General features: G+C 33.8%; 6 protein-coding genes across 7 annotated transcripts; 3 read left to right on the forward strand and 3 right to left on the reverse strand.

The window, feature by feature from the left end:
* Positions 1-52,510: 52,510 nt before the first annotated feature.
* LOC124544204 (agrin-like) lies at positions 52,511-61,953 on the forward strand. Its single transcript, XM_047122666.1, has 4 exons — positions 52,511-52,619; positions 52,738-55,488; positions 60,033-60,140; positions 60,607-61,953. Exons 1-4 carry the CDS (start codon positions 52,607-52,609, stop codon positions 61,752-61,754), a joined length of 4,020 nt encoding a protein of 1,339 aa, XP_046978622.1. The 5' UTR covers positions 52,511-52,606; the 3' UTR covers positions 61,755-61,953.
* A 3,668-nt stretch (positions 61,954-65,621) lies between these two features.
* On the forward strand, positions 65,622-75,591 carry LOC124544448 (trypsin-like). Its single transcript, XM_047123009.1, has 6 exons — positions 65,622-65,983; positions 70,051-70,074; positions 70,239-70,386; positions 73,834-74,086; positions 74,355-74,510; positions 75,359-75,591. The coding sequence occupies exons 1-6, from the start codon at positions 65,764-65,766 to the stop codon at positions 75,533-75,535; spliced, it is 978 nt and encodes a 325-aa protein (XP_046978965.1). The 5' UTR covers positions 65,622-65,763; the 3' UTR covers positions 75,536-75,591.
* A 5,226-nt stretch (positions 75,592-80,817) lies between these two features.
* On the reverse strand, positions 80,818-108,985 carry LOC124544447 (beta-1,4-glucuronyltransferase 1). 2 transcript variants are annotated; one of them, XM_047123007.1, is made up of 5 exons: positions 108,869-108,985; positions 107,517-107,632; positions 106,433-107,346; positions 106,196-106,352; positions 80,818-82,259 (listed from the first exon to the last, which is right to left on the reverse strand). In XM_047123007.1, exons 2-5 carry the CDS (start codon positions 107,568-107,570, stop codon positions 82,038-82,040), a joined length of 1,347 nt encoding a protein of 448 aa, XP_046978963.1. In that variant the 5' UTR covers positions 107,571-107,632; positions 108,869-108,985; the 3' UTR covers positions 80,818-82,037. The 2 variants fall into 2 exon arrangements, with proteins under 2 accessions (XP_046978963.1, XP_046978962.1); XM_047123006.1 differs by lacking the exon at positions 108,869-108,985 and adding an exon at positions 107,910-108,171.
* LOC124544449 (trypsin-like) lies at positions 84,340-87,684 on the reverse strand. The gene is made up of 5 exons (XM_047123010.1): positions 86,095-87,684; positions 85,699-85,930; positions 85,153-85,402; positions 84,704-84,853; positions 84,340-84,617 (listed from the first exon to the last, which is right to left on the reverse strand). The coding sequence occupies exons 1-5, from the start codon at positions 86,141-86,143 to the stop codon at positions 84,471-84,473; spliced, it is 828 nt and encodes a 275-aa protein (XP_046978966.1). The 5' UTR covers positions 86,144-87,684; the 3' UTR covers positions 84,340-84,470.
* A 1,360-nt stretch (positions 108,986-110,345) lies between the features above and the next one.
* On the forward strand, positions 110,346-112,952 carry LOC124544110 (ribosomal RNA-processing protein 8). The gene is made up of 5 exons (XM_047122548.1): positions 110,346-110,509; positions 110,820-111,375; positions 111,717-111,891; positions 112,097-112,333; positions 112,718-112,952. Exons 1-5 carry the CDS (start codon positions 110,441-110,443, stop codon positions 112,929-112,931), a joined length of 1,251 nt encoding a protein of 416 aa, XP_046978504.1. The 5' UTR covers positions 110,346-110,440; the 3' UTR covers positions 112,932-112,952.
* LOC124544108 (helicase POLQ-like) lies at positions 112,946-121,248 on the reverse strand. Its single transcript, XM_047122545.1, has 16 exons — positions 120,408-121,248; positions 120,038-120,216; positions 119,532-119,723; positions 119,269-119,350; positions 118,999-119,198; positions 118,551-118,696; positions 117,891-118,052; positions 117,207-117,376; positions 116,928-117,138; positions 115,953-116,095; positions 115,512-115,663; positions 114,800-114,895; positions 114,458-114,549; positions 113,749-113,944; positions 113,548-113,682; positions 112,946-113,182 (listed from the first exon to the last, which is right to left on the reverse strand). Exons 1-16 carry the CDS (start codon positions 121,120-121,122, stop codon positions 113,111-113,113), a joined length of 2,943 nt encoding a protein of 980 aa, XP_046978501.1. The 5' UTR covers positions 121,123-121,248; the 3' UTR covers positions 112,946-113,110.
* Positions 121,249-121,896: the final 648 nt, after the last annotated feature.

Consider the following 121,896-nt stretch of genomic DNA (forward strand, 5'->3'; position numbering starts at 1 on the left):
AGAACCGGCAAGAAACTCAGTAGTTACTCTTTTTCAACATTTAAAAAGTACAAAGTCATGTTAGTTAATACGATTATTTAAATTAATATATCCTGCTTGGAAGTCAAGGTACATAAATGCCAAACCCACAATGTACATGTTTCAACCAACTGAATGACCAATGTCCACGGATACTAAACTCAGCTCAATGAAAACCTACATAGCCTGCAACACACAAAGCCTTCATTTCAATGCACTGCAGGAAGGATACCTTTCACGTCGAAAAACATTCCGACCAAATAATTTTCACTGGAAAAACAATTGTTCAGAACCCTCGCTATCTACTCACTGACTAAATATTGTGATCCAATGTGAATGGTGAGCGAGCTGGTATAATTACAGCTACATGAGACTTGGCAAGACTCCACGAACGTCTTGGAAATGTAGAGTGCTTCAAATTAACCGATTGAGGCAATTAGAGTTATAAAATTAAGAGTGAGTGTTTAATTATTCTTTTATATCGTTTTCACTTATTATTTATCGAGAATTGCTCGAAAACAGAATGTCATAAGTCGCTGAAATGACACGTCGTTTTCGTATTAACATATTATATTACTATATTACGAAAATTCATACAGAATGGTGAATGGTTTTTCGGCCTCTAAGACGTTAAGAACAGCTGATGATATCTACTATAAAATTTTATAATCAGCGCATAATTACTCCACATTTAATCGACTAGATATACAAAAGTTATACCTAAAATTATAGTGCTCATATAAAGTGTATCGAAAAAGTACCTATCAAGTAGCGGAGCATAGTAGCTCATTTAATGCTCTAAATACGCGTATTCATAACGTAAGACGCATTCGGAATGTTAACAATTAAAAGATCACTCGCACACACACTAAGTATTTTACATTCACATATACAATATCAATAAAACTAGGTATACGTATATTCTATCTATGATATTTTATTATCCGTGTAAAAGTAATCAGTGTTCGCCTATCTTCACCGTTTAAAGCCGCAGAAACGGCAGAAGTGGGAAACATTTGGCGAAAATGTAATAATGCAGTTGGTGGAATTTCGCGTATGCATTCGCAATGTGTTCGCGGCAATTGGACACTTATTTCAGAAGATTTATAGCGCATACATACACTCGAATGTAAAGCTTCTATTATTCCTCGTCTGACGTAAAGCGGGTAACTTTAAAAATCATTATATCTATTACTCAGAATATATAACAAAAATGAAACCGTTATGCGTCTAAAAATATTTACAAGTTTTATGTATAGAAACGCTTTTCGTGTTCTAGGAAGTTTCACTAAAAAATTATGGAACCACAATTCTGATTTGAAAACTGATACTCAGTCGGTAATATCAGGCACCTAGATTATTGTTGTAGTTATGTTTTTATATCTGGCTTGTGATAGAGGAATAAAGTCAGTTGTCAATGACGTGATGTCTTTAATTTACAACATGGTGACAGCGGTTTAAAAAAATATTAATAAATAATATTTAAAACGCGAGAAATGCGCTAAATAATTATTTATTATATAATTATTTGTTTTACAATATACATACAATATGGAACACGCGCGACCGCCATCTGAGTTAAATATGGTCGGAGTCGGCGGACCTGTCGGCCGAGCTGAGGTATGGAAAAAATGGAAGCAGCAATTTTTATTATTTTTGAAAGCTTCAGGAGTACATGCTGAGTCAATGACTGTTCAAGCTAGTTTATTGATTAATCTAATAGGTTCAGACGGATTTGATATATATCAAACTTTTACATTTGTTCAAGAACAAGACCGTGATGATGTCAATGTATTGTTAAAAAAGTTTGATAGCCATTTTGGTATTAAATCAAATGTCACATTGATGAGATACAAATTTTTCTCAAGAAACCAAGAAATAGGTGAATCCATTCATGAGTATGTCACAGCGCTGCGCCTTTTAAGTAAAAATTGTGAATTTTTGACATTAGAAGAAGATTTGATTAAAGATCGAATTGTATGCGGTATTCATCAAATTACGGTCAGAGATCGTTTACTGAGATGCGAAGAGTTAAATTTAGATAAAGCAATAAAGATTTGTGAGGCAGAAGAAATATCGAAAGAAAGTGAACTTCAAATGAGTAGCAAGAATGGTGTCGGGAGTACTGCATACGTCGATGGCGTGAAAGTGAGAGGTCGTGGCCAAGATGTAGTACCAGAATGGAGAGCTCAAGCGCGGATTAGTAAGGCTACAGGCAATTCAATTCAATGACGTAAAAATATTAATGCTGGCAAAAGTCGCTGTTCAAGGTGTGGTTTTACACAATGTGGTATAAACGGCGATTGTCCGGCTCTACATCTTCGGTGTTTTTCATGCGGTAATCAAGGACATGTTGCGCGAATGTGTAAGTCGTATCGTATTTCAAATAGATCTGCTCAGAATAAGGTCAATCAAGTATATGAAATTGAAGATGACAATAATGTTAGTAATAGTAATTCTGTTGATAATAATTTTTTAATTTCTGTAGTTGAAAATATAAAAAATACTTCAGAGGACTGGAGTCAGGAACTTATCTCTGTAAACGGAAAGGAAAATTTTAAGTTGGATACAGGTGCTGATTATAACGTAATGTCTTATCGTAGATTTAAAGAGTTAGGTTTTAATGATAATATTATAATTAAAAAACAAATACCTTTAGTGTCATATACACGTAACACGATACCGATAAAAGGAATTTGTTTTCTGCCTTGGTCTTATAAAAATGTGACTTATAAATTAAAGTTTGCGATAGCTGACATGGAATGTAATAGTGTGCTAGGTCAAAAATCATGTGTGGTTCTAGGCTTAGTTAAACGTATACGAGCTATTGAAATATCAAATTATAATGATGTTTTTGAAGGATTGGGATGTTTACCGGGGAAATATCATATAGTCGTTGATCAATCCGTTTCACCGGTCATATCGGCATCCAGAAAAATTCCTCATGGCTTACAGAATCGATTAAAAGAGGAGTTAAAAAAAATGATACAGTTAGGTGTTATTAGGAAAGTTGCATATCCTACACAATGGGTTCATCCATTGGTACTTGTAGCAAAGAAAAATAATGGCATTCGTGTTTGCTTAGATCCACGTGAGCTGAACAAAGCAGTACAACGTTCTCATTTCCAACTTCCGACTGTATCCGAATTGGCATCCAAGCTGCACGGTGCGCGATTTTATTCTGTGTTAGATGCTACCGCTGGTTTTTGGACTGTGGCGTTAGATGACGAGAGTGCAGACTTGTGCACATTTAGCACCCCTTTTGGTAGGTACCAATTTCTTCGTCTTCCATTTGGTATCAACTGTGTGTCAGAAGTTTTTCATGGTAAGTTAAGACAATTTTTAGAAGATCTAGATGGTGTAGAAAGTTATATTGACGATGTAATTGTTTGGGGTGAAACAAAAGAGATTCACGATAAGCGTTTAAAAGCACTATTAGAGAGAGCTAGAGAAATTAATTTAAAGTTTAATAAGGATAAATGTAAATTTTGTGTGGAAGAACTTAAATATTTAGGACATATTTTTAATGCCAAGGGTATTAGTCCGGATAGTGATAAAATCAAAGCAATTAAAGAGATGCAAACACCGAAAGATAGAAAAGATTTAGAAAGATTCTTAGGTGCAGTTAATTATTTATCTAAATTTATTCCTAATCATTCAGAGATAGCTATTCCTCTGACAAATCTTTTAAAAAAATAGTGATTTTTTGGCCCAGTATGTCCCGTGATATTGAGGAGTATGTAAGGCGATGTCGTACGTGTCAAGAACATACAAACGCACCTTCAAAAGAACCAATGCTACTGTAGTGTAATAAGTAGTATGTAAGTCAGATGGCGTATAAATATTAAGATCGTTGCACTAATTGATCAGTAATAAATCATCTTCTTCCAAATACACTCGTTTCAATAACATAAGTCCCCTCATGGCGACCCTTGCCATATTTGGGACGCGCGACGCGAATTTGATCGCAGTATAGTGTTGCAGCTCCAAAATCGGACCATGAGTTGAAGAATTGGATATAAATTCAAATTAAAGCAATATGTAGAAATTTAAGTTTATTCTTCGTTACTGTTTACAAAAAAAAATATATATATAATACGTAACTATGTGCCGATCCAGTGTCGAGAAAGAAACAGTATTTCTAAATCAAAATGCCGCAGGCTCGAACCAGGCACAAGTTGAAGAAATACGAATGCATCTGTCTACAATCAGCATAGTTTTATTGGTTATTTGTGTGCTACTGGGCATTGCAGCACTGTACTTGATTTATAAAAAGTACAAAAAATGCCATAAAAATTGGATATCGGATGAGATCACGCAAAACAACTTAAGACGATCATTCGACCGCGCAAGAGGCATACCCAACCAGTAGAGAAGTGACGGCATTAGAATTACGAAGAAAGTGCGTGAAAACCAGGTGTTTATATTTAATATTAATAAAAAGTGCGTGAGTATTTTGTAAAGTGATCCAATAAAATTTCAGAAATAAACAGTAAACTGTTAAAATGACTATTTATAAACTTTAAGGTGTTTTTTTTTGTTAACGAATTAGTGTAGAATCTATTAAAATAAATATATCCTATTAATATTATTTAATCGATTAAGTATGTATAATGTAAACAAAGAGTTTCATATTGCAATGTGTCAGGTCGTAGTCCTACCATGGTAACCACTCGTAAGTGAATTAATATACTTGGTATGTATTTCTTTTATTAATATGTTGTTATAAGGGAATGGAAGATGATTTAGTTAAATGTTTAGATGAACTTAAATTGATAAGAAAATATTTAATTAAGAAGGGAAAGATAAGATATCAAGGTAATGTTATAAAAAATAAGTTAGCGGAAACTGAGAAAATATTTGAGAAAAGTTCGAATATAATCCAATGTATTACTTCTAAAGAAATAAAGCCTAAGTCTTTTACATTTATTGCTTCAATAAGCGATGAAATAAAGTCATACTACTCACAAATTATCAATTTATGTTCTAAGCCTGCATGTCATATGAGTAGTAGTGACAGTGATTCTAGCGAAACGTGTTCGAATCCTGAACTAAAAATGGAGTTCGATTTGAAAACAGCATGTAGTTTAATTCCTGTTATGAATAATAACGAAAACAGCATTAAAGGTATCATTGACTCTATAGAAATGTATTCGGATATGTTGTCATCATCAGGTCAAAAATTACTAATTACATTTGTTTTAAAAAGTAGGTTGTCACAGAATGCTAAATTACGAATGTTACCCGAATACAGTTCTACAAAAGGCTTAATTAAGGATTTAAAAAACAAATTATTGGTGAAGAAAAGTCCTACTGCAATACAATCACGGCTACAAACTGTATCTCAAGGATATCGCACTATAGAACAGTTTGGAACCGAGATAGAAAACTTATTTGCAGATTTAACGATAGCTCAGGTAGACGGCGATACTGAAAAATACGAAATTTTAAAACCTATTAATGAGCGATTCGCAATACAACGTTTTTCTAACGGTCTAAGAAATTCGAGACTAAGTACAATTATTGCAGCACGCAACTACAAACACCTAAACGAGGCGATTCAAGCTGCGAAAGATGAAGAGCTGTCAGCTGCATCTTCGTCGCGAGGTGAGGATGTCATGCATTTCTCCACTCGTGGAAGAGGTAAGTCACATTCTCATTTTAATTCCCATACTAGACCACAGATTCGCGTCCAAAGATCATATTTCCCACAAAATAACGCAGGTAAGCCAAATAATTCCAGTTATTTTAATAAACGAAGAAATTTTAATAATTATCCACGCGGCCAAACGTATTATCATGGTAGACCTAACTTTCATAAATTGAATCGCGGACGAGATTCGAACGATAATCCATCGAGTTCGATATCTCGTGGTAGTGGCAATAGAAACAGAGTATTTTATTCAGAAAAACTTGAACAAAATCAATCCGTAAACGCAGATAATAATAGTGAAATGCAGTTTTTTCGTGTTGAAACATAACATTTTGGCATTAAATGGCAAAGCCAAATATTTATCATTTTTTATTAACAATAGGAAATATTTTTGGTTAGTAGACACAGGAGCATCATTATCTGTAATAAAGAAACAGGCATTATCCAGTAACAGTAAAGTAATTAGAGACGAAACTATCATAAATGGTATTGGAGGTAAAATTCAGTCCATAGGTTACACTGATGTCATCTTATTTCATCGTGATCAACAGTTTCATGTTGACTTTAATATAAGGCTACATGTTTTCAATAACTTACCTTTAAAGGCTGACGGTATTTTAGGTTTAGATTTTCTGTGTCGCTACGTATCAAGTATCAACTTTGAAAACAATTCCATTACCTTAAACAAATATGGAATGGAATGTTCCTTACCACTTTATGATTCGTTGAATTATTCTAATGAAAATTTACTTATACCAGCGCGTTGTGAATCATTTCATTACTTACTTTTGGATAATAATTCGGAAAATGACTGTGTTATCCACAGTCAGCAATTAGCTGATAATGTTTTCCTTGCAGGTTGTATCAGTAGGATACGAAACAAGAGATTACTTGTTAAAATTTTAAATACCAATGAACATGATGTTACTTTGCCAATGTTTCAACCGGAAATATATTCGATTCAAGATTATGAGTTATGCGACTTTTCGTCAACTGCTAATGACTTAAATAGGGCTAAAGCTTTATTAAACATTTTAAATTTAAATCACCTCAATACAGAGGAACGTAAATCCAGTCAGGATATTTGTGCAAAGTATTCAGATGTTTTCTTTTTGCCAGGCGATAAATTAAATACTACCAATATTTATCAACAATCAATAACTTTGAAACCAAATACGAGTCCGGTATATGTTAAGCAGTATAGATTACCCCATTCTTTAAAAAATGAAGTTAATAATCAAATTACAGAAATGCTTAAGAATGACATTATAGAAGAAGCTAAGAGCGAGTGGTCAAGTCCAATTTTGTTGGTACCGAAAAAAAGTGATAGTGATAAGAAGTGGAGACTTGTTATCGACTATCGGAAACTTAATGACTGCATTGTGGACGATAAGTTCCCTTTGCCAAATATAAATGAAATTTTAGACTCTCTCTGTGGTTCTATCTATTTCTCACACTTAGATCTTAATCAAAGTTACTATCAGGTAGAGTTAGATAAACGAAGTAGGGAATACACGGCTTTTACGACAAACACTGGTCAATACCAAATGAAAAGATTACCAATGGGTCTTAAGACTAGTCCTAGCGCTTTTAGCAGAGCCATGTCAGTTGCAATGTCAGGGTTAACATTTGATAAGTGTTTTGTTTATTTAGATGATTTAGTTGTATTTGGAAGAAATTTGAGCGTACATAATAAAAATTTGATTGACGTTATGGAAAGGCTCAGAAAAGTTAATTTAAAATTAAATCCCAAGAAATGTAATTTTTTGAAGAAAGAAATTCTTTATTTAGGACATTTAGTTTCAAAAGATGGAGTTTTACCTGACCCTGCAAAAATCGAAATCCTACAAAAATATCCCATACCTACTAATACTGACGAAGTTAAAAGGTTCATAGCTTTTTGTAATTACTATCGAAAATTTATCAAAAATTTTGCCGAAATAACATATCCCTTAAATAAATTAACGAGAAAATATGAACGATTTGTTTGGACTGAAGAGTGTCAAAAAAGGTTCGAAACATTAAAACAGGCTTTGACAAGTCCCCCAGTATTAGAATTTCCCGATTTTTCAGAAAATAATGAATTCGTCATTCAAACTGACGCTTCAGGTACAGCAATTGGCGCTGTTTTGTGTAATCAAAATATGAAACCGGTAGCTTTTGCAAGCAGACCTCTTAATAAAGCCGAAATAAACTACCCCACTATTCAAAAAGAGTTACTTGCTATAGTGTGGGCAGTAAAATACTTTAGACCATATGTATACGGTAGATCCTTTACGATTATGACAGACCATAGACCTTTATTATATCTATTCTCAATGAAAGACCCCTCAAGTAGACTTCTTAAGTTTAGGTTAGCACTAGAAGAATACGACTTTAAAATTATATATGTAAAAGGTAAGGATAATAGCGTAGCGGACGCTTTGTCTAGAATTCGCATAACATCGGACACTTTAAAACAAATGAACGAAGAAATATTTTTAGTTATGACTAGAGGCCAAAAGAGGCGTTTAGAAAATAAAGTAGAGCAGGATAATACAATTAAAATTAGTAAACCTAACGAATTGTGGCCTGATCAACCACGAGTAGTTGAGGTACTAAAGATACCAAATGATTCAGTGGAAATGACTTTTATAAATAATGAGGAGTTAAATAAATTGAAAAATAATGATAACTTATACGAAGGGAAAGAATGTTTTATTTATAGTCTACGTAGAAAAATATTATATATTAATCTTAAGTTTAGGGCACAATTTACGCGAGCCGAATTTGTGACTAAGTTAGGAGAATTTTGTAAAACTAGAAAAATAAATGAACTATGCATAGTAAAGAATAATGAAATTGAAAATTTCATAAAAGAATTGTTAAAAGAAATAAAAGAACGTAAGGACTGGAGTGGTCCACGTATCTATGTTCTAAGAGGAGTTAAAAGAATATATGATGAGGAAGAAAGAAAATACATATTAAATGACTTTCATTTACTACCCACCGCAGGTCATGCAGGTGTGCGTAGAATGACAAATAATATTAAAAGAAAATTTTACTGGCCAGGCTTGGATAAAGATGTTAAAACATTTGTTAGCAAGTGCATTCACTGTCAAAAAATGAAACATTGTAGGTATGTCAAGGCGCCCATGGACATAACTACAACGGCTTCACATGCTTTTGAAAAGATCTATCTTGACGTCGTAGGACCTTTGCAAAAGGACATTGAAGACAATTGTTACATTTTAACACTTCAATGTGAATTAACTAAGTTCGTAGAGGCCTATCCTCTAAAAAATAAGGACACGGTAAGTATAGCAAAAGCATTAGTTAATAATTTTATATTAAGGTTCGGGATACCAAACACCATAGCTACAGATCGTGGGACAGAGTTTGTATCTACTGTAATGGAACAGGTATGTAAAATTTTAAATATACAAAAATTAACTTCTACAGCTTACCACCACCAATCTATCGGTGCACTTGAAAATTCGCATAAAAATTTAGGTGCTTTCTTACGCATTCAGTGTGATGGTCAGAAAGACACCTGGAGTCAATGGTTATCTTTTTGGTGTTTTAGTTTTAATAATACTGTTCACACAGAAACGAAATACACACCATTCGAGCTAGTTTTTGGTAGACCTAGTGTAATACCTTGTAGAGTAAGTCAATATATTGAACCATTATATAACCCAGATAATTATGCTTTAGATCTTAAGTTTAAGTTACAAGTAGCGCAGCAAGATGCTCGTGAAAATTTAATTTTAAGCAAACAAAATCGTAAATGTAATTACGATAAATATACAAATAATGTAACTTATACAAATGGACAACTAATTTTAATTAAAAATGAAACGGCAAATAAACTGGACACACAGTGGATTGGGCCATTTGTAATTTTAGAAGATTTAGGACTAAATGTAAAAATTTTAAAATGTAATAAGCCTTATATTGTCCATAAAAATAGAACTAAACCATTTAAAACCTAAATTCAGATATTATGTACCTGTTCATAAAAAAAAAAAAATTGTATCAAAACATTTCTTTTTTTTTTTTTTTTTTTAATTCGCCCCCCGAGGTGTAGTGTAATAAGTAGTATGTAAGTCAGATGGCGTATAAATATTAAGATCGTTGCACTAATTGATCAGTAATAAATCATCTTCTTCCAAATACACTCGTTTCAATAACATAAGTCCCCTCACTACCAATAGAAATACCTGCACTGCCTTGGGCTAAAGTAGGGTCAGACATTTTTGAATTTCGTAAAAAATATTATCTTATTGTAATAGATTATTATTCTAATTTTGTAGAAGTTTGTAAATTGAATAATATCACATCTGGTTTAATTATAGAAAATATGAAGGACATATTTTCGAGACACGGTATTCCTAACGTTTTGATAACTGACAATGGCACGCAGTATGCTAGTCGAGAATTTAAAAAGTTTGCTGTTGAATGGGGATTTGATCACGTTACATCTTCTCCGAATTATGCACAATCGAATGGTAAAAGTGAACGCGCGGTACAAACTATTAAAAATATCTTAAAAAAATCTATCTCGAGTAAAGAAGATTTTTCGTTAGCCCTTCTTAATTACAGAAATACTCCTAGAGATGGCCTGAGTTCTCCAGCTCAGTTACTAATGGGTCGAACATTACGATGTAAATTACCTGTACATCCTAATGTATTAAAACCAAAGCCTATTGATCCAGCTGAATATAATACTATGATTAAGAAACAAAACAAAGCTAAGATGTATTATGATAGACATTGCAAAACTCTACCGATTTTAAAAGAAGGTGACCCTGTAATTTGTATTGATGGAAAATATAGGAGTAGGGCTAAGGTAGTCGGTCCTACCAATGCTCCTAGATCATACATTGTACAAAATGATATAGGCCGTAAATTTAGACGAAATCGTCGTCATTTCATAAAATGTAAGTCTAATGAAAACTCTGATAATGACAACAGTTTTGAAGTGTTTAGTGACGCTAACGAGGATGTAAGTTCATCAGAAGATTTGCCTTTACTTAAAGATACAGATATTTCAAAAGATAATGTAAGCATTGCAAAACCTACATCCCCGAGGCCTTTTCGTAGAGCCAAAGAAGTAGCAAAGCAACGTATAGCTCAGAATATATTTAAATAGTTTCTTTATATTAAGAAATATGTTGTGTGATATTTGTCTTTTTTATTTTTCATTTTTTTTAAAGGGGAAGTGTTTGGTTATGTTAGTTACTTTAGTACTTATTTTGTGTTTTGTTTATTTGTTGTTATCTTGTGTGAATAACATGTTTGTTCAAGTTTAATTTTAATACTTATTATAAGGGGAAGATGTTGTAGTTATGTTTTTATATCTGGCTTGTGATAGAGGAATAAAGTCAGTTGTCAATGACGTGATGTCTTTAATTTACAACAATTATAATCTTCAAATGTATCTCATGGTTTTAAATTTTTTTATTTCTTGTAATACCAGTATCTACGATGGAGAATTAATTGTGTTCATTTGCTTCTCTAATTATTATAAAAAAATAAACATCATTTCAATTTACAACACAGAACCAAAATACAATTTTCAAATATTAGCAGTTAATTTTAAATTCCTTTATCCTTATAAATTGGTTCGTACTATCACAAGCTTAGATACTTACTTGTAATTTTACTGTAACTCTGTTTGTATAAACTGCTTACGGTTTGTATATTCCAAATTTAACGCTATTTCTGCTGCTGAAATGGTAAGCTCCCCACGGGTAGTTCAAGCTTCGAAGTTATAACATATACATAGTTCGATGGGTGAGTGAGCCAGTGTAACTACAAATACAAAAGAACACAGTTCCCAAGATAGTAGGTACATGACAATGAAAGAAATCATTAATATTTGTTTCTCACGATCAAATGCCTATCTGCTAGTCTTTCTGCCTGTCCCAAATAATAAAAGTGACTATTCTCCACCGATTAAATGACATACGTATGGAAATGAAATACAATTCAATTACTATTTATCTCGTATAAAATCAACAAATACTAACTCCACGCTTTTTATCAGATTTTAAATCTTTATTCGAGTAATAATCATTATTCACAACTAAGTATTTCAACATGGGGTTTTAATTTATTTATGGGTGAAGTTGAATTTTTTATTTTAGTGTTGCCATAGCTTTCCTTTGTTTTTAAATCTTATAATAAAGTCTTTACTAAAGCAAAAGTATAAATGAAATAGAAACCCTACTGTCAAGAATAGCTATAAAAATCTCATAATATTTTTCAGTATTACTTGGGGATGTAAATATTTTAACTGCAAACGGTAAATCTTTATACAAAAATATTGAGAAAATTTGTTACTTCAAAATATACTTCAAAAAAGGTTCGAGAATTTGCATACTATATACTGCACACGAAAGAGAATTGTACATAAGAGACTATTCGACAAAGAACAACTAATTTTATGATACATACAAATTATAAAGTATTTATTTACACAATGATTATTAACATTAAAATGTAATAAAAATAGGAATAAAAATAGTTACTTTATAATCATTACAATGGAATAGTGGTAAAAAGGAACCTCCCGTAACCAAGAGAGGTGACAGTGTAGTGTTATATGACCTACATATAATATGTACGTGTTCTACTACCAGCTTGCAACTATTCCGCGTTAATGTAATTAAGATATTAGCTTACAGCATAATTGGTTCAAGGCATTAAGACTGAAGTCTCGTGTGACGAAATTATACTGAAGGAAATACTTGAATAAATTATATGCAACGCTGTTGAATTTACTAGTTTAAACATTATGTAATCAAAGCAGCATTTTTTGTCCAACTACTAAATAAGGTTGTCAGTTCGACTTGTATGTATGTAACACTGTTGGAATTGAATTATATTTGAGTGTGATGATCCGTTTAGGCTTCCAAGCACGTGTGCTAAATTTTGTAAATGAATGTTCATATGTATGTTTGTTCAATTTCTAGAATTTAAGTTATATATAGCAACCCCAACTTAAAGAACAGTGTAAATTTCATTAAAATCATGTTTTTTCACTAGCTGTTTCTGATTTCGAAGTCGCTTTAATTGTTAATAAATTATTTATTCCATATTATTTTATATAAATACTTATTATTTATTTAAGTATGTGATGTTCAGCGAAAAACCTTCTCCTATTGTTATATTTTAGTTCGCACTTCTCTTAAACTTGCCAGTAATCCGAAGGGATTCTAGGAAACTTAAACGAAAATAAAAATAATTATGTATTATGCTAGCCTTTTATCAGTAGAACAAGTCGTCATAAGATTAGTGTCCTCCTTCTGATTATATTTTCCTAATAAGATGCGATAGCAACAGGGAATTACGCGATGATGATACAGATTTCTACATAACCTCGGAGTTACAACTTTATAAATGAGATACATCAGCACAAAACTCTTCTCGATTTTCGAGCTGTAGATTTGAACTGATTTTATTTTTCGGTATCAAACAGATTCAACGTGAGATTTGATTTTGAGTGAGATATTTGCTGAAACCAGATAGAATATTCCTAGCGTTGATGAGCAGATGGTTACTAAATATTTATTACAAATTTTGTTTGACAATAATTAACATTAATTACAGATTCAATTAACGAAGTAGATATAAACCGTGAACAGAGGGAATGAACGTGAACTTTAAATTTAATTTAATCATGGAAATGACGATTCAAATGTAAGTACTTTTAAGAGTCAAGTTTATTCCAAAGTTAGTCGCTGTTGACCAACTTTTTACTTTCGAATCTTAAATTTTCTTAATTTCTTTCTTCTTCTTTAAGTGCGTCAACTCAAGGTCAATAGCCTTTTGAAAGCCTCTCCTTCCAATCCCCAGTGAAAAAGTTCTATGTAATGTAATAAAATATTGGATTGGAGATGTAATAAAATATATACGGATTAAGGTTGTAAATCGTTTTAAATCAAACATAAAAAATATCATATATCTTTTAATCATACATCATATATATAATCTTTGTGATTATCATTTAATAGAGCGTCCATAAATTTCCTATCCAATTGGCGCTACAAATATTCATTAAAAAAAAAAAACAAAATTGATTATCTATCAAAGTAAATTATACACCGCGAGTTTTTCAAGTAGGAATACGTGATTAATGTACGTATATATGTCATTGTTTGTAACTATTCTTACAAATGAACTCCCAAGCTGCAGAGGGGAATTGTCCCAATAGCTTGTATACCGTAGATTCAGTGTTAATAACTCGAAATGAAATTCAAAGAATATTTAAGGCAAGCGCAGTTTCACGGTACGAAAATACTTGTCGATACTAATTTCAGGTATTAACAATATAATATTTACTTAGTATTTTTATGTATTATTGGCAATTTTTTATTTAGAAAATCAAAGATATATTTTCAGATCATTATATTTTCTTATATAACTAATTGCTTAGTTTGAAGTTATAAGACGTCTGACTTAATTGAAATAAATGTTTGTCTTTCTTTATGAAAGTGTTAAATAGAACTACTAGAATACCTTGCCTTCCATTATTTTAAAATAATAGAATTGCCAATTAAATACCTATTGTGATGCTATTTGAACATAAAAATAAATGTAAAATGATCTTTCAAAACAGAAATAGAATTAGAGAGTTAAAAATAAACATATTTCTATACAGAACACATCATACCTTTTTATATTTTAATCTTTGACATAATAATATCTTCTAATCTTTTTAAATTTCGAATTCATTCTGTTACCAGAAAAATAACACCTACAGAAACAAAAAGAACGTAAAAAATATATTAGGACATCATATTATCACATTCTGCTCATCAAACCCTTCCATTTGATAACTATATATAGATATCAAACGGATCCTGATGGAGCATATGGGCCACCTGATGGTAAGTAGTCACCACCGCCCATAGACAATGGCGCTATAAGAAACATTAACAATTCCTTTCATCGCCAATGCGCCACCAAAATTAAGATGTTATGTAGTTTCAACCCGGAAACAAAACCAAGTACTATTGTTTGATACCTACTCATACGGGCTTGCAGTAAGCCTTACCACCAAGTATATCTTAAGGAAAACTAAGTGCATCTGTGTTTACGTAATCGCTTGTGCACTAATATGCTCTGCGTTGTTGACTGGTCTCCCTTAAAATCAACAGCCGGCAGTCGCAATCGGATAGGACATCATCATCAATATTACCATGTGTCTATTACTAAGAAACACGGGAGTCTGATACCGAACTCAATTAAATAAAAAATTGCTTTAAAAACTAATTTATATTAATAATTCTTGCAATCTTATTTTACATTGTTTCGTTGTCATTAGTAGTTAGTAGAGAAAAAAAAACAAAAGAAGATCACAGAACATTCGATTTCACACATTATTTTCTATTTTTAAATATTTAGAAAAAGGTTTGATATATGGCAAAATAATGGTAATTAAAATTAAATTAATTTAGATGTATTTTTTTATGGTATAGTTTGGCGGACGAGCATATGGGCCACCTGATGGTAAGTGGTCACCATCGCCCATAGATAATGACGCTGTAAGAGATATTAACTAGTCCTTAAATCGTCAATGTGCAACCAACCTTGGGAACTAAAATGTTATGTCCCTTGTGCCTGTAGTAACACTGGCTCACTCACCCTTCAGACCGGAACACAACAATACTGGGTGGTACCTACCCAGACGGGCTTGCACAAAGCCCTACCACCAAGTAAAATGATGTGTACATCATTAACATAAAAATCGCAGGCGCGAATATCATGATTATCTTGTACATGAATAAAATAAATATATTATTATTATTTCTAGTTGGTACTGGTCGATATCACTGTTTGTATTACTCTGTTCCGCATTCACGGTGCTCTATGTGACGATCGAAAGATTCCTCAGCGGACCAACTTTTTTAAACCAAAACACAGTAGTTAGAAAGAAAATGATGTTTCCTTCCGTGATAATATGTCCAGAGGTTAGTTATCCTGAAAACAAGATGGATAACTTCGTCAACGAAATGTAAGTTGATATATCTTATATATTAAAAACGCAAGCTGATTTTTTTCCCAAAAAATATAGGATGATAGCCGCACGTAGAAGATCAGTCATGATCTTATTTCGAAGAGCTCCAGCCGTATATGTGCAGAAAATTAAAGAGAATTCTTAATAGCAATTTACAAAATTATTAAGATTTAACAAATTAATATAATAAAGCCCACAATCTTAACACTTTGATATCCTAAGAGATTATTCAGTATTGTATATGTGTTTATTAACATAAAAATTAACAACATTAAATGCTTAAATATATATATACAAATATGAACTAAAATTAGTTACTGTATAAATCTTGACCGCGTGGAATGGTGGCAAGAATGCTAGCAGCATTTCCCCGTTGAATCGCAATTCCGATCCTCTGGGCAAAAAACGAACCACCACCAGCCCTCCTGTCACCAGTGGAGGCAATGAGGCGAGGTGTTATACTTTTGATGAAGCTTTTTGCACCACTACTCCAAGAGCCAAGCGTTTCGACAGCATACAATATGCGAATTTTTTGTTAAGCCCACCAAGTATTAGGTTAATCCACGCGGATTAAAATTCCTAAGATATTGAAGTCCATCGCCGACCTGAGACAACATGATTTATTTTTCGTGCAATTAGTTGTAAATGTTTAATAAGAGCTATGCACATGGCATAGCTCTTATTAAACATTACTTTCCTTTTTTTATAGACAATATCCACCTTCCATGAATGCCACTTACACCAGAAGTGTTATTAAACAGCTAAGCGCCTTCGCCTCTCCGGACGTTGTGTTCAATGTGGAAGATTTAGAAAGAATCCAGGAATTACTAGACTATAATGATCTTAATATCGAAGTTGCGTCTCTTCGTCTAACGCCGACGTGTGAAGAAATCCTTCTAAAGTAATGCTCTGATTATGATAATTACTTGAAATTCAATAATAATGATTGAAACATGCATTTATTAATTTTCACTAATATTATTTGCATATTAATATTAGTAGATCATATTAATTGCTATTAAAATTTTTAATAAAACGAATGATTTTGTTCGTGTAATGTTTTGAAATCGTCAAAACTTTAGTTATTGAAGAAATCAAAAGAACAGATTTGAAATAAATACATGTCAAATTAGTAAAAATACTTTGATATGCCAATAAACCACAATTATACTAATTTATGAATGATTTACAGTTTAGTTCATTATTGTAATTCATATTATAGTATAGTACGACACAAATTAGATGTAGCATCGGAAAATGCAATGGAATGAAAATAAATCCGATCACTGCCGATTTACACGACCAATAGAAATAGCTCCCTATCGCGCCATTCGACGCTATTCGTCGCTATAGATTCCCGCGTCAGAGAAAGCAAGTGCATGTAAATCGACGTGTCAAATACGAATATATTAGGTCATACGATATTACAAGTTATTACGTTTGTGCTAAGATCATATTCGCATGAGAAATAAATATTGATAATTTGGGATAGCGTACTCAATTCGGATGTGATCGGTTTTACGAATTTTGCCGATGCTACATCTAAGTTGTGTCGTACTATAGGTACGTTCAAATTGTCAGGTGTCAATGGCTCGGAACTATTGTTAACTGCTCGTCAATATTTACAATAGAGATCACTCGCGTCGGTTACTGCTGCACTTTCAATGGTCGTTCTTTGAAAAGGTATTAAATCGATTTATAATAATACACTAAATCACGGAATTATTTGAAATCACACATAATAAACCTTGATTTTTCTCTCCATTTCGATATTAAATTATGTAATGCTTTTATGTAATCTTGCAAGATTTTTAGCTAAGACAGTTATAGTTACACAACTGTAGTATATAAGTAGTTTCACCAAAAGCTCAAAAAAAGTTATACTAGAAACATATATTTATGTTCTTAGCTTAGAAATTTCTTCTAGCGGCAGTTTCATTGCTATCATCTAATTCAGAAGCTATTTCAACTGAAATAATTTCATTTGTTGCAGTAATAGTGTAAAATTTACGTGAACTCCACGTAAAATGACTTAATATGCAGTTTATTGAAAATGGCTATGCTTCTAAAGCTTTAGAAATAATTTATTAAAAAATGTGTAGTCTAATAAAAATATTGAACACTGCATGATTTGTTTAAGTGTTAGTATAAAGAATGATGAAAAAGTTAACGCGCCATTTTGAAATCTAGTCTATACGACCTCCATGGTCGAGTGGTGTGTACACCGGTTTTCATGGGTAAGCCACTCTGAGGTCCCGGGTTCGACTCCCGGCCGAGTCAATGTAGATTACCATTACTTTTCTATGTTGTCTTGAGTCTGGGTATATGTAGTACCGTCGTTACTTCTGATTTCCATAACACAAGTGCTTCAGCTACTTACATTGGGATCATAGTAATGTATGTGATGTTGTCTCATATTTTATTATTATTATTTATTATTTATACAAGAAGTTTTTCTTTTAATTGTTAAGAAACTATAAGCCCTTAAATATTCAGAGAACACAGAGCGAAGAAAGAGCCCGGCGAACAGCTCAGTGGGAAAGGCTATTATGTGACCGAAGTTGGTTTCACACATTCGCTGATAGTGGCCGTGCACCAAAGAGATGACCTATCTGACATCGACCTCCTTTATAAATGGGTATGTGTAAACAAAACAAATTTACACAATTTGCCAAAACTTTAAAAATATAATGTACATATTTTATTAAAAATTAAAAACAGTAACTTATTCAATGAATTAGATGTTAGCTTTGTTTAAGATTATAGATTTCGGTATGTACTTTAATTCTTGAATAATTTTTTTATACTATTCATTTTTGTATTACTCTTTACTAGATGGCGTTTCAACACTTGTAACATCATGTCTTGAAATTGGTTCTTATACACAGAGATTCTGCTCGGAGTTGCTAGTTTAGTTTTAATTATATGATTGCTTTTTGGCAATTTGAGTGATATATTTTTGGCAATGCTTCTTCTTTGCAGTTAGCACTTCGACCAGGACAGAACTACGTAGACACTACTGTGAATGGAACACCGATTTCTCCGGGGTTAGAGACCTGGTTTAGCTATAAGACTCGAACGGTGGAGTCCTCTGAAGAAATCTTGACCCTCCACTCAGATCTACGTGGCTGCAGCCTGAGCAACGAGCCTCTTAAATACTTCCCAACCTATGATAAGTATCTCCAATAACATATTAATTCTTCTCGAAGATCGATAATTGGATCGGCAGCATTGTTATCATTTTTTATATCAGCGTAAAGACAGACGAAATCATAGACTATCTGGTGTAAATTTGTTTTAATATAAAAGAGTAGCATTATTTTGTAATGCACTTATAAATTCTACATCTTCTTTAACAAATCAAAGATTGAAGACTGAAAATTTAATTCCACATCATTAACAGCTGCGTCTGCCTTTCGGCTTTGAGAGTAGAGAACTAACTATAAAATGATTTTTTTTATTTCAAACAATACATAGGACATACTGCCTGATGGAGTGTGAGATGGAACGCACACTAAGAAACTGTCATTGCCTAAAGTTAGCGCACCCTCATGTACCAGGGATACCTGTGTGCCGCGCGAGAAACTTAGTTTGCTCCAGAGATGCTACAGGTATAATATCCAATGGGCTTTGCGTGTTAAAAGATATCTATATTCTTCAAAGGTACAAATCAAAAACGATTTCTACGGATTATGATATGACTATTTTCAAGCGACTTCAAAAATGAGGAGGTTATCAGTCTGTATTTTTTTTTATGTTTGTTACCTCATAACTTTTAACTGGGTGGACCGATATTGGTATATTTTTTTTTATTTGAAAGCTAGTGCTTCCCGTGTGGTTCCATTTTAATTTTATTCGGTTCTGATGATGGTATTCACATGAAAACGACTTAAGTCTTAAATTTGCATTACGAATGTACGCGATGAAAAGTAACTCAAAATTGCTCCAACCAATTTTGATGATTCTTGTTTTTATTATAAAGGATATACTTCAAGGGTACTTTGGTGAAAGTTTAGTAAGGTCAGAACCTTGAGCATAGGATCTTTGACAAAGTAACGGAACGGAATTCCAATTCTGAGGAGCACGTTAGCGACACCCGGCCAAATCTCTTCAAAAATCGATTTACGATTATATACTGTAGTTATAATTATTGCTATATTTGGAGTCGGTGTCAACCAAGAAAACCCTATAGTATCTGTATCAAAAAACAATACGAGAATACCATAAAAATATGTTCTTTACATATTACCTTTTATACGATAATATACTGGGTCAATCAAGGGGCTCGTATCGCTTCTTTCTTTTGATTGTTGAGGCGCGTGCTCGTGGCTGACACCGGCTCCAAATATAACAATGACTATAACTACGTTATATAATCGTAAATCCAATTTTAAGTAGTCTAATATTTTTCATTTCATTTTAATTAGGAGTACTTAAAAAAAATAGTATATTACGTATTCAACATGAATACGCAATTGTTATTCCTTTTGAGTGCATATTTATATGTTTTAAAATAGTGTTTTGTTTGAAGTCGGTTTATCTTTTTGTTAATATTTTATTTATTTAACATCTTCAACATAAATAATTTATTGAAATCACAGCATAACTAAATGATAAAATTAGTGAAAAAGCTTTTTAATACAATAGACATTGTAATGTTGCCCACATTATATAATACAGTTACGTTTTACAGTTATTTTCCAATTAAATAAATTTAACAACATCTTTAAGTAATTTGTAAGCATTTTGTGGTCTTTTTTTATTTGTCGTACTCTCATGAAGACATTTTTTAAATCCAACGTTACTCATACACGTTGACAATTTAACCTGGGGAACATTGTGAATGGATCGATCCATACACTTTTTACTGTATGTATTTGTTTGTGTGTGTATATATTTCAAACTATTTTATTTACCATAGCAACTATTTATAATAAATTATAATTATGTATGTACTATTAATAAGGTAAACAATTTTCAGTTTCCTACGCTATCGATGAGTGCGACTGTCAAGCGACGTGCAGCGTCGAGCAGGAGGTCTCCAAGATATCCAGCTTCAAGTTGAATCAATACTCTCCCACCTATGATAGTTTCTAGTAAATATTTAAACCTGTTGTTTATTTTGCAGGCAAATGAAGAAGTGTATTTCTACTAGTTGTCGCCTGAGGATTCACTCGCGTTTTGTTTGTTGGTTGTCATGTGCCATGCAAAAAAGTAGCCTATATTCTTTCTTGGAGTTCAAGTTAGCTTCATAACAAATTACATTTAATTCGGTTCAGAGATTTGGTCATAAAAGAGAGACTGATACACTGAGCTACTTTCTCATTTACAACATTAATATAGATTTTATCTATTCTGAAATAACTCTATCTATCCATCTGTATCCGTATCTGTTGCTTTTTGACTACAAAACGATTAAAATAAACTCGGTGAGATTTGATATGATTAAGCTTGAACTCCAATTAAGAATGGCATAGACTTTTTATGCCTAACACCTGTCAAATCTCGAAAACACGAGCGAAACCACAGACGGCAACTAGTTCGCTTCAAGCCTTTAGAATAACATACTATGAACTCTTGTCTTTGACAATTCAGGCTCACTTTCAAACTGAAATACAAGACAAGGCATTGTTTTCCACGTTTATATTTTATATAGATTTAAGGATCTGATTCGGAATGTTATTTCAGCGATGGATTAGATTTGAAGCGCATCAGCGTCGTGCGCGTGTTCTTGCCGAGCCAGCTCGAGAGAGTTTACCAGAGGAAATCCTTTTTCACTACTTTCAACTTATTCTGTTAGTAAATTGATGTAGTAGTTTGATGTTCTAAGATCTGCCTGTATTATATATTTCAGTCATATTTATATCTACACTAAACATTGCGTTTGAATTCGCGTTGGGGTAAAAATGGTGAAGTGTGGGACACATTCACGTGACGCTGTAATGTTCTATATCTTTTTTATGTGCGATTAACCGCAACCGCTAACTTTCATACTTCAAAGGCAGCTTTAAGGCTTCTTCATATTGAGTAGAAGCTTAGAAACTGATTTCACCGCACATCTCCAACACAGATTAGGTCATACGCAAGTGACAAATTATCATTGAAAACATATGCAAGGTTCCTCATGATGTTTTCGATGACCACCGCGATTAATTATGACCCAAATCAAGGGTTCCGTAGCTCTTACTTAACAATATAAGTAACTATTATATTATTTCCCATTATTAGGTATAGTGTTATATTTTCAGCTCAACTAGGTGGCGTGTTCAACTTATTCTTTGGATGCAGCATGTTAAGTCTGCTGGAACTGGCGCTGTTAGCTTGGCGAGCAGTTCGATCGAATCGTTAAAAAGGTCATAGCTGTCATGAAACGCATAACCTCAAAAATTTTAAAAATATTCACCAGAACACCAGATCTACTGCATATTAATATATAACACTTATATTAGTATAGAACTACTACATTCACTATTGCTAAAAATGTTGATCGTGAACCCGATTTATGAATGTATTAAAAAATACGTGACAACAAGTCTTTTTTTGCCTCGAAGCCCTTTAAAGTAAATGAATAATGTTATCTATTTTATCTTCAAAAAAATATTATTAATTTTAAACATAAAAAAGTTAAAATGAAAAAATAGTATTATGCAAAATTGAAAATTTTGAATTTCACTTTATATGGACATTTTTATACAATATGACATATATTTTTCGCTGCTATTAATTGTGTAGGTAGGCTGGCAAAAGAGCTACCTACCCGTAAGTAATCACCACTATCCAAATGACACTTTATGTATCAGAAACTAAAAACTGCGTCCCTTGGCATTCGTTCTCGAAATTTATCACAGACACTGTAGTATCGTTTCAACATACGCGCCCACGTCTTCTACATATACATATGTATATCGTCGTCTTCCGAAGCTCTCGCATTTACATCAATGATCACGCCCCTTATATGTATATCTAAAGGCTGATAAGCCTAATCGAAAAATACTAATAACCATCAAACAAAGATTTATATACATTATGTCAATTTGCTTACCATATATTAATCATCGTAAAATAACTTTTGTAATTAACATTTAATGGAACGTAAATATTCCTATTCAATTGTTTCTATAAAATATTCATAAAAACAAAAACTGATTATTATCAATCAAACGAAATTATATCTGTCATGAGTGTACGAAATCGATAAGTGATGATTAATGTACGAGTACGTACATAGAGTTTATACATCACGTTTTATATTTATTGCTCATAAAAACTCTTCTAGCTGCAGACGACAAATTATTTCAACGAATTGTATTTCGTAAATTCTGTGTAAATATCTCAAAATGAAATTCAAAGAATATTTAAGACAAGCTCAATTTCACGGCGCTAAAATACTCGTCGATACTAAATTCAGGTCTCTTAAATATTATTTTATTAATGATTTTTCACTCTAAAATATCTTATTGTTTCGTTATATATTTCTAAAAACTAGTCTTAATTGTAAAACGTAACGGCAATAGTTCTATATCTAACATTTTATCATTTTAACATCATAAAATTGACAACAAAATAATTTGTTAGCATAGATTAACTATTAACATTGTAGATTATTCTGAAAATCGAGTGTAACTCGTTACAATGTTAGCAAGGTAAATATGATTACTGTTGATATTTTTTATTATTTCTAGTTGGTACTGGTCGATATCTCTGGCTATACTACTCTGTTCCTCACTTATGGTCCTCTATGTGACTATCGAAAGATTTTTCAGCGGCCCTACCCATATCGTACAAACTGAATTACTTAGGAATCGAATTTTGTTTCCTACAGTAATAATATGTCCAGAAGTTAGTTATCCTGCATTCAAAATGGATAGATTCGTCAACGAAATGTAAGTTAGTATTTATACATTTTTATTTATATTGATAAAATTGATCCCGGCTTCTGAAAAATTTAATATTACGATATAGTTCAAATAGTCATCGACACGACAAAGATTTCTGATAGTAAACAATAATTTTTTCGATAGTGTTTTTTTCGAACCAATAGGACTTGATTTAAAAAACGGCAACGCAACTGCACCAAGCACTCTAATGCTACATATGTCCTTGAGGAGTGATAGTCTCTTTCCATCATGTGAGCCTCCTGCTCATTTACCAACTATCCCATAACAAAAAATTATAAAGACCGTAATTCCTAAGGAGTGTTAAAGCCCTAGCCTGCAAGCCTGTCCAAATTATTTCCTTGCAATTTACATAAAACAAGTTGATCAACAAGGACAACAACACTAGCCTATTAATTTCCCACTGCTGGGCTTAGGCCTTCTCTCCCTTTGTGGTGAAGGTGTGAAACATATTCCACCACGCTGTTCCAATGCGGGTTGGTGGAATACACACGTGGCAGATTTTTTATGAAATTAGACACATGCAGGTTTCCTCGCGATGTTTTCCTTCACCGCCGAACATGAGATGAATTATAAATACAAATTAAGCACATGAGTATTCTGTGGTGCTTACCTGGGTTTGAACCAGCTGTCATCGGTTTAGATATATGTACGTGTTCACTGAGCGTTTCGGCGTTTAAGTTGTTCAAGTTACAGACGAATCGTTGTTAACCTTTTATAATACTGTTTCCTTATTTGTAGACAGTATCCTCCTTCGATGAATGCCACTTACATCAGAAGTGTTATTATACAGCTAAGCGCCTTCGCCTCTCCGGACGTTGTGTTCAATGTGGAAGATTTAGAAAAAGTCGAAGAATTACTAGACTATAATAATCTTGACATTGACAGTGTTTCTCTTCGTTTAACGCCGTCTTGTGAAGAAATCCTTTTGAAGTAATTTTCTTTTATAACAATTGCTTTAAATTGAATACGTATGAATTATAGTAATAATAACTAAGAAACAGATACTCATTTATCAGTATAATGTATGGCAATCGCCAAAATAAACTACCATATTTACGGGGTTTTTGAGCTACGTAATCAGCACTGCTTAACAGTTCCAATTTATTGCATTGTTACCGAATGCCCATTTAATTGTTTGATTTCTAATCCTTATTTGGTTTATTTAAACGCTGGCTTTTGAATTCAATACATACTTTATGATTTTATAAGCTTAAAAAAATGAAGTGTGAAATGAAGCCTAATAAAATTAACATTATTTAAGAATATAGTGTGGCTAGTCATAGTATTATAGCAGATATATTTAAATCATCAGGTGTCAATGGCTCGGAACTATTGTTAACTGCTCGTCAATATTTACAATAGAGATCACTCGCGTCGGTTACTGCTGCACTTTCAATGGTCGTTCTTTGAAAAGGTATGCTTATAGCTATTACATTATATTTGGAACATTTTAATTGGTTTGTAAATAACTGAAGAACTCTTCGCGTCAAAAAATGCGTTAAGCCACCTCTATGGCGTTCTATATTATGCAGTAGAAATTTATCGAAACAAGCATACGTAATAATTAATGGAAATGTAATAAACTGGATTGGTAATTATATCACGGTTCTACCTCAATATAGTAGGAAAAATTCTGAAGTATGAAGAAATTTACGTAATATAAATAAATAAATATATTATGAAGTATCTGGAACGAACTTCACAGATCGTGAAATCCGATCAAAAACTTCACAAAAGCCCAAAAGTTGGTATAGTAACATTCAATGAGCAAATGTACTTTTGAATTTTACAGGGAATTAAAAGAAAAGAGAATGCACGAGGTACCACCCAAAAAGAAAGCCTATTATGCCAAAGACGTTGGTTTCACTCATTCCCTAAAAGTGGCCGTGCACCAGAGAGCTGACCTTACTGACATCGACCTCATGTACAAATGGGTATCAGTGCAGAACGAAATCAAATTTATATCTATTTCCAAAACGGCTTTAACAGTATTACATATTTTTATTAGTCACATTTAAATACATGTAAATGCTTTTAAATTATATACCAGAAATAATTACTGACTTCTACACCACATTTACTTGGTGGTAGGGCTTTGTGCAAGCCCTTCTGGGTAGGTACCACCCACTCATCAGTTATTCTATCACAAAACAACAGTACTCAGTAATGTTGTATTCCGGTTTGAAGAGTGAGTGAGCCAGTGTAACTACAGGCACAAGGGACATAATATCTTAGTTCCCAAGGTTGTGGCGCATTGACTATTTAACGAATATTTAATATTTCTTACAGCGTCATTGTCTATGGGAAATGGTGACCACCTACCATCAGGTGGCCCATATGCTCGTCCGCCAACCTATACCATAAAAACAACATAATCGATTACCAAAAATATGGGCAGTTTCTATTTACATTTTTATACTTTCCTGCATACACAGGCAAGAAAACGTCTGCCTTGTGTTGCTAGTAGTAGTAGAAATATATGATTTCAATTTGACGATTTGCAGTTAGCACTTCGACCAGGACAGAACTACGTGGACATAACAGTGAATGGGACACCGATATCGCCAGGATCAGAGACCTGGTTTAGCTACAGTACTCGAACGATGCAGGCCTCGGAAGAAATCTTGACCCTCGGCTCGGATTTGCGTGGCTGCAGCCTAACTGATGAACCACTTAAATACTTCCCAAACTATCATAAGTATTTTCAATAAAATTTTGTTTCTTTTTATAATTGAAGACTACTGAAACAAATGCCAAACAAGTGACTCTTAAGTGTATGGAGTAATGATTTTTAAGTATTCCATAAAAATAATCACCTAAAAAGCGTAAACAGAGACCATATCACGGTCTGGTCCCAAGTTTAACTAAGATCGAGGATACATTTCAATCACTAAATTCGCTTTGAAATATATTCATAGTCATCTGACATTCGAAAGTAAAAATGTTTTGGTTTTTTCTGATCAGTAGTGTTGTTTCGGACAAAGGGTATATAAATATAACGGACTTTAGATGCAGGTGTAAAATGAGTTCGAGTTACAATACGCATGATCTGAGTTGACCGATCAGGAATTTGTCACTCATATAACGATATAATGTTGATCTGTTATAAATGCACGAATAGTCGATTATCGTTATATTGCAATGTTTTTCGTGCAACAAGTTGAATTGAGCGTTTTTTAAATAGAATGTTCAACAACATCCTATTTAATATAATGGTTACGACGGGAGCCTGAAGACTGAAGGAAAATTCCATATCAGGCAGGTGACGCAGCGTTTTCCAATACATATTAATTATCGTAAGAGAAACGATGTTTTCTTTTTACAATTTTACGCTTCGGTGAGTAGAACTAAGTTCGATATTTTTGAAAAATTCTAAAATCGATTAGTTGGTCAAGAAAATTCTAGAATAGTTTTATACAGTTACTGGTGGTCAGCTCCGGCTTCGCACGGGTGGACATACGTTTTTTTTAAATATTTTAGCTTTTATTTATATTATTTTCTTGCTTTATCCGACATGCTTAACAAATGTCGTTCCATTTCAATTTATTTATACAAAAAGCTTAATAAATTATATACCTATACCTTCCCTATAAATCTCTCTATCTATTAGTGAAAACCGCATAAAAATCCGTTCAGTAGTTTTGAAGTTTATCGCAGACATACAGACAGACGCGGTGGGGGACTTAATATTGTAACATGTAGTGATAAATACTTTTATATAATACGTAGGACTTACTGCCTGATGGAGTGCGAGATGGAACGCACCTTAAAGGACTGTCACTGCCTAAAGTTAGCGCACCCCAGTCTACCAGGGATCCCTATGTGCCGCGCTAGAAAACTAATGTGTTCCAGAGATGCTACAGGTATTCCAGGGATGTGTTTCTTATCCTCCCATACCTAAAATCTACTCATAAAGCAATCAGCTGAGCTCTCACAAATAATTTTGATTAATGATTCTGTAAGACTAAATTAAGTATACACCGCAGCCCAGTTGAGCCTTCCTGTTTTTTGGTGATAAATGAGGGAAAATATCTTAAGTGGTTAAAAAATATGGTAACATTAAATACCAGTGTTATTTGATTTTGACTCAAATATTAAATTTATTTTAACATATTTTGTTTTATATAATTGTACCTAGAACTTTACCGGTTCAAAATTTATGAAAAGCTTTACCGGAATAACCATTACCCCCATTTTACCCACTCGATGGGGTAACTTAAAAAAAAACCAACGATATTAAAACTCCATACAACAACAACAACAACAGCCTGTAATTTCCCACTGCTTGGCTAAAGGCCTCCTCTCCCTTTTGATGAGAAGGTTTGGAACATATTCCACCATGCTGTTCCAATACGGGTTGGTGGAATACACATGTGGCAGAATTTCTATGAAATTTGTCACATACAGGTTTCCTCATGATGTTTTCCTTCACCTCTGAGCACGAGATGAATTATGAGCACATGAATCAGCGGTGCTTGCCTGGATTTGAACCCGCAATCATCGGTTAAGATGCACGCGTTCTAACCACTGGGCCATCTCGACTCCAACTCTCTCTTCATCTAAATCGATTCAACGGTTAAAGCTTGACTTGTAACAGAGATCGTATACTAGTATAGATTATATGTAAGAGAGATAGCAAAATAGTGTCATTTTTCAGTTTCCTACGCTATCGACGAGTGCGGCTGTCGTGCTACGTGCAGCGTCGAGCAAGATTTTTCCAAGATATCCACTTTCGAGTTGAATCAACACTCGTCTACCTATGATAGTTTCTAGTAATTATTTGACATATTTTTTCATATAAGAAAGTTATCTTTTTGTAACATAAGTTTATGTAACTTTTTATATCGATTGAAAAATCCAATCACAAATTGTTTCAGCGATGGACTAGATCTGGAACGCGTCAGCGTCGTGCGCGTGTTCTTGCCAAACCAGGTCGAAAGAGTTTACCATAGGAAATCCTATTTCACTACTTTCAACCTTATATGTAAGTATTTTTATTTTCACTTAATCTAATTTGTAAAATCCCTTGTATCTGAAAGAATATTGGGTCACTTATTTACGTAACAACAACAATTTCCCATTGCTGGGCTAAGGCCTCCTCCCCCTTGAGAAGTTTTGGAACATATTCCACCACGCTGTTTCAATGTGGATTGGTGTAATAACATGTGGCGGAATATCTATGAAATTAAACACATGCAGGTTTCCTCGCGATGTTATTATTCACCGCCGAGCCTGCATGACAAAATAATAGATATAATATATATTATGTTAACAACCTAATGGTATTTCAATTTTATTTTATTTTAATTATGACAACCAACAGCAGACAATATCATATGCAAAAAATAAATTACATTTAAAAATTATAAAGGTAAAAGTTCTACTATTTACAGGCAGTCTCATCGTGCATTACAATATTATTGAAAAAATAAATTAGACGTTTATTGCAGCTCAACTCGGTGGCGTTTTCAACTCATTCTTCGGGTGCAGCATATTAAGTCTGCTGGAACTGACGCTACTGGCTTGGAGAGCTGTTCGGTCATATCGTTGAAATAAATAACTGTTAATAAAATAATAGTAATAAATAAATAAATGTACACAAAACGATAGGAGTCGTAGGACAGCCTATTGGATCGAGGTTGCTTGCACTATATTTTATATATTGAATTAAAAAACAACAATAATATGACAAAATAGCGAGTGATTTAAAACAATGACAAATTATATTATATAAACAAAGAGGGGAATCGTCGCTTCTTCGATATGGGACGAATTCTACCAAGCCGCGTAAAAGAAATGTCTTTCCGAAAAAAAAGTAGCTTAAAATCTCGATACTAATATGCACCGAATATAGTTGTCATGCTTATTAATTTATTTATTTTATTTTATTTATTAATTGATTATCATTATACATGCTTTGTTATAAACAAACAAACAGACAACGATGTAACAAAAACCCCACTGGGTTTATCCGTACATCAGTATTAGTTGTCAACACTTATACAATAATAATAAAATAAATATAAAATAAACAAAACGCAGGTACATATCAAAACTTAAAATAAACAAAACAGCGATAAAGGAAGAATAACATCGTTTAGTATAGCGTATACAGGTGTTCCATCTATTGTGTTAATTATTTTATATTTGCAAAATATACATCAAGCTTTTTTAATGATTTTTATATTTATTTCCTGTTTTAAATTGTATAGTAGACCGTTTAATAATGTCGGTGTAAGGTATTCTAAGGTCTGCCTTCAGTAAATATTATTAGACCGGGGGACAATAAGTTTAAAGTTTGTAACATTTCGTGTCCTTATTGGGATATCAGTCTGTGTGTGTAAGTCTTTTTAAAATAATTTTGCATTAGCAATGTATGTTTAATTTTATCATGTATTGGCATGACTCCACAATAGGAGAATAGTTGGTAATAATTGCTTTTGCACCTACTTTTAATTTTGTAAGGTACTAAGGTTTTTAATAGTCGCACTTGAAGGTGGTAAATTGCGTCTAGGTGTGATTTACACGTTCTTCCGTAGCTACCAAGACTACTAATCTTATTTTGATTGGAATAATGATAACAGTTTAACAACTTGCAGTTAATCTGCCTACTAAATATTATGTCCAAGGTATGACTTTGTAAAGCACTTATATTTTTAAAATATTTATTTAATTTCATTTAATGTGAACCAAGTTATCATGGAGAAAACTTTGGAAACAGGTTCTGAGTTTCTAACATCGAGTTTGCAGGTCTGAGGTATTTCTTTCCGATTCAATAGAATACGACCATAATATCTTCGCTTTTAATTATTACCAATATTGATTATTAATATATTAAACTCAAACAGTTCCATTACCATAAATACCGATTCGTCGTCCGAATAAGCCTAAAGGATATGACATTACGATTTTACTATGTTAACGAATCAAACTATAGCTTTCAAATTGGTTAAAATATTAATGTTCAAGGCATAGCACTACAATATTGACTTATCTTTTACTAGCGAATTTATTTATTTACGACATCGCATTAGAAACTTCTAAAATGATCAGTGTTTAATTATATTGTTCATGTATTTTATAATGAAACCATCTTCTCAAATCACTCTATCTATTAAAAAAATACCTCACTAAAATCCGTTGTGTAATTTTAAAGATCTAAGAATTAGAATACGTAGGGACAGACGGCGGTAAGCGATTTTCTGAATAAAATTGAACTTTCAAGTTGTGATAAAAATTCATTAAAATTTTATTCAACTTCAATTATACGTCATAAAATGTCACTACCGTTCCAAATACAATTCGTTACTAAAATGAAACTAAGAATAAAAAAAATATAGTTTTCATATTTCAAAAACCGTAAAATTGAATAAAAAAAAACTATTTTGTTTTAGCAATAGCTCTATAGCAGTCATTCGAAAACCACAATAGTTCGATTTGCTTTTTAACAGTAATTTGAAAGTTTACAATTTCAGAAATGTTTCGATATTGCAAATATTGTTTTACAACTGCGTTTTATCCGATGTATAATGTGAAGTTATCGAGAAACCGTTTAATATTTCACTGGCATACATTTCCTATACGGATATCGACAGTAATGATTAATTTATTTCTGTCATAACAAAGGTCCAACGTCAAATTGTTATTGACGTAAATAAGGTTTGCAGAATAATGGAATACTAGTTTGGGATAACCTTAGGAGATTTGTTATAAAAAATATCTTATGTTCTATATTAATATGTAGAGTATAAAAAATGTATAGATTTTATGCATAGAATGTCATAGTATTACTTTAAACACTGCACGTTGAGTTACCTAACTAGTGTGTGCACAATATGAAACATTAATTAAACTTAGAATCTCTTATAAATAAATATTTACTTTCTATTATTCGTTTCTTTCTAGAACATATTTGTGCCTATGGCACACTGACTTCAAATAAAACACTATTTCAAAACAAACTAATATACACTAAAAGTAATAAGAATAATTGCGTATTCAAAATATTTTCTAGCTTTCCTAAGTAAAATGAAATGATAAATATAAGACTACTTAACTGTCGATTTACGATTTTATATTGTAGTTACAATTATTATTATTTTTGGAGCCGGAGTCAGCCACGGGCATGTGCCTCACCAATCAAAGGAAAGAAGCCATACGATCCCTTGATTAACACAGAATATTATCGTATAAGAGTTAATTTGTAAAAAAATATTTTTTATACTTTAAGAAATATTTTTATCTCATACTATTTTTTGTTAGATATATTTGTAGGGCTTTCTTAGACAACGACATACCAAATAAAAAAAAAAGGTCGATTTGATCTCCTTGTTTGAATTCACTTATTACTTATGCCTTATTTTATCCGAAAACTATCTAATAATATAAATAACAGAGGCTACTAAATAATATAACCCTTAAGCGCAACCTTCGCCAATTCATACGGGAACACATCATATATGAAAGTCATTCCAGGATTCTATTACAAGCACGTACAAATTGGATAACGTTTACGCTAAATCACCGTACGCCAATATATAATACTATCGCGTCGTGAGGCGTGACCGCGCCTCTGTTGCACCTCGTATGTGATAAACAATTACTCCAAGGGCTATTGGAACAAGAGATTGGGTATCACTTCACTAGCCTGATTTAAGTAAACGGGCAGGTGTGTTTTTCTATTCTTGTGATATTTTGAATTCTCGACTCTTGCATATCATTACATTCCTGTTTTGATTAATACCTGTTGACTTTTTTTATGGTATAGGTTGGCGGACGAGCATATGGGCCACCTGATGGTAAGTGGTGGATAGACAATGACGCTGTAAGAAATATTAACTATTCCTTACATCGTTAATGTGCCACCAACCTTGGGAACTAAGATGTTTTGTCCCTTGTGCCTGTAGTTACACTGGCTCACTCACCCTTCAGACCGGAACACAACAATACTGAGTACTGTTATTTGGCGGTAGAATAACTGATGAGTGGGTGGTACCCAGACGGGCTTGCACAAAGCCCTACCACCAAGTAAACCTGTTGACTTCCAAGCAGGATATATTAATTTAAGTAATTGTATTCAACTAACTTGACTTTGTATTTTTTAAAATCAAAATCAAAACAAAATAAAGTTTATTCAAATGGGCTTTATTATTTACCGATTAATTGTTGAAAAAGAGTAACTACTGAGTTTCTTGCCGGGTCTTCTCGGTAGAATCTACTCTCCGAACCGGTGGTAGCTTCACTTAATTGTAAAATGACGATTCAAAAGTGTCTGTAAAAGCCTACTTGAATGAAGTTTATTTTGATTTTGATTTTGATTCAGTCACAGTTCTACCTTTGTTTATCTTTCGTTATCATCATTCTTACATATACGTATTATAATTGTTGTTTCATATGTCTTAGACGCAATAATTTCTCTCGTTAAGTTAAACATTTAAACTAATTATTATTAACAATGAAAGGGTAACAAATATTGGGATGGGATAACTTACGTGTGTTAGAAAAAGATCTATCAAAAAGTAAAATTTATCTATGTATATAATAAATATCATTGTCATTGATTGGCATTTATAACATATGATAGTACGCAATGAAACTATGTTACAGTTTTGTCAATGTCGGAAGAATAACTTTGCCAAACCAATGAGCCGAATTTGATGAGATTTGTTACGAAGCATATTTGAACTCGAAGGAAGGAATATAGGCTACATTTTTGCCTAAAACGTGACAACCAACCTCTAAAATGCGAGCGAAGCCGAGGGTAACAACTACTATTCTATAATACTGCGAATATGACGTTTGAGATTTGATTGATATGAATTTGATTAGTTGAGATTAAATCATAGACTTTGCATATGAACTGACGTCAAGTAAAAACTTAATAAGCTACGTTGAAAGTTTACTGTGAAATTTTTAATATAACAAATACCAAACGATAATATCAACTTACGTAGCACTTAAAGTTACGGAGATAAAATTACGTTGTACGATAGACGGTTTATTTCTGTTCACTCAGTGGGTGTCGATTTCAAAACATAACGAATCTAAATTCCCTCGCTCTCCAATCCCGGCGGTATAATTAGTCCAGATCGCTACTGACGCTGAGTGATGTTGGTGCAAGTACGGAGAAAAAAGCGATTAATAATAATAATTTGGAATATAACTTACAGTAACAGACTGTAAATTCCCCGCTGCTAGGCTTAGGCCTCCTCTCCCTTTGAGGAAAAGGTAAGGAGCATATTTCAACAAGCTGCTCCCATGCAGGTTGTTGGATTCACATGACATATAATTTCATTAAAATTAGACACTTGCAGGTTTCCTAACAATTTTTTCCTTTAACGCCGAGCTTAGATTTATTATAAACACAAATTAAGCACATGAAATTTGAACGGTGTTTGTCTTGCAATTATTAATATATATTACAATATCAATACAGGCAGTGGTGACCATTTACCACCATAAGGATCACTGTTAGTACTCATGGCGTAACAATATATAACAAAAATCTAATTAATAGCTTACGAATTCTTTCTCACTGTAATTCTAGGTTAATTGCTGTCAAATAATTCATAAATATTACTTATAATTTTATATGTACCTTGAATGTCCATGGTGCTCAGTTTTATTTACTCAATTTGTGATTATAATCTGTCTCAAAGACATTGTAATGGGAAGGAAATGTTACGTGTTATGACAAAAGCATATATTATGATATAGAACTTTATATTTATTTATTTTTATAAATTAAAACGACTTCAAACTTAGAAACAGCTACCTTAATATAAAAAAATATATATGTGAAACTACTCAACCGATTTTAATGAAACTTACACTGTTTCCTGAGTTGAAATGTACCTTACTTAAATAAAAATGATCATCTTTATACGACTCTTAGTTTTCGAGAAATTTGTGGACACAAATACAAATATACAATTACAAAATTAAGCACACTTTGAAGCCTAAATGGATCACATCAACAAATATAATTAATTTCTAAAAATGAAATACATGCATACACGTCGAACTAATATGCTAATTTTTTAGAAGTCGATTAAAAAGTAACGTTTACACAGCAGTGGATCACGCTATAACTTTTCTTTCATTTGATCTCTGAAATTGAAATTTTCGTTCGCAGTAATTGAAAGACACTTTTTTTAATAAAATATCTTTTAATTTTTCGTCCCTTGCGGCAGATCACACTTTCAAATATGCGAGAGCCATCCGAGGGAGATGCGCGAGGAACGCGTGCAACTTACCCGGCTGGGAGATTGAATTTGTAATGTGTTTTAAGTCACTACGATAAAACTATTCGGAATATTTCCATTGATTCAGATTGGAACAGTTTGCAGGGGATTGTTTTAGACAACTAAAGTAGAACTCGTCTAATGGGAAGTGTAGCGAGCGATCGTTTATTTTACTCCTTCGCTATTTTTTTACAGGCACACATATTTCAACACATTTATGTCAATGTAATGGAAATACATACTGTGTTGTTTAATGTACCATTAAGTGATTATAATTATAATAGTAACAGCCTGTAAATTTCCCACTTCTGGGATTAGACATCTTCGTCAATTCTGAAGAGAAGGTCGGGAACATATTCCACTATAATGGTCCAATGCAGGTTGGTGCTTACATGGAGGTGTCATCACGTTTTCCTTCACCGCCAAGCACGAGATGAATTACAAACACAAATTAAGCACATGAATATTAAGGATAAAAATCCTGAGAAAATTAAAAATAAAGTTATTAAGCTTATTCAATTCTGTTTACCTAAATGTTTTTTAACGATATCACTATTTTATTACACCAGATCTCAGGACCCAAAGCCCTAGGTTCATACCCTAAGCGGAGCCGATAAACTTGTATCGTTTACAGACCCCTGGAAGTAGAAATTTAAACACACCTGCACAGCAGTTTCAGTAATTGGTCCTGCGTGGGATCCCTTTCCTGTAGTGTTGGGTTTGCTGTCCTCTCAGATTAAGAGAGTGAGTAAGAGATAAGAGGATGCACCTGTGTACACTAAAATATATTCTGCGAATAAGGCTAGTACCGACCGCTGTGGCAAATATTGGTGACAACAATATTATTATAATATATGCCTTCAAGCACACACTGGCCTCTTTCTATCTTGGAACATCATCTAAAAGACTAAAAAGAACCAAAGTACCTGTAAAAAGTAAAGTAAAATAACAGCCTGTAAATTCCCAACTGGTGGGATAAGGCCTTCTCTTCTATTAAGGAGGGGGTTTGGAACATATTTCACCACGCTGTTCCAATGCGGGTTGGTGGAGTGCACATGTGGTATAATATCGATGAAATTAGACACATGCAGGTTTCCTCACGATGTTTTCCTTCACCGCCGAGTATGAAATGAATTATAAACACAAATTAAGCACATATATATAGTGGTGCTTGCCTGGGTTTGAACCCGCAATCATCGGTTAAGATGCACGCGTTCAACTGGGCCATCTCGGCTCTCAAAGTACCTGAGTTTTATATAATATACACGTGTTTACGAAACGGGAATACAGTCTCATGCAAAAATTATACACTAGCGAGCCGCATCATAAATTGGGGGTGAGTTTCCTCGCATTGTTTTCACCTCGGCGCGATTGTTTTCCTTATTGAAATATATTATTCGCGTGTTGTGCCGCTAAGCCCCGAGTAAACACACCGACGGACCATCTCGTTTTTTATTAACTTTACTCTTATTGAGTTTTGAATTATTTCTATAGCTCGGGATTTGTGATACGATCTCTAGTTCTGAAACTTTAATTCAATATATTTACTTTTATTATGATCAACTAGCTGTAACCCGCCGGCTTTCCTATGGGTATTAAAGCAAATATTGTTTATAAAAGAAAATCAATAATTAATTAATTATTTCAAATTTTTGGTATAGTTTTCATGAGGTTTACCGGCATTACATATTCTAGTCTATCGTTTAATAATTTTTTTACTGTATACAATTTTTGGGACATTCAGAAAAAGATTTAAAAATATAAAGCTAAATTTAGTGTATCATAAAACGAATACTTATGTTTAAATTCGACAAAAAAAAATTAGTGTACAGACAGATTCACAAATTTGTATAGTAGTAAGGATAGATTATACATACACAATATCAAATATCGCCCTCACTTCAGGAACCATCAAGATCAAATCAAAAGATCTTTCAGGTCCTAATGGAAGCTGATGAAAAGGCTTTGTGCAAACTCACCTGAAAAGGTGCTTAAGAGCATTTTTTTAAATATTATTATGTTTTTGTTTGGAGGATAAGTGAGCCAGTGTAACTAGATAGAGAATCACGAAAATGACCACAGATGTTCGATATTGACTATAATGGTAAGAAATAAGAAACTACTTTGGAAAATAAGGAGAATTTACACACATATCATGCTTCCGTTAATACTTTGACATGAAACAAATTCTCAATACTCCAACTGTATTCAAAAATAGTTTATACATAAATTGCGAATGGCCTTCTATAAATATCGAATAAAGCAGAGTAACATACTGTCAAAGTTACCGTATCCATTCAGATATACGAACGAAGTCAGCCAAAATCCCCTGGATAGACGGCGAAACAAGTTGAGACCTGCTTCACGGCAGTTGCAACTTCGTAAACTTCTTGCAAAAATGCTGCCTTAGCAGTTTAACCATAAATAAAGAGATTCGTGTGTTTCAGAACGCCCTTACACCACTCGACTTTAATATCGTTTAAATTATATTCTAGACGAGCGACCCGCCCGACTTCACACGGGTGCAATACTGATACCAAATATACTACAGAATTTGTTTATTTACGACATCAGAAAAAAAACTTCTATAATTATCAGCGCTTTTTACTATATTGTCCGTGAATTATACATAAAAACCTTCCTCTTGAATATATCGATATATAATCTATTAAAAATACCGCAACAAAATCTGTTGAGTAATTTTACAGATCTAAGCATACATAGGGATAGACAACAACAACAGCCTGTAAAGCCCTACTGCTGGGCTAAAGGCCTCCTCTCCCTTTGAGGAGAAGGTTTTGGAACATATTCCATTATAAGGATAGACAGCGGTAAGTAACTTTGTTTTATACTATGTTATGATAATGAAATAAAATGTACGTAATTCTTAACGTCTGTACGTGATAAACTTAAAAACTACCAGACGGTTTTTTATACGGTTTATTTTATTTCATTCACGGGTATTTTATCAGTGGATAAAAGGGGCGATTCGTGATAAAATAGATGTATAGTAATTTGTAGATGTATAAAATGCACGTCCGCGAATCTTTGTGTTTGTACAAAAGATTTTTTAAAACTTATCGTAAGTGTTGTTTTGATATCATTTCATTGTAAGCTGCAAGTCACCGCCAAAGTTATAAAACATTATAAAACGACCATGATGATGATTTCCAAGTTACCGGAAAAAAAAATATCATTGGCTAATATTTTTTTTTTATTTTTATTTGATTGAACTATGTAAATAAACAAACTATGTAAATTTATTTTGCTTGCGATAGTTTTCATTTTTCGAGGAACCAGCAGTTGAAACCGCTTAGTAAAATTATAAACCTTATCCCTAAAATGGCCGGACTAAAACGATATTTTCAAGCATTTGAATAGAGAATCTTATATAAATACTACTCCATATATTGTAGCGTTATCCATAATCCTAGTTGTAGCGGTGAAACAAGGCTAGTAATCCGAGGCTAATATATACATGGTGTTCTCACATTCACCGATTCGTCGACATAGCGTAACCTGCGGTTTCCTTTAGAATTATATTACAATAATCAAAAACAATAAAGTTGTTTAAATATCAAGTATGTATAACATAATGATATTTTATTTATTAAAAAATAGCATTTAGTTTTTAGTGGTCCGCCGTTTCATGTCAGGCATAAAAAGTAGCCTGTGACACGACAAAGAAAAAATGAAGCCTTTGGATTTAAACTTGCTACATACCAAATTTCATCAAGTTACTGTGGTTGGGGCATGAAAGTGTAACAGGCAGAGCTACTTTCGCGTTTTTAATATTAGTATAGATTACAAGGGACATATAATATAAATTATACTATATGATGTCATGTCATAGCACGCATCATTTTCAATTATTCTCTACTGTATGTATAATGAGATAGCGATTTACTAACAGATTACTTCAAGCATTCGTTTGACTAAACACATATCGTCTAATAATTTCAAGTATAATTTTAACTTATTCTATTATTTTATTATAATGTTATTCTCAAATTTAAAACTCCAGGAGCTACTAATAATTTATTGACAGGACAATCCAAAATTTACTAATTACTCAAGTTTAACGGCACAATATTTTTATATATAGGTATGATGTTTTACATGGTACAGGTGGACGAGCAAATGAGCCAGTCATAGACAGTGACACTGCACGAAATATTAACTACCCTTACATCGATAACACGCCACCAATCCTGGGGAACTACGATGTTATATCCCTAATTTACGTTACGTAATCGTAATTAAATAAACTATATTAAGATATACACACAAAGCTACCGCCGATTCGGAATGCAGATTCTATCGAGAAGAATCGGTAATAATACTGGCTCACTCACTCTTCAAACTTCAAGATATCTGATGAGTGGGTGATACCTACCTAAACGAACTCGCACAAAAGCCTACCACCAAGTAAGTCCATCTGTTGATCAGTCTTCCTCTTACGAGATATAAGTCTGTGTCGTATCGTGAAGTGCAAGTATGCCTCCTAAACATTTAAAGCGCAATGCATTACGGGCAACTGCACTGAAATTTCTTTAAGTAACACTTATTTCTGTTACGCTCCGTAACGTTGTTCCAGACACGGCAGCACTTTATCAAGATACCTTTTTGATTTAGTTATGTATTTCTGCAATGGAAACACAAATGCACGGCTCCAAGGAAATTTATCATTATTTATTTTCGATTTTCGTTTATTTATACTTGCTGTTATAATCGCAGATGGCACAGTTGTTAAAAATGTAAATTATTACAAACCGTTTATTTATAATGCATCTCACACTGAGCGGTTAAGGGATGCAACGTTCGAAAACTTAAATGCATCTATACCTTTGCTGTAGATATTTTATATAAATACTAGCTATGCCCGCAACCTTGTATGCCTTTGAATATAACAAAAAAATATTATTGTAGCCTAAGTTACCCCCTATTATATCAGATATCTGCCAGTGAAAATCCCGTCAAAATCGGTCCAGCCGTTCCAAAGATTATATGAGGTGCCAGAACTAAATACGAAATAAATTTCACGTCTCTTAATAAACTTTCTGTAGAACGACTGGGTAAATGAGATCGTACAATATCAAGCACGACTATCTTTTTACAAAAATATAGTTACCAAATTTGGATACAAATTAAATAGCTTTGTTCACACGGCACACATCAAAAATCTATATCACTAAATGAGAGACAAAAATAAGATGAATATGGCTTAGCCCAAATGTGGGAAACTAATATACATCCGCACAATCAGCTTCCTACTACATAAATAATAAATAGTGATCAGTTGTTTTGCGGTTGGGGATCAAAGCTAATTTTCAGCTAACAAGAATATATTGAAAGCAGGAAGGATATAGGGCACATACATACAAAACTTAATGTAAGTATATCTGTTTGTGATTAAAATAATTACATAATTATTAAATATTAACTGAATGACTGATCATAGAGGCACGGTGAATAAAACGCCACTTGTGTCCAAGTTAATTTATATAATTAATTACCAACATAATAAATATTTCCTTTGACAAAATACAACGAGATTCAGAATGATATTGTTAACGTCGTCTGACCCGGGTTTCAACCTATGGCCTCGAGATACCTACCTCATAAGCTAGCCACTAAGCTAATGAGATACTATACTATGAGTATTACATCTGAACATACCTGTATAATGTTCATCGGTAATATCTATTTAAAATCCCGAAGGGAAATTAAATATACCTTCGCACTCGTTGTGATAAATCGACTTTACAGCACGAGAGGATTTATTTTATGCTTCATTTAGCAATTAATTACTCGGATCAGATTAAAAACGACTAATATTTCAAATGCATGCAAATAATCTGTCGTGATGACAGCATCGACTAACCCTTTGTACCGATCGTTATGCAAATTTGACGAAGGTTGCCTGCGAATACCGAGATACACAAAACAATAATTGATTATTGAACCATATGTGAACATACAGTACAGTACAGTAACAGCCTGTAAATTTCCCACTGCTGGGATAAGGCCTCCTCTGTCTTCAAGGTAGTAATTAGGAGCATAATTGACAAGCAAGTTTTCACGCTGTTTTCTTTCACCGCTGAGCACGAGATGAATTATAAACACAAATGAAGCACATGAAAAATCAGTACTTCTTGTCTGGGTTTGAACCCGCAATCATCCGGTAAGGTGTACGCAATCTTTTCCACTGGGCCATCTCGGCTCTGTAAACATATATTCGGACGATAACGTATAATATCGTTTCTGTGTAAAAGTAAAAGAGCGGCTTCTAAATGTGCCGCTACTGGACAAAAGAAAGGACCTTTTGAGGAAACAGTTTGACAGGTCGGAGCTTATTCTACCACGTTTGTACAATATGGATTGATGGATAACATACGTGGCATATTCTTACCCAATACGTGCAAGTTTTCCATCATTTATATCCTCTATCAACAAAATCAAAATCCAAGTATGCTTTATTCAAGTAGACTCATAAAAGCGCTGTGGTATTTATTACTTAGTGTAAGACTCTGTGGAAGTTTTGGAAGGTACTATCCATTTATTACATATTCTAATACGAAGCAGCAATATTGAGTACTGGATTTAAAAGGTGAGCCAGCGTAAGTGCATCTTAATGTTGTCTTAAATTTTCGCGATTATTACACATTGAAATAAAACTAGTTATAACGGATTTGAATCCCGTATATTAATTCTTTTTAACATCCCGACGTTTCGAGCACTTTACAGCGTTCGTGGTCTACCCGTGACCACGAACGCTGTAATACGCGATTCAAATCCGTTATAACTAGTTTTATTTCAATAACCGTGGTGGCGTATCTTCCCAGCTTGCCTATCACATTAAACAAAAATAAATAAATAATAATATCACTTTTCAATCATATTGTCGGTCAGTCGAGTCACCAAGTACAAGATGAAATATTAACACAAATAAAGCACACGAGAGCTCTAACCTAAATATGGACACACGTTATAATATAAAACACAGCTTCTAGCCGCTGGGGTAACTCCACGGTTCATATGTCTTCTATAAACAAAACAAAATACTTCAAGCGTAGCTATCAATTGTCCGTGCCCAATAACAATTCAGAGCAGCCATTGTTCGGTCTAGATTATTTATATGCTCAATTAACGCGCACGCTTTGGTGGAATTAAGCCATTGTTATTGAGTCCAGGCAAATTGCAACGTAAACTGATCAAGCTTTGATCTCTATCACTCGATGCCTAATAAAACTAATCGCTGCATCCGATTGCACTCGCTTCAATTGATTTTTTATTCTTTTATTTATTTATGCGACATCTCTATTGTTATGTGTATATATATGGTATTATGTTCATTTAAACAATAGAATATATAAGGACTTTGATGACCGACGTGGTCGAGTACACAGGTTTTCATAGGTACTCCGGGGTCCCGGGTTCGATTTCCGGCCGAGTCGATGTAGAAAAAAATCATTAGTTTTCTATGTTGTCTTTTGGTCTGTGTGTTCATGATACCGTCGTTACTTCTGAGTTTTTATAACACAAGTGATTTAGCTACTTACTTTGTGATCAGAGTAATGAATATGATGTTGTCCAATATTTATTAATTTTTCGTACAACATATGTATTTGTATGTTCCTTTAAAATAAAACATAAAAAATTTTTAACAAAAAGAAAAACCGACTTCAAACAAAACTCAACTTTAAAACAAATGAATATTCACTAAAAAGTGTTAAAAATAATTGCGTATTCAACATATTTTTTAGAGTCCTCCTAAGTAAAATGAAATGAAAAATATTAGACTACTTAAAAGTCGGTTTACGATTATATCATGTAGTTATAATTATTGGTATATTTGGAGCCGGTGTCAGCCACGGTGCCCTTGCCCCAACAATTAAAAGAAAGAAGCGATACGAGCCCCTTGATCCAGTATATTATTGTATAAAAGGTAATTTGTAAAAAACATATTTGTTAAAGTATTCTCGTATTGTTTTTTGATAGATATACTATAGAGTTTTCTTGGCTGACACCGACTCCAAATATAGCAATAATTATAACTACATTATATAATCGTAAATCGACTTTTAAGTAGTCTAATATTTTTCATTTCGTTTTACTTAGGAGGACTCTAAAAATATGTTGAATACGCAATTATTTTTAACACTTTTTAGTGCATATTCATTTGTTTTAAAGTAGTGTTTTGTTTGAAGTTGGTTTTTCTTTTTGTTAAAATTTTTATTTATTTTTTGATTTTAAGTGAAGCTTGTGAATTTGACTAACTAATTTTTCTTAATATGGATAGATTAAGCGTTCCGTTTATATGAGTCAGAAACTACTTCGAGGACAATTTCAAAGGAAACTTGCGAATAAAGCAAAAATAGACTTTCGAAAATGCGACTTTAATACGTCATGCGGCATAAACTACAAGGATCCCTCGAAAGAGTTGTTGTAATCGAACACAGCAAAAAAACTTTGAAAAAGACCAACTATATTTCGTACATCATATTACATTACATCACATACACAAAATTTGATTAAAGATAGTAAGAAATTCTGCCCCATATCGCACCCTAACTGTGAGCCGTTTAGGAGTTCCATCACTACATAGTATAAAACAAAGTCGCTTTCTCTGTCCCTATATCTTTAAATCTACGCAACGGATTTTGATGCGGTTTTTAATAGATAGTGTGATTTTTGAGGAAGGTTAGTATATATAATACATGAACAATATAGTAAAGAAACAATGATAATTTTAGAAGTTTGCAATGTGATGTCGTAAATAAACGAATTCTGTAGTATACTTAGTATCAGTATTGCACCCGTGCGAAGCCGGGGTGGGTAGCTAGTTGATTATAATATTCGACTATGATAATTACATAAACATAACCACATTACGGAAGGTGACTCAAATATCCAAATAATTTATAAATATAAAAGATTCGACCGAGTATCGCTAACGTGCTCCTCAGAATTCTTCCGTTCCCTTCCGTTCCGTTATTTTGTCATGGATCCTATGCTCAGAACCTTACCAAACTTTCACCAAACTAACCTTGAAGTATATATTTTATAATAAAAAAAGAATCATCAAAATTGGTAAACGCGATTTTCAGTTATTCATCTATTTGTCGTGCATATACATAATGCAAATTTAAGACTTATGTCGTTTTCATACGGATACCATCATCAGAAAAAAATAAAATTAAAATGGGACCCCACGGGAAGCACAACCTTTCAAACAAAAAAAAAATTATCAAAATCGGTCCACCCAGTGAAAAGTTATGAGGCAACAAACATAAAAAAAAAAAAAAAGAAAAAAAAATACAGACGAATTCAAAAATTCAATATTATTCAAGTAGGCTTTTATAAGCACTTTTGAATCGTCATTTTACAATTAAGTGAATCTACCACCGGTTCGAAAAGTAGACTCTACCGAGAAGAACCGGCAAGAAACTCAGTAGTTACTCTTTTTTAACATTTAAAAAATACAACGTCATGTTAATTAAATACAATTATTTCAATTAATGTATCCTGCTTGGAAGTCAACAGGTATTAACTCCACGCTTTGATAACCTCCTCCTTTTGGAAGTCGGTTGAAAAAACAGACACGCTCACGCACAAGGTAAGCAAAATATTACTGAAACAGAACGATGAAAAATCACAAAATACAAAGTATATTTGTTTGTTAATTGTTTTATATTATTGTTTTGAATCAATCCATTCCCTTGTTTAACTTAAATTAGATAAATTTATATTTTGATCTCGATATTCAATTACGATCTTTAAACTCGCAATTATTTAAAAAAAACTGTAACATTAAATGTACGTACATAGAATATTACATTGGATTACACACTTTTGCATATGCCTTATTGATACACATCAACTCACATAGGAAGCACTGTTATTTTTTAATAATTGATTCCGTAAAATGGAATGACTCCTTTGTCTGAGTCCAAAGTATTATCTCTATTATTAAATATCATAAATGCAAAAGTAACTCAGTCTGTTTGTCGCTCTTTCACGACCAAGCCGCTGAGCCGAATTTGATGAAATTTCGTATGAAGAAAACTTGAATTTCAAGAAAGGACATAGGCTATTTTTTCGCCTAACACATGACAACCAGCACCCTTAAACGCGCGAAGCCGCGAGCGACTACTAGTAAAAAATATACCTAAAACTGTTTCTACTCAAATTGTAAATAACGTAGCGTCTTTCCAGATTTAAAAGCGTCATATATTAACCCGAGTCATCCTCTTGTCGACTTTTATTACGATCCAAAAGGCAACTGGGTATTGTAAAATGTTTATCTTCATATACAAAGTACAAGTAACATAAAACACGCGGGGAGCCGAAACAATATCGCCGGATCCATTCCGTTGAACTTACCCCATTTACCGGCCGTACTGCGAGCATTAGTTCTGTATTCAGAGCTGGTCGCATAGAATATTCTAGTGGAGATGTCTATTTGATTCTCGGGGCTGATCTGTAAATACGAATGCATTATTGCGACTAATTCAATCTTCAAACACAATCAAATTTTCATGTTAATTTACATTCCATAATGAATAACATTAATTTATGTCACTATATTAATTTACCAATCGCTTAGCGCTTAATTTTATACCGTTTTGTATAATATAATAAGTAGGTTTTGATAGTTACAAAGCTGAGATTATGTCGAATAAAATAATGGCCAATAGTTGGTTACGTACACGCACACAAATAAAGTAGTATAACGTTTGTAATAAAACTACTCACATAACATTAATTTATGTCACTATATAAATTTGCAAATGGATACATATATTATTTATCCGCTTATTGTATATAATTATATCCTTTTACCGCCCATCCACGAATCGAGCTTTCTTCTGCCCTACTCGTTCAAAATCCACCGCCTTTTGTTTTTCTCGTGCCAGGCAGTACCAGCTCGCCGCACCACGCCACGAGAGGAAGTGACGGGAGTCCCACAATACGGTGTCGATAACTGAATCAATAATTATACTTATAAATGTTATTTCAATTAAAAATGTATTTAAAAATCAAAGCCGTACTAAATATTATTATATCAATTAAAATTATATATAAATATATTTTTAAAAATCATGACAGCATTGTTACTGTATTTCAGTAACATAATTTGTACTTCATCATAATTACATTTAGCTATCAACTGGAGTTTATTTTTAATACTCTGTGATACGATGTTAATTATTTGGGCCAGGTACCGACTATTTTTAAAACATTTAGAAGTAAATTTGATTTGTGAAAACGTTTTTTAATATTGTAAAATATATTCGTGAGAACTATTTCGAATGCTTTTCGTTTAATTCAACTCTGTAACATGATGATTTAAAAGTTATATTATATACTTGAATAAAAACTTTTGTTTTGTGTTTATTTTAATTGGTAATTCGTTTTACTGAAAACAAACAATTAATGAAAATGAATATGATGTAACTCCAGGACCCGCTAAACCTTTCTAACTTTTCTATCACTTGCAATATATTTGATAATTCAGCGTAGATATCACAGAGTTTTTGATATAATAAATACTTCTTACATACAAATTAAATTAATTAATTTTTTTGCACTTATGGAATTTATTTACCACTGGGTAAAATGTCCTTCAACTTTTCTGTGTTTCAATCACTGAAATGATTTCGATAATGCGTTCCATACAGCACAAAGTAAAGCGAATGGGCATCTGTTTAACACTGATATTGTCTGTCATGGACATAAGCAGAATTACCTATAAAGTACACTTAAACGTATTCTCAAACAACTCCAATTTTAACGCAAAACATTTAAACGTTATTTTAGCCCCTAGATTGCCAATCTCAACTCCCGGAGCTTAAAAGACAGGGCGTTATCGTAGGGTGACGTGAGGTAGGGGCCAGCCTAGATATGAACGACTACTAGGATGTCTTGCCGTATGCACCATTAAATACGGAGGAATTGACAAGCTCAGCTCAGAGTCATGACTGGAGCAAAGCATGTGTTATATCAACACCAACCAAAAGCCTCTTCGATCAAGAACTACGAACATCATTATGAATGTAATCGAAAAACCAATTTTGAGCAGTAGACAAATGAAATTAGCTGAGGCTACAATTGCCTTTATCGTGCAGCGTAACCCTTTTTTTGTTAGCAATTAATGAACATTTTCCCCTCGAGCGTACGTTCTAATTAGGTGGCTCCCACAAAGCCCTTACACACTGTTCTTACCAAAAATACAATTAATTTACTGCAGGCGCTTGCCAAGACGCCGTACTCATTCTCCAAAGAAAACGGTTTTACATAAATCACGAAAACATACAAAGAAGTCTAGGAATAATTGAATTGCCAGCACGTATTTTCTTCATTAAGAAGAAATAAGTATGTCAACTAAGTTCAATTACAATTTTGACTATTTTATTTAATTTTATTGAATTATAACGTAAACGAAAAATATGCTGATCGACCACTTGCAAGGATTCTAGTTTACGCTCTTGTTAGAGAACATACTTGGGCACTTTTTACAACTTTACTTCATTCCAACATAAATTTCTCGCAAAAGAGACATATTTTGATAAAATTTACTTTCCAAATCAGTAACATTGTCAATTTAACAACATAACAAAAGGACCTATAAAACATAACTTTATGTTTGATAAAACATTAATAAAATATTAAACTCTAAAATTATTTTATACTTCTATGAATAGATCATATTATCATCCACACCGTAACGTATAACCACTAATGTGATAAGACATAAAGCGAATGAAACCATCGCACTGAATTTCAACCCCTGCGTGCAATGATAGATATAGGCGAAGGCTTTAAGTCAATCAATCCAAAGCCTTAATGGATTGCAGATACGGCTTTCGAAGGGCTCTCTCAGATCCTGAGCCTCAAATCAATGAGCTATGCTCCATGCACTACCAATCAGATAGAATTTACTAAATACATTTTATTTGTAAAAAACCTTTCTATTCAAAATTAAAAAAAAATTCTTTATTGAAATTGGCTTTTACTACCTTTCCTTAATGTAATTTTACAGAATTTTATCGAATGTTCGGAACAATATAAATTCCATCATAAACAATCCCAACATTTTTGTTAACATCTTTTACAATTTTTGTCGGTCTGTCCGTCTGTTTATTCTGGCTAATCACTAGAACGGCTTGACTGATTTTGACCGGACTTTCTTTGGGAGATAACTTATATAATAAGGAGTAACTTAGGCTACAATAATATATTTTTTTGTTAATTCAAATGCGTATATGGTCGCGGGCACAGCTAGTTTGTAATATAATACGAACAAGATGAGAAGAGAGTTCTTGTAATGCAGCACTACTAGTAGTTTGATAAATAGTCACTATTCCTCAATATTCAAACATTCATATTCTTTTGGTATGTCACATGTAAGTAGTTTTTTCACGACCAAACAGCAAAAATTCATGCTTCGCTTTGTGAATTAGAAGTTGGTAAGTGTAGTTCGAGATTCCATAATACCCTGCTTCCACAATTATATAATCAACATTCTTGACAAATTGCATTTATTGAACAGACAGAGAGTTGGGATGGCCCAGTGGTTAGAACGCATGCATCTTTAACGATGATTGCGGGTTCAAACCCAGGCAAGCACCGCTGATTCATGTGCCTAATTTGTCTTTATAAATCAGCTTGTGCTCAGCGGTGAAGGAAAACATCGTGAGGAAACCTGCATGTGACAAATCTCATAGAAATTCTTCTACATGTGTATTCCACCAACCCGCATTGGATCAGCGTGATGGAATATGTTCCAAACCTTCTCCTCAAAGGGAGAGGAGGCATTTAGCCCAGCAGAGGGAATTTACGGGCTGTTGTTGTTGTTGTTGTTGTTGAACAGACGGAAAAGAACACTGAAGTAGTAATTGTTACGTATTTAGTTCCTATATAGAACTAAGCCTATAATTAAGAGACACTCTTTCATGGATCGGATGATTTGTTTGAACCCTTAGCGCGGCCATCTTTATTCAATCATGGGCACCTTTCAATTCGGCCTGATCGAACGTGACTGGGGTGAGAACGAATCGAGAACTCGGAACTCGGTCCACACATTATTGACTACGTGTTATCCATGAAAAGTTTACTTTGGGATACAAGATATGCTGTCAGGGATATACCTTCACCATTGTTGCATTATTTTATACAGCTGGAGTTGACATGCACATGACTTTGTTTTCTTACTTTAAATAAATATCTAAGTTCTTGAGGAATTACTCCCGATCAAACTTCATCTTTACACCGTTAGCCTAAAGCTATTCCGTTGTTGTGACGAACGATTAGTTATGAATACAGGTATTCATAACTAATCGTTTCATCCAAAAGAGCAAGAGACTGTATCTTTAGCAGCATTATCACTAATATTTTCAACCAAAAGAGTAAGGCTCTATCTTTGGAACCGTTTGGAACTTTAATTATTTCTTACGTAATCAATTCGCCACCAATCTTCATGAGCAAACTGGGTTGTTTTATCCATTGTAAATGTAGTTATACTGGCTAACCTTAAATTCAGAATACAATAACACCAAGGAATACCGCTTGGCGGTATAATATATCGTAAAGGGAAACTACAATTCCAATTTTTACTTGCAACAAATAGATGTCGGAAAATTTGAAACAACGCGATTTTTAAGTCACTTTCTGCCTCACCGGCGGTTTTACCAAATCGAAACGACTTAGAAACCTTCAAGAAAAGAGTAAAGTAAAGGCCGAAGCATCTGCAAGCCCTCCAGTGTTGCAGATGTGGATGGGCTGTGGTAATGACTTTTCATAAGACGAGCCTCCTGCTCGTGTACTATATGTAAAATAAAAAACTGCTACTACAACAAATGAAAATAATACATGCATACAGACATACAGCGCTGACATCTTTTAGCGGTGGTGATCAACTGCATCAGTTGGCCCACTTAGCGTCCGTTACCCATATCATAAAAAAAAAAAACATGAGAAACTATGAAAAAATGAAGTTGTAAGTAACCGTTTAATATCTTATCACTCTCTGAAGTTACAAAATAACAAATAAAAATTCTTTTTACTTTATTCATGACATTAAATTATTATGAAGAATGTAAAAACAAATAAAAATTTGTCGTCATATACGATCAATATTATTTTTATTAATTGATTAACTTGAAACAAATGATTATAATTTCTTGTTGTTATAAACCCAAAGACTTTCCGGAAGAGCTTGCTGTTTTTGTTCTATAAAATAGGTATACGGGCTGGCAAATAGGACATTACATTCAGTGGCGTGGTAATAGACATCGCCGCTGCAAAAAATGTAAGTAGAAGTATTCCCTGCATTACCAACGAGTCACTAAACTTGGAAACTAATATCTTCTGTCCCTTGAGTTTGTAGTTGCATTGACTTGCTCACCACATTGGAACACAGCAATACTAAATATTGCATTTGTGCGGTAGTCTGTAATGATGAGTGAATGGTACCGTCTCAGATGAACTTGTAAAAAGCAGTACCACCAAGCAAATTTGCATTAAGGTCATACTTTTACCATTTCCTTCATATTTCACTTCACAGGTTTTGTTTTATATATTCTTATTTGTGTGTACTTGATATAATAGAGATACTGCCTATGTATGCTTAAAAACAATTAGTCGTATATTTAGCATTTTCTATCTCTTTCTGTGTATCCATAAGACTATTCCTAAACAGTGAATTAAAAAATTGTCTTATCGCGGTGTATATCGTGATCCTTATAATAAACTTCTAGTATAAAAAAAAATACTAATTATACAAAAAAAATCCATGATGATGTCTTAATAAATGACATTTATAAGAAACTGTTACATTTTATATTTAATGCAATGAACTTAAGTAAAAGACAAAAACAAATCAAATAATTGAATTCTATATATTCCACATATCAAGCGTCTATATACCGAGAGTTTAGCAGCCGTCGTTCTGACCCCTTGGCCTATTTTAGTCCCCACTTCTAGCACAAACTAGGCTTAATCACTGGGGAAAATATAAATATTAGAACACCTTATTAACAGTCATAGCGAGCTTAGATAACTGCGCATTCAAATCTAGGCAAGCACATAATTCCCATGTACTTAATTTTCCTTTATTATCATATGTTCTTTTTCAAGTATTGCTAAATTAATTGTAATTTTTAAGAATGAAAGGTTCCCAATACAAAAGTAAGACTTAAAGTAAAACTATAATTTTACTAAATACTACTATATATATTCGACGACGAGATGGTCCAATGGATAGAACACGTGCATCTTAACCGATGATTGCGGATTCAAACCCAGGCAAGCATCATTGAATATTCATGTGCTTAATTTATTTTTATAATTCATCTCTTGCGCGGCGTTGAAGGAAAACAAAAAGCCTGCATGTGCCTAATTTCATAGAAATTCAGCCACATGTGTATTCTAAACTAACCTACTCTAATCTAATCTAATCTAACTAACCAGCACAGGAACAACGTGATGAAAATTGTTCCAAATCTTCTTAGCAAAGGGAGACGAGGCCTTAGGCCATCTGTGGTTAATTTACAGGCAGCAGTTGTTGTTGTCAATATATATTAACAACAACATAAGTCTCTGGTGATAATGAAAATATACATGTGAGTCAGTTACATGAGCATACAAGAAAGAACAAGCGATAATTTGATATAAAGTCCAGCTGAACAAATTTTTAATGATGTGCAATTACACGCGATTATTAAAAAGAAAAAAAAAACTCGTGACGAAAATCGAACAATTGTTCGTTAAAATAAATATAAAGAATACAAATAACTTGAAAACAGTCACGTTGTTTAAATTTTTAGTACTTGATAATGTATGTTTATTATAAATATAATATTTCAATAGGGTTCCGCATTGATTGTCTATTTGATCAAGTCTTTAATTGTTTAGCAAAGTTTCTATGCTAGGAATAGTAAAAAATATTTTTTAAGTTCAGAAATACTTAGTCGTAGTTAGGAGTTTGGAAATTAGCCGTATACACGTAACGACGTTTTTCATCTCAATGATTTATGAGATGGCACTTGTGTATGCCCTCTATATGACCTTCACAGTTATTTTTATGATGATAATTGTGGCTAACATTGGTCAATATGACAACATTTTTAAAGTTTTGTAGAATGGAATCCAGCAGTAAGCTGAATTCAATTGTACAATTAAGATACATCTTAAATTGTATTGTTAAGATGTATCTTAAATGTACAGTCCTGCTTTAAATGGTAAAAACCGTCAAACATTTTCAATAATACATTCGATGATGAAAATAACAAAATTACCTTTTCATTCTTAACGACGAAATCCTAAAAAATAAACCGTATCATAATAATTAGGGTATAATGGTATAATAATTACGGACTTGCTTTTTCCTTGAAATTAATTAAGGTTAATCCACGCTTCTGTGAAAAATATCCATACAGATTCCAGTGAATTATTGGAAATGTGAGAAATATTTTTACGAAAATAAATATTGATGTGATATTTGCTGGAAAACTTTTTGTAATACAAGATAATAATTTGAAACATTCGTATGTTTTACATAAGACAAAGTACTCAAAAGCAAAGTCACGGTTTCAAGTAAGTTCATTATGCAACATGTTTTCAATTTAATTACCAATTCTTTGTTGCTATCGCTGCTATATTTTTCTTTTGTCTACTCTTTGTTTTAATTTTTACTTCTGTAAATATTAGCTTAGTATATATTAAGTGTGGTATCATAAATGACTTAGTTGATATTAAGACACGAACAGTCTTTTATCACTGTACAATGTTTCGCATAGGTAAGTAAACTGACGCTCAAATTTGATTCATAAACATTTTATTTTTCAACAGTACATTCATTAAATATTTTAAAATCTATTAAAAAAATTTTAACAGCAATAATTTCATTTTTTACAGGTTTGGCCTTCCTGGTTTGGTATATAAGCGATGCAACAGCAACAACAGTAGCGGTACCACCATGTCCGTGTCCAAGAAACTACAATCCTCTTTGTGGTACTGACAACGCCACGTATGCGAATAGATGTGTGTTCAACTGTACGAGAGATTACTATGAAAAAATTAATGCAACGCCCCTTTTGATTGCTTATGAAGGAAAATGCAAAGAACAGTGTGTCTGTTCAGATCTTTACGATGAAGTATGTGGAAGCGATGGCAATACATATCCTAACGAATGTAATTTAAATTGCGAAAATAAAAAACGAAAACAAAGTGGACAAGAACCCATTAATTTTGTGAGTAAAGGCAAATGTCCCAGTAAATGCACGTGTAATAAAATATATAAACCAGTTTGTGGTAGTGATGGCAAAACATATTCTAATGAATGTGAAGTAAATTGTGAAAACGAGCGTCGTCAACAAATTAGTGAAACTTCAATTGATATTGTGAGCGAAGGAAAATGTCCTGAAAACTGCACCTGCACACTCATATACGAACCAGTGTGTGGTGAAGACGGCCAAACTTACGGAAATAAATGTCAATTTAATTGTAAGAATGAAGAACGACAGCGGGAAGGGCAACCAATCGTTAAATTGGCGAGAGAAACCGCATGTCCGGAGGATGAAATATGTTCAGAAAATTATGCTCCAGTTTGTGGAACAGATGATGTTACCTATACGAACGAATGTTCCCTTAATAGTACTAGCAAACGAAATGTGGAGAATAATCTGCCACCGATAAAAGTCAAACACGTGGGACAATGTCCTGCAACTTGTTTCTGTACAGCTTTATATCAACCAGTCTGTGGCAGTGATGGCAAAACATATTCAAATGCGTGTAAATTGGAATGTGAAAGTAATCGGCTCCAGAAAAATGGTCAAACGCCTATCGTAATTGCGAATTTTGGAAAATGTCTTGAAAGTTGTGTCTGCTCTAGAATTTTAAAACCCGTCTGCGGCAGCGATGGAAAAACATATTCGAATGAATGTGAATTGAACTGCGAAAATAAACGGCGTCAGCAAAATGGTGAAACGTCTATCGAAGTTAGGAATTTTGGAAAATGTCTTGAAAGTTGTGTCTGCTCTAGAATCTATAAACCAGTCTGCGGTAGTGATGGCAACACGTATTCGAATGAATGTGAATTAAATTGCAAAAACAAACTTCAACAATATGGAGACGCGCCTATATATATTATCAGTGAAGGTAAATGTCTTGAAAGTTGCATATGCTCTAATGTTTATGAACCGGTTTGTGGTAGTGACGGCCAAACATATTATAATTTGTGCATATTCAAATGTGAAAATGAAATTCGTCTGAGAAACGGTCAGTCTCTATTAGATGTAACTAAGCAAGGTGAGTGTCGTGAAGCATGTTTATGCACCTTTATATATCGCCCAGTTTGTGGTACTGATGGAAAAACATATTCGAACGAATGTAGTTTAAATTGCGCAAGTCAAGAATATGTCAAAAAAAATTTACCACCAACATTTGTTGCAAGTCCAGGCGAATGTCCAAATACGTGCGTATGTACCGATGATTATCGACCAGTTTGTGGAAACGATGGAAAAACTTATTCTAACAAATGTCAACTAGAATGTACAAACAAAGAACGTATAAAACAATATCAAACACCAATAGTAATTGTGCAGGAAGGCGAATGCCCTGATCTTTGTTTCTGCTCGGCTATATACCAACCACTTTGCGGTAGTAATGGGCAGACATATCCTAACCAATGTACAATGGACTGCAAAAATAAAGCATTACAAAAGAAAGGTGAAACCCTAATTACAGTAGTTAAACAAGGGGAATGTTCGGATCATTCAAATTGTTCAACCGTCTATCAACCGGTTTGCGGAAGCGATGGTAAAACTTATAACAACGAATGCCAACTGGACATGAGGAATAAGGAACTCCTGGAACTTAATCAATCATATATTAAAATAGTTAATAAAGGCAAATGCATTGACTCCTGCTTTTGTACAGCAGAAATCAAGCCAGTGTGTGGAAGTGATGGACAAAGCTACCCTAATGAATGTCATTTATCATGTGAAAGCAAATATCTTGAACAAGAAGGATTATCGCCTATTGAACCACTATACAAAGGACTATGCAAAGAACCATGTGAATGCTACGGCACGATCATGCCCGTTTGCGGAACCAATGGGAAGTCATACCGTAACGCTTGTTACTTAAACTGTGCTGACATTAATCAAGCATCGAACACAACATCTATCAACATTCAGTACAGTGGAGCTTGTCAAAATTGCATGTGTCCCCTCGACTACAACCCAATCTGTGGTAGTGATGGTAACACATACAACAATCCATGTCAATTTGAATGTGAAAGTAGACGATTAGAATATCTCGGCAGACCACCTCTGTTTCCTGTACATGAAGGAGACTGCGGAGGATGTATTTGTTCTGAACAATATGATCCCATCTGTGCCAGCGATAGAAACACATACAAAAACAGATGCGAGTTTGACTGTGAAAATAAGATACGTAAACGGCACAATTACCCACTTTTAAGCGTACTTCGTAAAGGCAAATGTCATGAATTCGATTTCAACTGTGATTATTGCCCAGTTTTGTATAACCCTGTGTGTGGAGATGATAATAAGACCTACTGGAACTTATGCTTAATGTACTGCCAAAACCAATGCAAACACGGTAAAGGACTATCTGTTGTCAGACTTCATAAAATTGGTTGTTGTTAAAAGATTAAATGATTAATGTTGGAATTTATTATTTAGTAACGATAAAGATTTCAAATTTTCATTAAAATTGCACATTACGTGTTAATTGTACCATAAACGACAATATTTTGTTAGCCTATAACTATAATAGAACCAAAACGATATTGTAACTTATTTGTTTGTTTATATTAAAAACGCATTTCGTATTTTATTTTAACCTTTAACTTACTAAATACAAACATTACAAGCCATTGAATCATAAATAGTGCTATCTTGATTCTTCGAAAACGACAATTACAGAAAAAATTATAAATTATTGTTATTAAACAATGTGTTATATTTGAGCTGACTATTTCATGTATGACACGATTTTAATGACGATTCATAAATATTCTTTATAAATTTAACACTTTATACGCATTATAGAGTTATTGCTATTCTATTTTTATCAGGCGTATATTTTTGTTTTATTCTTTAATTTCCTGAATTATTTCCAATCATTATTTCATTTATTTATATATATATAAAAACACTATGTTAAACGTCAGGATGTTAAAAATAATTAATATACGCGATTCAAATCCGTTATAGCTAGTTTTATTTCACTATGTTAAAAGTAGTGTTGCCCAAATTCAGTCTTGGTCTTGTTCTTGCGTTTTTGCAAGACCAAGACCAAGAACAAGACCGCGTATTTTTAGCAAGACCAAGACCAAGACTGACCATGCAAGACTTGCGCAAGAACAAGACATAGCCTGCAAGACTCTTGCGTCTTGCAGCTAGGACTTAGCGCTACTTCACGGAGTAGTTAGGTGTAACAGCTCGGTGTATAGGTACGCTTAGGAAATCTATGAGACGCAAAAAACTGTATCAAAGAATATGAAAAACTGGACCTATGCGCATTACGACTAAAACCATAAACATACCTACATAGCGAATAAAAAAATATCCATTAAAATGAAACTGAGTGCATGCATGTTTTAATCATCGGCACTTTGATAATGCGGCATCAAAGGTTTTGTAGTTACTTCTCAAAGAAATTTGCCGTTTTTTGGAAGTACATGGTTATGATACACGCGCCGGCGGCTTCTTTTGAAATCATATACAACAATCGTTGCCGCCGCACCGAAATAACATTTGACACTATTTTATGGCCGCCACAGGGCGTAGGTATACTCATGCAAAATAATTTCGAATTTTAAGAGTACCTACAGGTGTTCCAAAGAATAAATAAGTTTCAGAGAGCTTAGAATGAAAATGAATACATTATAATGATCACGCAAGTAGTATTATGATTACGATGAAATGGTAAGAATAGGTAGTAGATGTCATAATAATTTATTCTAGTAAGTATATATTATAATATTGATTATATGGTTTTAAACTAATTACTTAGGTTTACTATTATTGTACATTCAGTCATTATATTTCTTAAGTTTTTACAAGACAAAATAGCAAAAAAGTGTTCAAATATCACCCGTTTGATAAATATTGTAGCCACTTTTAAATATACCAGAAACGCGTAAAACAAACCTACAATACTAATAAAATAATATAAAAAGCGTAGATACTTACCTTCTAATAAAACAAAAAGCCTGCGATAAGAGTTTTGTATTGCTTACCAGCCTAATTGAATGATATATGAATATCTCTGAGAGAGATGATGAGAGTAAGTATTTACTAGCAGTGCCCGCGACTTTTATTATTTATTTATTCATTTTAAAACCTCTGTCATTAAACATACAAACAAACTCTTCAGCTTTATAATATTAGTATAGATGTACGCCAAAACATTCACTAATATGTGAAGGATAGTGATTGGCACTAATTCTTTTCTTATATTTTAATCTGTGTTTGTCAGTTGATTTTTCAAATTTATTATCAAATCTTCAGCAATTTATTAATCTGCTTGATCTTTACTATGGCTATGTTAATTCAAGCTCACAATGTTCCAATTCTAATACGTTTTTCTGAGATTTAAAATAAACTTTAATAAATAGTAATAGACTAATAGGTAATTGCAAGACTTGCAAGATTCTTGCTGCAAGACCAAGACCAAGACCAAGACTGGGAGCGCAAGACCAAGACCAAGACCAAGACCAGGTGTATTGGCGCAAGACCAAGACCAAGACTGGCTAAGTCTCGTCTTGGTCTTGCATTTGGGTAACACTAGTTAAAAGTTATCAAAAAATATTTACCATGTTGTACATTTAACAACTAAGGTGCTTATTACTTACTAAGGTACTTAAGGTAATGATCTTGGATTAAAAAACATAGTTCTCATGAAAAATATAAGTTTGTTTATAATTTAAATTAAAGTTGTTTAAGAGATTAAAAACCTTATTAATTTAAGTAAATATGTATAATAATATGTTCTGTTGCAGTACTGTTACATAATCTAATAAAATATGCTATTGAATACAGGATATTTTAGGTTGGAATGAATTTTGTTTTTATGTATCTATTATTTATTCATTGACATGATCGGCCATTTACTATAGTTTACTTAAGTTTATAAATTGCATTTTTTACATTAAAGCAGTTTTTATAAAGTACAGAATTCATCCCTACATTGTTTTCTCTACATCATTTCATCTCAGACTATATTGATACCGTAGTAAAAATAACTGGATTGATTTAATGTTTTTTTTAAACATAAAGTTCTCCCTGATGTTTCTCATCACATGTCTTGCTAAATCTGCTATTTCAATGATCACATATCTGACAAGTCCTTATGATTAAAAAACAGCTGATCTGCTATACCCAACACAAAATACTCCTACATGCTTTATCAACGTAGGCCTCAAGTTCGAGCACCTTAATATCTTTCATTAAATATAAATGCTCTTGTTAACCTACCATATCAAATACCAGTTTTATAAAAAATATGTCATTCTGCATTACCTAACGTACATAACATATGCTTATATTATCATTAGCCTGATAAATTCATCCAGGAGAAATAATTATTTACATTCGTTTAATAATTATTTCTCCTTTTATATTATTTACGCCCAAAATATGATTGAGAAACCAAACTTATATATTCCTACTATATGTTTTTTTTATTCGTATTGACCGTAGCTATTGGCCATAGTGGCCTCTACAGCTTTATAGGACAGGTGGACGAGTATAAAAACCAAAATAAAAGTCAAAAATCGTCATTCAATAAAGAAGTGTTACGTTTATTCATAGTCAAAAATCTACCACCGGTTCGGAAATAAATACCTCGGACCTCAGAAGAACCGGCGAAAGAAACTCAGCGGGATGACATAATTTAAAATTACAATAACAATAAATATATCTTCGTTATTTGAAACAGCCTGGTTGATTGAAATGAGGCGATCATCTCATTCTGAAAGCGTACAATTAACTAAGAAATCATTGATTTTTGTAAAATCCTTTGGAAGACAAACGCTCTTTAACGATCCTTTTAAAATATTGTAGTTGAATATTTTGAAACGGCTTCTGGACTCTGCTGTAAAATAGTAAACATTGCCCCATAAAAGAGATACTAACCGCATGTACTCGTGCAATTGACAACAACAAACAAGTTATAGGTAAATTTACGTCACAAATCACAATGTTTGGAAAAATCATTTATATGTCTGCGTACATAACAACACTATTACACTATCAAAAACGAATTGAGCAATAGTATTCTAATAAGTTGCATTACTCCAGAGAAGAATGCCATAAGATATAATATATCTACTATGAAAATAACTAAAATATACAAGGCTAAGCGTATCAACCTCAGGAATCCTCCTACTGTAACTTCAGTCTATACATACCCAGTTAAAATAGCTAACCTGCGCGACCCAAAAACTTAAAATATATAATAAGCCATACAGATTGTAACACATTTAAACAATTGACTTATTTAGTTTAATTTATTATCATAAAAATTAATTCATCATTATTCTTTTATTGTTGGTTTTTACGAATAACGGATTACTTTCCGACAGGAAAAACCTAATAACTTTATGTACCTAGAAGTATTGGCCGTCCGTTATGAGCATGTGAGAGAGAGAGTATTTGAAAGAAAGAAAGAAGAAAGAAAAAAACATTTATTGACATACACACATACAAAAAAAAATTATACAAAAAATGGATATAAAAACAACATAAACAAAGAAATATATAATAATAAAAAATATATAATGAACTATGAGGGATTTTTATCCCTCTGCGGATTTTCGCTGTCTCCCTTGTAGCCACGCAATGACAGTATCAACTTAAACATTTGAGGAGTACGGGACGCGGGGCGCAGGCTGCGACCGATCACACCACCGCGTAATATGTCCCGAGTAGATGTATGATCTCACTGGATCATGTCTGCTGAGGCTGAAATCGGTCAGGTTCAAGACATCACATACACATCGTATGTATTTCTAGTAGGCAGTTTTTGGTTACCAAAACATACATATTGACTATATTATTATGATGTATTATACTTAAAAAATATATGAAATCTATAAATACAAAAAACTGAAAAGATAATTAACACATGTGTCAAGACTGGTTTTCATATCGCTTAATTAAGCAAATAAGTACATGCAGTGTTTAATTTATATTTTGCATGTTTAGGTATAAATAAGGTGCTCAGTACATACTGGTACTCCACTCGGCTGAAGTGCAGATTCTTAGTCATGAGCTATCTAACACTATGTGAGTATAAATAACCTTATTAATAAAGTAGCTGTAATTAAAATAAGTGTAATTAACTGTGTTTTTATTATTACATAAGACACGCGATCTAGCCCACATAAAACCTAAAAGAAAGAGAGATACATATACATATATGGTATTGGTATATTTACTTAGGTGGGCTCTAAAGGAAAAATCTTGAGTAAGAAATTCCTACTACCAAATATGTTTTTATCTTATAAAATTAATTTCAAAGGTGGCGCTCCATCGGATTAGTCGATTAGATGCGATTAGCACGTCGCAACAAAAATAATCGTCATCTTGATGTATAAAAATTGGAAATAACAAATATATTAGAAATAATGTTATCGCGGAAACATAATTTTATACACAACCTTTTATTTAAACTGTAATTAAATTCACTATATTACTTAGCAAAATACATTATTTTATACGTATAATATAATATAACATAAATTTATTCCAGGTACGCTGGCACTACTAACGATACTGAAAGTCCCGCCAATCGAATGTGGTACCTTAATAGTGACCAAAACAATATATCTCGCGACAACGATTTGTCCTTGTGAGTATACATTCAAACCAGTATGTGGTTCTGATGGCATTATTTACTACAACCAATGCCTCCTCAACTGTACTAGTAATGAGAACAAGAATAAGGGTTTAACACCAATAGTTCCTCAAGATGAAAGCAAGTGTACTCCATGCATCTGTCAAAACGTGGACTTACCTATATGCTCTTTAGATGGAGTGACGTACCCTAACGAGTGTGAATTAGCATGTGAAAACTTTAAGCGATTGAAACAGAACCAGCCAATCACACACCTCGCTTATAGAAGCCCTTGCGTCGGATCACCTTGTGGGTGCTCAACAGCTGCATCGCCTGTTTGCGGTACAAACAACGTTCTGTACAGGAATCAGTGCGTTCTCGACTGCGCAGCCAAACATACCAAATCAAATGGCGATTTGCCCATTGGATTCCAAAATTATGGTACCTGTTTAAATGGATGCCAATGTCCTAAGAAGAAGGAGCCGGTCTGTGGGAGTGACACCAATGTATATGATAACCTCTGTTTCATAGAGTGCCAGAACAGACTAACCTCGTACTCTAAGACCCCTGCTGTGACAGTTGCTAATAGAAATATATGTGGAGTCTGTAACTGTCCAGCTACTCTGAGCCCTGTATGTGGCAGCGACGGTATTATGGAACCCAGAACCTATAAAAACCCGTGTCACCTTGATTGTGATGCGAAACGGTTACGTAACCCCTATTTGAAAATGATCAGCAAAGGGCCATGTCCTAATTGTTACTGCACCGATGAGTACTCGCCAGTTTGTGGTACGAATCATAAAACGTATGGCAATCTTTGCGAACTTCGATGTGCTAACAAGGTCAATCCAAAAAATAATAACACGATAAGTATTTTCCACGATGGCGAATGCAAAAATGACTATTGTGATTGTAGTTATTGCCCCGACGGTTATCAACCGGTGTGTGGTACCGACAACGTTACGTATTGGAACTTATGTTCTTTAAATTGTAATAGTGACTGCAATAAACGGAAATCAAGTCCAGAGATATATCTTGCTCGAAGAGGTTCCTGTTCGCTGTAATAATAATTTCACTTAAAATGTAATTAAGGTTGCAACGATAACTGCAAACTTAAGAAATTAATTCCAAACCTGTGACACACCTGTCTCGTAAATAATAATCGATTGCAATTTCTGAACTGTTACCAGTCGCGACTCCTTGATCGCTTAAATACATTAAATGTAATAATTCCGTTTAAATAAAAATAGTTTTAAAACCGTTTTCCAGCATTTCATTACCTTAATTCTATTATGAAATCGTTTTGATATATCTTTCAGATATATTGAAAAAAATGTGTTAACCTTAGATCTACCTACATTCATCTTAGTACAAAAGAACTAAAGTAAATAAGCCATATTTATTGTCTTTGTATGCGTGACAGCTACGCTTGACGCAAACGTTATACTACTTTATTTATATGCGTGTACGTAACCAACTATTGGCCACTATTTTATTCGACGTAATCTCAGCTTTGTAACTATCAAAACCAACTTATTATATTACGGTATAAAATTAAGCGCCGTATAAAAAAGTAGTTTGTTTGGGACATTTAAAAGTATTTATAAAAAAAAAAAAAAACATTTAAATTTATCAATTATCTGTGATAAAAGCTTCCTCCCACCTCTTGGTTAAGGCCTCCTCTCCCTTTTAAGGAGAAGGTTCGAAACATATTCCACACAAAAAATTAAGACAGCAGTTTATTAACGCTGAAACATTTTAACTCTGTTGCAACGCAATAAGGGTTATAACGTGTGTGCTTCTAAATGTTCCTTATTGTCGTATCGATCATCAGATACTTTAGTTTATTCAAGATTTGTTTCATAATAAACGATAGGTGCATTCAATTATTAGGGGTATTTGTGTACTTATCAACAACAACATCAACAGCCTATAAAATTAAAAAAGGGAGAGGAGGCCTTAGGCCACTGTTGTATATTTCTTGTTGCTATAGTTACTCTAAGTATTGCTGTCTGACGATATAATAGCTGATGAGTGATTACTAACCCAGACGGGTTTGCACCAAGTATGAGCAGCGCGGTCGAAGATCAACTCTTACAGAACATAGCTTTGATATGAACTATATGAACTAAATATAATAATTCCCCCGATACAACCTTAACATGAACAGCCTGTAAATTTCTGGGTAAAGGCCTCCTCTCCCTATGAGGAGAAGTTTTGGAACATATTCCACCTCGCTGCTCCAATGCGGGTTGTTGGGTTCACATATGGGAGAATTTCGTTGAAATTAGACACGTGCAGGTTTCCTCACAATATTTTCCTTCACCGTTGAGCTTGAGATCAATAATAAACACAATTTATGTGCTTAACATGAAAATTCAGTGTTCGCCTTCGAACCACTGGGCCATCTCGGCTCACTTATACTTATAACCATTTGCAAATATATGTATATCTATCTCCTTTCCATAATATTCCATTCGAGCTATTTCGGGATACATAAATGATTTATTAAAAATAATTAAGCTGTAAAAATTTTTGACGTAACAAAAAACATTCATTCAAACGTAACAGACTCGGATTATTTTGATTTTTGTTGCGCGGGCCGCCTTTTGTTTTAAAAGAATGGTGAATGAAACGTGGCAGATTATTATCATTCGACATATACAAATTTCCACACGATGATTTCCTTTTTCGCCGAGCACAAGGCTTAAATATTTACAAAAATAAACACATTGAAACTCATTTGCTGGGTTTGAACTCACATTTTCGGTAAAGATTTATGCACTAACCATAATATTACCGTATATTTGTATGTTTACACTAGCTGTGCCCGCGACCTTATACGCGTTTGAATTTAGCAAAAAGAATTATTACTGTAGCTGTAGTTACTCCTTATTATACCAGCCAGTGAAAGTCCCGTTAAAATCGGTCCAGCCGTTCCAGAGATTAGCTGGAACAAACAGACCGACACTCGAAAATTGTAAAAAATATTATTTTGGTATATGTACCGTGCATACATACATATGCGGTGATTAAAAAATGGTTATTATAATATTACAAACAGACACTCCAATTTTATTTTGTGTATAGATAAATCATTATTTATGCTTTAGTTGTGTAAAAGTAACGCCACACATACATTGTAAAGTGCGCAGGTCATAGTCTGACCTCCATCACTTGAGGGGTAGCATACTAGTTAGTGCCTTTGTGCTTCCTGCCTGAGAGCCTCCAACAATGGGCCCAGATATAAGATTAAGGCTCTGAGAGATCCTTGTGAAATATAAAAGCGTACTTTTAATTAATAAAGATAGCTGTTTTTATAATAGGGGTTACTGTAATGTACGCTCATTAGTAAGGAAAAAGATTTTTTTTCTTTTGTTTGTTTTATAAAAGTACTAAAGATTGAATGGTATTTTATTAAATAATATGAAATTTAAATGTAGCCAATTGTTAGTCTAATGTAATAATATAACCTAATTGAATCTTTAGTAAGAAAATAAAATAGAACTATTCGCACGAAAATCTTATGCGCCTTCGTTTTTAAAATAGCAATTACTTCCTAAAAAAACATAAGTAATTTACTTTGAATTAACATTACATAGTATAAAACTATGTAATGATATCTCACTGTCTGTTCCTATGTATGCTTAGATATTTAAAATTACGCAATGGATATTGATGCGTTTTTTTAATAGATAGACTGATTCTAGAGGAAGGTTTTATATATAATACTCAATGCCTCATATATAAAAACAATATAGTAAAGAATCACTGCTCATTTTAGAAGTTTCTATTGTGATGAGGTAAATAAACAAATTCTGTAATATATTTAGTATCATTATTGCACCCGTACGAAGCCGGGGCGGGTAGCTAGTTTCAAATAAAATTAATAAGTGTAAATTCAATTACATATACGTACTTTGTTCAGTTTAAAACTTAATTGTATCATTTTCTTAATCGAAATAACCCATTTGTTAAATCATGTGTATCATAACCGACGGTTACGGGTTCAAGTCTGCTTACTCTTGATTCGGAATACATTTCACACAACAATCAATCTTAATTCGAGTTTATAATAGCTTACAACACAACTGTTTAACTTACAAATTGTAACCATTAAATATAAAAATAAGCATTACCATTTCCTCTAGAATCAGTCATCTGAATTCAAACAACATTAAATAAACTTATTCAATACAATGTTTTACAAAATTATTAAGTAAATAACTCCGAATTAGGTTGAAACTTGGAGACACCACGCGCCGAGCCCATTTACAGACCAACCTCGGCACCGAAACTTGGTCGAAAGAAGCAAATTTAATTACAAATTGGCGAAGAAACCGTGTTAGTACCTGGAAACTCGTTAATTAGATTCAGGGGGAGGATCTTTTAAGTTTTAAAACGTTCGTCAGAGTTGCAAGACCCGCGGCGCTAAAGAAACTCCACTCGCACTCAACGTCTTCTAAAATAAACGTAAGTTTGAGTTAATAAATAGTACAACTTTTATATTATTACTTGTTTTCCGCCGTGGCTTCGCTAGCGTCTCATGTGTTAGGCAAAAACGTAGCCTTTCTTGGAGTTCAAATTTGCTTCATGCCAAATTTCTTTGAATTCGCTTCGGTTTGGTCGTAAAAGACAGACAGACTAGCTACTTTCACATTTATAATATTAAAATAGATTATTCTAATATTTATTCAATAATTAATGCTAATAAAAACGAAACTTTAGATAGAATCTATTAATAATTATGAAGCAAATATTTAATCTGTTAAAAATTATATTAAATATTCGAAACTTTGTTTAGAGTTTTATTTCGTATTTAGAATTTACAAAATATAAATAAACTTAAATGATCTATCGATTTATAATTATTTGTTACGTAAATTTAATTTCACGCTTAATTGTTTTCAGCTCGTAGATTGAATCGACACATAAAAAAGTAACTTTTTTTATAGAGTCAGTGGAAATCTCAATTGAATTTAATTTTAAATTTACAAAGAACAATGTATATTATGTTTTATTTTCGTATGCGTTTATTGATCTGCCATTAAACTGACATCGTGAGTGATAATAATGAAAGTCGTGTATCTGACTCTATGTGCGCTAATAATAAAAATATCTGTGTGTGGGAAAGCTAAAGATGTGTTTGTGAGACACAAGGTCGAGATAGACTACTCCGAGCTGGCCGGCGAAGCAGAGAACAACAAACATAACATTCTAGAGTTTCTAAATAAAACAAGGGTCCAGGAGAAATATAAAAGGCTATTCGGCACATTATTAAATAAATTATCGAGTAAATATGACTTACATCGTTTTTCTCTTGTATATTCAAGACAGTCGTAGTCAAAAGGTTGCGGTTATATATAAACATACGGTTCATAATCCCAAGAGGCGAGGTAGCCCAGTGGTTAGAACGCCTGCATCTTAACCAGTGATTGCGGGCTTAAACCCAGGAAAGCACCACTGAATATTCATAAGCTTAATTTGTGTTTCAAATATAAATTAATCTCGTGCTCGGCGGTGAAGAAAAACATCGTGAGGAAACCGGAATGTAACAAATTTCTTATAAATTCTACCACATGTGTATTCCACTAACCCGCATTAGAACAGCGAGGTGGAATATGTTCCAAACCTTCTCCTCAGAGGGAGAGAAGGCCTTAGCCCAGCGGTAGGAAATTTACAGGCTGTTGTTGTTGTTGTTGGTTCATGATCCCCTTAAAAATCGTAAATATCTAAAACTGTCGAAAATAGACTTAAATGATATTTTGTCTATTTGATCGACCAAAATCTTATTAAGATCAAGCTTAATAACCATAGATGTCTCAAATGGATTAAGAATTGAATTGAAGTCAGCACTCTCCAATAATTTTATTAAAATGGGACTCCAATTCTTATATTACCCTAAAGTATTCAGCTTCGACCATTACTGATTCAAGATAAATCTTATTGTATATCTTTAATATATAAAAATCCAGTGTCACAATGTATGTTCCCAGTGAACTCTTCACCAACTCAACTGATATTGATGAAATTTGGCATTTATGTGTAATTTGGTCCAACTTAAGAGATAGGATAGTTTTCATTTCAATTAATGGCCTCAATGATTTATAAATAACAATAAACTGATTATCAAAGTTGATTGTTGTTATTAATTGTAAGTTACGAAAATTTCGAACAGATGGCGCCTCACATAGGATTTTTTACAGAAATCTGTCAGACCGTTTATCATTAACTTATCATAGATGGCGCTACCGTTGAAATTTAGATTTCATTTTCCCACTATACGTGGTGCTAGCCATTTTTTGATCGATACTCTTTGTGACATCGCTTTTTCTGGATCATTTTTCATTTTATTTTCATTTGTTGTATATTATTTTGGATATCTATATACCTAGCTACTAATTTACAGTTACATAATGCAGTAAAATATAAGAACAACAAAATAATAGTACAAGGAATTTATTCACATAAAATTTTCAGTAAAATGCCACCAAAAAAATCTAACCTCAACAATGCCCGTAGCAAAAAAGCTCGACAACGGCGTCTTGAAAGAGCTCACGAATCAGTCGAACAAAGAGCAGAAAGAAATGAAGCTCAAAGAATTCGCATAGCTGATATTCGTGCGCATGAATCAAGAGAACAGCGTGATAATCGTCTCCAAGAATATTTATCGAGATCAAGAGCTGCACGTGGACAACACATAGATTCAATTAGAGAACGAGACGGAGAAAGGCAGCGAACCAGTCGTGCATTAACACGTGAATCATTTGTTCGTCTTGGGTTTAATTATGCTCCAGACATTAATTACTCAGCTGATCCCAAAGTTACTATCGGTGCGATGAACAAAATATGCAAACATTGTTGCATATTTGTTGCGTTAATGTTATGTTATGTTAATGCGTTAAAATTTCGGAATGAATCACCTGGCATGTGTTGTGCCTCAGGGAAAGTTGTATTATTACCATTCCCTACTCCGCCTGAACCTTTGAAATCTCTTCTTTCTGGCATTTCAAATGATTCAAAATTATTTTTGCGTAAGACACGAAAGTTTAATTCTTGCTTTCAAATGACATCATTTGGAGACATCATTTGCGATCTCTCAACTGATGGTCGTAATTTTGAAACAACATTTAAAATACAAGGACAAGTGTACCATAAAATAGGGTCATTGATGCCAATGCCAAATGAAGATCCAAAATTTCTCCAAATCTATTTTATGGGCAGTTGTGAAGAACGTGTGACAACGCGATGCCAGTATAATTTTATTGAACAAGCAGAAGAGAGATCAATTGTAGTATCGTTAGAAATTTTTTTGGAGAACCGTAATCATCTGATTCAATTGTTTAAAAGAGTATAACCACAATTAAAAGGTGACAATTATCAAATCGTCATTAAAGCTGACAAAGTACCATCGGGAGGACACGCTGGCAGGTTCAATGCGCCAACTGTAGATGAAGTTGCGATTATTATGGTCGGTGATCCAGTTGACAACAGATCTATAAAAATTACCCGCCGAGATAATACTGTGAGTAGAATTTCAGATATACACCGTACGTACGACGCACTCCAGTACCCATTGATATTCTGGCAAGGACAAGACGAATATCACATCAATATCAAACAGCGTGATCCAATTAATGGTAATGAATTGAATAAAAAAGTTAGTTCAATGAATTACTACGCGCATTGATTAATGATTAGACATAATCAGGAAAACTATATTCTTCGATATCGTCAGTTGTATCATCAATACGTCGTGGATATGTTTGCTAAAATTGAAAGTGAACGCTTGCGATTCATTCGGTTTAACCAAGTTAAATTACGATCAGAGGATTACATCCACTTACGAGAAGCTGTTGTTGGAAACATCGATGGAAACTTAAACACCAATGGAATCGGCAGTGCGTTTATATTACCTTCAAGCTACATCGGTAGTCCACGGAACATGCAAGAATACATTCAGGACGCGATGACTTACGTACGTCATTACGGGCGTCCCGATTTATTTATAACATTTACGTGCAATCCAAATTGGGCGGAAATACAAACTTTATTATTACCAGGTCAACAATCGATACATCGTCACGACATTACTGCACGAGTGTTTAAACAAAAATTAAAATCCTTGATTGATTTTATTGTAAAATATTCAGTATTCGGCAAAACGTGTTGTTGGTTGTATTCAATTGAGTGGCAGAAGCGAGGCTTACCTCATGCTCACATTTTAATTTGGCTTGATATTAAAATTCGTCCAGAAGAAATTGATCAAATTATTTCAGCCGAAATTCCAGATTCATCAATTGATAAAGAACTATTTGATATTGTTACAAGTCACATGATACACGGGCCGTGCGGTGCTTTTAATATGACATCACCATGCATGGAAAATGGAAAATGTAAGAAAAAATTTCCTAAGCAATTTACGAATGATACTATTACGGATATCGACGGTTATCCATTGTATCGCCGCAGAAATACTGATAATGGTGGCCACACATTTAAAATGAGAATGTCAAAACAATGTCTATTTGCTGCTTAGATTTAGAGAATCCATGTTTCTCCCATGGGCAATTATACGTGGCCTGTTCACGTGTAGGAAGACCATCAAGTTTATTTGTGCTAACAAAAGACAGGTTGACCAAAAATATTGTACATCGACTGGCGCTTCAGTAAACTTTAATGTGATAAACTGTGATTTATTTTAATTAAAGGTTATCAGAGTATTTATAAATAAAATGAAATTAAAAATGCTATGTTAATTTGTGTTAAATTTTGTCTTTTAAATCCTTCCTTAATCACTCAGCCACAGCAACGCGTGGCCGGGTCTGCTAGTGTTTATATACAATAAGATGTAAAAGTCCATGAATTTTCCAAAAGTTCTGACTGTTGCATTAAGCAAGTTTGAAACTTTTTAAATATTCTTTTCAAGCTTAGTTCTTGTTAAGAAAGAAACTGAATGACGAGAGCAATTAGGTGTTACATAATTTTTCCAAAAAATAAAGTATTTTGGCCAGTCATGAAAAAACTTAAGAAATTGAAATAAGATAATTAAGGAGAACACAAACTTTTAACCAAGAATTATTGCTTCAAATTGAATTCATGCTCTATTAAATGATTAATATGTTTATAATTTATTTGCTATGCGGTTGAAAGTCATAGACCTGCATGTCTCCGGTAAAAAAATGCCTTCTATATTATTTGAGTTGTATTCAATAAATTAAAATTCTTTCAAGACAAGTTTTGGAAATAAAGCAACCCACTATATAAGTTAGTAGGTACTTTAAAAAAGAAAACTATAAATAAAATTAAATCCACTTCCAATTTCAATTCGTACTGTACTTATCAATTGTTTCTTTTCAGCGTACACAAAAACTACACGACGAGGTAATATACTTTTACTTAGATCGATATCAATTATTACATGACATCTAAATTTATTAATTAGCTGCATCATAATTGACCGATTGAAAAATCCCAATTTCGGTCAATATTTGAAATGTCTAACCAACCTTTTTAAATTATTCGTGTAATCTTCCATGTTCATTAAGGTTCAACGCGCCGCATAGTCTTCGGAGTAAACACATCCATAGCCGCCGTACCTTGGCAAGTTTCGCTAAGAGAGAAGACGTATCCTATATGCGGTGGTTCTATTATAACTGCCCTATGGTTGCTAACGGCAGCGCACTGCCTCTTGCGGTCAGTTCATTTACTTAATTACCTTAGCTTTATACTGATGATCATGATGAAGATTGTGGTTTTCTGGAACGAAGTTCTTTCCGCGACTTACAGTAGTGATTTGACTGCAATCGTCAGGTAAGGAAAAGCGTTGTGATACCAGGCGATCTTTGCTTCACTATACTTTATTTCTGTCTCAATCTATTATAAATAATGTTGTTAAAACAATTTTATTTCATCTTCTGTAATATAGAGCGAAAGTAAGGTCGTTTGACACAATACTATCTATTACATATAATAAAATTGGTGTGTCTGTTTGTAATATTAAAATAGCCCTTTTGTACTCAATGCATATGTATGTATACACGGTACATATACCAAAATATTATTTTTTTACAATTTTTGTCTGTCTATCTGTTTGTTTGATCTCTGGGACGGCTGGACCAATTTTTACGGGACTTTCACTGAGAGATAACTGATCTAATAAGGAGTAACTTTGGCTATAATATATTTTTTAGTTAAATTCACACGCCTACGATGTCGCGGGCACAGCTAGTTTAGTCTGCAAAAGTGGTCTTAACACATTGTAATGTCTTTCTAAGATTTTTGATATATAGAAGAATACTACGATAAGTAAGACAAACAGATAATTAGTAATCTAATTTTAACTGTGTCATTATAGTTATATAAACTTCCATACACTGATTTAGTACATTGCGATTTATCGGACGATTTCGATTTTAAGGCACATTCTAACATTGAGAGTTATTGATTTTTATGACAAAACTTCTAAATGAAAACGGGAAGTCTGTGTCGCCTAAGTTCTGACATTGAAATTTTCCTTAAGTACATTTTTTTAAATAAAGTTATTTACTACTCGCGAAGACCGACACCTTCGAGGTATCTAGGTCTATATCAAATATCAATATGTACTTTTTTAATTATAAGTTCAAATATAAGAGAAAAAAAACATCTCTAGCCTTATATAAATTGTTTAAAAAAGCAACAAGACTATACTTACCATACATACAAACAAATTCAAATTTGATATAGTATGCCAAATAGAATAAATAATAACTCGAAATTTGGTTTCCAAAAGTCTATTACAGAAGGGATGAAAAAGGGACAAGAACTCCTTTGGTTAGGCTTGAAAACAATTAAATCAGAATATGCAAAAATTTTTATTCCAGTTCAAGAGAAGTGTGAATCTTTGAACTTAACTAACGTTAAATCCTTTTAGATACTAATAAAAATTAAATAATTATGAAGTAATGTATCGAGCAAGTAACTGTCAAATTAGTTAGTAATATTTGAACTTATAACTACGTATTACTTCTCATAATTTAAATATCACAAAATAAAGAAATATCATTAAATATTTATTCTCTAACATATAACACAGAATATAGATCATTATTTAAATTAAAGTAAACATTAATTGTTATTCTACTATACACGTACATATAGACAGAAAAATACTAACATAAATCGAAACAATTTTTCATATACATCGAAGTCAGTACTGTCGCTTGTGTGAATTTAAGCGGGCATGGTAGAATCTTTTTACGCCCTGCCCCTCGTGAATTGCAGCCTTCCACAATTTCAATTTATCCTCGAGGGGTGAATTGTATTTTTTCCGATGCAAAACAGCAATCGCCTCCAGGGTGGCAGAAACAGGAATATATTTTTTCCCCGTCCAATGTAGGTGGTTCGACTCTTTACGACGGCTCTAAAGAAATTTATTATCGAATACTTGGAAAGCGATACGTTTTCTGCGAATGGTGAGCTTGTTTTCAGTCAATAGGACGTCTTTGGGATATTAAGAACATATGTTTTCTTTTCTTTACATTGTACGTCTACTTGATAAAATACTTTTCTTCTATTTCGATACTCGGATTTTATAAACTTTTATTCTCTTGCGGAATGAATTCTCTCAGTGATATTTTGTAGCGAGCGAGTAAATATTTTTTTTATGTGAGTGAGTTTAAATTTATATTCATAGATACAATACATTTGGTGTATTTATACATGAAATGATATGAATAATGGAAATCGATAAGCCGTAATAACCCAGTAGTGAAGGTGAATGTTTTGAGGTTCAATCCCATAAAGCCTAATTACGTTTTTAGTGTACTTAATTTATGTTCGTTATTAATTTCATGCTCGATAGTAAGACGGCCTAATAGAATTCACAAATCTCGGATGACAACATATAACCCGCCTTCTTTTATTGTATATAGGTGGGCCTGCAAATAATCCTGATGGTGTGTGGTCACCACCCATAGACATAAGATACGGTAACCATTCCATTCAACACCAATACGCCTTTATGCAAACTTTGAGAGCTTAGATCCTATATTTCATGTTGCTATAGTTACTCTGTAGTATTCTAAGTATTGCTGTCTGACGATATAATAGCTGATGAGTGATTACTAACCCAGACGGGCTTGCACCAAGTATGAACAGCGCGGTCGAAGATCGACACTTACAGAACATAACTGTGATATGAACTATATAAGTTAAATATAATATAACACCGGATACAACAATAACATAAACAGCCTGTAAATTTCCCAATGCTGGGCGAAGGCCTCCTCACCCTTTGAGGAGAAGTTTAGGGTCATATTCAGCAGCACGCTGCTCCAATGCGGGTTGGTGGATTCATATGTGGCAGAATTTCGTTGAAATTATACACATGCAGGTTTCCTCATGATGTTTTCTCGAGATACATTATAAACACAAATGTAGCACATGAAAATTCCGTGGTGGAATTAATATATATACCTATATCAGTTCTATGTAAATCATTTCCATCTATTACATTCTATTTAAATTATTAAAAGCGAATTATACGAAGTGAATAATACATATGGAATTAAGCTTTTAAAGTCCTGAAAGTTATTTCTAAGCCAGTTTTCGTAGATATAAGCTTCCAATGCGGATGCGACTTAGTTTTACAGCTTATGTGGTTACAAAAGTTAGACAACTAACTGATATTGATACTGCTTGATCAGATTTTGGTTATATACCTTAGCTTTTACTTGATGGTAAGGCTTTGTGCAAGCCCGTCTGGGTAGGTAACTACCCAGTCACTAGTTATTCTACCGCCAAATAACAGTACTCAGTATTGTTGTGTTCCGGTTTGAAGGGTGAGTGAGTCAGTGTAACTACAGGCACAAGGGACATAACATCTTAGTTCCCAAAGCTGGTGGCACATTGACAATGTAAGGAATAGTTAATATTTCTTACAGCGTCATTGTCTATGGGTGATGGTGACCACTTACCATCAGGTGGCCCATATACTCGTCCGCCAACCTATACCATAAAAAAAGCATATTTGGAGTAACTCTAATATTGTAATGGTTTTCATCGTAATGGCCGCTATAGCCATACTTAATTAGGTTTTTATTATGAAATTTTCCAGTCTCATTTCCAGTAATTAATTAGTTACAATTAATTGTTTTGAAGATCGCGACCGAACGACCTGAGTGTGCGACTCGGCTCGTCTTGGAAAACCCATGGGGGAGAGATGTATGACATAAAGGAGTCGTATGTTCATCCAAAATACATTCGGAATACAAAAGTAAACGACGTGGGCCTAATAAAACTATACTCGCCTTTGCGTTTCTCGGCGAGAGTGCTGCCCATCCGAATGGTGGAAAAAGGAGCCAGGATGCTAGCTGATCAAGCCGCCATCGTGTCCGGGTGGGGGAAATTAAGAGTAAGTAAATATTGACAAGAGTTATGCTGTCATAATTCACTGGATACAATAACAGCCTGTAAATTTTCCAATGCTGAGCTAAGGCCTCCTCTCCCTTGAAGGGGAAGGTTTTGGAGCATACTGCATCTTTTTCTGCTTCTTCTCTTTAGAATCTACTATTCGAACAGGCGTTTTACTTTTAATATAGTTTATAATGAATGTAAAATACTTTAAATTTGATTTTCATTTTGATTTTTTGACAAATAAATTAAAGACCAGCCTTTTCCAGGAAAGTGGTCCCAGTGCCACATTTTTACAATCGTCAACGATTAAGACGATCGCCATGAAGCTCTGCCGTCACTCTGGTCTAGATAGGAATCCCATCGATCCAGCCTCTATGTTCTGCGCCGGGTCATTCAGCCAACCAGCACCAGATGCTTGCCAAGTAATTTAATCAGATACTATTTTATTATACAAGCTCAATTTTTCAAATAAAAATGCCATGTATTATTTTATTACTACTTGCATGCACGGACTGATTGATAAATAAACATCTATTTACTTCTATCACTCCTTCTCCAAACAACAACAACATTCTATAAATTCCCACTGCTGGCCTAAAGGCCTCCTCTCCCTTTGAGGAGAAGGTTTGGAACATAGTCCACCACGCTGTTCCAATGCGGGTTGGTTGAATACACATGTGGCAGAATTTCTATTAAATTTGTCACATGCAGGTTTCCTCACGATGTTTTCCTTCACCGCTGAGCACGAGATGAATTATAAAGACAAATTAAGCACATGAATCAGCGGTGCTTGCCTGGGTTTGAACCCGCAATCATCGGTTAAGATGCACGCGTTCTAACCACTGGGCCATCTCGACTCTCCTTCTCCAAAAATCATCATATAATTATTATAAATATAACTAATTTACTAAAAATCATGAGCATCTCATAATAACGGACGTCGTCAATTGGACGTGGATGACGTTAGATTAATTTAAAAAGGCGAATATACAATAATCATTTGATACAGTGATTAGCCAAGTAAATAACCTGTTTATGACCCACCGCTGGGTCTAAACTCTTTGTCGTTTGATAGGTTTTTAACTTGTTTCCCTCACAGCTTTTTACTTCTTACTTGGGATGGTTGGTTATATGTAAGGTTTGTTACCGCCGACAGAAAATTAGAAAACACGAATTAAGCACATAAAATTAACTGGTGCACATTGGTGCATACTTGCATGTAAAGTAATTCCTTTTTTAAAGTAATTAAATAAATAATCATTATCACCAGGGTGACAGCGGTGGACCCTTGGTGAGCGAGGGCGTCTTGATCGGCGTGGTGTCATGGGGTCTGGGCTGCGCACGAGGGAATTTCCCCGGCGTTTACACTCGGCTCACCAATCCTGTCATTTGGGACTGGGTCTATGGACACATCTCCAGAACTTCGAGGACTAATATTACCCTTTAATAAAGCTAAATTTTATTGTTTTGACTATTGTAGTATTAAACCTATAATAAAGTAGAGTACATTAATCTGCAGCCAATCCTGGATGAAAAATGGATTTATGCTTAACATAAAAATACATTGTCGTCGGTACTGAGCCAAGATGTAAAGTTTAAAGTAAATATAAAAAATATTTACTTGCAAAATTGACACAAACACTTGGTCTTAGAGCTTCATACAAATCATTCTAAGTAGGTACCGCCCAGCCATTACATTATTTTTTTTAAATAGATAATAAAAAAATTAGGTAACATCACATACATTAGTCTGATTCCAAAGTAAGTAGCTAAAGCACAGGCACGCAGCACAATCACCCAGACCCAAAACAATAAAGAAAACTAATGAACTCTTTCTGAATCGACTCGGCGGGGAATCGGACCCGGGACCTCGGAGTGGCGCACTCATAAAAACCGGTGTACAAGCAAATCGACCACGGATATCGTCGTTCTACCGCCATACAGCAATTCTGATTGCGTTCTGGTCTAAAGGTAAGCCAGTATAACTACAGGCTCAGGCATGTGCCTGTAGTTAGACTGGCTTAACATCTCAGTTTCCAACTGATAAAGTCATCAACTCATAACTAACAAACATGGCAAGTTCAATTAATGTATCATTCTTAGTCTGATTCTCTCTTTCGTAGCTATTTAAGTATATCATAGAATGATTTTTTGGTTTAATTTTTACTTTTAGAAGTCCAAAGTTAGTCTGAATTCGTTTGCTCCATTTAAATAACTTATCTACACAATCGACGTTATGAAGTTTTGCAAACAACTTATCTGATTTACATTATAGGAGAGCGGAACTATATTGGTAACACCTCACCCCTCCCCCTCCATAAACACGTAGTCTCAATTGTGTTTTAGGAATATTTTTGTAACTTACATGTAACTTACATTTTTTTGTTTATGGTAAAGGTTGGCGGACGAGCATATGGGCCACCTGATGGTAAGTCGTCACCATCACCCATATACAATGACGCTGTAAGAAATATTAACTATTCTTTACATCGTCAATGTGCCACCAATTGATTTTTTTTCCGAATTAACTTTTCGCTGTATGGGGGGTTATTTTTTATATAAGAAATCATCTATTGTGCCTTGGAGGTATAAACAACTCGAATGACATGACAACCAAACGGCGTGAGTCGTGAGCCTTTGTTTTTTCTAGCGACTTGCCCCGGTTTCAAAATTTCGGTAATTATGACCAAATTACAAAAAGTCGCTAGAAACTGGAGCCTATGCGCTATTCCGATGTATAACATACATTACTATACAGTTTCATCCAAATACGTTTAGTAGTTTTTACGTGGCTTCGTTCGTAGGATGCTGTGACGATCACATGGACCAATATCTAACAGATATGACGTAACATATTCAGCTTATGTTAAATCACAGAGGGATGAAACGAAATAAAACAAATCATTGCAATGAAATTTTTTATATATTTTTTGTACTTAATTCGGATATATATTTTCTTTCAAATAAAATTAATTATTATTAAACAATTACTATAACGATATTACTAAAACAATATTTTCGTTTTAGTCAAAACAATTAAACAAAAAGTACAAAAATCATATCTATGTACAGTCAGAGTAAGAAAACCTTCGTCAATTCTCAAATTCATTTCTTTATAAAGTCGTACCTTAATACCTTTTGAAACTATAGCACTAAACTGACAACTGAATATAAAATAAAACTTACATGGTAAGATAACTTGGTTCAAAATAGTGTAACAACTTTGCAACATATATTCAAAATATGTCTGTCAGTGTCATATATTCTCGATCGGTAGAGCAGATTATCGATCATACTGAGCACACGAAAATATATCTTAAGATGACGAACCTTTTCTTACTCCGACTGTACATGGAACAATAACTTTTAAAGGTTCTCTGGCCTGGTGTTAAAAGGACTTATATCAAAAAACCTTATTTCGGTATTTTTTTACAATTTAGAACAAATCACAAATCGATAAATGATTTACTCAAAAATTTACGTCAGCCTTATCAGCACCAGGCTACCTAGCAGGTATTAATAACTACTAACCTTAATAAAATTATTTCGAACATACAGTAAAACCCACAAAAATATTTCGGAGACGCTACCACACAAGTTGGCATAATACTTGTCATAAAAAAAACTAGTTTGGTTAAACGACAATTTATAGTAAGCGTGACAAGATATATAGTAACATACAAAGTTACTGTAGCCGTTTATAAATTGCTAGTCATGCAAAAAACTGTATTAAACGTGCTCTCATTCAGCGGGTTTTACTGTATTCTAAATGATAATTACAATCTATTTACTAAACACAGCACTTTAAAATGTTTTACAATTAATCCGTCTACCCACGATGAATCATTGTCACCCTACGCAAAATTTAAATAAAACACATTACACTATACACAGCTATTTATGTATATGGCATGAAAGTTTCATTTTCATTTATTTGTGCTAAACAAATCGTCATGAGGTAATTACATTGAGATTAAGATAGTTTTATAAATATTATAACTAAGTGTAAAAAAAATGAAAAACGTTATGAGTCTTTTCATAGTACCGCAATTACAATAAAAGCCATTTTTACTTCATGTCTAAATTAATCTATACATCTTTCTGAATACATTTTACTATTAACAAACGATTTAACACAAATTATTGAAACATATCAACATATGGCGATAAGAGCACGGTAACAATAATTTATGATTTTAGTGAGGACACTCTTATATTTGGTTCATTGACACATTTACCAGCTGTAACAGTCCCTTATATAATCCGTGTAAATTAAATTGTACTAGACGATATAACAAAAGTACCTGATAGAGATGGACATATCATTACGTCAAGTTCCTTTATTGAGATTCGCACAACAATGACTTGAAACAGAGGTCATTGACACGTACACTGGACATCAAGGAATTAGTTCAATAAGTAACAAAAACAAATGTAACAATAAGACAAAACTAGTCGATTAAGCAGTGACAGTCGTTAATGAGGTCTTGGTAACTTTGATAATTATTACGTGTCATCTGAGGGATACTCTGATCCCAATTGTGCTAAATCCTACTACATAGAGGCAACATAAGTCCAGTTACTACAGTCAAGATAGACTCACGGACTGCAAAACCGTCTATCAACTTATATTTGTCAACTACATACATAACCCACTATCTTTTATTCGTAGCCTTGTGTGCTATAAGAATCTAATACTGGCTCGTATAGTATTCAACTGTCCATGAGATTTTTTTTAATAATAATAAATAATAAATAAATATGAGACAACATCACATACATTACTCTGATCCCATTGTAAGTAGCTAAAGCACTTGTGTTACGGAAAATCAGAAGTAACGACGGTATCACAAACACCCATACCCAAGACAACATAGAAAACTAATGATAAAATCTACATTGACTCGGCCGGGAATCGAACCCGTGATCTCCGAGTGTTATACCGGAAAACCGGTGTACACACCACTCGACCACGGAGGTTTTCTTGAATATAATAACTGTTCCTAAATAACTAATGTATATAACGCAACTATAAAGACAATTACAACATATATAGACTACATAAAATTTGAACATAATGAGGCTAACAATCTTAGTGTTTAGTTTTAGTATATTTACAAAATTAATCTAGTGATACAACATTTAACATAGCTAATTAACTTCACATAAGGTTCTTAAACCTATCTTATGACTATACTTACATATACTATATAATACTTTTGTGCACAAAAATATCATAACAAATGTATATATAATTATAGTACGACACAACATAGATGTACCATCGGTGAATTCAATAAAATCGATTACTGCCGAACCAATAGAAATAGCTCCCTATCGCGACATTCGACGCTATTCGTCGCTACAGATTCTAGCGTCAGTTCAATTTCAGAAAGCAAGTGCTTGTAAATCGACGTGTCAAATTGACGAATATATTAGGTCACGTGGTATTACAAGTTAATACGTTTGTGTAAAGATCATATTCACATAAAAATTAAATATTGATAATTAAACTTGGATGTGATCGGTTTTACGAATTTTGCCGATGCTACATCTAAGTTGTCTCGGAGGTACTTATACACTATAACTTGTTAAAACCAGAAAATAAACCAAAAGATAAATCGCATCAAATACTGTTTCAGTTTACTTTGACTGTAGACTTTAAATATTATGGTTTTGTTATTCAAAATACAATTTATCTATTTGAGTCTAATAAAGAGGGCTCTGAATATTTAGACCGTAAATAAAATCGTATTTTCGATTTTATTATTGGAATATAATAATTGTGCTTTGTCGTGTGTTTGCATACATTGAAAAGAGGAGAAAGAAGCTATTAAATTAATTTACATTTGATGTTATCACTTCTGAAATATAATAATCAGTTATGGTTTAGTCAATTTTTTTTTAGTTTGAGATACAAAATAATGATGACTAATTGTGTTAAAACGAATATAATATATAAAATATTTTCAATAATAACTAATAAGGTTTTCGTCAGGCGAACAATTTATGAAATACTGGTAGATATATTTATAATTTCAAGCGATCGAGCCCAATATTAAATGAAACCTCGATATTTAAGGCTTTTTAATTTGCTAAGGTCACTTCCTACTGATCAAGAAAAAAACACACCACTCTTATAAGTTATTCGTCAAATTAATCCTTAAATTCAATTTTGTACATTCGTGTTATTACTTACAAATTACCTCTGTTTCAATTAAATTTTAATATCAACATTACTGAAATATTAATAGCACATTTACGAAGGATATATTCTGCGATAGCAGAACTTGATTACACAAGAGAAACTCATACAAACTAGTAATACACAATTGAATAAATCAACAGTAACTAACCGGATTTATTAATAGAATTTCGATTTATTGCTAATCGTCAAAAACCAATTGAGTATCAATTTCGTCATTCATTGAAAATTAAATATTTGCAGAAGTGATAACATTTTATATTGCATTCGCTCATATCGTGTATACGTAATCGTAAAACTTAACTAATACTAACATTGAAATAATGTAATCCGCAATTGTTTTTCAAATTTCTTCCATAAACAAATTATTAAATAAATTATCAATCAATAAACCAATTTAATCGATATACATATTTATGCTCACCAAGAATATCTACTAATAAAATTAGTAGTGTGACTTATTAACCAACATAGATAAAACTTCTACTAGAAGATGCAATGCATTTAGGAGACGGTTATGTACAGTATATAATAATAATTAAAAGCGCACTTCCCAGTTTCACCCGCTACAAATTTAATATAAAAGAAAACACATAAATTTATATTAAAACGATTGTTGAATTGTTAAGCATGTGCGACATTATCAAGGTGATTTTTAAATTTATATTTCAAATTCTTTACAGAGTCATTTTCAAAGTTGGCTATTAATAGCATTGAAATTAATTTTCTATTGAAATTGAGAGCTAAAAATTTTATATCTACATTTCGCAGACAGTAAAATTATAGAGATGCCCACGACATTTCACCTGATATCCCTGTAATATCACTTAAGTACTTAATGTATTTTTAAAACAATAAAAAATATAAAGACCAAAATAAAACTTTCCTCTCCAATCTTAAAACATACCATTTTAACGCGACATGTTACTATTTTAAAACAGCTAAAATAAACAGCATCTTTCAGCGACTTTTGTGCTTTAAAATCTAAAAGTATTTGAAACGTAAAAATATCGAGGAACTAAATCTAGACCGCTGTATGTGACCTCAATCGCTGAATATATAATTACGTAACTTTTATAGTGCATTAAAATAGGCCTAATTAAAAATGAACACTTAATAATCTCAGTAACCATTCAGTCGGTACTTTTAAGCCGAAATATCTTTTGGACTTTCAATTCGAATTTGTACCAACAGATATACATTCACACTTCCAAGAACTAACTACCTATTTGGGTTAACAGTTGAAAAATTGTATTCGATAGTGAACTGGCATCACAGTACCACCTAATGTCAAAAGCAGGGAGAAGAACATAACCAGTAAGAGAGCATCGAGCATCGCAATGGTAACTACTCCACTAACAAACGATTTCCTAGTATTATTTTTTTCATAAATAAATATTCAAAATTTTCGACTGTTATTTCAACTGGTTTTCTTTTTAAAAATTCTATTGGAATGAACTTTATTATTTCGTTCAGAAAGTTTTTCACCTGTGAAAATTTATTATAAAATATGTACATTAATTAAAACCTAAATAACTTAATAACATTTACGTTATTTAAAATTAAAATACAATTCCTTACAGACTAAAGTCACCTTAGGTCACTGCACTGTATTAATTGAGTTCATTATCCATTCTGGAACATAACCACTGTAAATTCAAGACATCGTGTAATGTCAGAAGAGTCTAAGTACAATGGCTAGTATGATAACAAGGCCGGCGACAGTAGCACGGCCTTGCGAAGCCTATGTTTTCTTCGCCTGTTGAGGTCTTCTCAGTAAATGAAGGGGATCCCTCCTATACCTCGCGTACAATTCCCTTTTGAAGGTCTCGAAGTGTTTACGGTTTTTCTCATTCTGTTTCTCCCTCCAAAGAGGGCGCGTCCTCCGCGCTTGCAGGCCCCAGTGAATTGTGAAGATTGGAGAGAGAACTTTGAATTGATATCCGATCAGGAACATCTCGTAAACCTAGAAACAATAAAAGGCATTATAATTCCTTATTCATAAAATATATCTTATAATTAATAAGTATATAAATAATAAATAAATAAATAAATAAATATGGTACAACATCGCATACATTACTCTGATCCCAATGCAAGTAGCTGAAGCACTTGTGTTATGGAAATCAGAAGTAACGACGGTATCACAAACACCCAGACCCAAGACAACATAGAAAACTAATGGTCATCTATATCGACTCGGCCGGGAATCGAGCCCGAGACCTCAGAGTGGCCCATGAAAACCGGTGTACACAGCACTCGACCACGGAGGTCGTCATTATATATCAGACCCAACCTAATAAGTCTCTAATATCGGTAATAGTGGGAGAACAGCTGTTCCAAAACAATCATACTAAATAACTAATCAGGTCTGAGGTATTTATTCCCGAATCAGTTATAGATTCCTCATAATTAATTACAAGTTTCGCCCTTGAATATTAACTTTGACTAACTACACGTATGCCATAAAAACAGAAACTCTTTGATGTTTTACTCTCTAAAAAATATATATTTTTTAAACTACATAACGTAATAAACCAGCGCACGTTTAATATTTCATTAAAATCCGCTCGTGTATAAAAAGGTTCGTTAAAAACGTAGTTTTTCTGTGAACAGTACCATTTCGCCGATTCAAAAGAGCTCGTAAAAGCCTACTAGAATAAAACACGAATTATAGCTTTTGACTCTCCCAACTCGAAGTAGAAAACTGTATAAGTTCGTTTGAATCTGAACAATTCATGTTTTAATTGGAACAAACGTGTAAGTATTTAAATTATACAATACATAATCAGATACTCTTTTTGTAGATTATAAAGAAGCTTAGAATCAATACCTGTTGAATTCCAGGCAGGATACATTACATACATATATAATTGTATTTAACTAATAAGATTGTATTTTTTAAATGAAAAAGAGTAAGTACTGAGTTTCTTGCCTGTTCTTCTCGGTAGAATTTACTTTCAGATTTTGATGTTGATTTTGATCTATTCATAACAAGGGTTGAACAAGTCATCACGATAAGTAGTACTTTTTGGATCTGAGATGTTAGTCCACTTTTTATGACTATGATAAGGGTTATAGCTATCAGCTTCTTACAACTTACGACTGAATAAGTAAAAAGTTATATATATGGGTACTTTGCAAATGAAACAAGTCATTTATCAGGGTAGATCAAGCTATGGCCTTATTCAAAGCCATATTTTATATATAATATAGACGATATTATATACGATATACATCATACAATAATGCTTGTTTAAAAATATTTTTATAGAACTAGAAATAAACCTGTAAAAACACTTAAAAATTACTTCGCAGTTCTGAGTCCTAAATGTATATATACCTATACAAAAAAATATCATTTGCACAGTGGTGCCTTGTCAAAGCTACTCTAAGGATTTTATTAGAACGTCAAATGATTATCAAATTTAATCTCGCTGAAAACAACTAACTAAATACTCAATTATTTACTACAATATTATAAATTTCAAAATACTTAATTACTATCTGCGTATAATAAATAATAGAAAAATTTATTAAATAAATTATAAATTTCGGTAAATTAAGTATACTTAATAAATGTAAACTAATTACAATTTACTTAGTTTTAAATATAAAATTTAACTTAACTGTAGTTCCAGTCATTATTATGAAGTTTAATCTGGGACACGTTATACTATATCTTAATTTAACAAATTATGTCTAAAATTTAAAGCATTTCAAGTATTAAGTATTTATTTTAAAGAATTTGATAAGAACACGATAAGAGAAAATCCTATTATAATGGTAATACAGGTGATATAAAAGTGGAGAGAAAGAATATATGTTTGTAAAATGGAATCTAAACAAAACAGTCTATTGTTTCCAATTTGTGAAACAAGTAACGTAACGGAATATCACCTAGGAGATACCATTCAGGACTTATTGACACTAAAGTATAGAAATGTTATATAACAGATTATAGAAAACGCAAGAATTTAATTCGGTTGGGATGATAGTAAAGAAAAAAATGTTCATTATGTAAGCTTTATTTTTAAATGTAACAAAATAAATAAAAACAGTCGATAAACAGAACAGGCGTACGAGCTCAAATATTTGTTCTTTATTTATATCACAGACACGCTCATGCTATTTTAAATTCTCTCGCACTGGTATAAAGTTCATTTCAGAGTAACGATCAAACTCCAGTATTCTGTGTGACCCAGTCTCGTAAAGAGGCTATGTTACTGAAGACGGTCGGCGACAAAGGCAGAGCGCATCCTCTGGCAAACGATACAATACCAAACGCAGTTCCTCTGAAAACTGCTGGACCGCCAGAATCACCCTTAAATTAAAACATAAATGATTCCAATAAGAAACAAATCCAATTTTGTAGAACTTTTCGTTCTATTATTTTTGTCTGTCTTTTACCTGACACGACGATACGCCTCCGATTAGGAAATGTCCCCCACAAAACATATTTCTCGTGAGCGAGTCTCCATATGAAAGTCTGCATAACCAATGTGGAACGACTGGTACATTGGCTTCCATCATTGTCCTTGGAATTCTACGTCCTCCAGGCTAGGAAGCAATAATTTATTTAAATACTGTTATTATTATTAGGTACGAAATAAAATAAACTATACTAAACAATTACAAAAAAAGGTCGAAAATTTTACGTATTATCTACGAAATAATGGAATTCGATAATAGCTCAAATCAACTATCCTTATTCTTATAATAATGTGTTCTATAATACAGGTTATGAGACTTTTATCAGACTTCTAGGAACTATCAGACAATATTTAGAAAAGGCTTTTTCATTTACATGACAGCGCATAGAGTTGTGCGGAGTTGAATTATAAATAAAAAGAACTCACAGCAGTAAGTCCCCAGCCAGTAACTGTCAATCGCACAAGTGGCACAGCCTGACGAGGTCGAGGAAGTCTAATAGGCTGGATCGCTGGCCCAAAGACCAGAGGCTGTGAAAGTCGCAATGCAGCAATGTCATGGTCGAACTGAGGCTGCCCGTATTGAGGGTGCACAGTGACTGCAGACACACTGACGATGCGACCTCCGGAGTCTCGTCGTGTGCTGCCCACTCGTAATCGAATTGCTTCCGGAGCTGTGCTATTGATGTTTGAGAATAAATACGATAGAATACGTATAAAATAGTCCTTATGTAATCATATGTATAAATAATAATAATAAGGTCATTAGTGTCACAATTTCTTATTTATAAACATTCACCTATATTTTAAATTAACCACAATTTCATCATCACAACAATCACACTTCACCTTTGATATAATTTAGTCTAACAAGTAAGCAAAAGGCTGTAAAAAGAACTGAAATCGATATGTATTTTACTTAAGTCACTAAGCAGTACAAAAGCTTCTTAAGCATGCAGGTTAAATATAACTTACTTTTGCACGCAATGTGCCGCTGTGAGAACATAATCTCTGCTAATTATAAAACCACCGCAGAAAGAGTTTCCGTTCATCACCATAGACACCTGATACGGGTGCCTGGTTACCGAACTCGGCCTACCACCAATGATCTGTTCACTGAGCTCAGGACATGCTGCCGCCAGCTCCACTTCTTGTACCTCATTCTCTGCCACCTCGGTGTTCTGATCACCAGTTGTCTGTTGGGGATCTACAATAATATTTTGCGTCAAAAGTAACCAAAAATAACACAATCTCCGAAAAGTATTTAGTTTGAAATAAGTTTCAACAAAATTCAATAATCATTAGCCTGCATCATTGTTCACTGAGAAAAATACATCATAAAAGCCACGATATAAAACAAAAAGCACTTACCCACAAAATGTGGTATGGTGAGGAGTAGCCATAACATTGGCCAAGCCATCTCGGAGCAGGTGAACAGCTGACAATTAACTGGTAGGAGCTGGAGCGACTACGGCTAGGTCCCAAGACGCGGATTGCAAAATCACTTTGACCGCAATCGAAAATTTCTCACGCTACACTAGTGCCACGGTCGCGACCTTTCGTTTGCAGACAAATTAATTTCGTTTAAATTATATATCAACCGTTGGAAACAATGATTTTCGATTTGTCACTTAAATTGGTATTCAAGGTCGTTTTATTAAATTTATATTGAAAAAAAAATATATGAAAGATCACAAGTTACCAATTTATTATAACAGGACTACCTTCTATTTCAACGAATCTGACGATTATTTTGCAATCACCTAATTTTTCAAAGTATAATTACGTCTCAATATCGTACCTTCCAATTTGTATTTATAAATCATATCGAGATCGGCGTTGAAAGAAAACCTGCAAACTCTGCCACATGTAGGTGGAAAGCCTCAAAACTGTCTCCTTGAAAGGAGAGATAACGTAAACAGCGAGTCATATGCAGGTCCTTATTGTCAACTTAATCTGCAATTGTTATAAATTAGTATTCAGCCGCCACTTCATCTGCGAGTTAAGTAAGGAGATTGTAGATTTTTGGGTACAGGTTTTTATTCCTGCTTACTTCATACAAAATTTCAGTTGTATAGTCAGATAGATAACCAAACAGAATTACTTTCGCATTCAAACTTTCAGTATAGATGTGTTACGGTACTTTGTGTAAATAAGTTATGAATATTTGCATTTGAAAAAGAATCAGGTGCAATATGTATAGCTTCGTTTATTGTTTGTGTATAAATTCTAAAAAAAAAACGAAAACACCATTAAATTGAATAGTTTTCGGCACACGGAATTTTACATCTCAAATACATCCGATTGTCGTCACAGCACGTCGTCATTGCTGACGTCACGTTTCACACGTTTCTAATATAAATAGATCGGCTTACATCTCTCGAACTAGCATTTGAGGATTATTAAAAATACATTAGAGCTGACTCTAAGCTGCAAACTGTCTGAAAAATATATGTTTCATTCATTTCCACTCATTATTATTCGCAAAACTTCATGCACAAAATCTTCGTTTTTTTTTTTATTATCTACAGCAGGTAGACGGCAAATGGGACATTGACAATTTATTTATATTCTATACGCCGTTAAAAATGAGACCTGGAACGTGATGTCCCTTTTGTCTGTAATTACACTGACTCACTGGCTTAGCGATAGGATAACGGAAACCCCAAAAAATCCCAAACTACCCATTATAATGTATATTATTATAAAATGTATGTTTAAACAAATATATATGATCCTAAAATATGTAATAGTCGATTTAATAAGGCTCGAAAACAACTATTTAAATAAACATATTAGCTAGTAGTTTTACATTATTATTTAATAAAATACTGCACTAGGAATAAAGCTGTATAAATATACCTACTCGCGAAGTCATCTTTCAACTAAAACATAGCTTGGAACCGGATGTATACCGTTAAACTAAATGTATCTTTTATCTAAAAGTTGATTCAGTACAATTCAAATATAGACATTCATAGCAAAACCTATCTTACAAGTTACGTAAACATCAATAAAACAAATGGAAGAAAGAAAATAAATACATACAATACAAAAAAAAATCCCATACAAACAAGAAAGTTATATTCTTTTCAGTATCTCTCTACCTTACTATTGTAAAATCCTCATTAAATAGCTGTAAGAAGAAAGCAAATAATTACAAATGGCGTCTCAAATATTTATTCGAAATTTAAAATGTGAAAATAATATCAATACGAAATGATCGAATCGTAATTTATTTCGCCTTAATTATTTCGGATCTTTTGAGCAATCCGGCCGTTGATAAAGAAAAAGTACCGTGATTAGCTTAGTTAACAATCCGTTGAAACATCCAATCAGTTCTAACGAGAGGATATTTCGAAAGATTTCCTGCGAAATGGTAAATTCGCGACAGACGGATTGGCACAAAAACCGACTTTTTATTATTTTTAGTATCGGTCCTTCCGCTCGGCGGACGTCTGAAAATAATTATATCGCTTGCAACATTCCACGTTTTATGAGATTACTAATCGTTTGCTTCTTAAGAAACACCGGGAAACATTCGATGGAAAAATTCGAAAATTTTATTTAGTCGAGTCTCATTCGCTTGTGAAAATCGACTCCTTAGCTGTGATTGTTTGTTGCATACATTTATTTAGTTGCCTACATTGAAAATTGTAACGATAGATTAAAATATATTGGATACAAAATATAATTTTAATTCATTTGGTAGTTCAGTGGATAAATCACATGATTCTATTGCGATTGTGGCGTATTCAAACCCAGGCAAGCTCCACAAGTTGACAGGCGTTTATTTAGTGCTTATAGTTAATCTTGTAATCGTGGAAAACGTGCGGTTTAGAAGCTAGATCTTTGCATGATATGCATTTATGTGCACCTAGAGATAATATATATAATATATAATACCTTGGTGATAAGCTCCAAGCCGTCTCCATAAAAGCGACAGTGCTCAATGAAACATTTAACAGCATCATTGTTTTTTTGTTGTAATATAATCGATTTTCCAGATAATATTATAAACAGAAATCAGGTGACCACTTTCGCATCGATCTATGAATAAAATCGATGATTAATCGACCTTCACCCACCCGCGGACCGTGACGGCCCAAGTCATTGGAATTTGTATTGATCTGAGTATAAATACTGAAATATTAAGATAATGTATGTACGGGTTATTATAAATCGAGATCGTTTCAAAATCTTTATTAAAATTGATAATGATTGATGATGATGATGAAATAACCATTCCTTATGAACTAACCTTTCAAACTGAGACATTCTGTATATTTAGGTACACCAGCCACTTTACACTACTCCAGTTTGAAACCCAGACCTAGATAGACTACCTAATGAGTTAGCCACTAGGCCACCTAGGCAGATTAAGAGTAAATATAATTATTCAGCCAAATCATTATAAACGCTTCCGCTCGTACATTGGATCTCTAAGACATAATCTGTAACGAAGCTGGGTCAAATGCTGAAATAGTTTCTAAAACCACGAATATGAACAACAAAAGAAACCGTTCTTATAAAAGAGTCATTATGTCAATTACTTATTGATAAATAAATAAAAGCACTGAGGTAAGTATAACGGGCGCTCATTGAATAGCTACAATAAAGGATTTCATTTTCTTTATTATGACAATACTACAAAATGTAAGAATTACCTAAAGTTTTTGATTTCCCAAGACAAAACGTGCCTTCTTATTTATATCCGTTTTATTTTTAATAGAGGGTATACAAACACAACGATTTTTCTCTACAACACTATGAGATTATATTACACACACAAGCATACACAAGTTCACACACATACGAACACATGAGAACACACACGCGAACGCATGCTCACACGCCTTATGTTCTCGTCTCTAGACTAACTTCTAATAATAATTTTAAAAGACTACATCTAGATATGTACTAATATCGCGAAGATCAGGACTCGCGAATATTAAGACTGTTTTGGTACGGAAGGATATAGAAAGGGAATCAAAGATAGCCGATCTAGCTAAGTCTCAACGAACATCCATCCTTAATATTTTCTCTCGGAAAAGATTTGTTATGTATATTTTTTGTCAAAATAAAAATATTAATATCGTTATAAAAATATCGTTAAAAATGGGAGTTCCACAAGGTTCAATTTTGGGTCCCTTTCTATTCCTAGTATATATAAATGATCTTCCTTTCTATGTTAAGGGTATTTGTGATATAGTGTTGTTTGCTGACGATACTTCGCTGATTTTTAAGGTTGACAGGAAAAAAAATGACTATGACGATGTGAACGGTGCATTATCACAGATACACAATTGGTTTACAGTAAATAATTTAGTTTTGAATGCTCAAAAAACAAAATGTGTAGTTTTTACCCTACCTAATGTTAGCAAACAAAATTATAATATATCTTTAAATGGTGACCGTCTTGAAGTAGCTGATACTACGGTGTTTTTAGGAATAGAATTGGATTCCAGACTTCAGTGGACCTCTCATTTATCATCCCTAACAGGAAGACTCAGCTCCGCAACATACGCGGTTAGAAAAGTTAGACAACTAACTGATATTGATACCGCTCGTTTAGTTTATTTTGGTTATTTTCACAGTATTATGTCATATGGCATATTACTTTGGGGTAACGCTGCAGATATTGAATCTGTCTTTATTTTACAAAAGAGAGCAATTCGGTTTATTTATAATCTTGGAGCTAGAGACTCTCTTCGGGATGTTTTTAACAGAGTAGGAATACTTACTGTTGCGTCGCAATATATTTACAACAATATCATGTATATTCACAGTAACATTGATCACTTTGATAAAATCAGTGATAATCATTGTATATGCACTAGAAGTAAGGATAAACTTATAACGCCAAGTTTCCGACTCCGCAAAGTCAATGGATCCTTCTTGGGGCAAGGTATCCGTTTCTATAATAAAATTCCGCAGAAATTTTTAACTTTGCCGTTTAGTAAATTCAAATCGTTTGTTAAAAATACATTGGTAGAAAAAGCATACTATTCGATACAAGATTTTGTAGATGATAAAAAAGCGTGGAGTTAATACCTGTTGACTTCCAAGCAGGATACATTAATTGAAATAATTGTATTTAATTAACATGACGTTGTATTTTTTAAATGTTAAAAAAGAGTAACTACTGAGTTTCTTGCCGGTTCTTCTCGGTAGAATCTACTTTCCGAACCGGTGGTAGCTTCACTTAATTGTAAAATGACGATTCAAAAGTGCTTATAAAAGCCTACTTGAATAAAGTTTATTTTGATTTTGATTTTGATTTTGACACAGGTAACAATATCACCATATAAAATTTTATCAAAATGACAACGTTATACGTTTCACAATCAAATCAAACAATAATAACATTTTGAAGCATCAATAGCAAAATGGTTCACGGACCGCGACATAAAAAGTCACAGAATCAATCCTGACCCTTGGGCTATTGCGCTCCCCACTAACACAAGGGATAAGATTAAAAGGAGGGGGTAAATAAGGAGATTAGTAATTTCTTCATTATTTGGAGCGTTGCTACTATTCTTTTATATATTAAAAAAAAAACAATAATGACCTCTGTGTCGACAGTACTGAGATCATAAGTCATAAACAATATTCATTGTACCACCGTAGCTCAGTTACAATTTTGTTACAGATAAAGAAATTATGTAACAAAGTACATCTAAGTATCACATTTCTTTATACCACAGGAGCGATCCGCTGATCGGATTTAAAATAATGATATCTCAAAGTGTTATTTTGAAAGCTACTAGAGTTTTACAATAATACCTTCATTAAATAAATGAAGCAGCTCTAACAAAATCACCAGCTACAACAATAACGTTAATAATACATAAATATCAATATATTAAGTACCTGTCCCTGTTTCGGATTAACAGTCTAAATAGAGTATTTATATAACGACACACAAAAAATGTTCGCAAACGGAACAAAACTCCAAAGTTTCCTCATAATCAGACGAATGATTTAGATACAAACAAAACTTAATTTCATTTCTATAGATGGATATGACAGCAATGACATACATTCATTGATAACTGTCATTTTATTGGCTCAAAATATTACCGTCTTCGATTGATTAAATAATAATTTAAAAAAAAAAAAGAAAATGAATAATTTGAAATGAGAATGCTCCGAGCGTTGCGGACAAGGTATTCGTCGGAATACCGCGCGTCGTTGCGACGCTGCGGCCGAGCGCGCGTCACGGCGCTCCCGACATACCGTATCGAATTTCAGCTGTACACGCCGCCTCGTTCTCCGACCGAGCTATTTCTGTAGCATCCTCGCCGCGTACACAATGACCAGGGATGACATACACTTAAATATACGTATACATCTTACTATCAATGCCTGTTTTAAGGCACCAATATTTCAATTTAATAAGTGGTAATGATAATACTCGTAATCGATTCATGGCCTAGTTACTAACTCATATAGTCATTAACTCTTTAAATATGTCAATAAATATTAAAAAATAAAGAGTAAAGAATGACTTTTTTTATTTACTAGCGTAATAATCTTTTTTTAAACTTTCATGACAAAGGAAAAATATTATACAACTTTACATAAAATAAAAACAAAATACTGATTGATAACAAATGCCTCGCTTCGTTTTATGACTAGTGTAGTTCTTGATATATTATAACTATTTATTTTTCAGTAAAAGCAAACATTTTCATTCAAAAATAATGTTGGCACCCCTGAAATGGATACACGACACACGCTGTAACATCCGTACGGTTTTACGCTGAATGCAAATAAACTACGACGAGTATATTTGTATTTTAAACCATATAACATTTATAAATAAAGTTTAATACTTTAAAAGCATTATGTAACACATAACAAAATACAATGTCTGATGAACTTTAATAATAATAATAACATTATATTTACGTGGTACCACCCACTCATCAGATATTCTACTGCCAAAGAGCAGTACCCAATATTGTTGTTGTTGTATTTCAGTTCTAAGGGTGAAGTCAATGCAACTTAGGAACATAATTACTTAGTTCGCAAGATTGGTGGCGAATAGGCGATCTAAGAACTGGTTAATATTTCTAAACAGGACCATTGTTTATGGGCGATGATCACTTACAATCAAGTACATTTCCTCGCCCGCCAAAAAAAATTGGAATTATGTTCAACTTTTAAAAAACAGGATTAATTTGTCACGTAATTAATTTGTATTTCAAATAAATATCTTGCTCGTTGGCGAAGCAAATGCCATGACAAAAAATGGACGTATATCCAGCAACCCGCAAGAATTCGTAGAAACAGACTTTTCAGTAAATTATACATAAAAGGAAATAGTATTTTGGCTTCCAAAAAACACCAGCGTCACGGCTATTATCAGAAAAGCGTAGAGAAAAACAAAAGTCCAAATCTATCTGAAAATATCAGGGAAAAAGTAAATCTTAATATAAAATAGGCCTTTAAACCAATATATTTATGAACAGCAATGATGATAGATTAGCCAACTGCACGCATTATAGTGCACATGTTCGTTTGGAAACACAAGAACTCTCCTAATCCGAGGACACGACGAATCCGATACGGTCGGCAAGAGCTCAAACGAAGGACTGATGGCTTTACGGGCTTTTCGAAAAACGGAACTGCGATCTAGTATTTCTCGATACAGAAACCCAATTACATTTCAGCCCGATCCGAGATTTGAATCCAGGACCTCGTGATCTACTCCCTATAAACTGTAAAGCAGCCACTAACCTAATGAGACAGTCAAGTTATTTACATTAATCTGATATCAGATAGATAGGTTTTAAACTTTTAAGTACCTACAATCTGGCAGTTTACACAAAAGTCATATCAATATTTATTGTTATTTTCTTTGCATAACACACTGGCTAAATCAACTTTCAAAAGTTATTGAACCACACAAGGTATATTAAAAAGACAACCTAACAGTCGTTAGATATGATTACATTTGACATCTAACATATTAATTGATATCAACCAAGGGCCAACTATAGCACCGAGCACGCTCATTGGTCAGATCAAACAGCGCGCGCTTTCCTGACTATCCGTTACACGGTTTCGTCCCTTTTCAAATAATCACAACCATAGATAAAAGAGAATTTAAAAAGTCACATACGAAAAATGAAACCACTATGACACATGTACAATGTACATACATTGTAAACGTCGATGTGTCCAATGAAGTTGTTTAATTTACTACTCAGTGCTCAGTCTAGTATATATTTTGTGTCAACGTGCCTTTGCTTGTCCGTTGACTCGTAAATATTTAGTCACGCAATCATTCATACGTGCTGGCACGATGCAATGAACACTACACATACGAGCGACTTTAAATTAATTTAATCATCGCAACGATGGTTAAACTTTTACATTACTGTATACAATATATTCGTGTTGCCATTAAATAAAAACAATGAGGACTATTTTACAGAATAATCAAGTTACTCTATATTTAATATTTTAAATGTGGAAGTAACTTTGTATCTCGCTCTTTCACCGCTGAAACGAATTTGATGAACTTTGGTATGAAGTAAACTTGAATTCCAAGATAATAGGCTACTTTTTTGACGACAAAGCAAAGCCACGGGAACCTACTAGTTTTTTTAATAAAAAATAGTTTATAAAATGCTCTTGTGTAATAAGTTATTTTAAGGCACAGCTACGGCAAGCAAAAGGTGCACTCACACGTATAATTCGATGGTACAGCTTTCATCCCGGATTCAACAGCCCTAAGTATGATTTTGAAGAGAAATCCTTTGCTCCGCAAGGAGTTTTTGTACAAAATATCTTACTGTTAGACCCACCGACATAGGTCGTGCATCATTCAGTTCTTAAAAATTGTATTTAAACAGACATTCGTTGCCGGTTCACAGGTGATTCAAATGTTTTTTACGTTGATATATCAAAATAGTCCATATCACACTTTATTCATAAAAAAAGAACTGTTACTTTAAATCTAAACAACTTGAGGTATAACCCAATTGCATTTTCCTCCAATATATTTAGTCGTATAGTTACAGCTTTGCACATGTCAGGCTTATATTGGTCTTCCCTATACCTTGTTTTTATGGTAAGCCAGTGTTGCCAAAGCTTGCGATAAAAACAAGGGCTCAGATTATTACATCAGTGTCAGGTAGTATTATAGAGAAGTACATTGACATATTAATATACTCTTGTTACTTAACTGAATCATCCATTTTTATTTTCTTCTTAAAAAAAAATCTATTAAATTTTAGTCAAATTTTATTAATCTTGTTTTATTAAATTTTAATTAAAGTTTTGACGTTTTTTTATAAAGAGACAAACTAGCTTTGTTGTACTGTAATTAACAAATTAAGTACATAATTATAAGCGTTGCTGTATTTTCACTTATTTAGTTTTGTCAAAAGAGAATTTATGATTAACAAGTCTAAAACATTAAAAAAAAATAGGATTTACGTTACGATTACTATTTGAAAGGTAATTCTTATTAATCCCAAGTCTTCCACCGTTATTCAGAGAAAAAAATGTTACTGTTTAGATGTATGATGCAAAGATCAATCATCAGAATACAAAACAAAACAGTTATGAGGCGTAACACCTCCCTGATAGATCCCGGGTGCCAACTGCCAAACATCGCTTGGCACGGCTCCATGATGGCATACAAGACAACTAGAAGTCGTACCGTAAATCGACGGCTAACGCAAGCATTAGGCTTTGTTTATTCTCATTAGATTCACCTGTACTTCTCTGAATATTATTTTTCAGGTACGATTTAATAATACTGAATTATTCTGGTCAAGTGGGGTAATGTACTCGGATAATAATATAAGTAAATTAAACCTTTACATATACATTTCTATTTATTTTACCAATAAATATTTCGACTAACTATCATCTTTCAACTGAATGTATCTCCGTTTGTGAATAACATCCGAAATCGGTTTCGGTTTGTATATTATTGTTATAACTAATGGCCTCTCCAGTGTACCGGGAACGCTGACACTAGGAGAGCTAGCAGTTAAATTACTAATCTAGATGTTAGTAACCCTAAAGGACTCCTGTCTGAATTCGACTGAGAATGTCATCGATGTCCAAAAGAATGACGTGTATATTGTCCGTTGTCACACGTCTTATCATCGATGAGACGTAATGAAAACGGGACTTCGACGATTACCCAAGGGACATAAAATGTCGGTTCACAATGTTGATGACGCATTATAAATGTAAATGTAACACTGTCTGTCTGTCTGTTGACTGCTGACTCTTTCATGATCAAACCACGGGACCGAATTTGATGAAATTTGGTATGAAGCAAACTTAAACTCCAAGAAAGGACATAGGCTACTTTTTTACCTAACACGAGATAACCAACACCCTAAACGCGAGCGAAATCGCCGGCGACTACCAGTTTTTGATAACGCCAATGTCTGTCATCAGTGATGACTATTAATCTTTGCAGAATTCGCAAATTTAAATTCCTATTAAGTTTTACTTACTGTTAAGTATATTTATTAATATAATAATATACTATAGCTATTATATTTAAATATAGATTCTGTTTGATGATATCTGTATCAAATTCCATTAATTAATTTACAATAGAAACTTTATCCGACTACAAACATACACTGCGCCGGGAAAATCAGTTTCGAGCTATTTATAGAAAAGTTTCTATGACATGAAAATCTATAAATATAATTAAAGGGTTCGCGACACGAAACTAGAAACGCGCCCGTGCCAAAAGTCTGCACCTACTATGAATTCTAAATATCTATGACAACTTTGTTTACATTGTTTTATATAATACTAAAATATTCATTCAAAACCATCTTATCTTAATATTTAAATACGATATCATTTACTTATTTATACGAAGTTCTAATTATATTAATATGATTTGGAACAATTTCATGACGCTTGTGTATCCCATGTAGATTGGCAAACAAATGACATGGAAATGGAACTTCCCTATTATTTATATCCTGATTATTAGATTCCCATTACCAAAAATAATTATTTCAAGGCTTGATCTCATTTAAAACTCTTGAAAAATTATTCACCGCCGACCATAATGAATTAAAAAACACAAATTAAGCAGAATCAAAATCAGCAATGTTGCCTCGAGTTTGGTAAAATTAAATACAGATTCACGTATTCTGATCATTGAGCCTACTCAGCTGTAAACGTATCTACGTTCATTTTGAAATAATCTACGTTGACATGATGTACAAAAGGAAAGACAGTAAAAACTCTCTCAAACTCATAAAAAAGATCTATTTATTTATGAATACGAATAAAAAAGGCAACATACGTTGGTCTCAAATAATAAAGTTACGAAAAAAGAAAAACGTACGACTAATTCTTTGTTAAAATCATTTCATGTCGAAACTTCCATTTATATGAAATCCTCCGGACCGAGCTCCGACCACCTCGACTAATCAATCCCACTGCGAAAGGCAGTGTATAATAATTGTGCGATTAAATGTGTATTTTCTTTTCCCACATATTCATACAATGAGAAGGCAATTCGTCAAAACCCACCATCTACCAGAGTTCAATCATAGGACCAAAGGCAATGTACTTTCCAAGAGAAGGAAGTCATACACTGCCATCTTTGCGTCTATGGTCTGTTACTGAAAATTTCAAACCAGCAAAAGTCAACGACTTATTAATAATGTCCTGGAATTAGAAGTTAGAACTAGTTCGGTACCTGCAGTCATAAAAACTAGCAACTAGAACGATAGAGCTACTCATAGACACGGTTCTCTCGATTCAGTCCTTTAAATTATTTTTTCTGAAAAACCAAAGTAATTTCACTTCATCTAATTGAAATTCATTCAAAAATTTGTACAGCTGTTTCCGTTTATTCGCTAAAAAATGTATTATAAATAAGCATGAGGCTTGGGTTGGTCTAAAATTATCTGTTGTTTTAAAACTAATGCTCATCCTGACGTGGAATCCATTAAAATGCAAATAGCTTACGTTACATCAAGACATCTAATACAATATTGTATAATGGAATTTTTTATATTATTATACGAGAGCTATATCTGTCTTCATTTTCGATTATTTGGGACAATATTACATAGACTGACAAGAAAATTTATTTTTCAACCGACTTCAAAAAGGAGGAGGTTATCAATTCGTCTGTATTTTTTTAATTTTTATGTGTGTTACCTCATACCTTTCTACTGGGTGGACCGATTTTGATATTTTTTTTTTTGTTTTAACTCGTTTTTAACCCGTGTGGTCCCATTTTAATTTAGTCTAGTTGTGATGATGGTAAAAAATATGTTGAATACGCAATTATTTTTATTACTTTTTAGTGCATATTTATTTGTATTAAAATAGTGTTTAGGTTAAGGTCGGATTTTCTTTTTTTATTTATGTAGGAAGAAAAAATAATCACAATTGATTTTTGGATTGTCTTGCCATCTATTGTCATAACTATCTACCTTAAGTTAAAATTAGAAACAGCCATCGTATTATAATGCAAAGAATTTTGCATTTCCGCAATGCAAAAAAACTAATGTATGTAACAAATGTACTGCAGAAACAATTACACAGTGCTAGTTAAAGATCGTTCAATTCACGCATGAAAGTTTTTATAAAATCTGTTAAAGAAAGAAATTAAAAGTATCAAATGCCTATTGACTTTTGGTTGTAGTAAGAGATCAAAGGTCGTTTAAGAAAATGATACAAGTATTGAAAAAAATACCAAGGATATAAATTGTTAGCTCACATTCCATTAACAAGAGCGATCCTCGGGAGACTTAAAGGAACGATTATGAGTGATATCAATGACTACGTTTAACGGCTTGTAAATTAAAGTTAAATTACTTATTATTAAACAAAATTCGAATAAAAGCGTTTATATGGTTTTTTGAATAAATACTCAATAGGTATAGATTTAATTAATTGAAACTTTACGTGTGTTTCTATGACTGTGTGTAGTGTCACACACCCACATATTTACTAACAGGTAAATACGTGGGTGTGTGTGTTGGCATGAGTCTGCCATATCTTTGATTATGTAATTTAAAGACAGTAAAACGCTCATTCTTTAATGAATCCTTATTCACTTTAGTTATATTAAAAAGGTCGCCATTTTAACATTCTATATTATCTGTAATATTTAATCTGAAAACGATGAAAGCTTACGCATAGATTATTCAGCCAACAGGTTTTATTTATTTTGTATTACTGTGTTCCGGTTTCAATGTTGAGTTAGCTAGCATGATTTCAACACAAAGGACATATAAATTTTATATTCCCTGGTTAGCAGTGCATTATGGTGGTTACCATTGTCTATGCTTTGAAATGATTAACTCATTTCCTCATCTGCCTACCATAAATTAAGAAAAAAAAAATTTATCTCCTCGCTTTTGAGATAAATTTATATTATTAATATATTATGTTACATTATTAATTACGGTTTTTTTTTTCTTTTTTTTGTATTAAGCAGTTGCACGCCCAGGGTGAATGACCTTAACCCCAAATACAAGAACTCATTCAAATTAAATTCTTTGTAAATTGTTGAAACTATGAAAATAATAATAACGATACAAATGACCCAAATTCCATTCCATCTGGACTGAGAAATTTTAATTCCGAGTTTTTTCGGTGAATTTATGCGACGGGGATGTCAGGGGCCGGACCGGAATGAAACTCATTAATCTGATAGCGTTTCAATATGTGGCGCCATCTATAAATTATGTCGTGACCAATTACGCGCTGTCGTGACGGAAAAAAAGCTTTATTTATAGGCCAGATACGAACAACAGGAGCCTGTAAATTTCACCCTGCTGGGATAAGGCCTCTTCTCCCTTTGAGGAGAAGGTTTGGAACATATTCCACGCTGTTCCTATGCGGGTTGGTGGAATACAAATGTGGCAGAATTGCTTTGAAATAAAATACATGCAGGTTTTCTCGTGATGTTTTCCTTCACCGTTGTGCACGAGGTGAATTATAAATACAAATTAAGTAGGTACATATTAGTCTATTATATTTATAATATTTAGCGGCGCTTGCCTGGGTTTGAACCTGAAATCATCGATTAAGATGCACACGTTCTAACTACTGGGCTATCTCGGTTCTTACATACGAACGCATTATCTTATTTGGCTATACGATATAATCTGTAATTTAATGAAATAATATGACATTATCTGGAATCTAACCAATTTCAATCAAGCGTCTCAAACTCCCCCGACATTTGGACTGACGGCACAACTGTCATAGACTGAATGACGTCATCAATAATCTAATATGGCGGACGGAAACGACTTGATAATAGAAAACCCTCACTCTCAGTTTATATATTTATTTATTATGTTTCGATCGCAAAACTACGTAGGTATATAACTATGAACGATTTATTTGTAAACTGTTGGCATCTATAAATATTTGAAGAAAAATTTTAAAGTAACATTAATTCACTCGCGGCTCATGAGCGGTTTATATTTCAATTATAACTTTAAATAAATCTTATCAATGTTGATAATATTTTAATTTATGGGAGATATTTTTAACCATTGCATCTCTTTACATAATTTACTTATATCAATCGGCATGTTGTAACAGTATAATGATGTTCGAGGCAATTTAAATTAGGTAAAATTCATTAACATTTAACATCTGTTTTCAAACAACAGGCCAGCTGAGACATATTTATGTGAACGAGTATTAATGTTCTCCTTCCGATAAATACCGTTTATTTCGAATGCTCGCTTATGTTAAACATTTGTATTCTTGAAACTTCAACTGATAATAACATTCCTGGCAGTGGATCCAATAGCATTATTCTATGAGATAAAGTACGTCACGTCAGCCAAACATATTAGCAATTGCTGAAAATACAAGAACTAAGACTAAGACTTAAATACGGTTTTATGTTTCCGTCAATTAAATTCGCGTCGAACACTGCCCGGGCAATTATTTAAATAGCTTTCAAGTTATTTAATATTGTAACCAATACAGTGGCTGATTTACCAATAGGCTAAGTAGGGTGGTAGATTTAGAGGGACGGCAAATTTAACCCAAACTTGTTATCATCTTCACAGAAATAAAAAAAAACTTATAATTATATGTATACACAACAACAACAACAACAACAGTCTGTAAATTCCCACTGCTGGGCTAAAGGCCTCCTCTCCGTTTGTAATGTAAAATCTGTAAATACGCCAGTGAACAAAAACGTCACAAAGAAAACTTGAAAAAAAAATTGTATATAATCAACACGTATAAACTTTTCCTCCAATCAATATCACAACAAGAATAAATATCGAGTATCGCATCTTGTGAAATCATATCGTTTATACTTTGTAATAGAATGAACGTATAAGGCAAATCCGAAGTATTTCAAAGACTATAAGGCCATTGAAAGATAGATCAGTTGACATCTGTAACAAAGTGTAGGGTACAAGTACAAGCGCTTTCCGCTGTCAATCGTTTGGGTCTATTGATATACAAAAATACTGGGCAATAATCTTTTTTAACAAAGTTTTGCTTAAAAAATACAATATAAAGATATAAGGCCACAGTTCACAATGTCCTGAGTTCTTATCACAAGTTGATCTGATAGAATAATTACTGGTTTTTTTCTGTCAAAACATCTCGTGCTCCGAAATGCACGTGATCTTTTCGTTCGTGTTTGATTTGCTCTCCTGTCAGACTATCAGAGTGAGGGAGCAGCACCCTCTGCTTTCACTCTCATATACAATGAATAAACCTATGTACACCCACCTCTCTTATATACTATATATATAAACCTGTGTATATACTTGTACATTATAATATCAGTTAACTCTTCCCTGGAGACTTGCCTTGACATTGGTCAGGATATGACCATCATCATTATATATTAATATACATTACTATAATTAATCTTTGCCTAGTTTTGCAGTAAATCTACATAGTAATCTACCTCGCATTTTCTTATATCTTGTATTTTCTACATACCTACATGAAAAAAGCAACCGATAATCCACAGAGTTATAAAAATACAATTCAAAGTTTCGATTCCAATTCTTTAATCACTTTATGTTTGAAACTAGTTTAATTTCTTTATTTTTTTGTCATATTCAAAAATTTGTCAAAAGGGATTTTTCTAACATTAATATTACATCGAGTGAAAAACTTTTTGTTCCATTTACATATTCAAAACTTTTCATTCAATTAATACATTTTAATATTTCTATATAATTTACGAGAAGCACTATTAAAGCAACGAGTGAAAATTTGAACTCGTAATTAATCATCCGTTCGGCGAAAGAGGTTTACAGGTTAACGTCAACCGCCACAGTTATTTCTATCGCATTTCACAAACAAGTCTCGGCCAGCTGCGCGGTGGCCTCTCGTTTATGATATTTTTTGTGGACAGAATTAACGTTAAACGGCCTGGAAATGTGTCAAGTTTAGACACGTGCTCGTACCAACGAATTTCAATATTGAATACGCTTAAAATTGCAATGGTAATTGATTTAACGCAAGTAAATCCTATTTTTATTTGTGAAGAGTTCAGTCAACGAGCAAACTGGTTACCTGATTGAAAGTGGCACGATCAGAAATAGGGAATACTTTTTACAATCCTACTGTTTCTTTTTTTATGGTTCAGGTGACAAACGAGCAAGAGATTATTACAGTTATTAAATACGGGATATTTACCATGTTTTTTATTTTAATTCGGTGGAGCTCGATATTTCGTTATTATCTACGAATGGCTTGTTCACGAGACATGTTAATTTAAAATCTTATAGAGCAGGAGGTTCTCCAGATGGAAAGTGACTAACAACCGCCCATGGACATCTAATACACCGAAGGCCTTGCAGGTGCGTTGACGGCCTTCGACAAATACGTACGCTTTTTCCTTGAAGGTTCCCAAGTCTATGCAACACAAGGTAATGTAATAATTGGTATATGAATCAGAAACATATTTAAATTGCTTTTAATTATTATTATATGTACACTTTTTAATTGTCAAATTAAATACCAACGGCTCGATAAAGAAAATACTTTGCGGAGAACTTGCGAACTGGAAAACCCGGGTTTTTTTTGACAATTTGGGATTGTTTACATAAAGTAAAGTAAAAAGTAAAGTAACAGCCTGTAAATTTCCCACTGTTGGGATAAGACCTCCTCTTCCATTAAGAAGAGGGTTTGGAACATATTCCACAACGCTGTCAAAATGCGGGTTGGTGAAATGCACATGTGACAGAATTTCGACGAAATTAGACACATGCAGGTTTCTTCACGATGTTTTCCTTCACCGCCGAGCACGACATAAATTATAAACATAAATAAAGTTCAGTTCTAACCACTGGGCCATCGCAGCTCCTTGTTCACATATTGTCAACAAAACAGGGAAGCATCCAGGAAACGATCTTAGTCTTAGTCCCATGGTGTGCTATCAAACATGAACTCACCAATACGTAAGATTACATTCAGTGACTTAATTTTCAGTGACGTCAGATTTTTTTTATATCATCGTACACAGAAATGTTTGGAGTCTATTTTAAATTAAAATTTATTAATTCAGTACTGCTAGACCGTGTAAATCTATAAATAAGCGCCGTTTACAGAACGTGTTCAAGTAACTGACATTTTTTTATATTGCATTATGTTTTCACCTAATTACTTCTACTATTATAAGGTACGTTACGGTACGTACGGTGTTACGGTATAAATAACAATGAAGTAGGACCAGTCGTAGTATATTTTTTTATTAAAACAGTTAGAAACAGTCGTATTAAAAGCGACGAAAGGTATGTATGTATCAATGGCACATGTCTGTATGCAAAAACAATTAATCAAAAATTATTTAATTGAGCCCAGATAGCCTCGTAAGGCTAGAGTTCAAACGATTGCGTATCAATTATTTTCCAAGATAGCACCTTTTATAATAATTATCCAAATGTTGTTACTTTTTAATTCGACATTACAAAGAAGATCCTATCAAAGAACTATCACTAACACAAGTTCTTTGAAACTAATAATTAGTTACACGTAGATCTATTCAAAAACAAAATCGCTTCCCTCCTACAGTTAAATGTCCAAAAATATTATTAATAATATAATACGTCTTTCTCCTTAAATTACGAGTGGAATTTTTGTAAAACCCATTAACAAGCGTAAATAGAAATACGCACAGAAAATGTATTTTTTTCCTTTTTTTAATAATAGACAACAATAGTCAATATCATTACAGAGTATAAAACAAAATAACGTTCCGCTGTCTGTCCCTAAGTATGCTTAGATCTTAAAATTACATAACGGATTTATACGGTGATATTTTAATAATTAGATAGATTCAATAGGAAGGTTTACATGTATAATACATGCACATGTAGTAGAGAATAACTTGAAAAATTAAAGAAACCTTGACCGTAGTTAGACATTCTGCAATATTCAGTACCAGCTTTGTAACCGGCTATCAGTGCGAAGTTTTACTAGATACTTTAATTTCAAAATAATGTAAAAAAAATGATGAATTCGTAAGCAAAGCGATGTCTCGAGAACGAGGTCAGCCAACCTCGGACACCCGGAGGTACAGTGATCCATATTAAAATGAAACAATTACACGTCTTCCTGTATTAGTTTGACGGTCCACAGATACATTTACAAATATTCGTATCTGTGGTTCACAGTACTGGCAACATTCCAACTACCGTCATTAAACTTTATTATGTCTTTTCATTAGATCTGAGCAGCTATTATTATGTATGATCGTTTTAACACGAATAATGTGTTTTATTAACTTTCAACATCTTTGATAAAGTATCTAGGAACATATTTTTTCTTTGTATATTGAGAGAAGTTAAACCCAAGCCTACAGAGCTCTATGCAAAGAGTACCAATTATTTGCGAATTTTGGCAATTTGTTTTTCTCTTTTTAAGTCATTCGTCTCGTCTCGTCTTTCTAATCTAATTTCAGAAGTGAGTCATGCGCGCTTTCATAGTCTAAAAAAATCAACTATCTCTGGCGAAAACCTTATAAAGTAGGTAAAAATAATACAGAACAGTATTAGGTATACATATTGATATTTACTTTAAGGTGAACTTCAAAATTATTAAAATGTAACGGAATCTGTACAGCAAGGATAGTGACTTTGCAAAGTTGAAAATATGTAACATGAGTTTATCCCTACTTCTCGTGTATTATGAATATTTTTATCAGGATAATTTACCCTATGTATATGTTGAAAAACTAAAGAAACGCTTCAAGAATTTCTTTCAAAAATTGTTATAATTATTTCGTTCAAAATAGCCATCTTTATTTTACAAAACATTATACAGTTTTCGTGAAGTCTTCAAAGTAATATAATATAATATATTTCTATCAAAAAGTACTATAATATAATATATTTCTATCAAAAGTACTATAAAATAGTCGTTACAATGGATTGTACTATTTCAATTTAAGTCCAAGCCACTCAACTCATAGTCAGTCATCTAACAGTGAAATTAGAATCGATGTATTATCGATTTAAGGAATGGTTATTAATTTTTACAGCGCCATGTTTATGAGCAATAGTAACTACTTTCCATTAGTTAGCATTTGAATATCCACCAACATAAATTACAAAAAACAAACCGTAATCAAAGTATGTAATAGAGGTCTTCTCTGGTTTAATGTAAATATACTAGGTGACTTGATAAATAGGATATGTTGACGTCACGGCTCCGAATGAAGGTCGGACTTCCTAATAAAATTTATTTTTATATTCTAGCGTGACCCGCCTGCCTCATATACGTATTATGTATGTCAATTGTCATAGCAAACGGTATGACGAGTTATGGCGCCAATTAGTGACAATTTAGTAAAAGTTTCTGTTAAAACTTTTTTTTAGAAAACAAAAAACTCGTACTTAGAGAATTATGAATTATTATCATAAAAATATTTATTTACAACTAGTAGTCGCTTGCGGCTTCGCTCGCGTTTCAGGGCAAAAAAGTTGCCTATGTCCTTTCTTGAAGCTCAAGTTTGCTTCATACCAAATTTCATAAAATCCGGTTCAATGGTTTGGTAGTGATAGAGCAACAGACCGACAGAGTTGCTTTCACATTTATGATATTAGTATAGAATCACATTTATGATATTAGTATATAGATTGTAATAAGTAATATCTACTTTTTTCACCGTAGAGCGTAGTGTGAGTAGTATGATAAGCCCAGTTCGTTTTAGAGATGACATAAATACAGTAATTGAGTATCTACCTATGGACGCCATCGGGTTTCTATTGAAAGAGCTCAGCGGCCATAGAAAAAACTTTTAACCGTTTTTTAATCCAAACAACAGATAATAATATTATTATTTTGATGACGATTCTTGTATGTTAAAGATATACAAATATTTGATTAACATCATCTTTCAATTTCACGTATTATAGAAGTAATTCTATACATATATTATATATGAACACATTGACATGAAGAAGAATTCGCTAGAGCCAGCTGATGTGTATATATCATATCTTACCTGAGTATTCCTGGTGAAACCGTAGCCCAAAAATCTCTCATCGTGAGCCGGTACCGTGTCCGGAGCCACGTAAAAGGGCTCATATAACAATTCAAAGTTTGTCACGTTGTGGCTGATGTGAGTGTCAAGAGTTTCGTTGCCCCCAGACGACTCCCATCTAAAACAACACAAATTTTCAGAGTTTCATCAAAAACATAGATATCCGGTTTCTTTTTTAGACCATACATCCATACATACCTCGAAAAGTTTGAGGCGTACTGGTTGTAAATAAAAACCTTTCTATGAAAAGGTATTGCCAATTTGTTTCTCGATAGCCTGAGTAACTCCGATTTGTTAGCAGGAAAATTCGCTACTCGTTTGTCCAATTCATACGTCGGTACGACATACGCACACAGAGGGCACTTCGGTGCCGTTGCCAGAAAATTGTCCAACGCCTCTCCCATTCCTCGAGACGGTACTATATCCACATCCACTAGGAATACATAGGGTGTGTGGCAATTTCTTCTGGCCAAGTTTCTAAGATGGTTCTGTGGATAAGGATGCCGAGCTCTCCACGCAACCGTATCCGCTCTTCTTTCTCCCGGAGGCAATGGAGCTTCTTCACAGTTTTTTGCCCAATTAGGCATATTACCCTGGATTCCTGGTCTATCGACGGGCGTAGCGGCGTGCAGGGCCAACCGAGCGTACACTTCCGGCTGACAACGGAACAACCACGTGGCGAATGCCCTCAAAAGTCTCAGCTCGTCTCCGGCCACGAATACTGCTACCGATATAGGTCCTGTCCAATGAGCAGCAACTCTGAGTAATTCGTGTAATCTTTCTATGGAACTCTGAGTCGCTAAACACACGCGGTGATTAGCTGATGCTTCAGCGTACATATCTCCAACTGTGGCGTAATCAAACATTCTGTAAGATCTAGAGCTGTCCCATCGACCAAGTCGTAAGTCGAGCCTTGCTATGGGATCATCGTCGACAGCCATTACCGCAGCCGTATCGACGCAGGGCTCGCAGGTCGGCAGCTCGCTGGGAGGTGGCGTGGACCGTACGCTACAGGGTTGTGGGCTCAGCAGCCACATGTTGGCAACTGCATTGTACACGACTAGCGCGATTGCTGCAAGAGTAACCACACTCCATTGACAACGCCACCGCCACTGCAAAAAAGAAAACAAATTCATTAGGTACACTTCAACACACGATTGAGCTTTCCACAAGATTACGTATGTTGTATGAATAAAATAATATATATAGGTACATATATATTTTAAAAGTAAGAAAACAAACAACGCTCTAAGCAATTTAGATAGTTAAAAAAATAGCTTACAATCTTGTCTCTTCGTATCTTCGCCATGGGTCGCTGCCAACTTGAGATTCGCATTACATCAGTAAAGGTTGCCTCAGACTGACATCATCTCTGTTCGCAATTAGGCATATTCCCAACTGTAAATACAAGTGATATTAATGAACAAAGCTCCGTACTGAAAGCACAATTAATACTAACATTTATTCAAGGGTTTACAGACTTCCAACATAATACTCATGTTACGTACAAAATATTTAATTCAATCAGAGATAAGATTTTTATAAGTCAGAAAACATAAGTCTTTTTTTTTAAATCAATTCTAGCAAGGACACCCGAATTTATGACTATAATTCGATTTTTGCAGTACTAAAATACGAAAGGGTGCAATTTTCAGTATTATTTTACAATACTCACAGCTTATTTCAGATCTTCATTAATATTTGACGTTTATTGATATATATTTTTTTAATATTTTGCAGTGACAGTTTATATTGTGCACATATAGTGGAGTATAACCTCTACGGAATTAATACTTCAAATACTTATTATCATTTGACCACAATACACTGATATAACATTTCGTAAATAATAACGAATTAAATAAATAACACTAAATGTATTTTTATCTTATTAATAGATAAAATAAGAATGTATTCTCTGTTAAAAATACACCGACTTGGGTGGTAATGTCTGCTTTATGAGCGCATGTTCAACTTTCGGTCATGCGCAGAAGTATAAGACTCGATAATTTTATAATTTGTTGGAGTCGGTTTATTTACAAGAGCAAATATAATCTAATTTTATAATAACATTATATTTAAAAAATGCATAGGTCCCAAAAAGGATTTTTCCGTAACACGTAGCTTTCTTAATGACTACAGAAAAAAAATCACAAAATGTGTGTATTATATACATTGATGCCAACGTTTATTCGTACCTATTACATGAAAAAACTACTAAACCAATATACATAGGACATAGGTGCAGAAGTTTCCGTGTTGCAAATCGAACTATCTTGGTGTAAAATAAATGAACAACAGAAAACCAAACTGCCAGCAGTGGAAAAGGTGTTATTATAAATTATGTTATATGTATGAGTATTATGTTTTATGTAATTACCTCGCGAACCCGCCATCTACCCAATACAATACTATATTGAGAATATTAAACTATATACTAATTTAATTCATGCAAATAACGTCTAACGTTTTAAATAACGTCGACTTATTTAATTATAAATATATGAAAACGTAATAGGTATTTTTCCGATTAATGATTGATCACAATCACTAATCGGAATTTCGAATTTCTGAACACTATTCAATCTCCAATCGTATAAAACGGGACATATTAATTTAATATTTCACACTTACATTCGTAATTAATAAATGAAACGTCAAAAAACAAAACAAAATCTGTTATTTTCTTGCTTCATATGTCTTTTGTTTTTTTACTTTGTAAACGTTTTTACTATTAAATTCTACACTATAAAACTTACACGACTATAATGTTCAATGACTATTATATTATGAACTCTGCAGCTGTATTATGTTTCTACCAATCATAAACATAGTATTTACCTAATCTATTATGACGAAGGTCTTAATAGTAACGGTACGGTAGAAATATTGTGCTAGTGAATGGCTTTACTTCCGTAAAATTAAATTTCAAATCTGTTATTTAGGTTTATATACGATAGCATAAATATGTTTTATTCTTTAGCTCACGGTGTTGACGACCACTTATAAAATTTGTCTTTTGCAGATATAGAGTACAATTACTTTGTATTGGCCGTGCTGTACTGTACTGTGACGCGACTGCATTATTTTGGAAGATATCATTTTCGTCGTTAACTTTATTTAAAGGAGGAATAATATATATTATTGAAAGAAACAATGTCAATAATTGTATCGCCACAGGGACTAATTGTAAACTAATAACACCTAGTTTCCTACTTCCCAAAGTCATCTTTCCTTAGGGACGTTATTTGTTGTTATAATAAGATTCTACAGTTATTTTTAACTTAGCCGATTAAAAATTTAAATCTTATGTTACGAAGGGGACTTTAAGGATTTAGTATTTATTCATTTGCAGGATAAATAATCATATTTTTACTTTATATTTTTACTTTATTGCCTTGCTTTCTAAGTGTTGGTAAGTGTAACTACTGATTTTCCTATCGGTTTTTCTCGTTAGAGTCTCCTTTCCAAACCGATGGTAACTTTGCATTTAATTCGATACGTTACACGTAACGAAAATCTTTTTATGAGCTTACTTGAAAAAAAATATTTCGATTTTTATTACTAATTCGTATTATAAAGTGTTAATCAATTTCAGTCAGTCATTATATACAAATAAAAGGCGAGAAATGCAAATTAACCTAGAAGACTAATTTTTGAATGTGTTGGCTTAGAAAAGTTTAACTTCAAATTGTCGACCCTTATGATCATTCGCCGCCATCTTGTAAAAATAATTGAATTTCGTTTTTTGCGATGACTCAGCTGTGTGTCGTGATACGAGAAGTAGAATAAGTTACTTACCTATCTAGTCCTTATAAAAAATACTAGTGTTAAACTATTAAATGTCAGATATATATTAAAAAAATAGATCAATCATTTGGATAAATGTTTTACTAAAAATATTAAATTGTAATCAAGTATTGTCAATAAAAAGAAATAAAAAGAAAAAGTTTTTGCCAACTGTTCCAAAATTACAAATAAATTAAAAAACTATCTCCGACTAGGCTGTAGGGTTTATCTTGCGCCATTTAAATATCTGATTGAAATTAAAAAATGTATTGACGGTCAATTTGACATTGACATTTTATTATTTACAATTTCAAACTTCAAAACCACGTTGTTACTTGAAGTTTGTTTCAAATATTAAAAATTAATATAACTCTCATTTTATTTATTTATTTATGTCTCATAGTGGGATTCTAAAAAATGTTTAAGATACCAGAATGGGATGAGGATATTCCTAAAGGCCAATCAAAAATGATTAAACCAAACCCGGTAAGAAATAGTCATATTCTCAGACGTTGGTAGCTGAAACTCGTAAATAGCGTCCGACCTAAGAATTCTTGCTGAAGTCCCCAGTTCACATGCAATTATAATTATTATAACCAATCCTGCTTCATCAGCTTCAGCTGAAGTTCGACTAAGCACTAGTTATAATCTAAAACATATCGTTCATTTTCAAATTAACTAATGTTGTCGAAATAATTATGAACATTTTATAGATAAAGGCTATACTGGTCTATCATATTTTAAAGATATTTTTCCTCTCAATATTTATTTAAATTATAATTTTTTTTACTTACAGAAAGAAAAAAATAAACTTAAGAAAAATAAAACACCTCCTAGTGTAAAACAAAATGACATTAAAAAACCTAACTTTAAGTCTAAGAAAAAAATGCAAACAAATCCCAGGAAAATAAAAGTTAATAATGTGAAACAGTTAAAAATAGCAGCAAAAAACATTTCAAAACCTAAGTTAATAAAAAATAATACTGAAAGCAAAATAGCAACAATACCTGCAGAAGAAGTAATAGAAAAAATTGTAAATAAAAAACCAAAACCTAAAAAAACTCAAATTGCCGCAGAAAATGAAGAAAGTAGTATAAAAAATAATAATTACTATGACACAGATAATTTAGACGAATTAATAATTCACGAGAAAAAGAAAAAACTAAACAAAATTAATAATGACGATGTCGAAAAGATGATTCATGAGGAATATTCTGAAGAAAAAAAGAAGAAAACTAAAAATGAACGGAAGAAAGAATTAATCAAAACAGTCTTGCAAAAGGAGGCTCACAGAAGTGATATAAACGTAAGCAGCAATCCATTGAGAGAGAGAATGTTGGAGAGACTTAAAGGTACACATATTGTCTAAACCTTTGTGTAATGCATAGTGGCAATCGATTTATTCTCAGTAGGCTTAATATTGGTAAGAAATTATGCTGATACAAGAGCTTATAATTCACTCCAGTTATGTTAAATTGTTCTAATGCTGTACACTTGCAATAACTCAGTTTAAATCAAGAGGTAACAATACAATAATAAAATAGGTTATGCATTTCTATATAGTGAAGATTTTGCCTTGAAAGTATATGGGTAGTATCATCTATTGTCTTAGGATTTCTTAGGATGCAGTGGATTGATATAGATAATAGATAAGATACTACATAGAGACATAATAGATTATTAATTATTTTAGCTGCAAAGTTTAGGTTTTTAAATGAGAAATTATACACCACAACTGGATCAGAGGCACAGAAGCTTTTTGAAGAGGACCCCACAGCATTCCAAACCTACCATGAGGGGTACCAGCAGCAAATGAAGAAGTGGCCTGTTAAGCCACTCGATGTTATCATTAAAAGGATTCAAAAAATGTAAGTGTATCTTACTAAATTATATATTTGTTCTATGTCCTATTTGAGGTTCTATATCATCATCCATAATTATAAAGCTTATGTACGTACGTATGTATAGTGGTCTCGAGTTATACATTGCCCGATGTGCTTAGAATTTTTATTTTTAACATAAGTTAAACATAGTGGTCGCTACAAAGATACTCAGTTCATATGACCCCCGCAGGCCCAAGAGCTACAAGATCGCGGACATGGGGTGCGGCGAGGCGGAGCTGTCGCGGCGCGTGGCGCAGTCGGTGCGCTCGTTCGACCTGGTGGCGCGCGCGCCGGGCGTGGAGGCGTGTGACGTCACGCGCACGCCGCTGTGCGCCGCGCAGCTGGACGCCGCCGTGTACTGCCTGGCGCTCATGGGCACCGAGCTCACGCGCTACCTGCTCGAGGCCAACCGGGTGCTCCGGGTCGGGTGAGTGCACTGCTTATGCCCCCCCCCCCCCCCACAACCCACTCGCTACAGCCGAATTCTTACAATTAGATTAATGCCGTTTGATTGATATTAAGTACCGTCAACCTCCGTGGTCGTGTATTGTGTACACCGTTCTTCATGGGTATATCTCTCCGAGGTCCCGGGTTCGATTCCCAGCCGAGTCGATGTAGAATCAGTTAATTAGTTTTCTATGTTGTCTTGGGTCTGGGTGTTTGTAGTACCGTCGTTACTTCTGATTTTCCATAACACAAGTGCTTTAGCTACTTACATTGGGATCAGAGTAGAGTACCTGATGTTGTCCAATAAAATACCCAAAAAATATAATTATGTCCAAAAAATATAATTTTTTCTTCTCTCTTACAGAGGCCATCTGTTGATAGCGGAAGTTGAGAGTCGTTTCGATAACGTGGACGACTTCGTTCGAGACGTTCAGAGACTGGGCTTTAGTCTTAAGAAACTAGACAAGACACACAAGGTGTTTTTCTTCATGGAGTTTACGAAGATAAGGGACCCGCCCGTCAAGAAGTCGAAACTACCGATATTGAAATTGAAACCTTGTATCTATAAAAAGCGATAAATAAAAATATGTAGCGAATTAGGAATTGTTTATTATTTTAACACAGATAATAAATAATTATGATCACCTTAATAAATTTTGCTACTGCTTATATACAATTTTCTAACTCATTGCCTTGACATTACAACATAAGAAAATAATATCATACAAATTCACTATAACATTAAATGCATTCTCTATTATATCTTCAAGCCTTCCATTACGTCCTCAGCTTCTGCCCTCAGATTTTCTACTTTCTGTATGAGCATCATCTGTAAAAACCAAAAATATAAGAATCATTACAAAGAATTCTCCATAGAGGTCAGGGAAGGTCAGAGGTTAGGGAACGAGCATCTGTAACGAAATGTGGGTTTAGAATGTGTACTCTTAAGTAATTTCGCTGATTGTAATTTTCGTGAAGAAATTGCAAATGGCGGATGAAAAGTTACCACATTGATGCAATTCAAGAGGCCTAGGTTAGTAGTGGGGCTATTACAGTTATAACATTGCATAAAGTTTCTGAATTGTGATGAGGGTATAGGTCTATATATTTCGGACATGGAGAGGCTACTCTCGAAAGCTATCGTTTTTGTGAATTACTGCTACTTTATGGCACAACTACACTGATGGCACTAACCCTAGCCGAGCTGATGAGGTGGTCGGCCGCCGTCCGGGACAGGTGGCTGATGGCCGCCGTCAGCTCGTCGGCGCTGGCGCGCGCCACGTCCTCCACGCATTTGTAGCCGCCGCGCAGCAGCTGCAGCGCGCGCGCCTGCGGACACACGACGGTCAGGGGGGGGGGGGGGGACGGCGGTCTAGGGTGCCGAGCGGGGCGCACCTTGCGCACGGCAGGCAGTTCGAGTAAGCGCTCGAGGCCGGGCGCGGCGCAGTGCTGCAGGCGCAGGGCTAGCGGCTCGAGCAGCGCGCGGAAGGGCCACAGCGGCGCCAGCTCGTCGCACAGCCGCAGCGCGCCGCCCGCCGCCGCCACCGCCGCCGACAGCGCCGCCTGCAGCGCGCCGCGCGACACGCCGTACCTGCGCGCACGCATTGCTACTGAGAGGCTATTGACACACCTGAGTCGAGATGGCCCAGTGGTTAGAACGCGTGCATCTTAACCGATGATTGCGGGTTCAAACCCAGGCAAGCACCGCTGATTCATGTGCTTAATTTGTCTTTATAATTCATCTCGTGCTCAGCGGTGAAGGAAAACATCGTCAGGAAACCTGCATGTGACAAATTTCATAGAAATTCTGCCACATGTGCATTCCACCAACCCGCATTGGAAAGCGTGGTGGAATATGTTCCAAACCTTCTCCTCAAAGGGAGAGGAGGGCTTTAGCCCAGCAGTGGGAATTTACAGGCTGTTGTTGTTGTTGTTGTTGTTGTGTTGTTGACACACCTGAGGCCCAGCGACCTCCACCGACTAAAAATGGACCAATTACTTTTTTCATAAAAAATCGATTATATTATAAGTCTGTCATTTTCCTTATATATATTTTGAGTTTGTAACTATCCCATTTATTATCGAAACCCGAATGTGTACGCACTTCTCGGCGACTGCGGGGAATGGCATCTGTCTCCAGAGATCACGTAACATTAGCGCTATATAGAATCGGCATAGGACACTCTCCGGTACGTTCTGCAAACAAAATTATCATTTTACCGCAAGATCTAGGAAAAAAAACACCCAATTTTGTGCAAAGCGGGCTCGCATTTATTAGTTTTATGTTATAAAAAAATCTATAAACCATGAATAAGAATTAATGTAAAACTTTATTATTCTTCAACAGAACAAAAATGTATAAAAGGCCAACATACAAAAGTAAAGTCAACTTATAAAGTTTCTAATTGGTTTAGTTATACAGAAGCCTAAAAATCAGATAACTTACAGTAATAGGTTTCCCGGTCATCATGCGAATCGCGTTCATTTCCGTTATACCCAATACCTTAGCCGTCTGCACACCTTCTTCATCCAATTGGCAGTACTGCAAATATATTTGCCTTAGTTTTTTTTTTAAGATTTTTGTCAGTTACCCCAATTTATTAAGAAATTAGTAATATTTCTCATTTAAACACATACAAATCCCCCCCCCCCCCTTCCCTTAGGCTGATCACTTGTGTGAAGTGTAATAAATATAGTGTGTTAGTGTGTATGTTATATTACAGAATTAGTCTAGTGTTAAGTCGCCTTCATACAAACATCTGATGTGTCGATCCAACCACCTATTGGCCTAAGCTTTCTTTGTGTTATGTTAAAATCTTCCAATGTGTATTAAATATGACTTGAAGCTAGAAAGACGTTTCTTTTCAAACCCAGTAATTAAGCACATTAGATGTGTTAGGAGGGAGGACGACAATATCTCAAGAGGTCAAAATCGATCCTGTGACTCTTTACATCGCTGGGCGGATAAATTGCGCTGTTGACGCCTTCGTTCAGTCTTACTTAAAGAACATGAGACATTTTCCCCAAAAGTTTCCATATTGGCCTGTCGATGTGGAAATTATTCGATATTTCTTACATTGTTCATTTCATGAAAAGAAATGTTCCAAAAAAGTCCAGTTGACGCATAAACCGTTTCCATAATACCCAAACAATCTTACCAAAGAATAATAATGCCTGTAATCCGGCTTCATATTGGAGTCGTGAGGTGTAACCAGGTACAGGAGATGTAGACTGTCCATTAGGACCAGACTTCGTGAAGCTACTTCAAAATCTTCCAACAGTCGTTTCGCCACGCTTAACTCCATACATCCTGAAAATATACGTATCAATATGACATTGTACTGCAATGTGAAACCATATAATGAACTATTAATTTGTCTAATTGTTTCTGGTTGAGGAATGTCCAGTCGATTCCTCCATAAGTCCAGTCCTTCAATCCACATAACATATCATTTATTTGATCTAAGGTTATGTAAACTATTTCTGTTGTAAGGTATCAAAAATGTTTGTGGTAATTTTTTTTTTTTTTAGACCGACCAGACCCTTACAAATGGTTAAGTTGAACATGTTAAGTGATCGGAGGTCAATTCTATTATCACCCTTGATAGCAGCTTTTCCCAGTTTGCTGACGGCCAGCTCTGTGTCGTCGTCGATGTGGTCCGCCCCCCCGCGCGCCTCCAGCGCTCCGCTGGCCAGCAGCGCGCGCACGGCGTCGTCGCACACGCCGTCGACGTCCAACGCCCTGAGATACATCAGTACATACAACAACAGCCTGTAAATTCCCACTGCTGGGCTAAAGGCCTCCTCTCCCTTTGAGGAGAATGTTTGGATCATTTTCCACCACGCTGTTCCAATGCGGGTTGGTGGAATACACATGTGGCAGAATTTCTATGAAATTTATCACATGCAGGTTTCCTTACGATGTTTTCCTTCACCGCTGAGCACGAGATGAATTATAAAGACAAATTAAGCACATGAAACAGAGGTGCTTGCCTGGGTTTGAACTCGCAATCATCGGTTAAAATGCACGCGTTCTAACCACTGGGCCATCTCGACTCCACATCAGTACATACTTTGGTGTGATTGCACGCAAGAGGTTCGAACATCTCTACGCCTGTTGTAAAATAGCTATCCCAATTTTTATGGTTTGTCATTTAATAACTTGATAACGACCAAGAAATTAAACTTCCGGAACCGCAACTATGTAAGCCTTTTCTCAATTCTTGATAGGATTATCTTCTTGAAATTTGAATACTTAATTTGAAAATTGTGGGACCTGAAACTACTACATCTACTTATACTAGGCAATGGTATGATGAAAAAGAGTAACTACTGAGTTTCTTGCCGGTTCTTCTCGGTAGAATCTACTTTCCGAACCGGTGGTTGCTTCACTGAATTGTAAAATGACGAATTCAAAAGTGCTTATAAAAACCTACTTGAATAAAGTTTATTTTGATTGATTGATTGATTGATTGATTGTTTGATTGATTGATTGTTTGATTGATTGATTGTTTGATTGATTGATTGTTTGATTGATTGATTGTTTGATTGATTGATTGATTGATTGAACTCACGGGTCGGGCGGCGCGATGGGCAGCAGCGAGGTGCGCAGCAGCGCCCGCAGGCCGGCGCGCGTGTGCGCCAGCCGCAGCGCCGCGCCGCTCAGCAGCAGCGCGCCCACCGCGCCGCCCGCGCCCAGCGCGCTGCGTGCCGCGCCCAGCCCGCCCGCCAGCACGCCGCGGAGCCGCGCCCACGCCGCCGCCGCGCACACCACCACGCTCTCGCCTGCGCCACACGCACACATGCACGCGCGCCCGGCCCGCGCGCTGCTGCTGAGCGGGCGCGCCACTCACCCGCCTCGCAGACGCCGGCGCGGCCCGCGCGGCCCACCATCTGCTTGTAGGCGCCGAGCGTGATGAACTCCCGCCCGATGAGCGGCGCGCGGATGATCACCCGCTTGGCGGGCAGGTTGACGCCCGCGGCCAGCGTGGACGTGCAGCACAGCACGGATATCACGCCGGACCTGGCGACGAGCGACGACCAACGTCATTACGTATAGTACGACACAACTTAGATGTCGCATCGGCAAAATTCGTAAAACCGATCACATCCGAATTAAGTACGCTCTCCCAAATTATCAATATTTATTTCTCACGCGAATATGATCTTTGCACAAACGTAATAACTTGTAATATCATATGATCTAATATATTCGTAAATTTGACGCGTCGATTTACATGCACTTGCTTTCTCTGACGCGTGAATCTATAGCGACGAATAGCGTCGAATGGCGCTATAGGGGGCTATTTCTATTGGTTGTGTAAATCGGCAGTAATCGGTTTTATTTTCATTCCATTGCATTTTCCGATGCTACATCTAATTTGTGTCGTACTATAGAAGCATTCCCTATATTTTAAAAACCATACGAACCCAATTTTGAGTACAGGAAAATTTCCATTCACCATGGATATACCGTATTTTTCTCAAATTACTCGCAATATCTTATCATCTACATCACCGCTAGTTGCTCCACAAACCTGAAAGCATGCTCCAGCAGAGCTCGTTCCTCCCCAGCCAGCCCCGCGTGATGGAAGGCGACGCCGAAGCGCACAAACTTCACCAGGTCCAATCCGGCTCCCTCATTTCGAAGCGCTTTTTGCAAGGCGACCCGCTCTTCGACGCGATGGTTTGTCATTTCCCTATTAGGAGTTTTAGCCGATTAAGATATAAACAATATCAGTGAAGTTTTACAGGCAAATTTGGAGATCACATTAATAATAACTCTAACCAATATATTGAGTTGAATGACGTGTGACAACGAAATATCTACCAATTCAATCAAAGAAACTCGTTCGTGATTTGGCGAGTGGGCTGAGGAGTCACGTATGTGTGCGTGTGCGTGTGTGTGTGTGTGTGTGTGTGTCTGCGTGGTTGTGTGTCTGCGTGTTTGTGTGTGTGTGTGTGCGTGTGTGTGTGTGTGTGTGTGTGTGTGTGTGTGTGTGTGTGTGTGTGTGCGTGTGTGTGTGTGTGTGTGTGTGTGTGTGTGTGTGTGTGGGTGGTTGTGTGTCTGCGTGTGAGTGTGTGTGTGTGTGTGTGCGTGGTTGTGTGTCTGCGTGTGTGTGTGTGTGCGTGGTTGTGTGTCTGCGTGTGTGTGTGTGTGCGCGTGTGTGTGTGTGTGTGTGTGTGCGTGTGCGGACCTGCGCTGCAGCTTGCAGAGCAGCGCGGCGACGTTCTCGCAGTTGCGCTTGGTGGGGCAGAACACGAGGCAGGCGCCGCGCGGCGCCGTCTCGCCCACCAGCCCGCCCAGCGCGTCGGGGTCCAGCGCCGCGCCCGCCGCCGAGTACTGCGCGCAACGTACCGCTCAGAGATCGATAGATTTTATTTATAATCATTTGTATAATCAGTTGAATTGTCTGGAAGAGATGGCTAATTAGCCATAAGTCACTAAGACTTCCAACATTTACTTTTTTATTTTAGCATTTTACTTGGTCTTTTTCTGTGTTTAATCCTAAACATTCTTTATTTCTCTTTGTGGTGTACAATATAGTATATTACTTCATTCATCCATTCATTCAATTATTCAGCCGATTTATATAAAAGTAATTTAAGTAGGGCATGATAAAGAAAAATAATAATAAAACTCACATCAAAGGAGAGCTCTCTATCAGGCACGATTTCCATTCCACCAGGACCCCACACAATCCGATGCAGAACATTGCCCAGTTTCACGTATTCCACCAGCTCGACTGGACGGAACTGTTTCTCATATACGTCAGCTTTTAAAAATGTTGCTAAATCGGGAAGATTACCTATGGTTGCACTCATTCCTACAATTTGTATGCCCTCTGAAAATAAATACATTATATTCAGTATAGTTTTTTATAATAATAAATAATAAACGTAAAAAACACTTACTATTAGCAAATATAACAGTTGTCAACAACATTTCAAGTGTACTGCCTCGTCCTGTTTCTCCAATAAGATGCAGCTCATCCACCTAAATCAAAACAAACAAAGTTATACAGTTATCATATCCAAAATCATTATAAGAGCAATCTAAAATATATACCGGCCTACCTACTTACCTACCTCTTTCCTGCATCATGAAGCGTTGAAATACAAAAAATATTAATAAAGCAAATACAAAAAAAAATAGCAAAAACAAAATTATAACTTACCACGATCAAGCCGATCTCATCAAGTCTATCCAATTCAATCAAACTTCTTATTAATGCTAGCCCTTTTTCAATTGTCGCAATGTATATACTGTTCTTTTTTCTCCTCTTCTTCGGCGGTATGTGCCCTTTACCACCAGCATACTCTTCAGCCAGGAAATCTAGTTGCAGTGCGAATGGTGCTAGGGACCAAATCTAGAAATTTATTTATTTTGCATAACAATATCTATACTATACCATCAGTAAAATATAAAACCTTAAAATACACAAGCTTAGGTCAAACACATTTCAATGAATATAAATTAAAAAAAAACTACTACATTGAAAGTATTACCTAGCATCAGTTTTATTGCTCAAATAGCTGTTTTTTTTTTTTTAAATTACTTATGATTTTCAAGTAAGGCATCATGACATCATCTTATAAAAAAGATGACATAATCTATTATCACAATATACTATATAATATAACTAAATCTGTGTTGCTATCACATGTTAAAAAAATCTCTTACCTTTTCCTGAACTATAGCTACAAATGGTAAAATAAAGAGTGCATTTTTTTTTCTATTCAGAACCTCCCGCAGCATCAATACCTCTGCTACTAAAGTCTTTCCTCCACTTGTCGGCAAGGCATATATAAGATTACGCCTTTCTTTGATAGTGTCTAAATTAAGACATTCTTCTTGCCAATCTGTTAAATATAAATTCATATATTAGGTCTCTACCATAACAATATTCAAATTAATAGGCCTATCTTCGCTCTTATTATACAAAGAGGTATACTACTATGCATATCCAATCCTACGAATATATAAAAACTAAAGGAGCAGAAGTTATGGCATAATCTGCTTTAAATATGATAAGTAATAAACAAAAACTTACCATAAAACTTTTCAATATTTCTGTATGTTTTAAATAATCCCTTTACAATCATTGGCAATCCATAGAAGTTGTTCTGATTCATATTTGAAATAACTTGATTATTAATACATTTATTTATTTCATCATTTTTAGAGTTTTCCTGATTAGCTATAATACCACTTTCTCTTATATCTAATAAAAATGAATCTTTTGTTTCAAACAATGAACTCTTATCATTATTGATATTAATATTAATTAAAGATTGATTTAAGTTTTTAAAACTCTCCTCTATTTCATCTCTAAAAAGCTTTTCACATTTAGATGTTGACATACTACAATCAGTTGTAATGTTTTGTTCTGGTTTTCTTTGAAATTCATCATTAAATTCATCTGCACAATCCATTAGTATATTTTCTTTATTCTTAGAAACTATAAACGAATCCCAGTTTTCAACGTCATTAAAGAAGCATGTTTCGAAAACACCGGGTGAACACGGTATCTCATTCGTGACCGAGCTATTACTTCTTGATTCAGATAGATATTCTATTTGATTGCATGGTAGCGGCGGCGAATCACACTTGTTAGCTAAATTTGAAGAAAGACGCAATTGAATTGGCGTGCTGTTGATAAAAGATGAATTTCCCGCTTTGAAAACATTTTGAGGTTTCATTCTTGTTATTTCGAGCCGACGTCGTTTCGGAGTCGATGGATCACACGATTCATTAGGAAAATTCATATTTTATTTTTATATTTCGATTATGATTTTTTATTGCACATTATTTTTAAGAGAATCTGAATTTGGTAAATAAACAAGGATGAAGGAACTTTAAATTTAAGATAGTGTCATATTGACAGTGACATAAAAGTAAAATACGGTTCAGTAGTCAAAAGTAACCATTACGATATAAGCACAGAGTATATAGAGATAAAAACTACGAATAGTGGTTATTTTACGGTTTCACCCTTATTTCTATACTGTACATGTCTGTTTCTTATAAAATATAATGACAAAATAATTCTCTTGGACGACGGCACAACTACAACGCCATTGCCGCATTAAATTATTTATTCTTGATAAGCTTCTTTCTTTTGTATTTTTCACAATGATTAATACTAGGATACACTCATTCATTAGGATGCACTAAATGCCATTATTTCAGCTATAGCTTAAAAAAGGCATGCTTCATACTCTTCGGTTCAGCTTTATAATATTAGTTAAGTTTAGCAACCCATCGTCTTCACACATAATCAACAAGGGTCTATATACTACTTTTAGCTTAAAGATAAAAAGAAACATTGCATAAAACATATGAACCTCCCTTTTGAATCACTCTATTTGTGGACGAACATTAAAATCGGTTGCGAAGCTTAAAAGATCTAAGTGTACAGACGGAGGGAATCTTTGTTGTATACTATATGGAGATACATTATACATTACATGTTGTTAAATATTTAGAATAAATAAAAAAAATATTTGCAGAACTGCGTTATTATCCTACTGACTAAGCTC

The sequence above is a fragment of the Vanessa cardui genome, chromosome 4, assembly GCF_905220365.1.
Source record: "Vanessa cardui chromosome 4, ilVanCard2.1, whole genome shotgun sequence".
NCBI lineage: Eukaryota > Metazoa > Arthropoda > Insecta > Lepidoptera > Nymphalidae > Vanessa > Vanessa cardui.

What these genes read in the sequence shown, in the direction of transcription:
- LOC124544448 (XM_047123009.1), top strand. Translation starts at nt 65,764, where the DNA reads ATGAAAGTCGTGTATCTGACTCTATGTGCGCTAATAATAAAAATATCT. An exon ending in ATTATTAAATAAATTATCGA is followed by an intron (nt 65,984 to 70,050) that starts GTAAATATGACT and finishes GTTTCTTTTCAG; the next exon opens with CGTACACAAAAACTACACGA. An exon ending in CAGCACCAGATGCTTGCCAA is followed by an intron (nt 74,511 to 75,358) that starts GTAATTTAATCA and finishes CATTATCACCAG; the next exon opens with GGTGACAGCGGTGGACCCTT.
- LOC124544447 (XM_047123007.1), bottom strand. Translation starts at nt 107,570, where the DNA reads ATGCGAATCTCAAGTTGGCAGCGACCCATGGCGAAGATACGAAGAGAC. An exon ending in AGATACGAAGAGACAAGATT is followed by an intron (nt 107,347 to 107,516) that starts GTAAGCTATTTT and finishes TCTTTTTTGCAG; the next exon opens with TGGCGGTGGCGTTGTCAATG. An exon ending in TACGCCTCAAACTTTTCGAG is followed by an intron (nt 106,353 to 106,432) that starts GTATGTATGGAT and finishes GTGTTGTTTTAG; the next exon opens with ATGGGAGTCGTCTGGGGGCA.
- LOC124544449 (XM_047123010.1), bottom strand. Translation starts at nt 86,143, where the DNA reads ATGGCTTGGCCAATGTTATGGCTACTCCTCACCATACCACATTTTGTG. An exon ending in CACCATACCACATTTTGTGG is followed by an intron (nt 85,931 to 86,094) that starts GTAAGTGCTTTT and finishes ATATTATTGTAG; the next exon opens with ATCCCCAACAGACAACTGGT. An exon ending in CTGGCTGGGGACTTACTGCT is followed by an intron (nt 84,854 to 85,152) that starts GTGAGTTCTTTT and finishes ATTGCTTCCTAG; the next exon opens with CCTGGAGGACGTAGAATTCC.
- LOC124544204 (XM_047122666.1), top strand. An exon ending in ACTTCATAAAATTGGTTGTT is followed by an intron (nt 55,489 to 60,032) that starts GTTAAAAGATTA and finishes AAGTACATGCAG; the next exon opens with TGTTTAATTTATATTTTGCA. An exon ending in CATGAGCTATCTAACACTAT is followed by an intron (nt 60,141 to 60,606) that starts GTGAGTATAAAT and finishes AATTTATTCCAG; the next exon opens with GTACGCTGGCACTACTAACG.
- LOC124544108 (XM_047122545.1), bottom strand. Translation starts at nt 121,122, where the DNA reads ATGAATTTTCCTAATGAATCGTGTGATCCATCGACTCCGAAACGACGT. An exon ending in AAATATTGAAAAGTTTTATG is followed by an intron (nt 120,217 to 120,407) that starts GTAAGTTTTTGT and finishes TATATTTAACAG; the next exon opens with ATTGGCAAGAAGAATGTCTT. An exon ending in AACTGCCTGCCGTGCGCAAG is followed by an intron (nt 113,683 to 113,748) that starts GTGCGCCCCGCT and finishes GTGTGTCCGCAG; the next exon opens with GCGCGCGCGCTGCAGCTGCT.
- LOC124544110 (XM_047122548.1), top strand. Translation starts at nt 110,441, where the DNA reads ATGTTTAAGATACCAGAATGGGATGAGGATATTCCTAAAGGCCAATCA. An exon ending in AAATGATTAAACCAAACCCG is followed by an intron (nt 110,510 to 110,819) that starts GTAAGAAATAGT and finishes TTTTACTTACAG; the next exon opens with AAAGAAAAAAATAAACTTAA. An exon ending in AACCGGGTGCTCCGGGTCGG is followed by an intron (nt 112,334 to 112,717) that starts GTGAGTGCACTG and finishes TCTCTCTTACAG; the next exon opens with AGGCCATCTGTTGATAGCGG.